This window comes from Asterias rubens, chromosome 3 (assembly GCF_902459465.1).
Source record: "Asterias rubens chromosome 3, eAstRub1.3, whole genome shotgun sequence".
NCBI lineage: Eukaryota > Metazoa > Echinodermata > Asteroidea > Forcipulatida > Asteriidae > Asterias > Asterias rubens.
Genome location: NC_047064.1, coordinates 16118136 through 16262314, shown reverse-complemented (window position 1 = coordinate 16262314; position 144179 = coordinate 16118136). Strand labels below are relative to the sequence as shown.

The 144179-nt window shown below is 39.2% G+C and overlaps 6 protein-coding genes across 8 annotated transcripts; 4 read left to right on the top strand and 2 right to left on the bottom strand.

The window, feature by feature from the left end:
- The first annotated feature begins 15525 nt into the window (after positions 1 to 15525).
- On the top strand, positions 15526 to 19086 carry LOC117288270. Its single transcript, XM_033769054.1, has 3 exons — positions 15526 to 15651; positions 17083 to 17463; positions 17973 to 19086. Exons 1-3 carry the CDS (start codon positions 15597 to 15599, stop codon positions 17975 to 17977), a joined length of 441 nt encoding a protein of 146 aa, XP_033624945.1. The 5' UTR covers positions 15526 to 15596; the 3' UTR covers positions 17978 to 19086.
- Positions 19087 to 28262: 9176 nt separating this feature from the next.
- LOC117288413 lies at positions 28263 to 30010 on the top strand. Its single transcript, XM_033769264.1, has 2 exons — positions 28263 to 28580; positions 29905 to 30010. The coding sequence occupies exons 1-2, from the start codon at positions 28283 to 28285 to the stop codon at positions 29925 to 29927; spliced, it is 321 nt and encodes a 106-aa protein (XP_033625155.1). The 5' UTR covers positions 28263 to 28282; the 3' UTR covers positions 29928 to 30010.
- A 4212-nt stretch (positions 30011 to 34222) lies between these two features.
- On the top strand, positions 34223 to 62000 carry LOC117287759. 2 transcript variants are annotated; one of them, XM_033768263.1, is made up of 20 exons: positions 34223 to 34532; positions 39175 to 39318; positions 40985 to 41125; positions 44440 to 44850; positions 45256 to 45438; positions 46549 to 46777; positions 46981 to 47186; positions 47911 to 48366; positions 48778 to 49269; positions 49740 to 50264; positions 51265 to 51798; positions 52593 to 53066; positions 53761 to 54273; positions 54668 to 55174; positions 55364 to 55861; positions 56196 to 56464; positions 57610 to 57826; positions 58425 to 58916; positions 59243 to 59686; positions 60243 to 62000. In XM_033768263.1, exons 1-20 carry the CDS (start codon positions 34457 to 34459, stop codon positions 60683 to 60685), a joined length of 7254 nt encoding a protein of 2417 aa, XP_033624154.1. In that variant the 5' UTR covers positions 34223 to 34456; the 3' UTR covers positions 60686 to 62000. The 2 variants fall into 2 exon arrangements, with proteins under 2 accessions (XP_033624154.1, XP_033624155.1); XM_033768264.1 differs by lacking the exon at positions 52593 to 53066.
- A 564-nt stretch (positions 62001 to 62564) lies between these two features.
- On the bottom strand, positions 62565 to 73075 carry LOC117287760 (thiosulfate sulfurtransferase/rhodanese-like domain-containing protein 2). The gene is made up of 8 exons (XM_033768265.1): positions 72936 to 73075; positions 71671 to 72246; positions 70578 to 70700; positions 69221 to 69329; positions 67952 to 68073; positions 66467 to 66625; positions 63753 to 63891; positions 62565 to 63086 (listed from the first exon to the last, which is right to left on the bottom strand). Exons 1-8 carry the CDS (start codon positions 72972 to 72974, stop codon positions 62866 to 62868), a joined length of 1488 nt encoding a protein of 495 aa, XP_033624156.1. The 5' UTR covers positions 72975 to 73075; the 3' UTR covers positions 62565 to 62865.
- A 147-nt stretch (positions 73076 to 73222) lies between these two features.
- On the top strand, positions 73223 to 82048 carry LOC117288102 (SAC3 domain-containing protein 1-like). The gene is made up of 9 exons (XM_033768801.1): positions 73223 to 73406; positions 74210 to 74269; positions 74781 to 74909; positions 75846 to 76007; positions 76398 to 76564; positions 77747 to 77795; positions 78373 to 78513; positions 79813 to 80149; positions 80496 to 82048. The coding sequence occupies exons 1-9, from the start codon at positions 73333 to 73335 to the stop codon at positions 80631 to 80633; spliced, it is 1257 nt and encodes a 418-aa protein (XP_033624692.1). The 5' UTR covers positions 73223 to 73332; the 3' UTR covers positions 80634 to 82048.
- Positions 82049 to 82956: 908 nt separating this feature from the next.
- LOC117287720 (C3 and PZP-like alpha-2-macroglobulin domain-containing protein 8) lies at positions 82957 to 143111 on the bottom strand. 2 transcript variants are annotated; one of them, XM_033768219.1, is made up of 40 exons: positions 141977 to 143111; positions 139446 to 139597; positions 135573 to 135595; positions 132438 to 132603; positions 130958 to 131010; positions 130543 to 130615; positions 127233 to 127346; positions 124183 to 124267; positions 121278 to 121386; positions 119661 to 119888; positions 117249 to 117416; positions 116568 to 116696; positions 115029 to 115230; positions 114136 to 114299; positions 110046 to 110195; positions 109083 to 109217; positions 108017 to 108086; positions 104644 to 104779; positions 104059 to 104293; positions 103539 to 103689; positions 102124 to 102224; positions 101576 to 101627; positions 100148 to 100351; positions 99949 to 100040; positions 99277 to 99412; positions 99048 to 99137; positions 98024 to 98200; positions 96923 to 97161; positions 95479 to 95725; positions 94518 to 94738; positions 93478 to 93639; positions 92724 to 92786; positions 92072 to 92253; positions 90803 to 90890; positions 89683 to 89863; positions 88451 to 88567; positions 87666 to 87893; positions 85838 to 86626; positions 85266 to 85297; positions 82957 to 84578 (listed from the first exon to the last, which is right to left on the bottom strand). In XM_033768219.1, the coding sequence occupies exons 1-40, from the start codon at positions 142057 to 142059 to the stop codon at positions 84333 to 84335; spliced, it is 6273 nt and encodes a 2090-aa protein (XP_033624110.1). In that variant the 5' UTR covers positions 142060 to 143111; the 3' UTR covers positions 82957 to 84332. The 2 variants fall into 2 exon arrangements, with proteins under 2 accessions (XP_033624110.1, XP_033624111.1); XM_033768220.1 differs by having other exon boundaries at positions 104059 to 104290.
- Between the last annotated feature and the right edge of the window lie 1068 nt (positions 143112 to 144179).

Genomic DNA, 144179 nt, shown 5'->3' with positions numbered 1-144179 from the left:
GAATATCACCTCTACAAGTTGTTTGCAAGGTGAGTCTATACTAATTGAGAGAATTAAAAAGAGTCGATTCTTCAAAACTGTAAGAATATCTCATTTCTCATTAAGTCCTTGTTTGGTTTCGGCCGAATTGAGACGTTATAAACATCAAGTCCGCCGTTTGTTCGTTACGTGTCATCGATCTATTATGACATCATCGTTTTGCGAAAAATGAACTAATGTAGGCCTACCTCTTTCGCACTCCATACACAAATGTGCACTCTATACTACAGTGAATTATTAGAGGTAGAATAAAAATGTTAATTAACATTATGTCCGCTGTTTTTTATACATAATTTTAGTTAAAGACAGTTGACACTATTTGGTAAAACTACATTGCTTCAGAGGGATTCGTTTCTCACAACGTGTTATCCTTTCAACAGCTCCCCATTACTCGTTACCAAGTAAGGTTTTATGATATTAATTACCAATAGTGTCCACTGTCTTTAATGTAATTGGCTAACACGACGAAAACGACTCATTGAACAATGGATTAATGTACCCCTTTGGTACTTTAAACAGTATGTACACACTACAAACCAAAAGCAATTTTAGCACAATCAGAGAAAAGAGGCTGTATATATAACAATTGGCTTTTTATTTTTCGTCTAGAAAATGTTTTCAACCACTTTGCCAAGGCATTTATTCGGCAGTATTTATATTCAGTTTAAAAAGCACAAGAGATTCGTTTGAAAAAACCGTATAGATCAGGCTTTAATATCGGATCGTTTGGTCCACTATGTGAATATTATGTGTCTGCATTATTTTTTGTTAGATGTTTACTCACAGATAATTGTAAATAATTGGGGTTTAATTTGGTTCATTTGTAGTAATAGGTAACACGACGCGAATTAATACTTGATGTCATGATCACGTGACTTTATATCTGAGCCTGAGAAATCAAGTGACAAATTCACCCAACTTTAGCAATAATTATTGAAATTGAGTGTTCTTGGATGACATTTCTAGTCAAATCAAGTCTTCATTACCGCCCTAAAATCAAAACGAGGAGGAAGTGTCTCTTCATAAGAACACCCCCACAAGAGGGCGGTCTACAAATAGACACATGTTGCAACGTAGTGCATCACGTTAATCTTACCTAGCAACATACTTTTAAAAACATTGACAATTCTCTCAGCCTCAGATAGCACATTGTGTATAAAAGTGTTATTTTTTCACAGTTGTAGTTTGTTTGCATAAGTAAGTCTGCTGCCACCTAGTGTCAACGAATTTCTGACATAAGGTACTCTCTTTGCTCAGCCCAAACTGGCCTAGACATATTCTATTACGTCACACTTCGAGGCTCGTGAAAACCGCCAGAGACTGGCCTCCAGCCGTCGGGTATCTCCACGTTTCACCTATACATTAATTTTCAGAGAGATAATTCTTACATGCAAGTGCATTGCATGTACATGCATGTACTGTGATTATACACATTGTGTACACAGCATGCAGACGACCGAAAATTAAGCTTTCCATATCTGTGTTTTGCATGGTCTGTGACGTCACTGCATATTAGTCACTGCATTGTATCCAATGGAATTACTGGCTCTGAATAGAAAGTACCTGTCTTGATCCGTGCGGATAAAGACATGGGCCCAGTCTAAGCCCAAACTAGCCTGGACATCAATACGTCACACTTCGAGGCTCGTGAAAAACGCCATAGAGTGGCCTCTAGCGTTGGTCAATCCCCGTCGATCTTCACATTTCACCAAGATTCATAATATGCAGACGACAGCAATATGCAGCTGCCAAAGCTCACTTCGGACCCATCAGAACACAGATATAAGCTTACGTCACTGCACGTTTAATCAATGAAATCATAGCATCAAATGAAATCAATTGCTGGTTCTGAAAAGGAAGTCCCCGTATTTATCCTTTCGTCGGGCCTTTGGATGGGGCGCTTGGACGGTGTGAGGGCGCTCTTTAACACGGACTTTGCGCTCACGGCTCATTACAGTTAAAATCTTTACAGGGTGCACCGTAAAGGTATAATTTAGCGGTAAGCAATGTAAAGGATGATCTCGTTGCTCACTAGTAAACATGATGAATCAAGATATATTTTTGCACACTCAGACCAACTGAGTAGACAGCAACAAGAAACTCACAGTTCTGACTTACCGACTCAGAAATTGATAATAATATGGTGTTTGACAAAGGAAAATAAACTAAATGGACATGCCTTTTCACTGCCCTATGCCTTAAATAAGGTTCATATTTATCACATGTATTATAGTGCTAAAGGCACTGGACACTATTGGTGATTACTCAAAACGATTGTTATCATAAAAACGTACAAGGTAACGAGCAAAATATAGAGCTGTTGATAGTATAAACATTGTGAGAAACGGCTCCCTCTGAGGTAACGTAGTTTTTGAGAAAGAGGTACTTTCTTACTCAAATAATAAAATACTTTAGCCTGGAGTTTTTTATCATGCATCTGAAAGCTATGCAACAAGGATGTGCTTTGTTTGCATTATTTTTTTTGCAAGTTCGATTACCAATTGAGGCAAAATACACAGGTTTGTTACTTGATGCAATGTTAGGATACACAAAGCGAGCATTGGTCTCTGACAGACATTTACCTTACGTGTCCAATGCATGTAATACTCAGCTGTAGCTGTATAAACATTTCAAATGGTCAAAATACTAAACAAACTAAACAATTGACTTTTTGCACAAAATGAAACAGCTATTCCGTCAATTTACTTCATGTTCCGATTCTACAAAGTATATTTTTTTGTGAAAACTTGCCGAAACTATTCATTCACGAAGTTCTATATGATAAAGTTAAAAAGTTTCAAAAATTTACAGTAAAATTTTGTAAGCCCTTTCGTAAGCATTCGCAAGCATTCGTAACATTCGCTAGCAATCGCTTCATTTGTTTGAAATTGTTAGTAAGCTCAGTCGCGACGTGCGCAACGTTCGTTGCCTATTTGTAAGGCATTGGCTAGCATTGTCAAGCGTTGGTAAAGCATTCATCATATATTTTTAAGGAGAGGTCGAGAGACGACCGAGGGGTGACCAAGATGAAAAGATTCACCGTCCAATCGCAACTGTTTGGCGAATTCACCGCGAAGGCAAACAATTTTATTCGCAGTAATTTATTCCTAATCGCAAGGATATTCGCCACATTTTGATTGAGTGATCTTCGAAAAGAGGTGGAGAATGACTAGTGAACGTTCCGAAATTGTTGCCAACGCTTGTGAAAAACGGCGAATGTTGCGAAGTTTGAGCGATTGTCAAATAATTGATAATTCCATTCGTAAGCCCATTCGCTAGCATATTTTCCCCAGTGTGAGAGTAGCATAAGACCTCGTTATTAATGTTCTATAATGGAGACCTTCGCAACAACTTTCTCTCAAGCTACGAATTTTGATAACCAAAGGTGTCCAGCAGTGTCTTTAACGCAGAGTGTGTGTGTGTGTGTGGGGGGGGGGGGGGGGCTTCTTTAGTAATCACTTTTCATTTTCCGAGTCGGGTAATTGGCAATTTGAGTATGGCAGCAAGCAAATCTGTGGATATTGACATATATAGGAGTTTGTAGAAATAGAAACGTTGACGTAAATGAGGGGGACATGAAGTATTGAAACTCAAAACTGTACTCGATCAGGAAAACAAAAACTGTTTCCAAGACAACCAGTTATTGACGTATGAAGAAAAACACTATCATGCTGGCTTTCTTGCGTTTAAATCAGCCGACGACACCTTCAATACTTCTTCTCGCGTATGTCGAGAAAAAAAAACGTTTTAAATTCAGAGGCTTGGGCATGGAGACAGGCGATAAATAAAATATGGACATGAATATGAGGCTAAACTTTTCCTTTTTGTTTTGTTTCTGTCCTGTATTAAGGCATCGCTCCTCAAGCTCTGCTTTTCGGCGTTTGCCCCCATTATGACCATTCTGTATGCCTCTTTTGTAAGTTTAGTTGATACATAATATTTGTCTTTCTGTGAAATTTTTCTAAAATCTTTATTCCCAACAGCGCCGTCTTTCGTTGGACCAAACAGAGCGCTGTTGGGAATTCCCCAAAAAGTTCGCGCCATATGATTTTTACAAATTGTAAACTTTGATTTATTGTAATTTAATGCCAGATGACGCCATTGTGACGTAATTGAGTCTGTGGTGTCTTTATACTAAGGTTCAACTATCTGTTGAGTTTTAATGTCAAATCAATCTCAATCTTGAGTTATTCCGTAGATAAGCTCGAAAGTTGTTTTCTGATGAACAAAAAACGAAGGCCAGGTCGTTACCCGACCCGAAACTTAAAATCGTACGACTTTGGCTTTAACTTTTCAAATGTTGCCCAAGTCTTTATCTATCCGATGCCTAAGTATGAACATCATAGCTTTTATATTCGGTGAGATACAGTAACAAGCAAAATGGTAATTTGTTCAACTTTAAAAACCTTGTCATGACGTCATCAATGACGTCATCATTCCAAAAAAGTGGCGGTTTCATCTACTCACTATTGCCTATGTACATACTTTTGTTTAAATTTGCTGGAGAAGGTTCAGAGAAAGAACGAGAGAAAAAACCCAGGACAATAACAATAGTTAGCCGAACACCTAATAGCAATAGTTGTTCGGCTGTTAGCCGAACACCTAAAAACAGAACAATAGCAATAGTTGTTCGGCTGTTAGCCGAACACCTAAAAACAGAACAATAGCAACAGTTGTTCGGCTGTTAGCCGAACACCTGAAAACAGAACAATAGCAATAGTTGTTCGGCTGTTAGCCGAACACCTAAAAACAGAACAATAGCAATAGTTGTCCGGCTGTTGGCCGAACACCTAAAAACAGAACAATAGCAATAGTTGTTCGGCTGTTAGCCGAACGCCTAAAAACAGAACAATAGCAATAGTTGTTCGGCTGTTAGCCGAACACCTAAAAACAGAACAATAGCAATAGTTGTTCGGCTGTTCAGCTAAAAACATAACAACAACAATAGTTGTCGGCTGTTAGCCAAACACCTATAAAAGAAGAAGAAGAATTATTAAGAAAAACTCAAACAAAAACGAACAAAAATAAGAGGTGTTACGTGCTGAATGCCCGAACACCTAAAACCTAAAAAAAAACAAAAAAAAACGAACAAACACAAGAGGTTGACATTGTGAGTTAGAGCAAGGCAGACGATTCTGAGTCATGGTGAATTTACAAGGCTTTGCGAAAAGGGCACTTTACAAACTCTTATGCGCGTGGGGGTATTAAGCAGAGGAAAACTACCACTGGGCTTAGTTTCACAGCATCCAGTTGTTTACTGTGTGATTCTTGAGCGGCACTCGCTGCTTACTATACTGCTTATAACTTTTATCCAAATTTCACGACTTTTGCGACATTGGGTTGCCGTTGATATCCAAGTTTCAAAGGTAGCTAAACTCTCTGATCATATGGAGCCATCTGTTCTTTGTAGCAAAGTTCGCGCTGTCCCTACGCACGTCACTACTACACAAGCCATCCTTGCGCGAACTTGACATACACGTGAAGTTTCCAACCCCCCTCCCTCCCTGCAGCCTGCCAATCTGCATTTTGTGTACTTCCTGTGGATTAATCCAGCACTTATGCTACTCTTAAAATGTGGAGATTATGCTAACGAATGTGCTTACGAATGGAAATATTTGCCAATCGCTCAAACTTCGCAAAATCCGCCGTGTCTTCGTAAGCTTTGGTAACAAATTCGGAACGTTCACAAGTAATTATTCACCACCTCCTTTACGAAAATCGGTCAATTTAGAAATTTCAGCGAATGATGTGAAGACGGTCATTCGCCATCGATTTTCGGTTACAACGTACATATATTACAGTGTACTAGCGGGATGCCGCGCTTCGCGCGGCACCCCGCTAGATGAGGAGGATTCTAGTATAAAAATGTTGTAAAAGGTAATGTGGGGGCAAGGGAGGTATTCTTACAGGTAATAATAATTCAGTTACACTTGGCAAAATGTACATCCTGAGTCCCGCCCAAACTGCTTTCATTATAGTTACGAACTTTGTGAAACATTTGCCTTGTTATTTTGAGCGTATGACGTCCAGTTTGGTTAATTTATATGGAGATGGGCCAATCGGACAATGTATAACACGCTGAATTTGGAATCACGGATTGAGTGGTCTAAGTCTGGTCTCCCCCTCATCAATTATCACCGCTGCTAATAGCAGAGTCACCGATAGCCACGGATTTGAGTGGTCTAAGTCTGGTCTCCCCCCCCCTCATCAATTACCACCGCTGCTAATAGCAGAGGAGAAATCCGACTAAAAAGGCTTGTATGAAAGTGGTACCCTCTTTTAAAACAAACTCATAATCACAGCCACTAATAGCCGCGGAATTTATCTGACTGAAAAGGAAGCTTCGAAGAAGTTCTGGTATACAGCAGATAAAAAAAAACGCGCCAGTTGGTATGGACTTTAACGACAAAGTCAATTTCTGCAAAATTGTATTGAAAACAAATGTATTTAATGATTGGTTGCTATAACTGTTGAATGATTTTTGCTTTGTTTCCAATGACGTGTACACGATTTTAGAATCTAAGGCCCCATTCATCGTGATTTATTGAGCGTACGTCCAACGACGCATACAAAGTTGTCTGAGCACCAAACAAAGCGAGTTTTCGGAACATGCTGTGCAACATCTTATCTACTGTTTTTACCACCGCTTTTGGGAGAAACAGAGCGTCGGCCTCATTAATTTTTAGTTTATTCTCATACCAATTAATTCTCATGTAAACTTTCTGGTCAACATCCGCCGGGGCGCGCGCCCCGCGTGACGAAGTCCCCTGATAAAACATCCAATTTTATATGTTATCATAATTATCTGTGAAACCCTATACAAACTAAAATAATAGAAACGGTAATTTTATTGGTCTTTAATAACTACTCCTACATTCTCTCACTTAATTCACTTTCAGACAACATTTGCCTAGTTATTTTGAGGGTTTGTATGCCAGCTACCCCTACATCCTCTCACTTAATTCACTTTCAGAAAACATTTGCCTTGTTGTTTTAAGGGTTTGTAGGCCAGTTTGGTTAATTTTGTATGGAGAAATTCGTAAAAAGTACCCGATTCAGCTGCACATGAGGGCTCTTTCGATAACAAAACCTGGCGGCCGATTGCCTAATACAAAACGGATTTGGCAAAATCTACATCCTGAGTCCGGACCAAACTGCGTTCTAACAATTTTGTTGCTTCAGAACTTTGAATAGAATGTTCGTTTACAGCTTCAAAACAGCCGTTGATGTTTCACAAAGTTCGTAACTATGAAAGCATACTATTCTTAAATGGTGATTTCATATCCTCTTTTGTAGGTGTAACTGGCAACACCTGTACAATGTATATGAAAAGAATCAGTAATGTATTTACTTTCTTTTTGAAAATGTTTCAACTTTTGCGTGTATACGTTCTGTGTGTGGGGTATGACAATATGGACTGTACGACTAATGGTGCAGAGTTAAATGGAACAAATAAAGTTTCACAATGGGTTGCTGTTTGATGCGTTTAAAAAATGCTGAAAAGTTGGGTAGGCCTACATGAGTGACTTTATTGTAATAAACACATATGTCACAGATGCATGTATTAAAGCCTAATGTTTTTAATTTAACACGCGAAATTAAACCACCTTGTACAAAATGGTATATACACAATGCCATTTACCCCTCTGCGAAACATCAATGAGTCACTCTGGAATGTTAATGGGAGTCCGAGGTTGCCACCCACTTCAAACCTAAAGAGGTGGCTCTGTGTGTAGCCTACAGCTCCCCCCCCCCGACTTCCCCTTCGACCAACAGGTGGCCCATATCAAAACCAGACAACCATACATGTTAGGAGATATCGCTCGTGACTCCAGCCAATCAGACAACTCGTAAGAGGGAGTTCGGTTCAAGGTTTTGTAGACTTGCAACCCGACGTCTGTAACGACACAACCGTGTTGGATTCCACAAGGATGCCATGCCACTGGACCTTATAATTTTCAATCCAAGATGGCGCGGGTTACGCTTTTAATAGTATAGATGTACTTCCAATGATGTTTTATGTGTGTTAACATTCCCTAATGTTTTGATCACTGCGGTTCGTACAGATTTTTTTTCAGACAGACTGTCGCTCATTTTAACATGTAGTGAAGGTCAATATGGATTGCAATGATAGCATGAACATCTGACGTCACACTTCGAGGCTCGTGAGTATCGCCATCCAATCCCCATCCAGGGTCGTGGCCATTCGATAAAGGCCCTAGCCTAGTCACTACTCTTTTGTTCCCATTCATAAATGCCTTTTTGTTTAAAAGGCGTAAAAAAGTAAGAAACTATGTAAAACTTATCCGTTTTCCGACGTCTTTGAGCTCTGTACGTGTGTTGCATTTTTATGACTGAGACAGTTTTCGAACATGCATTTGTGCGAGTAATTAGTCTTGGTGCTAGACTTTTCTCGTTTTCCTTTCACACACAGCGCGGCCAACTCACCAACAGCGCCCGCATCGTCCGTAACGAGAAACGTCTTGCACCAAGACTAGCGCGTATTATGCATCTAAACGTATCCGAAAACAACCGGTTAAAAACAGCCCCAGGTGGTCTTTATCCACCGTTTAACACCCCACGTGACGCGCTCTCCACCAATAGGAATAGCGAAACTGTCTAAGGTATTTATGAATATTGATATAAAAGAGACTCGGTTGTTTGACCACCAATTATTTCGTTGACGATATTTCGTCGATATATCTTCTTGAATGTTTGCTCATGTGTTGTGAAAGACAGAATAATTCACACAAATAACCCACAGAACTGTTTCTTACAAGTTTCCTCTTCGACTTTTATAAATCTAATATGGCATCAAATGGTGGTTTAGCCACAGCGTTTAACGTCGCTATCGGATGCTCAGCCATTCTCGGAAACGGTTTAGTGATTTTCGTCATGACGGTCCGACGTGAACAGTTCAGCTCCTTCACTAACCGACTTATCCGTCACCAATCCATCATTGACCTCATCTCTGGTATGGTGTTTCTCCTCATGGTTGGGATCAAACAGAGCTCACTTCTGGAGAATTTTGAGAGAAATTTATTTGGTGTTTTTCTCTGTAGATTCATTCACTCAAGTTTTTTTGTTTGGGGTTTAAGTGTGACGTCCACGTACAATCTGGTGGTGATATCGCTGGAGCGTTTTCTTGCCACGTGCCATCCGGTCAAACACCGCAACTACTGCTCACTCTTCAAAATCAGAGTTTCAATGTGTGCTGCGTGGATCATCGGCTTTACACATGCACTTACATATGTGTTCATATTCACAGTTGAGCAATCAAAGTGTATGTACGAGTGGTTCTTTTTACACATTAGCAGAGTCCCACTCTTTTGTTCTTCATTTTTAGTTGAGTTCACTATACCAGTAGTTCTGATATCATTTTCTTACAAACGAATTCTTCTTTTGTTGCGACACAAGATGATTAATGGCACAATCAACCAGCAAGCAGATGGTGTATTGAGTAAAGCAAAGCGAAACGTCGTAATGACAATGTTAATAGCTGGCGTTATGCTTTTCATTTGTTGTACACCATTGGAGATGATGCGGTTTTTGTATTGTTTCGGAATTACGGGGGCACCAACCGAGTTGGTCAGAATAATTTTGACCGGATTGGTCATGTGCAACATGAGCGTGAATCCAGTCGTTTATTGCTTCAAATACCAATATTTCCGTACACAGGTCAAGCAACTTGTACGGAACCGATTTGGTCGAAACCGAGTGCGTCCTGGAGAGGAGTCTAACGGGACCGCATTAGCCATATTCCCGGTACAGCAGACTACAACAGCAACGGTAAGCTAAGAACCGAAATCTGGCAGCAATTTGCTTTTGGATGTTAGCATTGGTCCACACTACAACTTTGTACCACCCGTAACAACTGTGTTTTGGTATCCTTGTCAGTCTAAATGAATTTTTTCAAAACAGTTTCTCGTATCTCACAGAACTGAGTAGGCGTGAGAATTATTGCATTGCACACTTCCCATCAGTATAGGTCTTTTTGAACACGACAAAAACTTTAATTCATTATGCTGGCGCATGCTACCCCTAACTCTTGCAAAATCACTCTTCAAGATCAAAGTTTCAATGTGTGTTGCTTGGATCTTCGGTTTCACTTATTCGCTGAGGTTTTTCTACGTCTACACAATCAATGGGAGTAAGTGCAGCTTTGATCCATCCATTAGTCCCACAGGATTGAAGATTGTGGTCTGTGTCAGTATTTTCATCGAATATATAATTCCAGTGATCTTCATATCGTTTTCGTACTGTAGAATACTCGTCGTTCTTCGACACAAACTTGACAATGCTAACGCCAATCAGCAAGATGGTGTCTTCAGTAAGGCTAAAAGAAACGTCATCACTACGATGCTGATCGCTGGTTGCATGTTTTTCATTTGCGGGACTCTGATGCAGACGTTTCGTATACTCTATGCCATGGTGTCCTGACTTCCTCAACACCTTCACTATATATTTTTTTAAACCAAACATGTAAAACATTAGTCATGTGTAACATGAACGTGAATTCAGTCGTTTATTGCTTCAAGTACGAGCATTTCCGTGTACAGCTCAAGCAACGTGTAGGGAGCCGATTTGGTCGAAAGCGAGTGCGTCCTGGAGAAGAGTCTACAGATGCGCCATCTTTATCCATTAACCCAACACAGCAGACCGAAACCAGACCATTGTAAGATCTTCATTATATGCAGCTTCATCATTTACAATGATATCCAAGTCGAGTAAATGACAAGTTCCGCAATGACAATGTCGATGTTGCGTATCATGATTTCCGCAAAATTCACCGTTTTTATGCAACAAGATCTCTGAAATTGAGAATATCACCTCTACAAGTTGTTTGCAAGGTGAGTCTATACTAATTGAGAGAATTAAAAAGAGTCGATTCTTCAAAACTGTAAGAATATCTCATTTCTCATTAAGTCCTTGTTTGGTTTCGGCCGAATTGAGACGTTATAAACATCAAGTCCGCCGTTTGTTCGTTACGTGTCATCGATCTATTATGACATCATCGTTTTGCGAAAAATGAACTAATGTAGGCCTACCTATATCGCACTCCATACACAAATGTGCACTCTATACTACAGTGAATTATTAGAGGTAGAATAAAAATGTTAATTAACATTATGTCCGTTGTTTTTCATACATAATTTTAGTTAAAGACAGTGGACACTATTGGTAATTGTCAAAGACTACTCTTCACAGTTGGTGTATCTCAACATATGCATAAAATAACAAAGCTGTGAAAATTTGAGCTCAATCGGTCGTCGAAGTTACGAGACAATAATGAAAGAAAAAACACCATTGTCACACGAAGTTGTGTGCTTTCAGATGCTTAATTTCGAGACCTCAAATTCTAAATCTGAGGTCTCGAAATCAAATTCGTGAAAAAACCTTCTTTCTCGAAAACTACATTACTTCAGAGGGAGCCGTTTCTCACAACGTGTTATTCTATCAACAGCTCCCCATTACTCGTTACCAAGTAAGGTTTTATGATAATAATTGTTTTGAGTAATTACCAATAGTGTCCACTGCCTTTAACTTAATTGGCTAACACGACAAAAACGACTCATTGAACAATGGATTGTTGTTCCCCTTTGGTACATGAAACAGTTTATACACACTACAAACTTAAAGCAATTTTAGCACAATCAGAGAAAAGAGGCTGTATAATGTCTAACGACAGAGGGCGTTTGAATATTAAACATTTTTAGTAATTGGTACTTGGGAACTCTTGAAAATGTGTTGAGTTTTGGTGAAAAAAAAAAAACAATTGGCTTTTTATTGTTCGTCTAGAAAATGTTTTCAACCACTTTGCCAAGGTATTTATTCGGCAGTATTTATATTTAGTTTAAAAAGCACAAGAGATTCGTTGGAAAGAACCGTATAGATCAGGCTTTAATATCGGATCGTTTGGTCCACTACGTGAATAATATGTGTCCATATTTTTGTTAGATAGATATTACTCACGATAATTGTAAATAATAATTGGGATTTAGTTTGGTTCAGTTTTAGTAATAACGTAACACGACGGGAAGTAATACTTGATGTCGTGATCACGTGACTTATCTGAGCCTGAGAAATCAAGTGACAAGAGTTAGCCCAACTTTAGGAACAATTATTGAAGTGATGACATTTCTAGTCAAATCAAGTCTTCGTTACCGCCCTAATCAAAACTAGGAGGAAGTTTCTCTTCATAAGAGTTCTCACGAGAGGGCGGTCTACAAATAGACGAATGTTGCAACGTGGTGCATACCGTTAACCTTCCCTTAGCACTCAATGCTTAATGCTGATGATTTAAAAGCATACTTTTAAAACATTGAAAAGTCTCTCGGCCTCAGATAACACGTGTTATTTTGCCACAGTTGCATGATCACGCCATCAATTTGCTTTATAATTAATAATCTTGTTGTAGTTTGTTTGCATAAGTCTGCTGCCACCTAGTGTCAAAAAAATGTCTGACATAAGGCACTCTCTTCGCTCAGCCCAAACTAGACTGGGCCCTTGTCTTTATCCACAATGACAAAGACAGGTCCCCGCCGCTAGATCCAGCAATTCCATTGTATACAATGATATCATTGGATACGTGCAGTGACATGAGCTTTCCATGCCCAAACAGTACATGCAGTACTGCCGCATGATCGTCGCGTATCTCTGGGTGCGTTCGTTTAGCTTCCCTTGGTCATCCCCGGTCTGCCATGGTGCGTTCGAATAGCTTTTGACGTCATTCTAGGGGCTCACCCGGGTCAACCCCCAGTGCCCTGCTTGTGGAGTGGGTCACTTGGGGGCTGGCCCCAGGTGAACGATGTCACTACAAGAGCGGTGAGTGGTCGTTCGTTTAGCTCTTGTCAGGGGCTCACCCGAGTGAGCACCACAGGGTAGACGCACAATGTGAAATGAGGGAGGTCAACGGTCGAACTACACGCCGGTTTTTTATGCCGGTCTCTGGCGTTATTCACGAGCCTCGAGGAATGACGTCAGACGTTCAGGCTAAGCCCAAACTGGCCTAGACATTTTATGTTACGTCACACTTCGAGGCTCGTGAATAACGCCAGAGACTGGCATCCAGCCGTCGTGCATCTTCACCTTCCACCTATACATTAATTTAACAGAGAGATACGTAGTCAACATGCATGTACTGTGATAATACACATGTATACACAGCATGCAGACGACCGAAAGTAAGCTTTCCATTATCATTGGGTGCGTTCGTTTAGCTTCCCTGGGTCGACCCCGGTCTGCCCCCGGTGCGTTCGAATAGCTCTGACGTTATTCCAGGGGCTCACCCATGTCAGCCCCAAGTGCCTTGCTTGTGGAGTGGGTCACTTAGGGGCTGGCCCCAGGTGCATGACGTCAATACGACAGCGGTGAGTGATCGTTCGTTTAGCTCTTGTCAGGGGCTCACCCGAGTGAGCACCGCGGGGTAGACCCAGGGAAGCTAAACGAACGCACCCTGTGTTTGATTGGTCTGTGATGTCACTGCATGTACTATGTACAGTGTATAGTCACTGCATTGTATCCAATGGAATCACTAGATCTGAATAGAAAGTACATGTCGTTATCCTTGCGGATAAAGTCAGGGTCCCAGTCTAAGCCCAAACTAGCCTGCCTGGAATTCTTACGTCGAGGCTCGTGAAAAACGCTAGAGAGTGGCATCTAGCGTTGGTCAATCACTATAGATTCATATTATACAGACAACCGCAATATGCCAATCAAAACACATACGTAGTGAGCTTACGTCACTGCACGTTTAATCAACGAAATTATAGCATCAAATGAAATCAATCGCTGGGTCTGAAAAGCAAGTACCAGTCTTTATCCTATCTGTAGCCCGTCGAAAGGGGTGCTTAGACGGGGCGAGGGCGCTCTTTAACACGGACTTTGCGCTCACGGCTCATTACAGTTAAAATCTTTACAGGGTGCACCGTAAAGGTAGAATTCAGCGGTAAGCAACGTAAAAGGGATGATCTCGTTGCTCACTAGTAAACATGATGAATCAGGATATGTTGGCACACTCAGTCCCACTGAGTAGACTGCAAACAGAAAATCACAGTTTTCACTTACTGACTCGAAAATAGATAATAATATTTTTGTTTGACAAAGGAAAACACACTAAATGGACGTTCCTTTTCGCTGCTATATGCCTTAATGAAGGTTCATATAATAATATCATTATATGTATTAAAGTGTTAAAGGCAATGGACACCATTGGTGACTACCATAAAACCATAAATTAGCAGATGTAGAGCTGTTGATAGTATGAAACAGTGTTAGAAATGGCTCCCTCTGAAGTATTAAACGAACTTTTTGAGAACGAGGTAATTCTCACTCAAATATATTGAAACAAGTAGACTTCAGGTCTAAAACATTTTTATTAAACATTTGAAAGCACACAAAATGTGCCAAAGGGTGTTTTTTCTTTCATTGTTCTCATGCAACTTCTATGACCAATTGAGTTAAAATTTTCAGAGATTTTTAATTTTATGCATATATGTTGGGATTCCAAGTGAGAATGCCGGTCTTTGACAATTACCAAACGTGTCAATTGCATTTATAACTCAGCTGTAACTAATTAATCGTTTATAATGGTAAACTTAATAATAAACTTAACACTTCACTTTTTGCACAAAATGAAATTGTCAGTTTACTTGATTCTACGTGAAAATTTAAAAAGCAGCGAGCGATGAATCTTATTTCCAATTCGCTTGAATTTTGATGACAAAGCACTAAGTAGATCCTAAACATTGCGAGTCTATATGTTGATGACGTCATGTGTTGCGTTGCTATCAATTAATTTAGTGATTTTAGACCAGTTTGTTCATTTCTATGGAGAGGGAACGTTTTTTGTTAAAGGATTTGGGTACTTTTTTCACAATGTCCACAGATTTACATTAAACTTACAGGGTTTGAAGATAATGATAGTGGAAAGCTTCCCTTCAAATATTACTAACTGAGGTTCTGTAGTTTTTCACGGGGTATTTCAACGGCGAATTTTGGCTCGTGCACGACGTGCGTTTGTACTAGACATTCTACGCTCTCACAGCTAGTGCAGAAATTCAGCATGTGCACGTTAGCGGACAATGGTGATCGTAAGGGCAGAATTTGGCGGTAAGCAGAGCCATGAAATTGGGCCCTGTTTGGGGTGGGTTACCATTTGTAGCAACGAGTTAACAATATTGTGCATCCATGGTGATGAATCACTACAATAAATTGTGCATAAGCGAGTTTAACTTAACTAAACTCCACAATTCCGAGGGTAAGGAGATATTTCAATGACACTTCCAGGGGGGGGGGGGGGGGTTGCATTTTTTGAGTTGTTACGAAATCAATTGAATTTTAAAAACAGGGCCACGGACATCTACGAAGGACATTGATAATATTCGAGTAGATTGTGTAAAACAATGAGGGCAGCTGTCACTGTATTGATTAGGCTGTGTAGCAATAAGTATATAAAGTGCAGGATTTTGAAGATTGAGCACTCTCGACCAAACAACACCCGAACAGACGCAGAAAGAAACCGCTCTTGTCTCAGTGTGATTCGAACTTGTCTCAGCATGGCCAGCACAATGCTATTCACAGCAGTAATTGCTGCCTTCTTGTTCCTTGCAGGTATGCAATTTTATTGTGTATTGAATAATTTAACTTGATAATTATTTGATCTCAAAATTAAATTTTTTAAAGGCAGTGGACACTTTTGGTAATTGTCAAACACTAGCCTTCACAGTTGGTTTATCTCAACATATGCATAAAATAAGTGACCTGTGAAAATTTGAGCTCAATCGGTCGTCAAAGTTGCGAGATAATAATGAAAGAAAAAAACACCCTTGTCACACGAAGTTGTGTGCGTTTAGATGGTCGATTTCGAGACCTCAAGTTCTAAATCTGAGGTCTCGAAATCAAATTCATGGAAAATTACTTCTTTCTCGAAAACTATGGCACTCAGAGGGAGCCGTTTCTCACAATGTATTATACCATCAACCTCTCCCTAGAACTCGTCACCAAGAAAAGTTTTATGCTAATAATTATTTTGAGTAATTACCAATAGTGTCCACTGCCTTTAAATGCAATATCGAATTAGGGCTAGCCTTATGTTTGTAATATCTCCGGACTAGTCCTAACTCCTTGTGAAATCAACCCCCAGACAACTTTTGGTAATTGTCAAAGGCCAGCATTCCCACTTGGTGCATTTCAACAAATTTTGGTTAGAGAGTAAATAAAGGGGAAGAAACACCTTTGTTGCACAAATTTGTGCGCACTCAGATGCCTAAAAAAGGCTTAGGCCTAAGGTCTTCAATCAGGGCCAAATATTTGAGTGAGAAATTACTTTCCTAAAAAAACAACGCTACTTCAGAGGGAGTCGTTTCTCACGATGTGTTATACTATCAATAGCTCTCCATTACTCAGTATCGAGTAAGTTGTTATATGCTAGTACAAACTTTTTTGAGTAAAAACATCATGTGCCCAGTGCATTTAAACCGATGTTTGTATGTTATTGCTGCTAGTGCTATTGGGTTTTTATAGCAACACATTTTTCTACGCTAACATTTCAAAAATTTATAAATTCCACATGTTTGTTTCCAATATATCGCACATTTTGTCATGTCTGAGTTTCGAGGGATGTACAATTCTACCCCTCCTTTTTTCGGCTGGGTTTTGGTACCCGAGTCACTTTGTTCTCCCAGAATGTTTTTGTGAAAGGTATATAGTGAAATGTATATAGTTGTAATGGACCTGTGAACAGGGTTATTTTTGTAACTGCATTTTGTTTTCCTTTTTTTTTCTTCTTCAAAGTTACAGCTTAAAATTGTCATTATGCTTCTTTGAACATGCTTCTTTGAACATTTTCTCCTCCAATTTGCTAAACAAAAATTGGCGCACTTTCACACAACAATTTATTAACTCAGTTTGATTATGTGTTTCCCCAACAATGTTTTCGTATAATTAATTGTCTATTTTCTATGTACCGATCAATTCTCATATTATGTTCCAACAGAAGTATGGAACGTCTTAATTAAATAATTTCCTCTTTTTGTTTTAAAGCCGAAGGAAAATACGAAAAGAGTGCGAGTTTCGTTGGCAATCCCAACTGGATTGACAGTGCTCACACCAAAATTGGAGCTGTCTTCAAGTTCGACGGTGAATTTATAGCAGGCACTCAGGGAAAGTGGGCAATGTACGCCTACGGTAGTGATACAGACGTCAGTGACCAGGAAGATTTGATCCAGGGCTCCCCCCAATTACTCAGCGAAGCCGACCAGGATCAGGGTGACGATGTGCACTTCGAATCGCAACAAGCGGTTTTCACGGGATTGAAAGGCTGTTCCGGAGATCGTAAAAACTTCGGGTGCTTCATCTTATACAGAGGAGACATAAAGAAGATCAGCTTGTGCATGGGTTTCCAACCCTCTTGCCCTGTACTAGGTAACAAATCAAAATCTTGAGCCCCCCCTATCACTGAGACAATAGAAACAGAATGATTCTCCTAAATATTTTTTGTCATGCTTGTGCAATAATTTGCTGCCATTTCAAAATTGTACCTTTTCCATCTTCTTTGTGATTTTGTTTACTTGCTATATGATTTCTTTGTTGTCTACGGTCGTTTGCCTGTAGTTTTGATTGTCCCTTGGCTTTCAGTTTTTGATGCGTGAACATTTAGTGGGCCCGTTCGGGGTTTCCCTTTTGGACAATGTCATTTTGTATGTATTTGTGCAATGAACAATTACATGATAGTTTGAGTGCCTTTCAGTAACGCGTCTTTCTGAACGCAAACTCCAAGTTCCAATTTACATAAACCGTTAAAAGAAGGTAACATATTTAATGTGGAAATTATTTTTGTGGAAAGAAATGTCAGTGACAAACTCTTTATTTGTATTCTTAACTCTCATTGGTCACTCAAAATGTTTGCGTCTTTTGTCTGATGTTGTTTGCAGATTAAAACATAGGCTTTGCGGTTGTACCAGTGAAGACCAGAGATAAAAGGAGTACGACCAACGACAACGACCAAGACGGAAGATTGAAATTTTAAAAAGCAGAATCATCAACAAATTATAATTATGGCTTAGACTATTGGTTAAAAAATAAGAGCAACTTAAACAAAATCTTTAAATGGAAACCACAAATTTACACATTAGCATGGAAGAGCAGAAACGTCTCTTTGGTCAAACCGTCTGACGGGTGGCTGAATAACGCTCCATCATTTTGAATCATGAATATAAATATCAGGGTATCGTGGCAGTGCGACATAAATACAGCAGTTTGTAGCAACACTAAATACCTAGACATTTGGAAAAGTCGTTATTGGTCTGTCACTATGAGATAGTTCAGTCGTAGTGGTGACGTTATGATTCAGGTTTCCGCAAGCGAAAACTGCTCTCGTCGAATCACTTGCTCTCGCGCGAGCTGCTGGTTAAGGACTATACTTCCCATTAACAGAGGGGAGACTGCACATTGCGAGAGCAGTATCTCCCCTGAGTCAACAGTCTCGCGCGAATATCGCCAGTGTCGCGGGAATCGGTAAAGAGAGAGTCGGGACGTACGTACGCTATCACCGTGACAGACATTTAACGACATTTAACGACTTGTTCACAAGTCTACAGTTATTCAAACTGGTTGACAATGCTGAATATTTAAGTAATGGAAACACGCTTTAATAAAAAAATAAAAAATGGTTGAGGATTGTCTATCTTTCAGTGAAATTTGTTGAATTTTCAGAATTATTTTCACAATAACTGAAAGTATACACATAAAATGCCTTTATTGATTATGCCTTTCTGTTGAAAGCGATAATATGCGATTTTTATTAGAAATGCGCAGACCAACTTAAACAGAGTTATTTGAATTAAAATCAATCAGAATAAATTATTCACATTTACTTCCTCTGTTAGATAAGTTTGTTAACTGTTTGTTTCTAAAGGTTTGGTGTCTTACTTGCTGTTCGTATAATTGCTGATTTGTGATGAAACTAGGATCTCGTATTGTGAGCAAGCAACGTTTGAATTACCTCGCCTGGTAACATTCTGCTATTAAAAACCATATTCTGCATAACTTGGTTTACTTGGACTCAATTTATGTGTGTTGTTTAATATAATGAATAGGGTAGATGGCCTTAGCTTTCGATCCAATCCGGACCTTCTTCAGAGGCATAAGACAAGTACAAACAAATACATATCCATTTATAGAAAAAGAGAGGGGGAAAGGGATTAAGGAAAGGATCCAGAAAGGAGCGGGAAAATAACAGCCAATCAAAGTTCCTATTTCAGAAACAATATTGGGGGCTATGAACCAATAGGAGTGAAGTGGCGAGGACAAAGGATGTTTAGAATGAAAGGAAGGGTTACTGGACCATAAAAGTGGTAAATGTATTGTTCGACAACAATGCAGGGAGACATGAAAGGGTAGGATTAGAGAGCAAGTTGCATCATGATGCAACTAACAATGGTCAATTAATAAGAATAGCAAGATCAAAGGTTGTTTAATATATATATATAATTCTTTTTTATTTTATTTTGAATGAAAGACTATGGACACTATTGGTAATTGCTCAAAACAATTGTAAGCATAAAAACTTACTTGGTAACGAGCAGAAGAGATCGAGCTGTCGACAGTATAACACATAATGAAAACCTCCCTCTGAAGTAATTTAGTTTTTGAGAAAGAGGTAATTTCTAACTCAAAATGTTAAAATACTTCGGGCTTGGCGCCCTTTTTGGGAATCTGAAAGAACACAAGTTTGTGCAACAATTGTGTTTTTCTGTCACTGTTCTCTGGTATCTTCGATGACCAATTGAGTCAAAACTTGTTTGTTATTTCATGCTTATGTTGGGAAACACCAAGCGAGAACACTGGTCTAGCTCTTCATAACTTAAGATTACTCTTAGGACTTAAGGCCGGTTTATAGTCGGTCGCGTGATGGTCGCGCGATGGAAATCTTGCGCGCAATCCTAAGACTGAGGTCTAAAAACTGTGTCTTTTTATGGTTGCGCATCAAGATTTCCATCGCGCGACCAACTGTAAACCGGCCTTTAGGACGAGTCAAGTTCTAACTGCATTGAACCAGTCCAAAGTAAGGACGAGTAGGATTTGAAACTTTGCACGGTGGATATATTAGATGGAAAAGTTTGCAGTAACACACGTAATGACTATCTCAAATTAGTGGGGGGGGGGGGTGTTCTAAAAAGATCCGTTGGTTTCAACTCGACATTTCGATCAGTATGCTCTGATCGTCTTCTGGAGAAAGTTATGACGAGTTACTCGGTCTAACTCGATATTAATCCATATCGTTTCGTGACATCGGCTGCATTGCCTTCGAACGAAATCAGAAAATAATTGAAATAATTGATAGTAATATCTACAAGAAAGTCGATTATTCCTATCGTGACATAGACTTGATTGGAAGCCCGTTATCGTGTGAGAAGTTCCTAAGCATATATATCCGCCGTTAAAATGTAGCTGGGGGACATCGGGGGTTTTCTGATGTAAGGCGATGGGACTGAAAATAAAAGGACTCTAACGGGACTGGGACTTGAGTCAGTTCTATTCGTGACTGGACCCCCCTTTTTTTGTCTGTTTTTTTTACACACGGGACCGGGAGGATCACAACATCACCCCAACGTACTTTCCAACATTTCCGAGCAACTTTTATAAACATTGCTAAAACTGTTCCTTGCACCAATTGTACATTATGAAGTTACAATTTCACAAAATTAAAACTAGAGGGAATCTTGCGGTCTGTTGTTTTTGCCAATCGTTGGTCAATTATCTTATTGTGTCAACATGTTTCCGAAACTTTTGTCAAATTCTAAAAAAACATACAGTTTGTCTCGGGCAGCTAAAATTAATTTTGTTGAAACTTGCTGAAATTGATCTTTCACGAAGTTTATTCTAAAAAACAAACAAAAAGTCAATATTCCCGTCGATTGTGGAGACAAAGGATGCATTTAATGACGAGATCTGATTCGGGATTATTTTATTGACCTGAAAAGGATTGAAACCGCAAAAAAATGATGAAGTTTTAAGCCACAAATGGACGAGATGAAAACAAAACATCCGGATGGCTGAATAACTCTTTGCAGATCTTATATTCGACAAAATAACTTTTGTATTCACCAATGACACATCTATTGTGAATTGATATACCAATAAAATTCAGATAAAATAAGTGGTTTGTCCTACTGTTGTTTATGAAATGGACACAAAACACAATGTCCACAGATTCACATTAAACTTACACCGTTTGAAGACAATGATGGTAGAAAACGTTATTTGAAATATTAGTTGCTGAGAGTGCAGTTTTTGAGAAATGAGTAAAAAAATGTCATGAAAATACGTTTTTACATGCTCAAATAATTTTCGTCTCATGATCACTGAGACGAAAATTATTTTAATGACATTGTTTCACTCAGCAACTAATATTATTTTCAGGGAAGCTTTATACCATCATTGTCTTCAAACGGTGTAAGTTTAGTGTAAATCTGTAGACATTGTGTTTTTTGTCCTACAACAAGTATTAAGACCCTTTAAAGACAGTGGACACTATTGGTAATTACTCAAAATAATTATCATCACAAAACCTTTCTTGATTACCAGTAATAGGGGAGAGGTTGATAATATAAAACATTGTGAGAAACAGCTCCCTCTAAACTGACGTAGTTTTTGAAAAAGAAGTAATTTTCCACGAATTTGATTTCGAGACCTCGAAATCAAGCATCAGAAAGCACACAACTTCGTGTGACATGTGTGTTTTTTCTTTCATTATGATCTCGCAACTTCAAGACCGATTGAGCTAAAATTTTCACAGGTTGGTTATTTTATGTATATGTTGAGATACACCAAGTGAGAAGACATGCTTTAACAATTACCAATAGTGTCCACTGTCTTTAAAAGAGCAAAGCTTTTGACCGGTGTTGCAATACTATCCGGAGGACATTATTACATATGCAATCGTGTCCTCTCGGACGCTGCTGCATAATTCAATTGTGTCCGCTTGGACAACTTTGCATATGCAGTTGTGTCCGCCCCCGTGCAAAACCGTCCTTGCAGTAAATTAAACGCCCTTGGTCGACGGAACACGTTCGCCATTTTTTAATAAGCTAAGTGCATGTTATTAAAGGAACACGTTGCCTTGGATCGGTCGAGTTGGTCTTGGAAAAGCGTTTGAAACCGTTTGTTACGAATTGCAAATGGTTAGATAGATAATTTAAAAGTAGAATATAATGATCCACACAAACATGCCTCGAAATTGCACTGCTTTCCTTATACGTCGCGAAGAAACACGTTCGGCCATTTATGGGAGTCAACATGACTCACATAAATGGCCGACCGTGTTAGTGCGCGACGTAAAAGAAAAACCGTGCAATTTCGATTGATACTTGTGTGGATTATTATATTCTACTTTAAAATATCTTTCTAACCATATGTATTTCATAACAAACGGTTTCAACTGCTTTTAAAAGACCAACTCGTCCGATCCAAGGCAACGTGTTCCTTTAATGACATGGGAAATGTTCGGCCGTAGGGTATTCGCTGCAATCATAAAATACGTGAAAATCATGCTGCATATACGTAGGTTCAGGTGCATGCACGCTCGCTTACGCGCACATACATGTACAGTCATGTACATGTCCGCCGGACGGTTTTTGCATAACCCCGGACACGATTGCATAATTTTATGCAAAAGTGTCCGGAGCGGACAGTATTTCAAGGCGGTCACAATTGCATCTGGACACCGGCCATAATAATTATGGCGTTGCATGATCTACATAAATATACATGTACCCATGTGTAAAAACAACCGACATATCACGTATCAGGTAAATCCTTCGACATCGAAAGATCGTCCCGAAAAAAAAACACAAAGAAAGCTACCCCTAAATATGGTGGGACAACTACATGTAGCCTATCCCTTAAACATTTTCCAGTGATATTAAGATGATTTAAACACAGTACAATACTGATGGAGCGAGAGGGGAGGAGCAGGAAGGGGGATCTCTGGGACATTACCACTCTGCGGAGGTTAGTCGGAGCATGGCCAGAGCCACGATCCATATAGCCGTGCTCCAGGAGGACTGCCCTAACACCAAGTCCAGGCCGTGTCCAAGGCCCCCAACCCAGGCGGTCATGGGCCCCGCACTCCCTCTCGTACGTGCTTTAAAAACGGCAACGTCTTCGATTAAAAAAACGGGAACATGGTTCACTGCTGGGTGAAAATATTTAAACAGCCGACGATGGGTTAAAATTCACCTAAATTTTGAGAGAAAAAAACGAAAAAGAAAAAAAAAACAACAACACAGTTTTGCTATTCTTTTGCCCTTCTTTAGTTATATAATTTGTAGCCAAAGTTACTAATAATATAAGTAAAACATACTACATGGGGCAGGGGTTGGGGAAGGGGGAACAGACACATACATATCGGTGTAGGCCCTATAGCAAGTGTAATCGAAAACTAAGTGTTTGGTTGGTGAAATCAGAGCAGACTATGACGCAGTTGATCTACCTGATCTACATAATTATACCAACGTGTACAAACAACCGACATATCCACGCATCAGGTAAATCCTTCGACTTCAAAAGATTGTCCCGAAAAAACACGACAAACTACCCCAAAACATGGTGGGACAACTACATGTAGCCTAGCCTTAAAACATTTTCCAGTGATATTAAGATGAAATGTAATCGAAAACTAGGTGATTGGTTGGTGAAATCAGAGCAGACTATGTAATAATCTTTTCTTGGAAGTAGTTGGCTCTGAGAAGAGCCGGTTTGTTTGATCAGACCGTTTGTGTCTCTGAAAAGAGCCGGTTGCTTCGATCAGACCGTTTATGTCTCTGAAAAGAGCCGGTTGCTTCGATCAGACCGTTTATGTCTCTGAAAAGAGCCGGTTTGTTTTATCAGACCGGTTATGTCTCTGAAAAGAGCCGGTTTGTTTTATCAGACCGGTTATGTCTCTGAAAAGAGCCGGTTAGTTTTATCAGACCGTTTAATCGATGGTTCAAACTGCCAGTGGCAAGACCTTCAGAAAGCTCCAGTTACCCATAGATTCCTACAGGTTGTTGCAGGTTGGTGGACTAGAGGTTGCATAACTAAATAGACCCCCATATCAAACAGTGCTAAATGCAAACAAAATATTTAAATAATTCTCAAAAGATATTTAAAGTCCCTCAGCCTCTGGAAAAAAAAATAAAAAATTATTTTCAGAACACTAAACTTAGATTTCTCCCCCAAACCGACTCGCCGCCTAATTCCCAACTTAAATAGGACCAACTTTAAATCAAAAATCTAACAAATCTCCGCGAAACTTGGAAACCCAGAACCCCAGGTTGTGAGAGATTCTTAACACTGTTTATTCACAGTCTATCCCCCACGCCAAACGTACATATAACAGCCCCTAACACGACAGCAATTTGGCAAGGGTCCCTTGCTTTATATTAGCATGGTTGTGAATTTTTCCCTTTTGTGTGAGAGAACAACAATGTTCGGACAGTCTAATGGCCCTATTGTGAAATGTTCTCAAAGTTGCCTTACTTTAAGGACAATATAAGTAACATTTCACAACCATCCTGAAATTAAGCAAGGGACCCCTGCTAAATTGCTGTCGTGTGAAAAGGGCTTTATAACTAATACATTATACAGAGCACAAGTCTACTTTACAACCAGTGTCACGTAAACTTGACAAGTGCAACGGCTGGACAAACTCGTTACGCTGAACTTTGACCTCTTTTAAAACAGTCACTTCCTTTTCAAAATTACTAATATCGAAGTATTCAAGGCCCTTTAATATTACAAAAAATAAATATAAATAAAGGTTATTGAAGTTATGATTTCTGAGACTTAATTATGTAGCACTTTATAAGGTGCTATGGTGTATTCAGCAGCCACAGCCAGGAACACCGGGGCGAACCCCTTCTCTTTTCGATAAGTGCACTAGGTTCTTTTACGTGCGCAATACACAACATACGGCACCAATGGCTTTACGTCCCATCCAAAGGACGTAGAATTGGTAAAATGTCTTGCTTAAGTGTCACGATCTGGGTCTCGAAAAAAAAAATCCATACTCTGCTGATCAGAAATGCCAGAGTTTGAATTCGGTGCTCTTAAAGGCAGTGGACACTATTGGTAATTACTCAAAATAATTATCAGCATAAAACCTTAAGTTGATAGTATAAAACATTGTGAGAAATGGCTCCCTCTGAAGTAATGTAGTTTTCGAGAAAGAAGTAATTTTCCACGAATTTGATTGCCAGACCGCAGATTTGGAATTTGAGGTCTCGACTAAACTTGAGGTCTCGAAATCAAGTATAAAAGCACGCAACTTCGTGTGACAGGGGTGTTTTTTTTCTTTCATAGTTATCTCGCAACTCCGACGACCAATCGAGCTCAGATTGTCACAGGTTTGTTATATTATGCATATGTTGAGATACACAAAATGAGAAGACTGGTCTTTGACAATTACCAATAGTGTCCAGTGTCTTTGACCGCTCGGCCACGACACTTCTAAAAATAATAATTTGGTTGCGAGTGATCTTGTCAAGAGGGAGGAGGGCAATACTATTCTAGTACCCTTCGTGTACAAAATTGAAATCTCAATGTCAATGGTGGGTGAAACCAAATTATAAAAACTTAATTATTTAGGCAAACAATAAGCTATTATTTAAAGACATTGGAAACTGTTGGTAATTGTCAAAGAGTAGTCTTCACATTTTGGTGTATCTCAACTATGCATAATGCAACAAACCTGTGAAAGTTTGAGTTCAATCGGTCGTCGAGGTTGCGAGATATTAATGGGAAAAATACCCTGTCGCACCATGGTCACACGAAGTTTTGTGCTTTCAGATGCTTAATTTCGAGACCTCAAATAATTCTAAATCTGAGGTCTCGAAATCAAATTACTTCTCTTTCGAAAACTACGTCACTTCAGAGGGAGTTGTTTCTCACAACGTTTTATACTATCAACAGCAAGTGAACAACACACTCAGACTCGAACATAATAATAAAATAATGAAATAATGATAATAATAATCATAAAAACAATAATTATCCGCTTTAAAACAAGGTCAGCATGCTGACAATGTATGGAGATGTTGCAACCAAACATAACCCAGTTTCATAGAGCTGCTTAATCATAAAAATGAGCTTAGCACAACAGTATTATGCTTGATACCAAAATAAGGTTACCAGCCAAAATGCCATGTCACGTGTAGAATTTGTGACTGGTAATCCTGATCATTTCTGCTTAACACAATTTGTAAGCACGGGTTGTCTGCTTTAGCAGCTCGATGAAACTGGGCCCGGGTCACTCGAAGATTTTAAAAATAGGATGGGAATGTTTTATTATATTAGTAAACTTAATCGCCATCGATTAGGCTTTTGATATTAAAACAATTGACATCAAGAGTTTATTGTTTGGCACAATAAATTTAATCTCGTGGATTATTTGCAGATTTTATTGTTCTTTTACAATAAAAAATGTATCACATTTGAAGGTGAAATGTCTTATGTATGGCGTTTCTATTTAGGAATGTTGACACATTTAAAGTCTATATATAGTTTATGACGGGGCAAAACAAAACAAATTAAAGTCCACAGCTGTGCACAAATCCGAAATGTAGTCGAGAAGGGGAGAGGGTTTAAAAATGCCAGTTAAAGGCACATGACACCTTTGGTAATTACTCCAAATAATTCTTAGCATAAAAACTTACTTTGGTAACGAGCAACTGAAAGTTGATGTTAGTATAACACATTGTGAGAAGCGGTTCCCTCTGAAGTAACGTAGTTTTTGAGAAAGAAGTAATTTCTCACTAAACTATTTACATTAAATTCGAGACCTCATCTGAGGTCCCGAATTCAAGCATCTGAAAGCACACACCTTGTGCGACAAAGGTGTTTGTTCTAAAATTATTCTCTCGCAACTTTTGCGACCAATTCAAATCGAATTTTCACAGGTTTGTTGTTTTATGCATGTGTTGAGACACCAAGTGAGAATACTGGTGTTTGTCAAATACCAAAGGTGTCCAGTGTCTTTAAGCAAAAAATTGTGTGGTATAGATTTTGTATTATTACTATTAATTATTTCATATTATTTTGTTTTAAATAAAGCTTTCTAGGATTCATTTCTGACATCTCATCCAGGGGGTTTCTAACCCAGTAATTATTGTGTGTTACTGAGTCACAAGATGGCGGGCGCTAATGTCTCTACTACCAAGGTCTTGGTTCTCATTGGACTGCTGCTCGTATTGGATGCGTGTGCCCGCTCAGGTTGGTATAGGAATCAGACAAAGTCTGGTCTTCTCGATTTATGTTTGCTGTATGTCGAAGATAATAATATTTCGATTTATATAGCGCCTAATATAAAGTTATCGCTAGACACTCAACAATTAGTGTATAAAAAAACTTGGTATTTATTATGGCAAAGGCAGTGGACACTACTGGTTATTACTCAAAATAATTAGTAGCATAAAACCTTTATTGGTGACGAGTATTAGAGAGAGGTTGACGGTATAAAACATTGTGAGAAACGGCTCCCTCTAAAGTGCCATAGTTTTCGAGAAAGAAGTAATTTTCCACGAATTTGATTTCGAGACCTCAGATTTAGAACTTGAGGTCTCGAAATCAACCATCTAAACACACAACTTCGTGTGACAAGGGTGTTTTTTTCTTTCATTGTTATCTCGCAACTTCGATGACCGATTGAGCTCAAATTTTCACAGGTTTATTATTTTATGCATATATATGTTAATTACCAATAGTGTCCACTGCTTAAATGAGTTACCACTGACTGCATGATCTGAATACACAAGCTAGGTAGTTAATGCTGTATACAAGGTGTTTTTTCGGGGCACTTTTGTTTGATTCAAAGGAGGTAATAGATCGAATGTGATGGGGAGATTTCCAGAGAGTGGGTGCAGTAACGCTGAATGACCGGTTTACTGCTGAGTGTTGAAAGAAAGATTTGTAAGTACAATAACTCGACGAAAAAAAATATTCTGTACATTTTGTGAAATCTTGTTTGTTTTCCCAAGTTTCTTTGGTTGGGAATCAGTTGCAACAGTTTTAAGCTTCGTATTCGATAATCATGTAGACACGGGCAACAGAACGATATCCCCACAGAAGGTACAAATTGCAAGATCTTGTCAACACCTCACTTTTGTTTTGATTTTCAGCCCCCAAATTTGTTTTCAAATATCAAAGCAGGGGCATCGTGGATGGCAGTATCGGTTTTGCCGACAAGATAACCAGAACAGCGAAGATGAAGTTCTTCTTCAAAGGGACGCAGGGAAACAAGTCGGCCGGGAGAGGGCCGTGGAAAATGTCGGCCTACGCCACTAACTCGTCCAGGGAGGTGTTCGGCGCATCGGAGGTGACGGGGCTTCTGAGTGACGCCGACGCCAGACAAGGTGGTACCGTGGAATTCGTCTCTAAGACCGTAGTCCTGGAGGAAATGAGTGGATGTCCCGGCGACAGAACGTTTGCTTGCTATCTACTGTCCAAAGGGAACGGTTATCCCGTGTCAAGCGCTTGCTTTCATGTGCAACTACCTTGCCCAGGTATTTAACGTACTCTATGTAGTACGCTCTTTTGTGGGAAATGTTACAATGCTACAACAAAGAGGATCTGGAAAAAAAAAAATCCTGGCGGTCTCCCCAAAAAATACAATTTCTCCTGACACACTTTTGTCAACAGTTTCTTACTCTTTATGTTCGCCCACCACAAAGTCAATCAGACAAAATACGAACATTATAGCAAGGTAATCAACTACGCTATGCTTTATTACATACACTCATTATTTCTGCGTTGAAAAGGCCATTTTAATAAATACAAATTATAATAATATTAATTAGTATTTAAATAGCGCCTTTAACGAGATCAAAACGCTTCACAGAAACATATAACCTAAACAGAAATAGAAAAGAGGAGGGTTTAGAATGTACACGGTCACCATGTAAACAAAGGTAGCATGGTCTATTGCAAGGCTGTGATGTGGTATAACCATGGGAAATGGTTTAGTTCTGATAACACGAGACCATGACGAGACCAAGTGTGACGACCACTAAATGTGTTTTGATGCCATCGCAGATAATAAATATTAATGTGACGATGTAACGCAGGAAATAATGTTCTTGAATGCTAATTCTCTATTTTTCGGCCAAAAACACGCCCATTTTATGTAAATTGCCCACGTTCGTCCTAGGAAAAAAAACACGCGGCCGCCACGGCCGGGTCTCAATCACAACTGTACATACGCCACCAACGATGATTTTCATTCAGTCCTTAGTTTGTTGATTACATGCTCGGGAGACTGATACGGTTTGCATTTTGTCCTTAGCTTTGACAACCGCCCTCAACATTTTAGCCGATTGATGATTTGTCTGTATTGTTACTGTGTTAGTATTCGTCCCTATTTGACTTTGTACTGTTTGTGTTTGTCCTTTTTTTATGATTCATTCTTTTAGCGTTTGGCTGCCTTTGTTTTGTTTTTATTTTATATTTGATTGCGTTTTGTTTTATTAGTTTGATTCAGAGTTCCTCTTGTTAAAAAATAAGTGTTTGATTGTTGTTGGGCTATAAAGCTTGATTCGGGAATTGTTCATTGTTTAAAAACAGTTTGCTTTGATTGTTGTTGAGTTTTGTTAACTACGTTTCGACTTTGTGTTTGTTGAACAACTTCTTTCTTTGATTATTGTTTTGTCCTTTAGTTTATAAATTTGTTAGTTTTGGCCCTTTTGGCTGCCCATAGTCGCCTGTACTACGAGATTTGATGAAAGAAAAACACGAAAGTTCTCCTTCAATTTAAACAATTTAAACAAAATATACAATCATGTAAACATTGCCTTTCAAGTAAAAATACACCTTGTTTATTGTTCCACGCAGGTTCTATACTCAAGACATTCTGAGGATATGCCGGGAGTCCTGCATCAAACAGAATGAAACTGGAATCAAGGCAATGGCAGTTAACGACTTTTAGTAACAGCTTAAAGGAACAAGTTGCCTTGGATCGGACGAGTTGGTCTATAAAAAGCGTTTGTAATTTTTTTTGTATAAACTGCATACGGTTAGAAAGATGTTTTAAAAGTAGAATACAATGATTCACACAAGTTTGCCTCGAAATTGCGAGGTTTGCCTTTTACTGCGCGAACTAACACGGTCGGCCATTTATGTGAGTCAAAATTTTGACTCCCATAAATGGCTGACCGTGGTAGTCGACGAGGTAAAAGGAAAACCGTGCAATTTCGAGGCATGTTTGTGTGGATCATTGTATTCTACCTTACAACATCTTTTTACCCATGTGCATTTCATAACAAACGGTTACACACGCTTTTCAAAGACCAACTCGACCGATCCAAGGCAACGTGTTCCTTTAATAAAAAGTGATAAAATCAAAACTCATAATCATAAATCTGTTTTTAAAGGTTTTTTTTCTTGGCCAAGTTAATGTAGTTTTTTTTCTTGGCCAAGTTAATGTAGTTCCCTCATTCAGTACTCTTATATGCCATCTCTTCTGTTTTGAAAAGACCGTTTTTTAAGTTATATTAATCACCAGTAGTAGAGGGGGCTATACACATCGATTGTTTTAGAGCCCGACTCACAGACATTGGTTCTTTATGTCTGTGGCCCGACTATAGGGAGGACTGGAGCAAGTCTACACATGTGCATCGTTAGTTTTCATCAAGATATTTGAAGTATATGTATGTTGTGTTGCGATATCGGCAACTACATCAACAAAACCAACGCTGTCAATCAAAACTAAACCAAGGCGAACTTAATGACGAACTTAATGACGCCCTTCGGCTTATCACATACCGTGGTATAGATTTTATTGAATTTCTGGTGATAGAAAAGCCAAATTTTAACACATTATGCTAGTTACGTTCCAGATGTTTTGTTCAAAGAAATAATTTAAACAGATGTTCTGACAACAGCCTTGTTGGTCATACATGTTGTGCTAAGAATGTGTGAAATAGACGAAACAAAATGTCATTGAAAAGTTTTAGTTGATGTGTTTTGTGTTAACTATCCAGGGAACTAGCGGAGACGAGTGTTCACTAAATTCCATGGGTTAAGACAATGACAAACAATCAATAGTTTGAAGAGAAACATTCATCCTTGATTTCATTCGATATGTTGAGGTGCACTCTCCGGTGTGACTATGCAGACAACTTTACCCAAACCCACCATAGATGCCACTAAAATGTCCGTCAAAATTATCTCAAAATGGATAATCGCATTACTCCAATTCTTAATACACAGCAACCTCCAAAACAGCTACCGTAAATACTGACCTCGCGTGACCATGGGGGGATGTTGTCTCTAGCATGGCCCAGTAGGCCTTCTCATAATTTATAAGTGGGTTATTGGACTACTGGGTTTATGGGTTACACACCCTAGTAAGAATAATAGTGGCCTCTTATATAGCACGCATTTCCTGCAAGGTATCTGGGACTACGTCTGAATTATGATATCTACTTCTTTAACATAGCACCATGTAATGGTTTTCGAGGTGCTGTGGCGCAATATGCAAAGCCAATCAAAAGCAGGAACACTGGGGCGAACCCCCATCTCTTTCCGATAAGTGCACTAGGTTACTTTACGTGCGTTACACAACACACGGGACCAACGGCTTAACGTCCCATCCGAAAGACGAAGCATGGTTAAGTGTTTTGCTTTAAGAACACAGCCGTCGGTTTTACCGAACTCTAGGATTAATCTTCGGACTTAGGACGGGCTCAGTTCCGTATCTAAAGGCGAAGGTCGCATTGAAATCATCCTAAGTTAAGACGGGTTTAAACTCGTCGTAACTCGAGTTAGGATTAATTCTGCGTTTCGTGAAATCAGCTGCAGGTGTCACAACTGGGACTCGAAACCACACTGTGCTAACCAGAAACACCCGGGTTTGAATACGTTGCTCTTAACCGCTAGGCCATGACTAGGATCGAATGCATGGAAATGTGCACAAGTTAAAAAATTATTAGGCACAGTGAAATGAAGACACAAAACGGCCGGAAATTACGGAAGCATAAATTTACGCCACATGAGTACAAAACAAATATCCATCCCTCTTATCAAGTTAGCGTGTACGTGCACCATAAGTTTGGATCTATCGTGATCGTATGGTTACAGCAACAAACGTACAATTACGTACATACCTTATTATTTCATTGTATACAAGGGGTGAGTTCGTTTAGCTTCCCTGGATCGACCCCGGTTTGCCCCGGTACGTTCGAATAGCTTTGACGGGGCTCGCCCCGGTCAGCCCCCACTGCCCTGCTTGTGGAGTGGGTCACTTGGGGTGACCTGAGGCATGCCGTCACCACGAGAGGCCGAGTATGATCGTTCGATCTTGTCAGGGGCTCACCCGAGTGAGCGACGCAGGGTAGACCCGGAGAAGCTAAACGAACGCACCCTATGATTTCATTTGATAAACGTGCTGTTACGTAAACTTGCCATATCTTTGTTTTGATTGGTCCGAGGTGATGATGCACTTTCGATCGTTCGCATAATACATGGCAGCGTACGTGTGCATATTGTTGCGTACTTCTTGTGTTGTTTTATTTACTGTATGTCATACCACGTGTGGGTATATGTACGTTTAAATTCCCATGTGGAATGAAATCAAATGGCTCAGCGACCAGGGGTAATCAACATGAGTGTCACTCTGAGCGCTGCATCATAAGAAGCCACTGTTTTAAAGCTATATAACTTGACCTTCAAGCATATCCGCACTCCGTAAAATCCTCTGACAAAATCAAGTACTCTTCAAGAAAGCTTCACTTTCGATCAAAAGCAGACTCACCCGAAAATTGGAAGTAAATATAGATAATTTCTAATAAGAACCAGGGCCCAATATAAGTATAGAGCTGCTTAGCGATTTCCTGTTAAAGCTAAAGTGCGCAGAATAGGCCTAACAGTCCTACAATGGAGCAAAATTTTCTGCGCTTAGCTAATTTGTGTGCATAAGCAGCTCTATGAACTTGGGTCCAGATATAAGGTAAGGGAAAAGGAAAGTTTACCCACTCAGGTGTGTTTTCAAAATGTTTGCTATACAGCAGTGGTACCATGGGTGGGTATGGAGGGGGAATTTATACCTTCCTTCCCCTTCAGCATCCACCCATTCCCTTCCTCTGTTTTTTGCCAGATTCCCCGGTAAGATCCTGCGTCCGAATAGCTGTATGATTACCTCAACTTCCTTTCAAGCCAAGACTTGATACTAAATACTTACTTAAAGTCAAAGACTTTATGTATAAAAGCTGTTAAAGGCAGAGGACATTATTGGTAATAACAAATTAAAAAAAATATTAGCATAAAACCTTACTTAGTAACGAGTAATTATTGGGAGCTGTTGATAGTATAAAACATTGTGAGAAACGCCCCTCTGAAGTAACGTAGTTTACGAGAAAGAAGTAATTTTCCACGAATTTGATTTTGAAACCTCATAATTAAATTTTGAGGTCTCGAAATCAAGCATCTGAAAGCAAACAACTTCGTGTGAAAAGGGTGCTTTTTCTTTCTTTACTTTATATCTCGCAACTTCGACGACTAATTGAGCTCAAATTTCCACATGTTATAATTTTATGCGTATGTTGAGATACACCAAGTCAAAAGACTGGTCTTTGACAATAACCAAATGTTCAGTGTCACCAAGTTAAAAGACTAGTCTTTGACAATAACCAAAATAATGTCCAGTGTCTTTAAGCAGCAAACTGCTTAGAAAATTTCTTTTACTAAGCAAAAAATGAGTCGAGCACCATTAGCATGTACACGTTAGTTAAGTTTTCGTCTCCTGAGAAGAAAATCATGTTTAATTATTAATAGTTTATTTAAAAACATCCAACCTTGGCAACCAGAGGCTGAATTGCGTTTAAAATTACAGAGCATAAGAAAATAAACATACTATTTTTAAAATTACAGTATACAATGTTTGTGACATTTTTTTACAAAAACTACATCACCTCAGCAAGTAAAAAGGGAAGCTTTCTATCATCATTATCTTCAAACCGTGTAAGTTCAATACGAGTCTTTGGACATTGTATTTTGGGTCGTACAAAAAATACCCAAACCCTTTAAGAAGGTTCTGTGAAGTTGAACGTGTGCCAAAGTCAACTACCGCCCAGCGGATAGGGACCAGCTCCCCCAAGGACAACCCAACGTCGTAGAGATTGGTCCATTCTTTCTTCAGTGGTTGGCCATCGGGTATCGTTGCTTCACCAAATCACAACCGAGAAGGCTGACTATAGGGTGATAAAAAAAGAAGGCTAGGGTTAAAGCCGTACCGAGAAACGAAGACACTTCAGCGGTAGACTTTACCGGGACAAGGCATGGTATTCTCTGCTTTACACTTTGGCCGCACGGCGAGAACAAATAAATAAGATTTTGCTGTTGAAGAAAGTTTTTTTTGTGGACGTTTGCACATTGTTATAAGTGAAGCATGGGTGTGAAACACCTTCAGCTCGGCCTGGCGAGGTGGATACTCCTCAGCATTCTGATAACGAGTGTTATTGCAAGTAAGTTCCAAAAGTTTTTGTTCTGCTAAATATTAGATTTTACTATTTTGTCTGTTGACTGTTTTTCTATTAAATGTTAGGCTTACCACTTTTTATTTCTGTAGAATGTTTACTCTCTAAGAGACAAAAATGTAAAAACAACTGATCACACCTTTTGTTTACCGTACTTTCTCCCCCAAAAACCCTAAACCAAAGCAAAACAAAAAACGAATAATTGGCTCCCACATCCATGTTTTTGTTTTTGTTATAACGACGTTAGACCCATAATTATAACTGTTTTAACGTTTTTTTTTTGTTTTTTTTATACAATAAACAAAATCCCATATCCAAGTACTAACAACCACATTTCGTTAATTCTGATATCTGACCATTCGGGGAAAATTATTTAATTGGAATATCTTTTTGAATTACAGTTGTTTTTCCTGCAGACTGGGTAAGTCTTGCGCTTATTCTAACATTGAAAATAACCCTTGTGCGCGAGCAGGCCTGTCGGGATAGACATAGTAACAATATTCATTTTATATATTTTTGTCAAGGGAACTTTTGTGAAGTATTTCCCCCCCCCCCACGCCAAAAAAGAAGAAGTTGTTTTCAGCTTAGCTTAAAGCACTGCACTTATTTCCCTTTAATAAACCGTTTCCAGAAGATTCGAGATATTGTGGAGCTATGTAATGGTTTGGATGGTGCTCCCCGGCGCAATAATGTTTCAGATCAAACCTGAAACACGGGGCGAACCCCTTCTCTTTACGATTAGTGCACCGGGTTCTTTCACGGGGCATATGGATGTACTATGGCCCATCCGAATGACGCAGCAGAAATTGTTACGAGTTTACACAAGTGTCACGACCGGGACTCAAACCCGCACTGGGTTGGGTCGCCTATAGAGCATACACAGAGTACACACCCAACTTGCGGGATTCACATGCAGATTTGTTGTTTTTGTGTCACGGAATCAGGGCTCGTTTCACTAATTGTGATTTTTCCCCTGATAGTGGAACAGCCCAATTTCGTAGAGCTGCTTGAGCACAAGAAGTAGCTAAGCACAACTAAACTATGCTTACCAGAACAAGGTTATCTGTCAAAGTACCATGTCACATGCACGATTTGTGACTGGTATCCTGCTTATTTTTGCTCAGCAGAAAGTTGGCTTTATAAAACTGGGCCCAGGTCTTGTATAATGTAGTAATATGGGCTTAACATGGAATTGCAGTCCCCGTCATCCATTTGACAGGGATCGAACTTTGACCGATGTGTGTTTTTAGGAAAAGGAAGTACCCGGCAAACTTTGGGAAGTCACGATTTTTCTCCCTCGTGCCCATAACTGATTAAGTAGAGCACACCGGAAAGTATGGTGCTAGTCGATTTAAAGTTGAAGGAAGTTCAACGTCTCACTATCAAACCCGTTACAGCCTAGGAATAACGCCTAGCGGATATGGCTTTAAAGGGTACAATATTGGAACCAGTCTGGTTTGTGCTGAAGTATAGGTTATACCTGAAGAGAGAGGTCATTTATCACACCACAAGAAATGAATCTACGAAATGCTTCAGGCAATTTTTCAGGCATCTTAAAAACACAATTTTATGCAAGGATGTGTTTTTATGTTCATTATTTTCTTGAAAATTCGATGACCAATTGAGCCCAAACTTTCACAGGTTTGCTATTTTTGCTTATGTTTTGATAAACCAAGTGAGGATACTGGTCGTTGACAACTGTCAAAAGTATAGCCCACAGTACCAAATTTGCACGTCTTTATGGCAAGCAAAGCCTATAAGCCAGCCCCAAAACCGAAGCAATTGCTTCGGAACGGGTCTATATTTAACGTTCTCCCCGTGGAAAGCAATACCCAGAAGTTTCTCCTCAAAAATTGTCACAGTCATTTTGTTGACGCAAATACAATGTTCCCAAGTGCCTGAAAGTTTAACCTGCGGTTCCTGTGCGCAGGATTCAAGGCACTGGACACTATTGGTAATTACTCAGAATAAAAATTGTTAGCGTAACGAGTAACGGAAAGCTGCTGATATTATAAAACATAGTCAGAAACGACTCCCTCTGAAGTAATGTATTTTTTTATAAAGAGGTAACTTCTCATTCAAATGCTATAAGACTTCAGATCTGAATCACTTTTTGAAGGCATCTGAAAGCGCTTGTGCAAAACGGGTGTTTTACTTTCATTATTCTCTTGCAACTTCGATGACCTACTGATAAAATGTTCACAGGTTTGATTTGTTATGTTATGTCGGGGTACAAACAGTGAGAATACTGATCTTTGACAATATTAACAAAGGTGTCCAGGGTGGATTTCACAGAGTAAGGACTATAGTCTTATCTCGATTTACTCGTCCTAACTTTGACTATAGTAGCCTTAGGTTTTTAATAAGTTTGAAAACAGTTCTAGGACAAGTCAGTAAGTTTAGTCTTGTCTCAAGTTACTCGTCGTAACTAAGGACTAGCCTCAAGTTTTTAATCAGTTCTAAAGAGTTCTACGACAAGTCCTTAAGTTTGGACTTTTTCTTTGTGAAATCAATCCAGTATCTTTAAGAATTCACACACCCAAAATGTTCTCAGCCATGAACATCCTGAGTGCAGTAAATTTATTACATCCTTGGAGTTGGACGTGCGTACTTCAATGTCACATCCAAGGTGACCTTAATATTCACGTTGTACGTGATCAGCTGTGTTTTGATGATGTGATAAAAGGGGGACTCAGCTGAACTTGATTTCCCCGAAGAAACTGACTTATTGTTTTCCTTAAAAACTATTTTGAGTGGGTGGCACAGAAGCAAACGACTCAACAAGTTTTGCCGAAGTGCAATTTATTTGAATACACAATTGTTATTCCATGAGCAAGTAGACTTAGGCAGTTGCAAAGGCTCACCAACCAAAAAGGATAAGGTTTAACGATTTTTTTTTGTAAAGCATGTTCTGCCTGTATTTAAGGGTTTAAACTTAACCTGTTTGTTAATGGAATAATTTGATATGCTAATTGTATTATTGCGAATTTTGATGGTTGTACCCAGAGCCCCAAGGGAGAACAGTTCATTGACAAAATTTGTAGGTCAACCATTTAATGGTTGAGCTACCCTTAGACAAAATACAAATTTAGTTAAATTATTTCACCGAAAAACCGTGTGAAGTATCAAAATCACCCACCCTCAACCGAACGCGTGTGAACGTCAACAGTTAAATGTGTATATATTTAAAGGCAGTGGACATTATTGGTAATTACTCAAAATAATTATTGGCACAAAACCTTTATTGGTGACGAGTAATGGGGAGAGGTTGATGGTATAAAACATTGTGAGAAACGGCACCCTCTGAAGTGCCATAGTTTTCGAGAAAGAAGTAATTTTCCACGAATTTGATTTCGAGACCTCAGATTTAGAACTTACGGTCTCGAAATCAACCATGTAAACGCACACAACTTCGTGTGACGAGGGTGTTTTTTCTTTCATTATTATCTCGCAACTTCAATGACCGATTGAGCTCATATTTTCACAGCTTTGTTATTTAATGCATATGTTGAGATACACCAACTGTGAAGGCTAGTCTTGAACAATTACCAATAGTGTCCACTGCCTTTGACAACAATGTTATTGCACAATGTTTACAATCTTCTGATTGAAAAAATAGAATTAGCTTTTGAACAAAACAAGTTAATGGCCTGACGTTTCGACCCTAGCAGAAACTTTCTCAAATGCTAAAATAAAAACACACACGTGAACAAGGGTCGATTTCACAAAGAATTGGGACTAGTCCTCAAGAAGTTGAGACCAAATTAAGACGTTGAGACCAAATTAAGAACTGAGTCCGCGGTAGTACAGTTAATTACAACCCTATAAGCTTTAAAGGCAGTGGACACTATTGGTAATTACTCAAAATAATTGTTAGCATAAAACCTTTCTTGGTAACGAGTAATGGGGAGAGGTTGGTGGTATAAAACATTGTGAGCAACGGCACCCTCTGAAGTGCCATAGTTTTCGAGAAAGAAGTAATTTTCCACGAATTTAATTTCGAGACCTCAGATTTAGAACTTGAGGTCTCGAAATCAACCATCTAAACGCACACACCTTCGTGTGACAAGGTTTTGTTTCTTTTTTCATTCATATCTCGCAAGTTCGATGACCGATTGAGCTCAAATTTTCACAGGTTCATTATTTTATGCATATGTTGAGATATACCACCTGTTGAGGCTAGTCTTTGACAATTACCAAAAGTGTCCACGCGTCGGCCTTTAAGTAGTAGTCCCAGCCTAATTTCTATACCATCCGCCCAGGTAATAGTTAATAAGCAGGACAGTTCTTTTCAGAACTGAGAAGTCTCTCGAACACCCGAACAATCTACTCCGCGGTAGTAGAATTAAGCAAGACAGTTCTCTAAGAACAAACTCAACCTGGCAAGTTGATACACACATGGTGTTACCGCAAACCAAATATATATTGATACCTCACCATGCAATGCCTCAAATCCTGTATAGTCCTAACTTAGGAATAGTCATAGAAGATATAAAAAAAAACTATGGCGAGTCCTTAGTTAGAACGAGTAGCTCGTCCTAACTCGAGATAAGACTAGTCTTAACTATTTGTGAAATCGTAACTATTAAGTGTAACCAACTCTTCTGATCGTGTGAATTTCCTTCACCAGAATGTACCAAGAAATGTTCCAACCATCGCACTCCAGTATGCGGTTCTGACGGTCAGACCTACAAGAATCAGTGCAAGCTGGAGAATCGAGCTTGCAGCAGACCCAATCTGTACCTACTGAGCCAAGGAGATTGCAACCTTCAAGGTGAGTGTCGTACGGGAGAGCACGGAGCAATAAACTAGATGTTGCTCCACGGAGAGAGCCAACAGTTCAAGACAGTAACCTTTCTTTCATGGAACACCGGATTGATGGCACACGAGGGTTTTGATTGTGACGTGCCTCAATTAAAGTCTCCAGTCTGATCGAAACGTCGAGTTGAAACCAACGGTTCTTTTCAGAACCACCCCAACTCATTTAGAGATAGTTTTTACATGGTGTTACCACAAACCCTTCCATATCGTATTTCCACTATGCAAAGTTTTAAATTATACTCAATTTAATCCCTCAATTCTATAGTTTTCATCATGTTTCAAATTTAAAGTTTAGTCAAAGTTTATCACTGTTACTCTCTTCCTAAACCAAATGTAGTTACTAATTAATTCTAGTTTTCTTCACGTGCTGCATTTTTGTTTCTTCAAAGTTTAGTTCAAAGTTAAAGACACTGGACACTATTGGTAATTGTCAAAGACTAGCCTTCACGGTTGGTGTATCTCAACATATGCACAAAATAACAAACCTGTGAAAATTTGAGCTCAATTGGTTGTCGAAGTTGCGAGATATTAATGAAAGAAAAAAACACCCTCGTCGCAACATGGTCACACGACGTTGTGTGCTTTCAGATGCTTGATTTCGAGACCTCAAATTCTAAATCTGAGGTCTCGAAATCAAATTCGTGGAAAATTACTTCTTTCTCGAAAACTACGTCACTTCAGATGGAGCCGTTTCTCACAATGTTTTATACTATCAACCTCTCCCCATTACTCGTTACCAAGAAAGGTTTTAGGCTGATAATTATTTTGGGTAATTACCAATAGTGTCCACTGCCTTTAATCAATGTTACTCTCTTCATAAACCAAAATTAAGCCAGAACCTCCTGACGCCCTACTAAATGACAAAAAAACATTCTTATAGTTTTCATCATGTTTTTGCATTCAGTTTCTTCAAAGCTCAAAGTTGAGTTCAAAGTTATCAATGTTTACTCTCTCACTACAACCAAAATTACTTAAAGTAACAAAACCACTTCACTGTTATCAAAATAAAGCCCGACACTTATACACTTAAAACCCAATCTACGTCGCCCCGGGCGTGATTCGAACCGGGGTCATAAAGGTGAGAGGCGATGGTAAGATACCACTACACCAACCCGATCACCGGGTCTCTGCCCTTTGGTATACCTTTTCCCATTCAGACTCTTCGTGGTGCCACGGATTGCGAAGTGCACTTTCGGTACTCGTTGAAAGACATCCAACTGATGAAGAAGTTTATTAAAAGGGCACGTGAACATGGATTCTGATATGGGTTACCATGGTAACGGGGTCAAACACCTCGAGGGGTCAACTGTTTTTGAATAATATTGACCGAGACATTATATCGTTTTCCGACCCATTTGCAACATCTGATATCAATTAACGGCTGACCGAACAGTGGTGCGCTTTTCGTAACCAATAACTTACTGTGATATTCTACTTTTAAAATATCTTATTCACCAAATGCATTTCATAACAAAAGGTTCAAACTATTTTCTAAGACCAACTCGCCCGATCCAAGACAACGTGTTCCTTTAACAGAATTGTGCTTTAAATGTTTTAAAATTTCAAACCAGAGGATGAATTTAAAACGCCATTGATTTCCATTACATTATGTCCCACAGGTTGTAGACGCACCTGTGTGGGTGCTCCTGCGCATGTATGCGGCACGGATGGAGTGACCTACAACAGCCTCTGTGCCCTTGACAATGCGGCTTGCACCGATGCAAGCATCTCCCTGAGAGGACATGGACGCTGTCAAAAAGGTACAGTAACAGTGTCATTGTCAAGTTTGAATTAGGTCATACGCTAACCTACAGTTAAAGACCTTTATCATGGTGCGGCCATCTTGATTTTCTCTCATTTAAATCAGGGTAACCAAACAGAGGCTAGAATAATGAATAGTCTGGTTCCTTTTTTGTGCAATGATTCATTAGCATTTAGCGCTGTCAGTGGATACAGGGAACATGACCAACGTGGCAGCATGATAAAGGTCTATTACTTGGTGGAAACAAATCTGACCCCAAAACCTGGTGCAATGACGTCATCACTCCCTTCAATTGCATTCTGATGTCATCAGTTACGAACACCTGGTTTTTGTAGTTGACTATTATTACTTGGGTCCCTATTTATGGATACGAGGATGAAGTATTTGAGATGGGGGTTTAGGGAAGCCCACTGCGTATAATTTTGTATTTTGAAGTCTAAACAACACAACATAACCATCCTTTGAAAAGAAATACATGTAATGGAGACCGTTATTTTGAAGCGATTGTGAAAGTGCAAACCTAAACAAAACTAAAGATTCTGTAATCCAGCCAACAGTCGCTTTAAAGTTTACAATCTATTTAGGATATCATGTGAGCTTGCGTTGTATTTAGATCGTTACAGGACACCACAACAGCTGAATAAACAAAGTTGACTTCAAATCACAGTTGAATTTGACATTTATATTATTTTTACCTTCTCAAGTGACAAATCTATTTGTACCATCTCAAGTCAAAAATCCCCAATTTATTTTCACTTTCTGAAGTCACAAATCGCCAATTTGATGGAGGTTGAAAAGGTGAAGAGAAAGTCGGAGCCTAACGGCAACAACGCAGCGGGTTGCAACCTCCCAGATTGACGAGATTAGGTTGCAATCTTGCAGGACTTTGACAAGTCGACAAATCAGAAGGATTTTGAAACACTGTAGGGTCGAGTCACCAGTGCAACCCTGTAACCAATATCATAATTCTGATGAGGGACTAAAGGCGACCATTGGACGATTTTGTCTGGTACCCAGGCTATGTTGCATGCGTAGGTAACGATGGCAAATTGAATACTGGTTGACAAATGGTCGTTATCTCGAACTTTTGGTCAATTGACAGCACAAGCACAGAGCACAATTGGAATTTGCAACCCACCCTCTCCAGGACAGCAGCAATGTTTTAAGGAGAGTACAACCATTCAATATTCAATACTCAAGAACCACTTTAAAACCTGTATCTTCTGTTGAAGATCTGCCACTAGCTTTTTAGAATCAGTTATTACTCTTTCAATAGTACTCGTGCTCACTGCTCCAGCATTCAATATGGGTTCATATGGGAATCTTTTGTGTATTTTTATTTACTCTCTTAATGTAAAAGAGTGAAAAACTCACTCTCTTGACCGAGTGGTGCCAATTTCGCTGTTTTGAAAGTGAAATTCAATATGTGTAACTTTTTTTAGTGAAATTGGAACAAACCTTACTCTGAGTCGAGTTGATAGTACCAGTCTCACTCTAAAAAGATTTGTCCGCCATATGGCTCTTTGCAAGAGTGATGTGGCGAACTAAACTAGTGGTTTTCACTCTTTTCCAATAAGAGGGTATAGTTGGCTCTTCATTAAAAGTTACGCCCGTTTATTTTTTAGACTTTTTTGTATTGAGTTCAACTGCTACAATATCTTTAATAAATGCAGTGGCCGCCTAAGTAGTCACGGCAGGCTTATTGCTTCAGCATGCAAGATGGGTTCATAATGGTGCGATTTTTGTATTTGTCTTTGTATCTTTTCTCAAATTGGTTCTGGAAAGTTTGTATTGAATTTTGATCGAAACAAAATGGCGTATGAAACTGGCATTTTAAAATGGCATTTTACAAGTTTGAACCTGATGTTTAAAAACCAGTCCAATCAAACAAAACTCCATTAAGTAGAGTTTCAACAAATGTGCTCGTCAAATTAATTTGTCACCATAAGGATACAAAGTACTAAGTACCATTGCAAGATATTTCTTAAAACGTCACAATTTCCCAAGTCGTACTCAAATTCCTCCTAAACAAAGACGTGATCGTCCAAGGTCTTAATAAAATTTAATTTAATCTTTACCGACACGTCTTTGTTTTGGATGATAGTTGACAAACGTATGCCAGATCTGTACCCGCCATGCAGGCAATTCCCTCGACCAGTGTGAGACCATGACCTACAAAAGACAAAATGTTTGTTTTTATGACCCATTTTTTCTTTGAAGAAAAAAAGAAGTATAACATTACTCCGTTTTATGACCTCCCGTCGCTTCAAATTACTGCAGCCTTAAAATTCTGGATTTTATGTGGTGTTGCTTACACGAGAGTACACTGTTGCCTTGGTTGGAGTCACTTGAAGAAATCATTTGTCGCCAGATTCAATTTCATAGAATTATCGTGTACAGTGCTCCCAACTGGTTTCCAGTTATTTCCAGTTATAGCGTGAGATACCATACATCATAACTTCTGGAAAGATTTGAGCATACTTCATGTTGGGTTTATTCGAGGTCTGATGCTTCACGGGGTCAACTTCGGCTGTTGCCCTGTTGTTCCATGGTCATAAGTCTTTATTCCCAGCCTCGCTAAAGGGCAGTGCGCAGTATCGCCCGCCTGTAGCTCTGCGTACACGTCGTTCCTTGGTCAAATTCTAGCTGCCGCGAAGACAAGCGTCAACCGAAATGAAATCAAGAAGAAAGGCGCGCCAACTGTTGGGTTATCACGTTACGTTACGTTACGTTACGTTACGTTACGTTACTTTACTTTACGTTACGAATATGAGATGACGTCTTGGATCAGGACTACATGGTCAATTGCCTTGGTGCCCTTTGAATTGTTACAATACATGTCCTACCCTTTTCTGATTTAAATTCAACTCGCTATTTTCAAGAAATAAGTAGCCAACTTTTCGTTCAAGAATGAAGAAAGCGCCTCAGGACAAATGTATTGACAGGAGCAAACGTTATCTCATGACAACAATTTCCCAAAGTGATAACGACGACGCCAATCAATAACACCTCACGACAAATAAAAAATAAAATAAAAACCTTTTGGAGAACCGGGGAGCTGAACCGAATGGAGCTGTTGCCTAATGGAGAAATCTTGATTACACAGAGAGTGGTTAACAGTACTTTGATACTTTCTTGATCAATTATCTGTTCTGCTTAAGGTTACATAATACGACAGCATATGGCTTAACAAACAAACAAACAAACAAACAAACAAACAAACAAACAAACAAACAAACAAACAAACACCCCAACACCCAAAACAAATCTCTGACTCGTACTGTCAATTTTTTTTTTTTTTTTTTTTTGCAGAGGTAATCCTGACGGCATTCGGGAGTAACTTCGCCGGGAGTGACAGAAACCTCGTCTTTGAGATAGAAGTGGAGAGCGCAGCCGGCAGCAAGCCGGTCCGGGGGCGAGGCCTGTGGAAGCTCGGTGTCTACGGTTGCCGCTACGACGACGGATGGTGCGATAAGGTCAACCACATGCCCCAGATTCTCAGCGATGATCAGGCCTCTACGCCCCTGGGTGCTGGGGACAAGATCACCATCGGGAACATCAGGGCTGCGTTCGACGCCAGCATGATCGGATGCGAGGACCTGCCTTATATCTGCACGGAGTTCTCAAAGGGAGACGACCCACGGCCGGATTACGTCTTGACCATGCCGGGCCATTTTGATTCGGCCATTATGTGCTTTGAGCTCCCGTGCGTACCTGGCATGGGTAGGTACTTGTTTCGAAAGAAAAACATGAAGACGATCAGAGTATAGTGATCGAAACGTCGAGTCGTTAACCCCCGGTTCTTTTCGGAACAAACACTACTCAAAATGAGATGTACACACGGTGTACACACCCAAACCTCTCTTGAGTTTAAAACAACACACCAAAGAACTCCAAAGTTTTCAAATAGATACAGCGAACTGTTTATTTCCAAAAAGTTCTTACAGAGTCCCCGCAAAAAAAAACAGCGAAAAAACCCGTGCGTAGACTGCATGGGAATGTATCTTGCAAAACAAAAAAGGTGGGGGGACACACCAAAGAACTCAAAATATTTTCAAATAATTAGAATGCAAGACTTTCCTGCCGAATGCTGATTTTTCAACATGTTCTTCCTGGTTATGTTTTTAGTTACGGATCCCCCGCAACCAACCCAAGCGTGCCGCTACGAATGCCCGGAATCTGGCAACACCGTCTGCGGGTCTGATGGGGTGACGTACGCCACAGAGTGCGCCTTGGATAACGAGAACCGATGCAGTGAAGACCCGACTAGCTACCTGCTACAAAGGAAGCACTATGGACCGTGCAGGACAGGTACCTGACGATATCACACCATGAGCCTTTTTGAGATATGGTGCACAGTTTGGTTTGCGGGTACACAGACAGATTTACCCCAACCTAAAACTGCCATTTATTTCCACCATATCTTGAAAATGGATCACAGCACACGTGCCCTGCAAAAGTTGGGTGTTTAAATTGACACCTTGGGTGTTGTAACATTAAAGATATCGAAACCATTATCAACATTTACATCATACGGTGTTTAGATAAAACTAATTTCTGTCAATACAATTTGGTGGTGTTGTTTTAAACCATATGATGTTAATTTTTATATCCTCTTATGTATCTTTATATGTGGCAACATCCATGGTGTCAAATTCTAACATCCCGGTTTTTGTTTGCATTGTAGTCTGCAATTAACTTATCGTATGCAGATACAGTGTTAAAAAAACCACTAACTTCTGCCAATATAACTCGGTGGTCTTATTTTAAACACCATGTACTTGTGATCTTAATTTTGTTTCTCTCTCGGGTATCTATGTGAAAACACCCATGGTGCCAGTGTAAACCCACATTTCTGCAGGGAGTCTGTAATTAACTTTCTTTGCCTGATACGGGAGACGCAAATGGTATGCCCCACCCCTTATAGCCCCCATAACTCACTAATGTTCTCTTTCACATTAACTTCCCACATAAATCCACTGAAAAATTCCTGTGATGTCTAGCTAGCACACAATGCACCCAAAACATGGTCATACAACATATCCAAATCAAGCATCAAATTAATTGAATATATATATACTAGGTATTCAAATACACGGCTCAAAATGGTCCGAATGTGTAGGTTAGTTGAATATGATTGAGTTTAACCCACGTGGAGTTAATTAGGAAAAGCAAACACATTTTGCCTCACGATCACACATTTCCAACTTTCCCCTACACTTCCCGGGCGTTATTATTGACCTATTTAAGATACGGCTCAGAATGTCACTGAATGTAATAACTTATTTGAAATTCACTGAGCACACTTTCAGTGGAGTCAATTGAAAATTACCCGATGTGGAAAACAATGTTAAAAAAATGGAAAAGCCAACACATTTTCCTCTCGATGACACATTTCCTGCTTTCCACCTCTTCTCCCAGGTGTTATAATTGACAGCGTATTCTGGTCAGCCCGGGGTTCTGACGGAACGAGGATAGAACTCGAGTCCCTCATCATGTCCAACGACACTGGGGAGAGCATCTCTGGTCGGAACCTCTGGAAGATGGGTATCTACGGCAGTCGATTCGAAGACGGCTCCGGTCCAAGACTCGGTTACGTACCTCAACTTCTCGATGAAGCACAAGCTTCAACAACTTTCGCTGCTGGAAAGTAAGGCCACCAAGCAGTAAACCATTGTACATATCCATCACTCATTGACGCTCAAGACACTTCAACATACAGTATTTTACAGCAAGGATTTGGGACTACGTTTTGAATGATGAGACCTGCTACTGTTTTCATAACATCATTATAGCGTTTTGTAAGGTGCTGTTATTATTAATGTCATGACCATAATCTTGTTTCACCTGTAGGGCTATTGTTATGAGTGTTGTAGCAGAATTCGACGTTGCCGCGGTGGGTTGTTCGCGCTACCAGTTCCTGTGTCTGGAGTTCACCAAAGGAGATTCTCCCCAACCGCCGTTTCCTTTCACGGGCAATTCCGGACCAGAAGAAAACAGTGTGTTCGTCGCATGTAAACAAGTCCCTTGCAATGGGCAGCCACAACGAGAAATACCGGGTGAATAAACATGAACTCTGGATATACAACAAACCTGTCCTGTTGACAGAAAGACCTGTCCCGTAGGGCCCAATTTTATAGCGCTGCTATGGTGTAAGCGTATTTAACAGGTTAGCAAGAAAATAAGGCGGTTATCTTGCACGTTTACCATGGATTTGCATTGGTACGTCATTCATTTTCGTGCAGTAAGCATTGGAAGGTTTAAGCTTGCTTTTTCGTGTGCTCACGGTAAGCGGCGCAGTTAGCACAAAATCGGCAGTAAAGCAGCTCATGAAACTGGGCCCTGTTGGTACAAAGACCAAGTTATTCTCCCGCCAAAAGAAGGAATTACGAGGGCATTCCAAAACACAACTGGCTTCAATGAGCACTCTTTGAAATAGATAAACCTAACAGAATAACCTAACACATAAAGTTGTGTCTGCACCTACAGTAGCGACTTTGGAGAATCAATTAAAATTTCTCCCCAATAAGATAAAGGGCATACCAATTATTGTAGAGTTAGGAAGGTATGGTTTCTTCTCTACCAGCCAGGCTTCTGATGGATGATACACAAGCCTACATCTGTAAAGGGGGTTACCCTGATTTAGCCAGAGTAGGTGGCAACGGCCACTGGAACAGTAGTTGTTTTGTAGCCCACACCTTGAAGTGGCCTTCCGACCGTGTATGTCCGGCTTGTCTGACTTGCATAAACACAATTATACTAAATATTCATTCTTCCCAACAGCTGATGGACGTGATCGAGTCTACGTCAGCGAGCTGGGATGGGGACTCAAAGCCGGAAGTCGTCGCTCGGACGGTGACTACGACGTCACGATCAACCTAAACGCACGAATCCTCGGGACGGGCGACCGAGTGTCCGGAAACGACCTCGTTCGCGTCGGCCTGTTCGGCAGCAAGAACATCTACGGGGAGGGTGAACGTTTTGCCTTCCGGAAGCAGATACTCACGAGGAGTCAGTCATCCGTGTCGCTCACACCGAACACCAACCTGGTCATTGAGGACATCGAGACACATTTCCCGGTGACTGGAGTGGGCTGCTCCGAGTATGGCTACCTCTGTGCCGAGCTCGGTAGGAGTGAGACGACAAATCAGGACTTCCTCTTGATTCCAGAAAGCCTTGATATCAGCTCTACGGATGATTCCATACTCATATGCAAGGAGATACCGTGCAGCAACCCAGGTAGGAATCAATCAGACTGATTGTAAGGAAAAACTGGTTAAAACTGGTCAACGTTTGCACACACAAAAAATATTACTTGAAACCGCGTGAATGTTCACGAATCATCCTAAGAGTATTTTAATATCACTAAACAAAGGGCGATATTGATGGGTTTTATACACTATTTAAAAAATAAATAGTATAATAAACGATTCGCAATACGCCATCCAACAACATGTTTGAGGTATGGTGGATAACAATTAGGAGTCTGATGTTTTGTTTGACGGTAAACGAACAGATTCACTCAAACCAAACATTGTCCAAGTGTTGTGTCCAACATATCACAAAATGGCAAACTCTCTTCAGCAGGTAAACTGTTTAACTCGTCATTCTCCAAACACTGAACACATCATTTCCCATTCTTGTTCACAGGTGGCCAACGTCCAGGCACCAGTGGAGGTCACGGAGGCACAGCGGCATCGAAAACGGGACGAGTGTCGAATCTTAGCTGGAATCTGAAAGTTGGTCACACCAACAGCAATGGTCCGAGTGATCTCATCATTTCAGTCACTGCCCTGCCCCACGAACGTTCGGACAGCATCTCGGGCGAGGGTCTATGGCGAGTGGGTCTTTACGCCAGTGAGGACAGCAACCCTCTCGGTCGGAAGGAAAGATACAGCCGTCAGATATTGTCCCGTGAGCAGCAATCAGCGCCCCTCGGGCCGAACACCAATCTGGAGCTCACTGAAGTCAACACCCAATTCGATTTGACGGGTCTTGGTTGTGGAGAGCTGAACTACATCTGTCTTGAGTTCACTAGAGGGGATTCCCCGGAACCATCCTTCATCTTGCCTTTGCCCCAAGAAGATAATGATGGGGTCACCGAGCGAATTTCCTCATGCAAAGCATGGCCGTGGTGTCAAGGTATAGTTTCGGTACTTCTCATCAGCTTAAACCATTACATTCCTAGTAAAAACCTCCGTCCAGAACCAAAGACACACTTGTAATCCCTAATATGCAATCAAAAGATATGGTCAACGTAGTTTTCAATTTGCTAGACTGCACTTATGGAACAATCTCTCTCTACACATGAAACAAGCTACCACCTTCTCACCATCCAAGAGTCTCCTCAAAACAAATCTGTGTAATTCATCTTATCTATCATTTTCTTTAGTTCATCTCAGCGCTTATGTAGACTTTCTATTGGAGGTGTTATGTGCTTTATAAATGCAGCTGTTATTATTATTACTTAAAGTTCAAGTAACTACCAGGTAACCACAAGTACCAATACCACAAAGAAACCATTTTCGACCTTGTGTATATAGAACTTCAAATCAACAGCTCTAAAGTGTTAAACATCCAGTGACACTGATTTGGGTCGTATTTATCATTAGGAGGGGACACCACAAGTCACACTGGTGGAAGCACAAGCCATAGCAGCGGGAGTACGGGTCACGAGAGTGGTGGAACAGGAGGTTCGACACACACCACTGGAGGAGGTCAAGAAGACTCCCTGTACGCTGCATTCGCAAATGTCCACTGGGGAAGGCGTCTTGCACCGGACATGTCCGGTGACAAGAACCTCGTCATGGAGCTAACACCTCATCCCCTCAGCAGTGCTGTCACCGGTTACAACTTATGGAGGGTGGGCCTGTTTGGAAGTGACGTCTCAGACGGCACCGGGAGACGATTCGAAGAAATCGAAAACATTTTATCTTATACCGATCGCAGCAAACCATTGGTACTCGGAAAGAGTCTTGACTTTACCATAAGAACGCCGAATGAAGTCAGAGACATGGGTTGCAGGCACTCTTATGAATGTATCGAGTTCACCAAACTTCCGGATTCAATTCCACCCTTTAAGCTTGCTCTTGGAAACAAGGACACCTTTGTTTCTTGCCAGAACATTTCATGTACAGGTTTGTATAACTTAATACCATTTAAACACAAATCCTAGCTTTATTTGTCTTGCCAGAACAAACAGCCATTCAATTTTGATCTACGTTAAGCTCAAAAAAGAAACATCAATTGAAATTTGTGATGTTTATGATGTTTAAGTAAGGGAATAAAAGGGTAGCGACGAGGTCCTCAACGTACGTTTCAAGCCAGCAGGGTCGGCGGCCGTAAGATAAAGGCCCTCGCCGTCGCACGGCAACGACCCTGCAAGGTTTTATGCACACCCACGTGACGCGCTCTCCACCAATAGGAGTAGAGAAACTGTCTGTGGTATTTATGAATAATAATTTAAGGACCAGTGACCAGGAATTATAATGTGGAAGCGCTTTGAGACGGCCTTCGGATATAAAAAACGCTACATAAAAACTGTTTGTTATAATTTTTATGTTAACCACATTACTGCAACTAATTGGGTCCATTAAGTTATAGACGAAAGAATTGCAAAGATAGTTTTTGTCATATGTTGGGATACACCAAGTGAGAATACTGGTTTTTGACAGTTTCCATCGGTGCACTCGCTCGTATCTTTTCGTGGTATGGTGACATCTATATGGACTCTCTTTAAGGCAGTGGACACTATTGGTAATTACTCAAAATAATAATAAGCATAAAACCTTACTTGGTGACGAGTAATGGGGAGAGGTTGATGGTATGATGTATGAAACAATGTATAAAACATTGTGGGAAACGGCTCCCTCTGAAGTGACACAGCTTTCGAGAAAGAAGTATTTTTCAACAAATTTGATTTCAAGACCCCAGATGTAGAATTTGAGTTCTTGAAATCAACCATCTAAACAAACACAACTTCGTGAGACAAGGGTGTTTTTTCTTTTATTGCGCTCAAATTTTCACATTTGTTATTTTATGCATATGTCGAGATGTGAGAACACTGGTCTTTGACAATTTCCAATAGTGTCCAGTGTCTTTATTTACATAGTTTGAATCAACATTCTATCTTTACAGATGCTGGAACTCACGGTGGTGGCGGCAGTGTACACACTGGTGGGATGGGAGGTGCCGGTCACGAGACAGGAGGTCACGGTGGTGGTACCCCAGCAAAACCTAGCACCCACCAACCACGACCCACAGGAGACGCCGTGGCCCTCCATAATCTTCGATGGTCGCGTCCTACCATCTCAGCGGAAAACCCAGCTAAAGTCAACTTCAGGGTACTGCTCACACCAAAACCTCACAGTAGACCAATCGAGGGATTCAACATGTGGAAGTTGTCGATGTTTGGAAGCGACGACGCTCGTGGCACCGGAATGAAGTTCGGTGTGATCAATAGTATCCTATTCAATGGCAATCAGAACAAGCCAGTTGTACCTGGAGAGGACATGGATTTTGAGATCCAAAGATTCTTCAATTTGGCGAAAGCCAGTTGCAGTCACCCTTATCTGTGTTTGGAATTTTCTAAAAACGCGTACTCTACTGTGTCATTTAAACTTGATCTTGGTGCGGACACACTCGTTTCATGCAAGAGGCTAACATGTGATGGTATGTACAAAACATGGCATAAAGGCACTGGATACCTTTGGTACTTAATCAATGTAGTTTTTAGCATAACAAATTACATGGTAACGAGCATATGAGAGCTGTTGGTAGTATACAACATTTTGAGAAACGGCTTCCTGTGAAGAAACGTAGTTTTTGAGAAAGAGGTAATTTTTCACTAAAATATTTAAAGACTTCAGGCCTGGCGCCCCCTTTTTTTTTGACATGTGAAAGCTAACGCATTGAGCAACGAGTGTTTTTGGTGGGTTGCTCGTGCAACCTCGATTACCCGAGTCCAACATTTTCACAGTGTTGTTTTATGCATTTGTTGGGATACACCAAGTGAGAACACTGGTCTTTGATATTTACCAAAAGTGTCCAGTAACTGTAACCGATAACTTATGTTTGTACCCTGACCAGAAGTAGAAGATGCAGTTTAACAACACGCACAATTTAAATCGTTCACCGCGAATGTCGATTACCAAATTATTGAATTGAATTGAATTGGATTGTTTTTATACTTGAAAACAAAACGCTAATAACTGTTTTCTATACTTACAACTGGCTCAGGATGGTCTGGTACGGCCGGACTGGACATCATTTGCCAATGATTAGATTCTAAATACATTATGAAGCTACCAGGATCAGTAGTCTGGTCTATCAAGTCTGGTACCATTGTGTCTTGCTCTCCCCAAAACACAATCCAACAAGCTGTTGCCAATACGGTCAAAACCAAACATCGGTTGACCTACACCCACTTCACACATCTCAATTAAAATGTCCCTTCTCCCCCGAAGATCGTGGTACTGATGGTGGTGGCAACCCATCTCCTCCTAAACGAGGGCCACGCCAGGGCGGCGACGCCCCAGTGGCACTCTCAAATCTTCGCTGGACCCATCCAACGAAAAAAACGGACAACCCAACACATATTACATTCAGGGTTATGTTGACACAAGAGTCCCACAGCGGCTCAATTGATGGCATCAATATGTGGAGGCTGGGAATGTTTAGAAGTGACGAACCGACTGGATCTGAAATGAGGTTTAGCGAGCTCAACAACATCCTATACGGTGGCAACCAGAACAAACCAGTTGTACCCGGACAGAACCTTGAGTTTGAGATCGACAGACGCTACAATTTGGAAGATGCCGCCTGCGCACATCGTTATCTTTGTTTGGAGTTTGCCAAGAACAAATACTCATCTGTACCGTTTGACCTTAATCTTGGTGACACGAACGCTCTTGTCTCGTGCAAGAGGCTAACGTGTGCCTGTTAGTATACTATTATTGCCAAGTTTTCGTTTCATTTACGAAGCTTTTGTTCTTGTCAGTCGTGTTTTATCCAGGTTCTACCCTCTTCCTAGATGCATTATCGATGCGTTGTAGTTGCGTAATGCAACCTACATGTAGTTTAAGAGCGTACCGGTCTCAAGCGATGGTGTTTCTTCCCAGCAGAGTGTGGGTTCGGGTCAAAGTCGTGACACATGTGTCCTTAAACAAGACACTTGCTTTGTCCTTCGGATGATACGTAAAGCCATTGGTCCCATGCGTTGTGCAATGCTTGAAAATAACGCAGTTCACTTATCGAAAACAGAAGGGGTTCGCCTTGGTGTTCCTGGATTGATCAGTAGCAGTGCGCTACCGCATCTTTTAAACAAGTACACGATGATAAGGAAAAAGGTTTCAAACTTCAAAATGTAGCTCTTCTACGTAGGGCCTACCTTGCAGGAAAAAATAATGCGCGCTTTGATATGCCCGTATGGTTGTGAGAAAACGATATAGAAAAACCCTGTATTACCATGCCCTCCCTCCCAAATCTCTTCCCCTTCTCCCTGTCTCTTTCTAGCTAAAAACTGCCTAGGACATTATACCAAGAGTAAAAACAGGCAGCTTGACATTGAACCGTAGTGTTTTGTGGACTTCCCTGTACCAAAGAAAAGTAATTTGTTTCTTCTTGTTGTTAAAGATGGTGGGGAAGAACAAGGTGGTGGCAACCCTCCTGATACTGGTAGCCAGGGTGGTGGAATGGGAGGTCCTACTACCCATGGTGGCAGTAACCCCCAAACGGGAGTTCGCGTGGCCCTCTCTAGCCTTCGTTGGACCAGTCCAACAACCTCGCCGGAAAACCCATCTGTGATGAAATTCAGGGCAATGCTGACACCAGGGACACACAGTGGCTCAGTTGAGGGTTACAACATGTGGAAGATGACAATGTTCGGGAGCGACAGACCAGATGGATCTCAGGCGAGGTTTGGTGAAATAGGAAATGTCCTTTCCGGTGAAAACCTGAAGAAACCAGTAGTACCTGGACAGAACTTGGAGTTTAGTGTCGAGAGGATGTTTGATCTGACAGCAGCTGGATGTGCACATGATTACCTTTGTATAGAGTTCTCTAAAAACACGTACTCCTCCGTGCCATTCAGCATTAATCTTGGTGACACAGAGACTCTCATCTCATGCAAGAGGCTAACATGTGATGGTAAAGTATACAATTTTAAGACACGGAATTATTTCATGACAAAAGAACTGTGAGGTTCTTGGCAACACAGCAGATAATGTTCTCGGTAATTCAGAACCATAAAGTCATAATGCTGACAATTTTATATAATATGCAGTGATCAAAAGGTCCTTGCATGAACAATTAACAATTGAATCGATATAATACAAATAATGCTTCACACGGGTATGTTCGCCACACAAATACTCGGAATGCCACTCTTGATCAATAAACCCCGTTTATACCAGGAGCTCCAAGCTATGCAAAAGCAGTAGTGTGAAGTCCATATAAATTGCACTAAAGACCTTTAATTCTAAAAAGATGGTTTATGATCATCCCCTGAAAGCATTTTGACTCTATGTTTTTATCTTTCCAGATCGCGGCAGCCAGACGCCTACCAACACAGGTCACGGTGGTGGCCAAACCCCAACTAACACAGGTCACGGTGGTGGGAACCCGCCACAGACCCCAGGAGTAATGGTCATCTTTTCTAAAATCAATTGGGGTCGCCTACCAAGCAATCCAGACAGGCCTGGTAACGTCAACCTGAATGTAACTCTTACACCCAATCCCCACAGCAATCCCCTCTCAGGTAGTCGACTTTGGAGTGTTGGCATCTTTGGAAGTGATGCTGCTGATGGAGCAGGGACAAGGTATCAGGAGCAACCTAATGTCCTGTCGAGTAGAGATCAGAACAAAGCCGTGACACCAACGCAGAGGCTCGAGTTTGACATATCAACACCGTTTGACTTCAGCAGTATTGGTTGCGTTCATCCTTATTTCTGCATAGAGTTTGGGAAGAATAGGTACTCCTCGCCCTCCTACATTCTTCGACTTGGTAACAAGGATAGCCTTGTTGCCTGTCAACGCGTCTCCTGTAATCGTGAGTATTATACACTAGGCAGTCGGCCAAGTCTTTACTAAAAGAGCAAGTCTTAATGGGACATTCGCACAAAATTGTTCGATGCATTTAGATAGCCACCCATATAATGTCTTCGCCCCACCCCCACTAGAAACTGTCTGGTTACACCATCACTCTGTTAAGTTCTACTATCTTTGCAAACCTTTACAGCAAACGCAGGTCAAACTCCAGGAGGTCATACACCTGGAGGTCAAACTCCCGGAGGTCATACAAGGCTAGATCCAAGCCTGCCCACAGCAAGGTTCTATAACATCAGTTGGACCCCAACACCTGGAGAAGTCCGTGCTGGACGCATAACAGATCTTAACGTCCGTGCGACGTTGTTCCCAAACCCTGACACTGACACCATCTCTGGGAAGCGACTGTGGAGAATCGGACTGTACGGGAACATGTATAAAGATGGCACAGGACCAGAGAGGATCCACTACAACGAACAGATCCTTACACCCAAGCAGGCGAAGACACCACTTCGCCGAAACAGACCTGTTGTGTTCGACGTGGACACGCGCTTTCCGTTAGAAGGCTTTGGTTGTGATCTTCACAGGTATCTGTGTATAGAGTTTGCCCAGCACAGCCAACCTAATCCAGAATTCAATTTCCCCATTGAGAATGGAGCACATGTGAGCTGTCGGCCATATCTCTGTCAAGGTAATTGAATAACCAGACACCGTCAAAAGCAATTGTTTTATTTTAAATGACACATTCTCTAATCTCTTGAAATGTATTAATATTTTGACACTACACACAAAAACAGGCAGCCTCTTTATGTGTAGTAGTAGTGTCAAGAGTGTAGAGAAACAGGCAAAAGTCAAGTACAATTATAATGTAACTCCAGAAGGGGAGTTGCCCTGGTGGAGTTGAAATAAACATTTTCTATGCACTCTTGAAATGTACAAACCACGAATAGAGATAAAGATACAGGCAAAGTGTATTTTATACACTTTGCCTGTATTTAAAAAGTATCACATTTCTCCTCACTTAGATTCAGGTCAACCCTACCCGGAGCCCGAGCCCCAGCCTGAACCAGCTCCAAACCAAAACTATGCAAGAGTCGACGATTTCAGTTGGAAAATTGGTAACACAAATATGAATGCTAATGGCCTGACGGATCTCCGGGTATTCGTTAATGTCACACCGACTGCAGACACTGACACCATCAGTGGACAGAACTTGTGGCGAATTGGCGTCTACGGGAGTAGGGTCCGAGAAGGAGTGGATGGTTACCAGGATCGATACGACTACAATCCACAGGTATATGCACCTTTATCATACTGTCTTCGTCTTGGCCATGTTCCTTGTACCGAATAACAATAATGAATGCTAATAATCATGTTGCAAATAGGAACCACACTATTTTGTTCCTCCAGCCTCGGTTTGGTTACATTGATATCAATGATAAAGGTCTATTAAAAAGAGTCTCCATTTATTACTTAACTTAATTGTTTTTAATACAGCTAAACAGATATTTGGCAATATAATTTACAGTTTATCTCAAGTTATAGGGTGTCACAGCCGAGCGATTAAGCATCCATTGAAACAAGTTTTTGGTGGTCAAGTCATGGGAGTGTTTGAAACTCGGCCATGACACTTGAGTCCTTGAGCAAGACAATTGTTTCTTTTCACACAGGGGTAAAATGGGTACCTACGAGGTAGAGGTTGATACTGTGTATGAAAAAACATTTGGATGGCTATGGTTACCAAGGTTGTTTGCTCCACAGAAACCTGTGACAGATTAAAGGAATGTTATTGGCCCAATGACCAGGGTACTTTAATTGTAAAGCGCATCAAGAGTTGAGTCACAACAAACTGTCAAATATCTAATAACCTAAGAAACCTTCTCATTCACTGTATACCACATTGACATCAACACAAACTAATTGATCCAAACACTTCTGTACCCATCTGTAACACAGTAGGCGAGGGTGCATTAGTTTACAGAGGCTCAAGCTATTCCTCCAAAATTGTCAAACCAACTCAACTATCATGTTCAAGAAAATGCCAAGGTGAATAATTGTGAACTCACTTAAATATTGTGTGTTTCCTTTATCATGTGCCTTGTTATATTTCACAGGACAAGTGGGCATTATAAGTACATTGAGTATCATCATTATTATCTCAACTCATCAAGAAGTGAAGAGCAAATTACATTAAGTAGCTCATACTTCTTTCATATATACATCCATGTGGACTGTAAAGGGGTAAACCTGTTCAGCCTCAGGAGTAGATGACAACGATCCCAGGAAAAATAGTTGATTGATAGGACCACACCTTGAAGTGGCCTTCACCAGAGTGTGTTTAGCGACATGCAGACAAAAAGAATTTTAATTCTTTTTGCTTAAAAGCACAAAACTTGTCAGAACAATTTTTGAAAGTTAATATTTCTTGGTTTCTCACAGATTCTTCAGGTTCACGATGCCCGCAGAGTCTTCGGCCCAGGTAGACCCTTGAAGTTTGATGTCAACACAAGGTTTGACATGAGACAGCTAGGCTGTGGTCCATACAAGTACTTCTGCGTTGAATTTGGAAAGGACAGTCTTGCTGTTCCAGACTTTTACATGCCACTTTCCAACGGGGATGTCAGTGTCAGTTGTCAGAGGTCCGTCTGTCCAGAAGGCAAGTATATGACCAGACCAAAAATACTTCCAACCATAATGCATGTCATAGCCAAGCGGTTAAGAGCACTGGATTCAAACTCTGGAGTTTCTATTCAACAGAGTGTGGGTTAAAGTCCTAGCTGTGATACCTGTGTCATTAAACAAGACACCTAATAATCATTATGCTTCGTCCTTCAGATGGGACGTAAAAGCTGTTGGTGTTGTTCAACACGTAAACAAAAAGATAGCACTTTTAAAGGGGTCCGCCATGGTGTTCCTGATTTGACTGGCAGCATATTGCGCCATAGCACCTTGTAAAACATTACATGGTGCTATGTTAAAGGAGTACCTATCATATATCAAAGGTAGTCCAACATACCTTACACTGTACGTTAAAGGGCCTTGATGACCATCACTGAGTGACGGATAAGGTGCAATATAAGCTTAGAAGCCACTATTATTATTACTGAAATGTTGGTAACGCCTTAAGCACAGCTGTTATAATGTATCTACATGTATAATGAACTGGTCAATAGACCCAAAATTACATCCATACCGCAAACCAAGACAACACTCTATGAATTCGTAGGCTTCTTTTGTTCTAATGCTGTTAACAGGTGGAAGTCATACTGGAGGTACTGATCATGCTCAGCCCGATCCAGCTACAATGAAGACGGCGAGGTTCTCTCGCATGGACTGGAGACTACTCGGACCAACAGTCTACTCACATGGGGATAGCGATCTACGCATACTAATGGACATAACCCCAAATCCCTCCTCTGACCGGATCGATGGGGGTGCGGGTAGTGGACTGTGGCGGGTTGGCATCTTCGGCAACAGCAACACAAGGGGGTCACACCCTATGAAGATCAACTACGAAAGCCAGATTCTGAGTCTGGAGGACCGTGACAAGAGCCTGATTCCACCAGGACACCTGAACTTTGACATGACCACTCCCTTTAACCTCCGGAGGGCACACTGTGACAGCCAGTATCCATTTTTGTGTCTGGAGCTTTCCAAGGGTGAAAGAGCCTACCCAGACTTTAATTTACCGTTTCCCCGTGGTGCCGACTCCTATGTATCGTGCCAGCCTGCTCCATGTCTTACAAGTGAGTAGCATACAACAGTGTACACAAACTCCTCCTTTGGACAATTAACCTCGCAATTGAGGCTGTCTTAAATTTGGACATGAGACGTTGTCAACATAGGGTAGATGGCCCAAAAAGTTATTAACGCACCTTCTTTAATCAAAGCTGTAATGATAAGATTCCCCGTGTGAGAAGCCTTAAGTACACTCAAAGGACTCGTTCTCTACCAAACAAAATATTCCCTAAAAGTTCAGCAACTGGTGATATGTTACGAACAACCCAATCATTGTTATCCTAACAAATAAATATATATGTATCTTAACAAACTTATCACATTTACACAACAGCTGATACAAGGACGCACGGCACTGTACCTGTAGCTACCGTCACGTCGGTCACTATGGACGGCGCAACCATTCAGCCCGGCATACAAAACAACCTGTTCTTGGATGTGAGTGTGAACATGGCACAATCTAGCTCAAACATTCATGGAGCCAACCTATGGCGTGTCGAGATGTGGGCAAGCAGAAGCTCAACTGGTGAGGGTCTTAAGATAGGCCACAACAGCCAGGTACTCTCCGAAACACAAACCGACCGAAGCTATGTCCCGCCAGAGCCGGTGTACTTCGCTGCAGTACCATTCAGTGTGGACATGAGAAGGAAAGTCTGTGCCGCTGTTGGCTACGTGTGTGCCAAGTTCTCTAAGCAGGATAATGCAGTTCCAGAGTTCAGTCTAGAGGCATCACCAAACAGCAATGTGCTTACTACCTGTCGACCTGTAGATTGCAGCAGTAAGTGAAATCATCAAAATCAAGCTTATTGACTTTGGTTTTACCTATTTTATAGACCAGTGTGTGTAAGCACCGTATACTCAGTACTCTCCCGAGCTCTATTAAAAAAATCACAGGCATACATTCTTGGGTGGGATTCAAACCCATGACCTTTTTCAATTTTAGAGCAGTGTCTTACCCACTTACAAACTAAATCAAGGTGGCAACGACAAACAAAAAAATCAGCTGCCGCAAACTGCTTGCTGATTAAAACGACCTGCGATATTAATGCAGGAACTGCCAATAGCATGGCTTTTTTAAAACACAATCACTTCCTCTGTTCCTCTGTAAAGAAATGGTAAAAATTATTCTGTAAGTACGAAAACGACACACATATAAGTCTTCTATTTGCCATTCTCAGTGTGTGCTCAGAATTAAAATGAACAGATAAATAAAATTCCCAAGCTCTACAAAAAATGTCTTGTGTACTACACCAGTAACATGTAAACAAATCTGCGCCTGAGTGTAATTGAAACTACATCAATGATTTTTTTTTCTTCACTTCTATCCACTCCAGCCCCAACCAATTCCATGATAACAGTCACCGGGCTCTCCCTGTTCCAGATGAGGGATGTTGGCCTCAGACCAGGCCGACCCAACACCCTGACCATTGGTGTCCGAGTCAACTACGACGCGGCGGAAAGTGTCGGCTTCTCAGGAACCAACCTGTGGTCTTTGCAGATGTGGATGTCCGCAAAAGCAAACGGCAAGGGTAACAAAGTCAGCGCGGTAAACCAGGCCTTGGACGCCGAGCTTTCCTCTGTGCCCTTTGTGCTCGGTCGAGACCTGCAGTTCAGGGGTGTAGAGCTCAGCGTAAACCTGATGGGAAAGAGATGCAAAGCTGCACGATACGTGTGCGTGACCTTATCAAAGAACGCAGGATCAAGCGAGTCCTATGAGCTCCTTGCAAGCCCTACTCCCAAAAGCCTGTCCAAGTGCCTTCCTGTCAACTGTTCTTGAATCTTATCGAGGAGGGGCAGGTTGGACACTGGAAAACTATATGCTTGTAGAATAAAGTGTACAGTCCAAAGTAGTTAGAGTGCACTGCATGGCTATAATAATGTGTGCTGTATTACCCAGTACCTGTGTTTGAACATTAATGTGTCACTGTGGAACTGTTTAAAGTCTTACAGACCTACTTCAACGGCAGCAAGTGACCTTTGCTGAATTTCATATAAAATGTTTTCAACCAATAAGACAATTGAGTTCACGCGATTAAAATTTTATAAATTGTGTACAATACAATCCTGTTGAATACCCTTCACTGGTGCTTTTCAGTAAGATATGCAAAAAAGTCATGTTACATCATCACTCATGCTATAACATTACATCATAATATGAAGGAGCTCCATTTTGTATAGCAACTTTGTTTCAGCATGGAGGTATAACAAAGCATGATGTCGAAGAACTGTAATTTTGACGCATGTCAGAAGTGTTTTTAATTTTTCAAAACCTTGGAGGTTGACCCTCAGTTTTTTATCAATAATTAACAACAATTTAGAAAGTACATTGAAATGATAAAAAACACATACAAATCAGGTGTAAATCGCACCCCTGTTAAATTTGTTTGCTTATTAAGTAGCTGTTTAATCATTAAAGACGCATAAACCTTTTTAATACAGTAATTTTCTGCCTTGCAGGATATACAAGGAATAGTTAGTACAAGTAACATGATATTTACTACGAGAAGCAACATTTTTCTGTGCTTAGTGACTTTGTGCTTTAAAGCAGCTCTATGAAATCAGGCACTGGGCAAAAACCGGGGAAGGTCGTGGATCACAAAGGGGGGAGTATTTAGTAGTAAACACCATATCCAGGCTTGGAGTCAAACAGTGCATTTTGTTCTAATTGTTGTGGCTTCAGACCACCTTCTTAAATGGTTCCAAAATACATTTAGATCTTTAATGATCTTGCTCGTCCGAACCCCACCCCACCTCTGATATAAAAAATTCAGGCCTGTGACCCACTAATGCCCTTCTTCGCACTTGACATTGACTGCTCTTTTATTATATGTACCATGTACATGTGCTATTGCTGCTTAAAAATATATATAAATTTATTCTTAAACTTTATATGAATAGTGTAACCTCAGTTAAAAAAGAGAGAGAGAAAAAACAGGCTAAACCGCATTATCATGATTAGGTTACTATGTTGCATTTGAGAATCTGCAAGAGTTGCATATACATGTAACTTAACTTAACTTAACAGTGTACATGTAATGCTTCCATACATATATGTTAATAAATCATTTTTATAAAACATGATTAAAAACGAACAGTGTTTTGCTTACAGTATTTTGCTTCATTATGATAGTAAAGATACTAAGTTTTTATTGATGCTTTATCACAATCGCAGGGCGCCCCAAAGAACTCATATTCTCCCTCCCCCCCCCCCCCCAGGTGGCAGCAGCGAGATTTGAGCCAGGGTCCAAGAGGTGGAAGGCAAGGCAATATACCACTACGCCAACCTGACCTTACCTCCCGACCCATCATCAAACTCCAGTTCTAGACTACCCAGATTGCGGGAGCTAGATGCCGTTCAAATCCTATATTTTAACAGCTTTTACTGCATCAATTTAAGAGGTGTTAGATTTGCATCGGGGATAACGATTAAGCCTAATGTCGAAGATGCGGCTTTTCATTGATATGCCGAGTAGTGACTTCCCTTATTCAACTACTCGGTTAATCGTGTCACCATGACTACTACCCAAATAGTCCCGACTACCTGCTTGGTGAACCAATTGTGTAACTCACGACTATTCACGACAACATAGTTTACTCAGGAAATACAATCAGACACTTGTGACACAATCCTTCAATCCTTTCAGCACGAATTCTACTTTATTGCGCCTGCGTCAAACATTATGCCGCAATGCATCATGGGAATTAAAAATTAACCGAGACTAGTGTCGAAGTCGCAACTATTTGAGGCGCGACTAGTGGAATAGTAAGTTTGACTAGTGGCCAAGGCTTAATAAGGAATTTTAATTTTGGTTTTACCTTTACACCGATGTGTGTTAGCACTGAATACTCGAGATGTGTGAAAAGAATCACAGGCAAAAGTCTCTGGCCAGATTTGTTATTCAGCTAAGGAAGTTGATGTGTTTACAAACAGCTATTTAACGGAATTGATCTCCAGACTTACTTCTCCTCAGGAATTCGCTCTCGCCTCCTGGTGCACAGACATTCCTCTTTGGTCTTGGATTTCTGTTTTTCCGCTCGATCGTTGAGTTCTCCACACAGTTTACAGCATGACGTCAGATCACTGGCTCTGCACGCTGGGCATGAAAGGACGTACTGATGGCAGTGGGTGCTGGAGCAGGGCTGGTACTCGTCCCACGGCTGGTCACAGTGGAAACAATCTGTGAATGTATCAGAACAATTGCTATAAGAACTATATCCAGGGGAGAGTCACTGCTGACAAAAAAAATCTGAAACTGGGACCCAGATCTTAGGAGGTATATTATAATGAGACATAAATCCCTACTCACTGTGAATGCAGATGTATGTACAGTAATATAATTTATAATATAAAATAATATAGTGAAGCTTTCTATCATCATTACACGTATCTATAAACCGTATAAGTGTTTGTGTTTCATGTCTTACAAAAAGCTTCCAAACCCTTTAAGATAAATCTTAGCTTTTTGTAAAATTGGCCCAAGGGCTTGTATGAAACTTACTTGCGACAACATCCCGATTGGTACTGATAGCGTATCAATCATCGAACACAAAGAGCTTTCCTCTGAAGTTATACCCTACTTTTAAAACATCTTTCTAATCCAAGGCAATGTGTCCCTTTAAGATCGATCTCAGCTTTTCGTGAAACGTGCTCTAGGGGTTGTATGAAACTTACTTGAGACAACATCCTTTTTGGTACTGATAGCGTATCGATCATCAACACAAAGTGCTTTCCTCTGAAGCTATACCCTACTTTTAAAATATCCTTCTAATCCAAGGCAACGTGTCCCTTTAAGATTGATCTTAGCTTTGTGTGAAATCTGCTCTAGGGGTTGTATGCAACTTACTTGAGACAACATCCTGATTGGTACTGATAGCGTATCGATCATCGAACACAAAGAGCTTTCCTCTGAAGTGACCATCAGGATACTGATCAAGGTAGTTGTGCACCCCTCCCTTGAGCTGTAGTATCTCCTTGCAGACACCCTGAAATACAGAATGGTGGACTTGTGTCATGGAGCTGCCATCTTGTTTTGGACGCTAAGTGGCAGCAGACATGTAAATCTCCATTGTTTACATAGTTATGAGCATGGGCACATTGCTAAGATCACATCGTACATCCTGCGAATGCAGATGCAGAGCGAATGTTGACGTCACAAAATTCACAGCGAATATTCATAGCAGTTCAGCTCTGCTCAGCTCACTTGCAAATCCGCTGCGAAAGGATAGTTGTTGTGTCAAATTCGCTTTGCATGAACATTTGCAGGAAGTATTAACTAGGCTTTACAATGTAACTCAGTTGTTCTCAGTAATGTGCAAATTATGCGCATAACTATGTAAACAATGGAAATTTATTTGTCTGCTGCCACCTAGCGATCCAACGTCTCCCAATAGCAATTGCAAATAATCTGGTGTCAATTTCGTATGATGAAAAACAATAATTTTGTTTTAACTAGGCCTATGTGTACATAATAATAATAATAATAATAATAATAATAATAAATGATATGCCTGATAAATATTTTCATCTATAATAATATGGGAAAAATGTCATGAAATAGAATGTATGGATGGATTAAGGTATATAAAACTGAAAACATTATCAGTATTTTTAAATCTGGGTAATACTTCAAATTACTAGACAGACAAAAATAATTATATTTATAAAGATACAGCCTGTGGGAAACAGTCTACCAGAGTAAAAACTGTCAAGCCATTTAATCTTTTTTTGTTTTAAAAAATAAAATTAAAAATAAAGATTACATCACTTAAAATATACAAAAATCATATGTCAATAGCAAACTTAACATATCAAGTGTGGAAACGAATATTGATTGCAGTAAGAATGTACAAAACAAACAAAACAAAGAAAGGATTTATTTTTGTGTTTTAACAGCAATTAAATACATTTTTGGAAATAGGGATGTCACTAAAAATGAACAACCCTTGTTATTTGGAGGGAAAGGGCAGAATTGGGAGTTGTAAAGAGAATTGGGAACAGGGGAAATAAAAAGGGAATTAAAAGGGGAATTCAATTTAATTTCGAAACACGAAAGTCACAGATAACAAAAACTCTGGACATTTGGAGGGAAAGTGGAGAATGGGGAATTGAAAAAACAAAAGGAGATAGAACAGAAGATTAAATGCATTTTTAAAATGGGAAAGTCAGCAAAATACAACAAACTCTTGGCCTTTGGAGAGAAATAATAATGCACACATAAATCAAAGCGAGTAAAGACCATTTTTGTTACAATAGCACTAGAACATAATTTTGGAAGGGGAAAGTCAACAACCTTAGCATTTGAAAGGAAAGGGCAGAATGAGAAAGTTGAAATGAGAATGAAATAAATGGGTCGGGATTGTCAACTCTACAGGAGTAGGATAGAGTGGAAGATGATCAAAATATAAGAATATATTTTTAAACAGCAGACACGGCTACTTTTTGTAATGCAAAATGACAAAAACAAATTCAAAATACACCAAAAGAAAACATCAGATAATCATGTGAGAAAATTGCACACCTGTAACAGAAATTATCAAATTGGAAACAAATTAACATCACAACAGAAATTGAGGAAAATCTTAGTTCATATAGTTGCATACATAAACGGTACAAGGATTATACCAAAAACATGATTGAGAAAACATTAAATATGTTATATTCATATATGCAAAAAATATAATGTTGGAAACAAATTAAGATTTAAACATCACAAAAGAAATTCACGACAAATATCATACATTGTATACACAAATAGTACAACAATAAGTTCGAGGGGGTTGCTACTGGAAGACCTGCCAAGAAACACAATTGAGAAAACATTTAACATATTATTCATAGAAAAAATATCATGGAAGCAAATTGAGATTTTAACATCACTTAGGTAATTCAGAACAAACTTAGTTCATTGCATACATAAATAGTAAAAAAAAGATTGAGGAGGTGGAAGAGATAGGAAACACAATTTAGTAAATATTAAACATGTTATTCAAATAGACAAATTAAATGGCAAAATATAAAAAACATCCAGTTGAAACCAAATTGAGACTTTAAAAATCATAAAGAAATCAAGGACAAATATCAACACATTGCATTAAAAAAATAGTAAAACAATCAAACATATGAGGGAGATGAGGACAGATTACCATAAACAGGTGAAGTCAACCTCACAACCATGGGCAGCGCACCGTATCACGCTAGATTTGCGTACGACTCTAACCCCTGGGAGGGAAACTCCGATACGTGTCTTTGATTGGCTATCATATACGAGAAAAATATGAAACGCTGTGCGTCTCCAAAAAGCTCTATACGCCGCAACGCGTGCGTATAAAGATGTACAGTACGTATTCACTTTTTTGTCACGCAACACTGAATGGCAAGGCACTAACGCCCCACACAGAACGGATCAACCACAGGACTAATTGTAATATCCCTTAAATTTTGATATTTTCGAGTTACACTTCCAGGGGTTATGATCGAGCAAGGCATGCTGGGAAAAAAATGGCGTGGCGAGATCGATCACCCCTGGGAACGAGTATGGTTGGTAAGGAGTATACAGACCTTTGATTTCAAATAGGCAGAGCCCCGTTCACATCTGATGCCCCCAGTGCAGTACATAATAACCCTCTTGTCTTGAAACAAGTCCAGGTTCTTGTCCACATACTCGGGCCAGTAGCTGAACTTCCGTATGTTAGGAGTCACAGCACCTTTAAACTGGCCCTGAAAAGACAAAAGTTAAAAGCGGCAGAGTTATTTTTGGTTATCAGTTTTGATTATAGAACAAAATTAATATAACAACAATAATTGTGTCATGTCATGGTAAAGAACACCAAACTCAGGCTCTTGTGTCTCTGATCAGCAAAGTGCGGCTTAAAGACACTGGACACTATTGGTAATTTTCAAAGACCAGTCTTCTCACTTGGTGTATCCCAACATGTGCATAAAATAACAAGCCTGTGAAAATTTGAGCTCATCGAATTTGACTTCGTCAGAGTTGTTAGATAACTATGAAAGAAAAAACACCCTTGTAAGACAAAGTTGTGTGCTTTCAGATGCTTGATTTCGAGACCTCAAGTTCTAAATCTGAGGTCTCGAAATCAAATTCGTGGAAAATTACTTCTTTCTCGAAAACTACGTCACTTCAGAGGGAGCAGTTTCTCACAATGTTTGTTACTATAGTAACCTCTCCCCATAACTCGTTACCAAGTGAGGTGTTATGATAATAAATATTTTGAGTAATTACCAATAGTGTCCACTGCCTTTAACGTCCCATCGGAAGGAAAAAGCAATTGGTTAGTGTGTAGAGTTTGAGCAATAAATGCAGAGTCTAGTATTCACAGGTCGCCCAGGAAAAAAGCAAAACTGCAAGAAAAACATGGAACAGGGAAATCAAAAACAAGGATTTCTGCATAATGAGCGTAATGAATGCGGAAACGTCATACTCCTCTCCTTTTGTAATGAATGTGCCAAGACAACAACGAAAAAAAAAATCAAAAAAAAATCACAGCATATCTTTAAAGGCACCTTTGGTACTTGTCAAAGACCAGTCTTCTCATTTGGGGTATCTCAACGTCGAAGTTGCGAGATAATAATGGAAAAAAAAACACCCTTTTCACCCGAAGTTGTGTACTTTAAGACCCTTGATTTCGCAACTTCAAGCGTGAGGTCTCGAAATCAATTCAACTATTAACAAACCTGTGAAAATTTTTAGCTCAACTTGTCACCAAAGTTGCGAGATAATAATGGAAGAAAAAAAACCTTTTAATCCGAAGTTGTGTGCTTTCAGATCCTTGATTTTGAGACTTCAAGCGTGAGGTCTCAAAATCAATTCAACTCAAGCGTAAGGTCTCAAAATCAATTCAACTATTTTACTTAGAAATTACTTCTTTCTCAAAAACTACGTTTCTTCAATGGGAGTCATTTTCTTGCAATGTTTTATTCTAACAACACGTCTCCATTGCTCGTTACCAAGTACGTTTTTATGCTAACAGTTATTTTGAGTACATACCAAGAGTGTCCACTACCTTTAATAAACCAACTACTTACTATCTTGCTCTCATAGAAGTTTCGACAATCCAACAATAAGGTGGTGTCCTCTTTTCCACCACTCTGAGATTGAAGTTCATGGTCTAGTTCTCGATGAAATTCTTCGGGTGTTAAATGTTCTCCTGACAGACAAAGATTGATCAGAAAGTCTTAGTATACATGAATCTGGCAAGCCATAATATTATAAGTTATCACACTAGCGCGAGTGAAATACGGAAAAAATATAGCGCTTCTGCGTCCCGTATCCAACGAGGCCGAATATGGGACACAGACGTGCTATATTTTCCATATTTCCACCAGCGCGCGTGTGATAACGTATTTATCTCCAAGCAAACTTGGTGCATGACATAGAACACACAAGACGCATGGTAGTGATATTAGCCGTGCAATATAGGTTTTTATCACCACTCCATTCTGCGAATCTGATTGGAGGATTAGCGCGTACTTGAAGATAAAATGTATTATTACATAGCACTCATATCCGCCACTCAGTTAAACTCATCCTCAAGTCCCTTCAAAATTAAGTATTTCCTGCAATGTATAATAATAATAATAATAATAACAAATTCTTATATAGTGCACAATAACCGTATTAATGCGCTATACATTAGTGCTCTGGGCATAGGGCCAAATAACATCCTTTTTAAATGTTTCTCAGCGCCATGGGAGTATACAGCCCTGAGCTGCCTCAACCTCTACCCTCATGCACCAGGTACCCATTTATACCCCTGGGTGAAAAAAGCAATTATAGTAAAGTATGTGGGACTACGTTTGAATTATGAGACCTACTCCTCAAAGGCAGTGGACACTATTGGTAATTACTCAAAATAATGATCAGCATAAAACCTCACTTGGTAATGAGGTTGATAGTATAAAACATTTCGAGAAACGGCTCCCTCTGAAGTGATGTAGTTTTCGAGAAAAAAATTAATTTTCCATGAATTTGATTTCGAGGCCTCAAGTTTAGAATTTGAGGTCTTGAAATCAAGCATCTGAAAGCGTACAACTTCGTGTGACAAGGGTATTTTTTATTTCATTCATATTTTATGCATATGTTTAGATACACCAAGTGAGAAGACTGGTCTTTGACAACTACCAATAGTGTCAAGTGTATTTAACAACTACCAATAGTGTCCAGTGTCTTTAACATAGCATACATTGGAATTGCGGCTCTACAAAGCTGTCCAAGCCATGAAGGCCTTGACAAAAGGCTAGTCCCAGACAGGCAACAAGCCAAGTTAACCGGCCTTGTTACACCTCTACACACACCTGCTTGTCTGTAGCTGAGCGTGTTGGGGTCAACTCCCATGGGCACAATCTCCTGGTGAACACCCACCTTCAAACCCTTTGGGAAGTGGCTAGAATCACCTCTGCTTTTCTGGAAAGAGAAAAAGTAGCAATTTTATAAGGTGAATTCACAACAGCGTAGAAGGCTTGCGTGCTTCCTTTTTGAAAGGGCAAGGGCAACAAAGCATTTTCCTTTTCGGTAAAGGACACCTTATGAGGAAAATTGTAAGTTTCTGCAGGAGCATTTCAAGGGCACCAAGGCAATGACCAGAGGCATCAGTGAAGTATCAGGCCTGAATTAGTTTAAAAACTGGAACTCAACTACGTACACTTACAAGGTGAAAGCCTGGAAAGGTTTCCAAATCATTGCTGACGAAAGGTCTGAAAAATTTGATCAACATTTTTGGAATTTTAGGTTGACAAAGCAAACTGTACATACATGTAGCTTGGACTTTAACCTGCGACTACCTGTAGTAGATTGATGTACAGGTGCTCTTCCAACTGAGTCAACTAGCCTGAATGTTGGCAGTCTCCCTATTTTGTCAATATCTTTGTTCGGGAGTCAGAGTCAGAGTCAGAGCCTATTCAACCTGGAACTGCCATGTAGCCAGGGATCGCAGACAAGTTTACGATATAACCTGGAAAACAGCTGCCAAGGGATCACCTCAAAGAAACTGACTGGAACAATTCAAATCAATTTAGGGTCCAATAACTAAGGATATTGTTAGGGCTACACACGTAGATAGATCAGTTGGTAGAGCACCCTCATACTAATCTGGAGGTCGCAAGTTCAAATCTTTTCTAGCCAGCATAGGGCTAGTTAGTTAGACTGGGCCCCTGTCTTTATCCGCAAAGATAAAGTTAGGTCGCTGCCGCTATGATCCAGTGATTCCATTGGATACAGTGATATCATTGGATACACGTGCAGTGACATAGATGCCCAAAATTTGGGGAAAATTTTTGCCCAAAATGACAAAAATGTTGACTATTTAATAGTCACTGCTCTCAAGTCCGCAATGGAATTTGACTGCAAATATCTATATGTGAAATGACCCAGGTCAGAGGTCAAACAACAAGCCCGTTTTGCAATTTTTGAGGCCGGTCTCTGGCGCTTTTTACGAGCCTCGAAGAATGACGTCAGCTAAGGGCTAGTTAGCTTTGTTCGAGTGGTAGAGGGCCAGCATGTTAAACGAAAAGTCATTGGTCTTCAACTGTTCAACCCCATACAAATTTTTAAAAACTATCACAGACCAAGATGATATTTTCTGCCATAAAAGCTCAACATTCAACAAATCTTTCAACCCAGCAATGAAGTATTTTATTTTTTATTTTCTTGTACCTTGAAATCCAAAGCAGTCATTTCAATAAATAGAGGATGGTTTCTAACAGCCTTGATGTACAGATTGGTAGCTTCTACAGATCCTCCAACAGTTCCATTAAGCCCCTCAGTGGCAAGACGAATCTTCATGGGTCAAAATGAAAAAAATAATCAACGCTTTTAATCATATGGAAATTTTCATCGGGGATAAAAAATATTCACTTTGGTTTTACCAATCAGCATATTAATAACTTGACACTGACAGTGACAGCAACACAACTTTACAAAGAATCTGAATCTGAATTATAAAGTCGAAAAATTTTCCTAATGGAAACATCACACCAACTTTTTGCAAGACGATGAGAAGACAATGAAGATGCTGGGGAGTCATCGCCAAGTGGTTAAGAGCATCAGATTCAAGATGGTGGTTACATAAGTCATCAAGGTGTGCGTTCCAACCCCGGTCAGGACACTTGTGTTCTTGAGCAAGACACTTTTTAAAACTGTAAATGCTTCTCTTAACCCAAAGGTAACATGGTTCTTACGATTGATTTATTGCATATTTTGCAGCACAGGCTGTGTACGACCCAAGGAGCTGAGATGGTTAAAGGAATGAAAAAGGCCTAAAGGCCAAGTGACTGTGGGAAATAATGACTACAAGTCTATTTGTATTATTATTCATGAAGAAATTTCAGTTTTAGACATTGGAGGAAAACCCCTATTGGGAAAACCGACGCAATCAGGTTGGGATTGAAAAAAAATATAAAAAAATGCAAGGCTCCAGTCCGGGTTTGAACCAGGTGTCTACAGAGGTGAAAGGCATGGAGAAAAATCACTCAGGTTGGTAGTGGGCGGTCAGGTTGATGTTGCGGTGTCTTGCGGTGTCTTCCACATCTAGGACCCGGTTCAAATCCTACTAGGGGCACTAGTGGATTGGGTTTTCAGTCCCTACTAGCTGATACTACGTGGGTTTTCACTGGAATAATTCTCCAAGGTTTTCCTCCCAAATCTATCTGAAATGTCTTCATTATCTTCTCTTCTCGTTTGGCCCTTAGGGCGTTGAGAATATTTATCCAGATGTAGACTGCCCAAAGAGGCTTAGAAAGAAACCTACCTTTCCTGCTAGATGTAACCTCTGACATAAAACCCTCTGCCACTCAGCAATTTCTTCAGGTTTTTCAATGTCAACATATCTATAATACAGTAAAATTTGTCCTTCTCCGTTCTTGTCTAAATGTTGGCAATCTTCCTCACTCGGTAGCCAAGGCAACGTTTCCCTATATTTCTCACACACTTCTGTGTCCTTGTGGCTTTCTGTTTCTGTCACTGAGTTCTCATTTTGCGTCTTTTGTTTCTTCGACGACTCCAAATCACCACTTCGGTCTTTTTCGTCATATTGCAAATCTTGCGAACCTCTTCTTAGTGACAACTCTCCCTGCTCAAATCTTATTGTTGCAACTTCACTTCTGTCCTGTAAAAGTCTCTGACATTTACTATCTTGTTTGACCTTCTGCAGTTCGAGGGTTGTGGCTTGGTTTACAATCTCACCATGTTCTTTTGCAACATGTTTATGAATCTCAGCAGCGACATTAAATGTTTCATCACAACACAACCAGGACAGGGTTATTTGATGGTCATCGTTGGGATCTGAAGCACCTAAGCGCCTTGAATTGACAAATTCCGCAAAGACCTGTAGAAATTAATATAAGCAATAAACATTAGTTTTAAAAGTGGTATAATACTTGCGATACTTTTTAGACAAACAAATCTTTGAAAGAAGGTCCCCACGGGTGGGTAGGCCTACACAGCTTTATGTGATCAATTACAATACATCAATCAATAACATGACATGATGATGGACCCCATAATGGCGTTTACCTCAATGTAGGGGGTCCATTATGATTGTTGCGTTAACGTAACCCTCCTCCTGACGGCCGCCCCGGCCTGGGCGGCCTTCGAGAGGAGGGTTACGTTATCATAACTAGGGGTCCATAAAAGTCGGGGAACTATTAATCCTGCCCCTCCCCTAATAGCCTAGCCCCTACCCTACCTACCCTAGCAGGATGAGTATGAATCGTGATGATGGGATGGTTATGGAATGGATGGGGCTACCCTCTAGGCTCTTTGCCCCCCAAAAATGGATATGATTGGCTTGGCTTGGCATCCCATTATTATTATATAAACCCTTACAATAAGGGGATCCACAAAATGTCTTTGTACTCTTAGCCCCCCCCCCCCTTCCCCGCCCCCCCAACACTTTTCGGAAAAGTTCCGTACCACACACAATCATATCATATATCACTCACGGTATCGATCACGCCACCACTTTCTCATTCGATATGAATTAATTAATTTAAGTCAAATAATTTAACTGCTTACCCGTTTTCTAGTGACTTTGGAGATTTTCCTTGGTTTCATTTTAACAATAATAACACTCAGTATTGATACCTACAAAAACCAACAAAAACCCATTGCTCTTTACTTAAGTTTTACCAACTTTTGTCCCTCATGGTTTTTTTACGGTCTCGCCAAAGTGCGCCCTCATTAGTTTGGGATTAATACAACAAAACAGGTTAGAGCTTGATTTTAAATGGTAACTAGTAGTTGTGACCTCACCTTGACCTTATTGTGTACAACTCGGTACAAAAGTCAAGGGAGGCCGTGGCTACCGGTTACGTTTTACTGCATCAGCCATAATGTTGTAGCTGGATTTCATTACTGTTGTGTAGCTGTCACTTTCTCACTGGTTTGTCTTGTGATCGTCATCTTGCTGGTCATGGAAAATGCAGTGAGAAACAACGAAATTGTTGGGAGATGTTTGGACATGTGTCCAGAGAGAGAAAGGAAAACGTAAGCTTTTTAGTTTTATAAGAGGATTTTACTCATTTTGAGGCAATAGTTTTACTTTTTTTTAGTTTTATTAAACATTTTGATAAAAGTGAAGTGTTTTGCTACATTCCCTCACTCAGGTCAAAATCAGAAAAAGAGAAAAATTGGCTCCGCTTTTAACATCCGTGTAATGGTGACAGTGATGAGACCGATGTTAAAAGCGGAGCCATTAACAGTTCAACAAGGTGGGCTAACCCGAAACCGTACCACAACAAACATTGAATTGACCATCCAAATGATTGCCACTGTCACTGACCAATGAATAATTTGGATTCTTTAATATTTTGTTGAATGAATGCTTATGTGTGACATTTTTGTATTCGGTGCCACTTTCTAAAAAGTAGACTAAGACAAAAAGAGTTTAGAGACAACTAGCGACTAGAGGCTCTACAGCAGGTTTATTTGGGTTTTTTTAAGGTGCTGATGACTTAATTAATGTAAGTAAAAATGGGTGGACTATGGAGGTAGACTTCATGGGTGGACTAGTCTTTACTTCTTGTTCGTTGGGAAAAAGTTTTGACCTATTTGTTTGAGTAAAGAACAAATCCAGGGCACGGTTCATCTTGCAAACAGAACTCTCTAAATGTTTTGCTGATAGTGGTTGAGTGAGAAACGTAGTAAAGTCGTGAAAGTAAAAGTATTGTCTTTCTTCCTCTCAATTAAAAAATATGTCTTGCACTCATTTCCGGACTCTCATCGGTCCACCATAATGTTGAATAATTAAAATTCTTCCGAAATGTTTTGTTATTTATTTATTTTTTTAGGCGGGAGTTGCAGGAGAGACTTCATCCATTGGAGGTTGCACCTGGCGTCAATCCAAAAAGGTCTGATGTCCAACACTCAAATTTAAGTTATAAAATATGGAAGTCTTATAGCGCACGTATCTACCAAACAGTTGATATATTTCTGGCAATGAAACCAAGGATGTCTCATAAAGTGAACTTTTAAAATCACTGTAGCTCGCAAGCCTGAGCCTCAGGCTGAGGAAACCTGTAAACCTTGTTTTAACCTTACACAGGGATGTGTGTAGTATTGTAAGCTCAGTAATTTCTCAAATGACAAAAAAAAATCAAGTTAATATTACTCAGGTGGGACCGAGATTCCCTGGTTGCTAGAGGCAGTTTGAAACCTATACTTAAGCAGCGGAAACTGCAAGAATTATGTTAAATTGTGTTTCACCACAGTTTTATTTGCATCTAACTTTTACTAAGAGGCCTAGCTATGTATTTTAAACTTGTGAAACAATGTCATAAATGGTATTACTTATTTCTTTGTGATGCTTTAAAACAATAAAATTGACTAATAACAGCTGTTGAACTATTTATTTTCTTCCAGCGCAAATGCCAGTCACATGACCATGATCAAAGAGTACTCCAGACCAGCCGCAGGGAAAGCTGATGCCGTTGCCTCTGACCTTCGACCGCCAGAAGTGTTACTGGAGACCATGCACTACATGATAACAAAGTATGTTGGACGAAAAGAAGCGTTTGGTCCAAATAATGAGATACTCAAATTGTCCTAAGAAACATCATTAATCGGCTTTGTCTGAATTTGATTGATTTGGTTCTTGCTGCATGGTGTTTATTAAGCAAAACAAATTATGCAAGTTGTAACATCTTGTAAAGTAAAGGTTTTGGGTGGAGTTTAATGGGGTAGGTCTCTGGTTATCACCTTGGGAATACAAACCTTTGGTTTTGAAAAAGCCTGCGTCAGCATGGTGCAGTGTTAAAGGAACACGTTGCCTTGGATCGGTCGAGTTGGTCTATAAAAAGCATTTTGTAACCGTTTTTTTATAAAATGCACATGGTTGGAAAGATGTTTTAAAAGTAGAATACAATGATCCACACAAATTTGCCTGGAAATTGTGTGGTTTTTCTTTTACACGGTTGGCCATTTATGGGAGTAAAAAATTTGACTCCCATAAATGGCTCACCATGTTAGTCGACGAGGTAAAAGGAAAACTCTGCATTTTTGAGGCATGTTTGTGTGGACCATTGTATTCTACTTGTACAACATCTTTCTACCCATATGCACTTGATATCAAATGGTTACAAACGCTTTTCAAAGACCAACTCGACCGATCCAAGGCAACGTGTTCCTTTAATTGCAAGATTGCACCCTAAGGGCTTTTGTGTGCTTTAAGTTTGAAGGATTTGTTGCACACACAGTCAAATTGCGCTTAGCAAAACCACTTTCTTGCAATGGGACGGTGGTCTAGTATACTTATGAGAGTGGTGAAACATGAAAGTGTTTTCAAAGACTGATTGTTTCAAGAAAGCTCTGTGCTGTAAGATTATGGAACTTTTAAAAGGTTACTTACATACAACATTTTCTCATCATGGTTCATTGTTAGTTTCATCCGACTTTCAATCAATGCCTTTTTTTGTCCTCGTTCAACAGGCTATTACAAAGAAGTGACCAGTCTTTTGTGACGCAGTATGACTTCATATTTGACCGAACGCGCAGCATCAGACAAGACCTGGTGATTCAACGAGCCAGCGGAGTAGAGTGCATGCAGATCCTTGAGCTCGCAATAAGATTCCATTTGTACTCGGGATACAGGTAAACAAAAACCTAAAGGTTAATCAAAGTCAATTGATTCTTTGTAGAGCATTAAGGGTACCCATTTACCCCTAGATGGAGAGAAGCAATTATGGTTGAGTGTCATGCTCAGGGACACAAGTGTCATGACCGGTACTCAAACCCACACTCTGTTGAACAGAAACACCAAAGCTTGAGTTTGGTGCTTTTTTCCTGCTTGGCCACGACACCCTAACGATTCTATATACATATACTGTAGTGCACAGTTTCCCTGGACTTTCCATGTTCACATATCTAGCTGAGAAATGCAACCAACATTATTTTCTGTCATTCCAAGTTGCCGCCATGTGATTTCTGAACACTACAAAAAAGTTCCTGGGTTTTAGCGCTCCTTTTAAAAACTCCACACAGGTTATGCACAGAACACGTGTCTCGATTTGACGGAAAAATCAACAATGACCACACCCAAGAGTGTCTTAAGAGACTCCTGGTCATGTACCAAGATGCTGAGACGGACGGTAGCACCACAAGTCCCAACCGAGAAGAGTTTGAGGCACTTTATCTCATCTTTAATCTTGGTAAGTGGAAGTGTTGTATCTAGACCTTTTTTAGTGGTGGGCTCTAAATAACATTTAGTCCACCAAGGTTAAGCAGATCAACAAAGTTATGTATGTTCAGACATGGGGCCTTCAGACATGGGGCGTTCAGACATGGGGCGTTCAGACATGGGGCCTTTAGACATGGGGCGTTCAGACATGGGGCGTTCAGACATGGGGCCTTCAGACATGGGGCCTTCAGACATGGGGCCTTCAGACATGGGGCCTTCAGACATGGGGCGTTCAGACATGGGGCCTTCAGACGTGGGGCCTTCAGACATGGGGCCTTCAGACGTGGGGCCTTCAGACATGGGGCCTTCAGACATGGGGCCTTCAGACATGGGGCCTTCAGACATGGGGCCTTCAGACATGGGGCCTTCAGACATGGGGCAATCTGAGGGAGTGCTGGGCAGCAGAGTGTTTTTTGCGCTGAGTGGTGGGCGAAATTGTTAGTTCTGGGCAGGGTGGCCCGGCACCGCTCACTTTGGCTACAACACTGGATTGAATCCAAGAATGTGAAGGAAATCTTACACTTGCACCTGAGACAAATCTGATCGGGTCATTCCATGTCAATCAACCAGTGGTCCCCAGGTGACCCTCTCAGATATGACCCATTCAAATTTGGCCGAGGCGGCCATTTTGTGCGCGCGCGAGACGCGAAAAGGGATTTTTGTGATAATTTCCAACTTTGAAAGCTCAAAATTTAGTTTCAAGAAATTTGGCAAGAAGTACAATGGAATACCAAATTTGAGCTCTCTACCTGGTACAAAAACTAAATACTGAGCTTTCAAAGTCAGAAATTATCTCGAAAACGACATGGAGTATTATTATTTTTAAGCTTTTTTGCATGTGTTCATTTTGAGCCACATCCAATCATTCTGATGAAGCTTCATCAAAATCTGAGAGGGGTCACCTGGGAACTCTTCAGGAAGTTGGTTGATTTGACACAGAATGACCCATAGATTTTCTCTTAGTGCCTGTTCATCACCTCATTTTGAGTCTGGTCTCATAACATAAATTCTGGTCAAGTGAAAAATCTGAGCTGCAAGCCCGGCAGTCTTGTGGCTATTTCCCTCACATTTTGAGTCCTGGCTGCTGTTCAGAACCAGGTTTCAATCTCATTCCCATTTAACTTGTGACCCTCTCTCCCTCCTTGTCTAACAGGATCACCAGAAGCTTTAAGACATGCGCTTTCTCTACCTGTCGGAGTCAGGTAAGTAAGGCTGGATTTAGATGTTAGTTAAAGGCACTGGACACTATTGGTAATTACTCCCCAAAAATGTAAGCATAAAAACTTACTTGGTAATGAGCAATGGAGAGCTGTTGATAGTATAAAACATTGTGAAAAACGGCTCCCTCTGAAGTTAAGTAGTTTTTGAAAAAGAGATTATTTCTCACTCAAATATTAAAAGACTCTAGGACATACATGTAAGGCTTTTATTAGACATAAGAACGCACACAAATCTGTGCAACTAGGGTGTTTTTTCTTTTATCATTCTCTTGCAACTTCGATGACCAATTGCGTTAAAATTTTTACAGATTTTTTATTTTATCAATATGTTGGTATACATCAAGTTGGAATACTGGTCTTTGACAATTACCAAAGGTCTCCAGACAACTGATATTCAAAGAGATCTGATAACAATTGGTTGAGCGTCGACATGTTAATCCAGAGGTCAGTGGTTCAAATCCCACTCAACTAAATTTGTCTTTGTTCAACGTCAAATCATCCTCAATTTTTGCAATGTTTTATTTCATTTTATTTGATTGTTTGTTGTGTTTTTGAATAGGCAGTGCCCCAGCGTCCGGCTTGCCCTCCGTATCCACAGTGCACACCTTCAAGGTAACTTCATACGAGTCTGGAGACTAGGCTCCCAATGTGATTACATACAAAGCTGCGCCCTTCATCGTCATCTCAGGCTGGCTAGATGGTAAGGAGTCAGGACACTAAACCCCCAAGTGTAATCTCATCAAACAAACAAATGTCCTAATTTCTGAATCACTGTGATTACTGACATTATAAATGTGGACACCAAGGGTCAATTTCATGCGGCTGTTTAACGATAAGCAAATTTTTGAGCTAACTAAAGCAAAAACATTTGCTTAAAGACAGTGGACACTATGGGTAATTGTCAAAGACCAGTCATCTCACTTGGTGTGTATCAACATATGCATAAAAACACAAACCTGTGAAAATTTGAGCTCAATTGGTCGTCGGAGTTGCGAGATAACTATGAAAGAAAAAACACCCTTGTCACACGAAGCTGTGTGCGTTTAGATGCTTGATTTCGAGACCTCAAATTCTAAACTTGAGGTCTCGAAATCAAATTCATGGAAAATGACTTTTTTTCTCGAAAACTATGTCACTTCAGAGGGAGCCGTTTCTCACAATGTTTTATACTATAAAACCTCCCCCAATTACCAAGTGAGGTTTTTATGCTGATAATTATTTTGAGTAATTACCAATAGTGTCCACTGCCTTTAACTGTAAATGTACTTCACAGGTAAGCAAGAAAATTAGGCGACCAGCTTGCATGTTTACCATGGATTTACAAAGTCATTCATACTCATACAGTAAGCACCGGAAGGTTAGCATGGCTTTTTGTGTGCTTACAGTTCGCTGAGATATAAAATTTACAGAAGCAAGCACAAAATCTGCCATTAAGCAGATCTATGAAATTGGGCTTTGATCCAGAGAAATTAAGCCTTAGTTTTATCACGGATAACCCCTCAACTGTTCAAGTCCTGAACACTTAAAAATAATATGCGACAAAAATATTGCATGACAATAAGCAATACTTCTGACGACTAAATAACTGTAATATTGTGGCGTGTCATGGCTGAGCAGTTTTAAGAGCATCGGATTTAAGCTCTGGTGTTTCATCAGCAGAGTGAGGGTTCAAATCCCGGTTGTGGCACTTGCTTCGCAAAATTGGGGAGGTAGTGCTTTCTGCTCTACCGGCCAGACTTCGGATTGATGATACCCAAGCCTACATTGGTGTGGACTGTAAAAGGGGTAACCCTGTTTCAGCCCTAGGAGTAGGTGGTTACGGCCTCTGGAATAAAATAATTGTAGCCCACACCTTAGGCCTTGTGTGTCTGGAGACTTGCATCAACAAAATATATAAAAAAAATCCCAAGGAAATCATGGAAGACCAACATTACCGTAGAAAAACAAACAAGAATTCTCAGAACTCTCACACTATGATATTCGGCCTTTCTAATTCTAGGCAAGCTCTTCAAATCCTGAACACGGCCTACAGCAGTAAGAATCTGCGCTTTCCAGTGAGAGTCTTGTCCAAATGGTTGGTGTTTGACTCTGATAATGACACCATAGAGTACCTCGAATTATGTGGGCTCGAAGTCAATGACAGAGGCGTGGCCTTCCACAAGAGTACTCCTGTTGCAGCAGAAGCTATAGTAAGTGGCAACTTGACGGGTGCACTGTTGGGTTTGGAGAAGAGTAAAGTCGTTCCAATCCTCAAGTTTAAAAGAAAATTTATCCTAAGTGAATGGTACATCACTTTTGTTTTTGTTCAACTCTGCACGGTTAGGCATGGTGGCATGGTTGGCTCGTGCGTTAAGCACTCGCCTCTCACCAAGGTGACCCCGGTTCGATACTCGGCCAGGGCCATATTATGTGAGTTGAGTTGTGCGTTGGTTCTCTGCTGTGCCAAGAGGGTTTTCCAGACCATCCGGTTTTCCTCCCTCGGGAAAAATCAAACACCCTCGATCTTTGGCTGTGCTCGTTGGTCATAATGGGTTGATGTTGTTGCATGCCTGCTTCTGGGATCAGACCCCCCCACTCTGATGACTTAACCACCACAACTTGAATTTGATGCTCCCAATCGTTTAGCCATGACACCCTAAATAAATTTGACATTTTTTTTTTTTGTCCACTGTCAATAAACAGCCACCTCATTGGAAGTGCAGTAAACTGGTCGACTCCAAGCAGGGCAGTTTCCTAAGCCATGACCTCATCATGGGATGTGAACAACCAGGTCGAAGGTCAGAGGGTAAATACCCATCCCCAAACTACCCTGAAAGGTGACATAAATACAAAAACCATATGCCATGTCACCTGTGACATTTTCTTGATTTGTGCAATTCATAATCATCTAGGTGTTAACCATCGTACAAAGAAACATGGGCTTACGTTTTCACATTATTTTTTAGACCAACAAGAATACACTCAGTAAGACACTCGCTTCGTAGCTTCCACATCTTTATCAAGTGATACACACAGATGCATGGTGGTTAGTCTTACAGCTCACAAATTTATAACGTTACAAATTAATTTATAAGTACACTATTTATATAATACATAAATCGAGTTGGGGTGGTTTCTTGCCCAAAGGAATGGTGCTGTCGGTTGGACACAGGTGTTTTTTCCCATGGCTATGGCTATGGCTATTGCTACAGCTGCTGATTCATCCAATATGAAATCTTGTGTAAAATTCACTTATTTTCAAGATGGCTGATGGAGCCAGAGCTGTAGCCAAGTCTCCGTGTACACAGCCCAACTTTATAAAGCTGTTAAGCAGAAAATAGTGCTTAGCAAATTTCTTTGCTAGACAAAACGAAAATTATTTAAGAACCATTGACACCAATGTTAACTCTATGTGAAATTTCGGCAGGTAATCTGTTTCGGCTAAGCAAGATTTATTTGCGCTTAGCAAGTTTGTGTGGATACAGGGTTTATGACAATCAGTCACTATACCCCAAGTCTGTCCCCATATTGTAAAACTTGTACCACTACTTATGACGAACCCATGAAATGTCATCCTTCAAAAGTGTTTACTGTACTTTACTTTAATATAAAACACTGCCTGCATATGTCAGTAGAAGTGTATGGTTGTAAATATGCAATAGCCGAATGACTTGGGCTCAAAGAAATATTTTTAAATTGTCATCAAATGTATATTATGATTTTGTTTTCCCCGCCAAATTTGTAATTGTGTTACAAGTGTTTTTTTTAATACATAACAAGCACAAACCTGGGCAAGTTCTAGTCAAGCAAAACAAAAGTTTGCTTTGTTTCTTCCCGTAAAAGTAATACTGTTTGTAAACTTCTAACAGCAGCAACATACAAGCAGATAGTTAAAGAATTATTTAAAATATAAGTGTAAAATCAAGAGCTACAAATGCTACAGTGATACGAGTCCTCTACTTAACTTTATACAAAGGGAAAACACAATTTGATTAATAACAATAAGGTTTTCATACAATACTTTTTAAATCTATTCTTTTTGAAAAAAAGGAATTACATTTATTTTTTATTTTTTTCAGAATTAAAAAAGTAATTCTTAAAAATTAATCTTTCCCCTATTTAAAACATGTTTCAACCCGTATTATTACTAAACGATGTAGTAAAGGTCCTTAAATGTTTACACAAGTTTTTTTTACAAGCACAAAATATTACTAAATATTTTGAGTAACCTACATTGTTGTATTTTTAAATTTAAATAAAACGGGGTATTGTTGGCCCATTTAAAAAAAAAGTAAAAAAAAAAATTGTATCTTACAAATTTCAAAACTGCTTTGAATTATAGTTCATAATGAGTTTATCCATTCTGATTAGTCGAGAGGGCATCACGTGGGGGTGTTTGAGCGGATGATATAACACGAGTAAAAAGTATTGAAACATGGGCGTGACACGCAAGCTTGCACCTGTGCTGATAAGACAGTTTCTTCATTCCTATTGGTCGAGAGCAACGGCTGGAACCGTTGTGCCACAATCACACTATGCACACAGCATTCTCCTTATAAGGAGTTGTTTACCTGCGTCCTTACCATTTCATAGCTGGAGGGGTGTTGTGTTGATAGAAATCATTGAACAATTATATTTTTTGCATTTATTTTACTTTTTGACCCAAAAGTGTTGATGTTTTTTTGACCGAAAAGGTATTTATGAATGGGAATCAAAGTGTGTTGAATCGATTTTCAACTAGTGGTTTGAACCCGCTAAGGCCTGGTTCTTGATAATTTACCTTGACTTCGTCTCGGTAAAATTATCAAGAACCAGGCCTCGTTGGGATTGAACCACTAGTTGAATCCCTCTTCACCACACATTGATTCCCATAATGATGTTATACGTTGGGTTCCTCTATCAAGTACATGACAAGAAGTTGAAAACAAGATAACAACAATATTGACAACAATAATGAAAGGTTTGCTGATAAAAATAAGCATCATTGCTATGAAACAGTTTCGGAATGAATTTAACTAACAGTTCTGCATAAAATTTTCAAAACAAAATTGATAGGAAAACCCTATCTTAGTTACTGTACATCATGGTCAAATTTTGATACATTTGTGCATAAAATATGCGAAAAACAAATTGTTATCATGAGTTTCTCCTAGATGTGAACAAAATTGATAGGAAAACCCTTTCTTAGTTACTGTACATCATGGTCAAATTTTGATACATTTGTACATAAAATATGCGAAAAACAAATTGTTATCATGAGTTTCTCCTAGATGTGAACAAAGAGTTTTTTTAGTGTGTTTTTTTCAGTCTTTTTATAATTGAATTGTAAAAGGAGATTAAACAGTCTCAGTTTACTTGAAGTAATTCAAGCCATGTTCCCATCAGACTTTTTCTTCTGCTGCCATGCAATACCGTGACTGGCTTTGGTGTAACTCTACCGTGCGTTTCCACCTGGACTGTATTCCTCTGAAGTTTGCATAGCATTTTACTGCGTGGTCGTGGTGGGTTAACAGCACAGAGTTTTTCCCATTGGACAGTTTAGCAGCCCTACTTAGCTTCCGTGGCTGCGCGGAAGTTGTCCATGTTGGTTTAACATCAGGGTCGCAAGAAGTTGACAGGTAGGTCCGTTTACCATCCGTCCCCACTGGATTTAAGTTTGTCATTCTTAGAAAGGTTGCAGTACTATAATTAAAAAAAGTCCAATAGGAACACCGATTGGGTCTTTAGGAAGATATCCAAATAGTTAGCCCCGCTCTTAGGACCAGTCCATTATGGGGACAGGGGGGGAAGTTCTAGAATCACTTACAAAATATATCTAGATATGTATATACAGAAAGAAGTATATATATTATGTATACTTAAATGTTAAAAACCTGGCATGCTGTATTTATAAATTATTCAAACTGTTTGAATAATACAGTTGAATATTAAAACAAATTCACGATTATTTTTTTAACTGCTCTCTGACAAACAAGCCCAATACAGCCTAGATCTATAATCATTTTAAAACAATCTACAGTTTTCACAAAAATTTAAACTGGCTCAAGTCCTCCACAATGATAAAATTTTGCTCATTTGTTTGTGACCATATGTAGCAGAAGGCACGTCTATGCTTTAACTTAGTGAGTAATGCCCTAAAAAGACACTGAAACCCACATACCACAAGTAGCTTATAGTTACAATTTTAGTCAGCCTTTTTGCAGTCTCATAAACAGAGTTATTTCCCTGTAGTTTGCAGCAGAAAATCAGAAGGGGCAAGCATTTTATGAATGCACAAAACAAAGTTGGTGACACGTATATTATAAGCTTCCCTCGTGTGAACTTCCCTTGTGTGAACCTATCTCTTTTTTCCTCTTTTTCAGGGATTAGCATTATTTGCATGCGCACAAAAATCTTGGTGCCATATTTTCAAGCTTCCCTTGTGTGAAATGACGAAACTGACCCTTAATGCTGGCCATCAAAATAAATCACTCGACAGAGTGAGCTAAGCAATTTTGTTTAAATTTCTTCTTATTGATAAGCTGGTACCTGAGCCTCTTCTTAAGCCTTTCTCATCCCTCTTCGCCGTCTCTCTGTTGCTGCCTTGTGGTGGTGTTTTGTTCGCTCATGCGTCGTCTCACCATCAATATGCGCAGCCTCGTCAACGGTGGCAGCAGGCACTGCCGCTTCGTCGTTTACCATGGTGTCTAGCCCAACAACCCGGGGACTACGGAGTACGTCCGTTTCCGCCATCCACTGTGTTGGCGTTTCCTCATTGGGAGTTGGTTGATCAATATCATCTTGCACCTGGGTTTTAACAAAAAGTGGGGAAAAAATTAGTAACGAAAAAAAAAACATGAGGAGAGAAAATTTCTGAATCCTGTTCTCTCACCGCTGGGAGAGCCCAGTAGTCTAGTGGTGAAGAATTCTGCTCTAGAATGCAGAATGTCTTGGATTTAATTATGATAATTTATTGATAATTTATTGAACTAATATTGCGCTCTCTCCAGGACCAGCCTGTTGGAGAGAGCATAACAAAAACAATTCCAGTAAGAAAATTAAAATTATGAAAATTAATCCATCCAAAAATAAGCAAATGCAAAAAAAAAAAAAAAATCAATAAAAAATTACAGCACATAACAATCAGTAAAAATTACATCAAACATGCAAAACAGACCAAAAAATCTGCCCAAGATGGCTATACAGGGATGATATTCTGAAAAAAAGTCTGAATTTGTCTGTAAGTCAAAGATGAACACATGCAAACAGGGGCTTTCCTTTTTTCACCCGCCAGCCGGACGTACGAGTGAACCAAAATTTGTGCTACCCCACATTCAAATTAAAAATTGTTTCAGGGGGGTTTACATCCTGGCAATCGACTCTGTCTTGTGAACAGGGCTATCTAAAATGAAATAACAGGTAGTACAGGAAAACAATATAACCAGTGCTGAACCAACTGGTGGTAAAGTGTGAACTTAAATTGCATTTACTCACATTTTCCTGTGGAGAAACTCTTCCCCTGGCACCTATAAAGTGAACAACAATTTACAGCAAATTATCCATCTGCATGGGTAACTGAGGAACTATTGGTTTGCTCAGAGCAGAAAGGACTTATAAGACGAGGAACGACCAAGTCGGCTCAGAGCAGAAAGGAGTTTAAACGACCTATGTAACAATACCCAGTCGGCTCAGAGCAGAAAGGAGTTCAAACGACCCAACATTACAAAGTCGGCTCAGAGAAGAAAGGACTTTTAAGACCCCAAAAGACTGTCGACTCGGAGGAAAAATTACTTATAAAACCTAAGTCGACTCAGAGCAGAAAGGACTAATAAGAACTAGAAAGACCCAGTTGGCTTAAAGCTGAAGGACTTATAAAGTCCTTTCTGCTCTGATACAACAAAGGAGGTACTCATTCAAATTAATTAATTTCTACATTTAAAACCATCTTTCTTGAGTATAGCTAATCATAGCCCAATCCCTTCTGGAACACACAACCACAGTTGGCGTCAACATGGACATCAGTGAGATTTCAGAAAAGTTTGATTTGTAAACTTTTAAGGACCTACCCTCAGTCTCCAGGGAGTAGTACTTGGGTAATTCTTGGGGAGTCAAGTATCCAGTTTCTGAAGGAGGCTCAACCGCTTCCCTGTTGTCTCCATCTGTAGGTTCTTCATCTCTGAATCCACCATCTTCAAGCCATTCTTCCTTTAGCTCTCCTATCTCTTCTACGTCCTTTTGAACCTTCTCCACGTCTTCGTCGATCTCAACTCTTTCATCTTCATGTCGAGGGTACTGAGAAGGAGTTTCTTCCTGCACTCCAAGACCTGTACCATCTAGGTTTTTCTCTAACAGTACAGTATCAGTGCCTTCATCGCTCTGTGATTTTGTCAACCTGTCTGCCTCACCGTCAAGCACCTCTTCGACTTGTTGCGTCATGATTTGAGGATGCTCCATGGCAGTTGGGACCTCTTCCTCGCCTTTTGTCACCTCTAGGCCTCCCACTTGTGGGAGAGGCTCAGGGAGGGGCTTATCAAGAGAGGGAGTGGGGTCCTCATCCCACCAAGCAAATGGTCTATGCACAACCTCCGGTACTTCCGTGTCCTCAGTCCCCCACTCCTTTGCTTTCTCTCCGTCTAGAAAGAATCTCTTCGGCAGATGGTACAGGCTGTCGTAATTAAACGATGTCGGATCGTCTCCTATCGCACTCGGCTCTTGATCGCCGTACGATGAGTAGTTGCTCTGATCGTTGTCCGACGCTTCTGCGTAGGATTTAGTGCCTTTGTCTGTGTTGCCATGGTTACGCCAAGGCGAGCCAGAACTTGCTGGTATAGGGGCCTTTGTAGCCTTTTCTATAACTGAAAAAGGAAGCCCAAAAAAAAAGAGTAAAAATAAAATTCATCAAACTCAAATATCACACCGTTAAAAAATAAATAAACAATTCTTCCCTGGAACACATACTTATATTCAACCAACCATTTAAGACAGGATGCTTAAACCCTACACTTTTATAATAATAATAACTTTTGATTTATATAGCGCCTAATAATTAACACTTAATTCTCTAAGCGCTTTACAAAGAAGTACACTATACAATTTACAACAACATAAATATAAGGGGACAAATAACACCACTACAAGCAAAACGACACAACAATACAAGAATGGTAAACTATTGTAAGAAAAGGTGTGTCTTTAAGGCACTCTTGAAATCAACAAGGGAAGATGTATTCCTGATCGTCAGGGGCAGAGAATTCCACAGAGTTGGAGCCGATGCCACAAAGGAACGGTCTCCATAGGTATGCATATTAACAGGGTGTACTGCAAGGAGGTGTTGTGACGATGATCGAAGTGTACGTACTGGATTGTGCTTATGAATGAGATCTGACATATAAGATGGAGCAAGATTATTCTGGGCTTTAAAACACATGATAAGATTCTTAAATACAACACGTTTTTCTACGGGCAACCAATGAAGTTTCTTTAGAAGGGGAGTGATGGAATCTCTTGAACGAGCACCCACTTTTACAGCTAAGTGTCCCTGTACTTCATAGGGCTAGTTTTATATAATTTGGTTTTTACCCCAAACACTGATGTGTATTTAGTACTTTCCTGAGTTCTATGAAGAAAAAAAAAATCCACTGACAAAATTCTTGGATGGAACTAGAACCCTCACTGCTAGAGCAGTTCCAAACCCAGGTTTTAGCAGCGAGTAACGCAAAGATTCAATAGATGTTACTTTTTGCATGAGGATTATAGAAAATAATTTGGATTCCTTGCATGGTGGGAGTTTAATTAGATGAGGTTTGTGGTAGAACCATTTGTAAATCTCTGTTGCGTAGTACTGGTTCTGTATACTCCGTACTTTCCCGAGTTCTGTGGATTATTTATTTTTACCTGGACATTCAGTGAGCGGTCTTGCCACCAGGTCTACATTCAACTGACATGAGGCGACCTCCATGTGACAGTAACTGAGGTAGGTGATGTTATTGCTGGCGCACACCTTGGGGCCGGAGGTGTCGCAGGTACGCTCACACTTGCACTGGATCAGATCGAACGACGATTGACAGTCCCCGAAGATGGAGTTACAATTTTCCGGGTTGTAGTTCTCGATGGGCTGATCGGCTGAGAGGCGAAAAAAAATTGTGAGAAAAAGGAAAATGTAGATATTTCTCCCTTATTCGTTCCTTTTGAAATGTTTGCGACGTGATCAAGCTAAGTGGGTTGTTAGTTTGAAATAACAGTAGGCCTATGGGGAAACATAACAAAACGGGCCAACAGGGGTGAATTTTTTTGGCAAGTCCCTTCCTGATAAATAACATCAAATGAGCATTGAAATGTGCAGATGTAAGTTCAATAGACAACTCCATTTTAAAACCCTTTTACCTCAGTTTCAATCTCCGATCTCTTGGTGTTGCTAATTATACTTTCACAATTTTTGAAGGTGATATCAACACGGGGTTTTGAAAGTATTAAAGTATAGATTATGCTCATTTCAAACAAATTCAAACATAGGGAATGACCTAGGTCAACAAACAACTCATGGGTGATCGCATCATATGTGTTTCTGCATTTACATTATTCACCCATCCCCCCTCAACACCCAAGGACAAAAAGGCAGACCAACAAGGGAAATTATCACACACACACAAACATTATGTGGCTTCTTTGTTTCAACTTACCAGCGCTGTGGTCACTATCTTGGGTCTCATGGACTTGATTACAGTGGTCATCCTCACACAGCTCCCTCGCTAGGGGACTATCCCAACTCACATTGTAGAACTTGGAGGCTTCAAAGTCTGATCGTGAGAATAAATTACTAAAAATGTAAATGGTGAGAACTTTGGCATTTAGCTATGAATGTAAGGTTTCTTCTGGTTTATATATAAATATGAAGCTATTTAGCGGAATACTCAGTTAACAATAAAAGGCCTAAATAATAGTTTATTCTTGATATAGCATTTCTAATAAGGTCTCAAAATGCTTTACATTCAGGAAATTACAAGAAAATACACATTTAAAAAAAAAAATCAGTTAACAAATATGTAATTAATTGTTTATTAGTAATAATAATACAAAAATAACAGCAAAATGTATAGGTCACACATATCCAACGACAGAGTGTTGAGGCTAGGCGCCATCAACAATACAACACAACAACTTACAAAATACAACAAATGGACACATGGAAAATGATAATGTATAACGATGATCCAAATGCAATGAGTGAAAAACGCACATTATGAAGAAGTAAAAACTCACATCACTAAAAACCATGTTATAATAATAACATCATTTATACAATGTCACACTATTGAGAAACCTTGAGATTATTATTAACAAATCTACAATGTAACGGTAGGTTGATTTTACATCTACATTCTGACTCAATCTACAGTTCACTGTAGATTTGTTCCAAGATTCATTCCGAGTCTGCAGAAAACTGTTCAACTGAAAAAATAAAATTGCAAACTAAATAATAATATAGTTGGATTTTTTTTTTTTTTTCAAAGGAGCAAACATTTGAAGAAGTAATATTGCAAGCAATACCAAAAAACACATTGTGCAAGCTAAATAACCATTTCAAAATAATTAAAAAGGACCAAAAAATTCCATTGTCATACATGTAGGCCTACCATCTATGATATTTTATGTATTAAAAAAGTGTCATAAATCGTTACATTTGTTATTATGAGAGGGCATTATAACTACAGAAATATTATAGACTTTGGGATGTACCCAAGGAACACAAATCAGCAAGATACATTCTGTTTGGTGAGAAAAACTTATTTGCTTTTTCTAATATAAAAATTTAAAAAAGCTAAAAAAAAAAAAATGGGCAATTCTAGGTTTAAAACTTAAAACAATGTTTTGTATGAATGTATGAGAGAATGAAATCACGAGGTCTACTCACGAGGCTCATAGTAGTCATACACCTTGACTGGGACAGCATGGGTTTTCCCTACCAAGAAGTCTTGGTACGCATCGAAACTGACGCAGGTCATACACTGGCTGGGTATCTCATCAAAGTACAGGATGACCTTACGACCTTCGATCTCGTAGCGTTTGACCTTGGTGTACTTGTCTCGAAGAAGCTACAACATGGAGAATAAAGAGAGGGTTGTTTTAGGGAGACAAGTTGTACAAACGTCTTTATGAACGCTTTTTAAAGCTTTGGTGTACTTGTAAATAAAATACAGAAAGCAATACAAATGAAATAAAGTGCTGCGCACCGTTGCACATACACAAAACAACAAAGAAATCTAAGAGTTAAAAATGAAAACAATACATAATAAATACAGCACAATAGCATCAATAAATGTTTTCACATGTTATTATTAAAATACACAGTTCTTAGAAATATAAATGGAAAAATATGGTTTCAAGAGGCATTTGAACATGATAAGTTTTCTCAATAAACAAAACCAGAAAACAAAACACATAAAGTAAAGCGCAGTGGAACAAATAAATGTTTTCACACATTTTTAAAAATACACAGTTCTTAGAAATGACAATGTAGTACAATGAGGCAAACCAAATTGTTGAATTTAATCCAAAATATAGAAAACATTACAATCAATATAAAATAAAGCAGTGACAAAAAATGACACACTTTTTCACACAATATTATAAATACACAGCTCTTAGAAAATAACAATGGAATTTGGTTTCAAGACACATACAATTTTTTATAATTTGTCTCAAAAAAATAAATCAAGACAAGACAATCAAGAAAATAATACGCATAAAATGAGTACATGGAACAAATAAATGTTTTTACTCAAATGTGTATTCAAAATGAAAGAGGAACTGGTTGGACTAGTTTCCTTTGTAGATCAAAACTCATTGAGAACAAGATTATTTTTGTGAAATTGATTTACTCATTTCAGAAAAATTACAGCACCACAGCAAGTAACATGTTAAGGGAAGCTTTCTACAATCTTTAAACCATAGTTTAAAGTGAGTGTTTGGTGTGGCACAAAAAGTACCCAAACCCTTTAAATGCAAAAACAAAGCAAAATGTTAAGACTTACCAAATCCAAGCTCTCAATATCAGCTGTGAATCCTGTGATCAGAGACACCTCAATCACGGCCATGTTGGATGAGCCGTCATACAACCATCTGATCATAATAAATTTAAAAAACTGTTTAATTCAATTCAATTCAGATTTTCCTCACTTCAATGAAAAACATCTAGAAGTACATTTAACTACATGTATGGAGTAAAGCAACAAATAACAGTAAGCTGTAAAATGTAATAAATAAATGGGGCTGTTTTGACATGGGGCTGTTTGATGAGCAGAAGCTTGTAAAAAAACAGCCAGACTAACAAAACAAACAGACAAACAGACAAACACACAAACAAAAGGACATGCAAACCTAAGACATGACAGCTACACTGACACAAAATACATTTATATATCAACAATAAATTCATAGTTAGCGAACAAGATGGCAGAACAGTTCAAGCAGAAGCGGTACAAAATAAATATGTTACAGGATTGAGAAGTGATGTGAATAAAATACTTGGGAGGGGAAGCTATATGCTTGGAGATAATAGTACTATTGAAAGTACTAATAAAATACCAAATTAAAATGTGAATGGACTGAAACCACTACATATATCTCCTACAAGTCACTAAAACCAGCTTCATAACTCAGTTGAAACTTATTATAGGTTTTCTTGGTCGAATTCGGCAAATGAGCAGTCAGTTTCATTTTCATGCGTTCAAATTAAAGCTGTTTTGCCTCTCTGGTTGTTACTGCGTTTCAAATTCAGAATTCAGCCATTCAATTTCGTTTTGAGTCGAGTCAAATTCCTTTAGCACTCTGTTCAATTTAGCTTGTCGTCATTCTTTTTCGTGACACACATGCCTCAAGAAGCGTCTGCGAATTTGAATGCTGCTTTGATGAATTGTTAAATTGAATGATTAGTTTGTTAAATCGAGTGACGCAACATTACATTTGAATAATCATAAAACGAAATCGAATGACCCTTTTCAGTAGCATTCGATTTCGTGCGAAACAGAATAGGCTGATGGTTAAATTGGCTGCTCTTTTTCCGAAATTGGCCGAGAAAACCTATAGTATTTTTCAAGTTATCTCTATTTTAGACGATGTTATTTTTTCTGCATTTCTCAATAGATATATGGGTCATAAGAAATTGGTCACTTTTATTATTATGACTATTATTCAAAACAAATCAGCATAAGTTGCAGTTAGCGTTAATTGCAGTTTCTCATTCTTATTTTATTTTATTTTACTTGACTTTTCAAAAAAAACAAGTTGTATGTCTCACTCACCTCGCACAGACCTCTAAAGTGACCATATAATCATCGCTAGACGGCACTAGGTTCTCCGTCGTTGTGCTGTCGACGTAGCGTTTGCGACGGCGTGTCTGGTTGGGCACAGACTCGATCATATTCACGTTGAGTTTAAAAGCTGGTTTCCCTGTGGGATCTGGGATGTTGTATTCCATGTTGATCTGTTGATTCAAGAAAAGTTGTGTTCCAGTTTTGAATTGGGTTAGTTTCACTTAGTTTTACTGTACAATCTGATACTTCAAACAAACTTTTTTTTATTCTGTAGAAATGCAATTGAAAAAATTTGTATTGTAAAGTTATTTTTAATAAGTGTGTGTAAGGCACTGTAACCTACATGTACGTGATGCAAAAATTTATAAGTAAAACATAGTTTTTCATCCTTTGTTTTTATTGTTATTATTATCTGTTTGGCCATTGATATAGAAAACAACAGACTTATTTACTCTTTTTATACAGAATTTTTAAAAACCCTCAAAAACTGCAAATTAAAAGCGGGCACTGAAAGATCGATTGTCATTTTGTTAAAACAGAGAAGAGCAGTTTTTTTTTAGAGTAGCCTCACAAATGCTCATTTGTACTGGTAGAGAATCAATGATTTGATTTATAGATTATCTTTATTGAACACTCTTACCTGTAGTAAACCACATCCTTCTCCTGATGCACCAAGAAACAAATTCTCTGTCAATACTGGAATCTACAGTCAAGATAAATACAAACGGTATTACTTAAGCCATACTAAAGACCACTCTCTGGCTCACTCTGTTTGCCTATAACAATGTGAACCAGTTCTTGGTAAAACGATAAAATTAATGTGTTTTTGTATTTTATTTAGTTAAAGCAATTTCCAAGTAAAATGAGGGTGCTCTTTCCGATTCTGAAAATCTCAACGTCAGCCATTGAATGGTTTGGAAGGATACGCTCTGTAGGCCTATTGTGGCCTGTAAAATGCAAAGACAACGCTGTATCTCCCACTTACTTTTGTTGGGAAAAGCTGTAAATAAAGTGGTGCGACTTACACCACTTTAGCATATTAATCAATCATGGCTTTCTAAAACAAATTACTATCTTGCGCACAATGAAAAAAGGCAGTTGATCAAACTAAAAATCGGTCTCATAATTCAGAAACTTCCAAAACCTGTCTTAAAATGTTTGTGTCTGTTCAGGGAGATATATAAGACTATATATTGTTGTTATATTATTTTAAAAAAACAAGCTCATATGATTTTTCTGTTGGATGAAGAACGTACTTGAAAATATCACAAATAATGTTTATAGTTGTTGAAGTGGCAAGCTGCAGATTATTTTGTTCAATTAGCCAAGAACTCTTTGATTGCCTTCATCAAAATTGAAAAAACTCTCCTGGTTCTAAACCATGATCGACTTACCTTGTTTGTTTGTAAGACCTTGCTGTTATCATTATTCAGACGGTAGTAGTCCTCTACCAGTAGACCAGAGTCTGTGTAGCCAAGAGAGATATTGAGATTGACCCGTCCAACGTAGGCCAGAGTTGCATACTCTGCAAGGGCCTGAAGAGCAACACACGTATCCTACGAGGGAGAAAAAACAACGACAAAACAGTTGAAAACCTCGGTAACTGTTATTAGTTATTAAAAACCCTGGTTTTTACATTTCTTTAATTTCAAATTTTGACTGACCAGCAACAAAGATATTGGCGAATTATGGAGACAGCCATTTTGTAACAGCACCTCAAAGACTGCATTACTTTTGAGGGAGCCATTTCTCACAATGTTTTCTACTATCAACAGCTCTTCGTTAATTACCAAAAGTTTTTATGCTGACAATTATTTTGAGTAGTTACCAAGTGTGTCTACCCAGTGCCTTTCAAGACACTGGACACTATTGATTATTGTCAAAGACCAGTCTTCTCACTTGATGTACCTCAACATATATGCATAAAATAACAAACATGTTAAAGTTTGAGCTCAATTGGTCATCGAAGTTGCGGGATAATAATGAAAGAAAAAACAACCCTTGTAACACGAAGTTGTGTGCTTTCAGATGCTTGATTTCAAGACCTCAAAGTCTTAACTCTGAGGTCTCGAAATCAAATTCGTGGAAAATTACTTCTTACTCGAAAACTACGTCACTTCAGAGGGAGCAGTTTCTCACAATCAACAGCTTCCCATTACTCGTTACCAAGTAAGGTTTAATGCCATAATAATTTTTAGTAATTACCAATAGTGTCAACTACCTTTAATAGATATTCAAATAGCTTTTCCCACTCTTAGGATAAGTCCATTCTGGGGGAGGGGGAAGTTCTAGAATCACTTACAAAATATATCTAGATATGTATAAAAAGAAAGAAGTATATAATATGTATACTTATGTTAAAAACCTGGCATGCTGTATTAGTAACAATTAATTTGAGTAATTACCAATAGTGTCCAGTGCCTTTAAAACTTACCTGTGTTGAGGAGAAACCACCATGTGCATTTCTCTGTTGGGTTAGCCACTTAACAATTGGCAGAGAGTAAGCGATATCCCCAAGGGCAGTATAAGTCAAGAGAGCGTAGGCGGTCATCTCGACCTCGGCCGATGTGACGGTCTGCTCCAGGTCTCCAACGTGAGAGAAGAACGGCAGGGATTCCAGGGCTTCACCGCTCAGCCGCCAGTAGGTCAGGCTGTCTGTAATCATCAGAAACCAAGAGAGTGTTGTGTTTGAAATATTCTTGGCTTATCATGAAGGACTTTATAGATCATAAATTATTTTATGATTAAGTTCTTCGATTAAAATCCAAAGTGGTCTTTTCCTAAAAAATTGCAGCCTTGCCCTTACTATTTCTTTTAACGATATATTTTTCTTCAATCAATCAACACTTATTTCCATATTGGGGAAAAACAGAGCATTAAAAACAAATTAAGTCGAATTGTTCAAGTCAAAGACAGTCAAGAACTGGTAAAGAAAAACAGTGAAAATTAAAATAATTCAATGTAATATTGGGGCATTTACAGAAGCCAGAATGGCTTGTTTTGAAATGCCAACAAATACAAAATGAGAGAAATAACAGCAAAAACAAAACAACAAACAAACATATTAACTAAAACAGGTATGTTGAACAAAAAACAAAATTTTTTAATAAAACTAAAATGAAGGTGGTATAAACACATGAGGAACGAGCTTTGAAGAGGGAACACATGAAAAGGGAAGAGTATTTTTGTGTTGGCACAGACAAAGGACATTAATTTTTGCGTGTTTTGTTTGTTGGAGAGGGAGGCGGGGGGGGGGGGGGGGAAAGAATGGAAAAACTTCATTTTTCTAAACATTGTGTCAGAAACTTGTAACACAGTTTTCTTTCAATACTTTCCACTATTAAACTTGTTGACCCTTAATCAACCAGTCCTGAATGCATCAGCAATAGTCTCACCTCTTCTGATAGCTTTGGACGACAGCACCTTGACGGCAATAGAGGCATACTGACTGTTCTGCAGAGTCAAGGCATACGCCGTCAGCGCCGCTGTGTAGGGATCTACGATAGCGCCGACGTTGTCTTCAAGGAACTTCTGAGCCGTGCTGACTGCCTTCTTCTCTTCATCTGTCTCGACACCTGCCTCCCTGAGAGCTACTAGGACGTAGGCTGTAAGGGGAATGCGGGAATTGCCCTGGATACCTCCCTATAAGAAAACAAATGATGTTGTGTTTAGATATTATTATTTATTTTTTTAAGCAATTACCATTCTGCTAACTAAAACATGAAATAGATATTTAGTGTTTAACTGAATATCTGTGATAATTACTTTTATGGCAATTGAAGACGATTGAAGACACACATCATCTAGCTTGTGACTGGGCCATCTTTGCTGGGTACTCTTACAACCATCAGAAAATAAACATAACTAAGGGAATTCCTTAACTCTTTCACTACGTCACTGCCACCAGCGATTTGGTAGATTATACCAGGCCTCCAGCATGCCACAGTCAGCAGCTCAAAGTCAACAGAAAAGAAAGTACATTTCAAGGTTTATTATAGATATGAAAGAGATAAAATGTCTGAATTCAGATAAAAGTCTGAAATTTCTCATCCTGTTAAAGACACTGGACACTATTAATAATTATCAAAGACCAGTCTTCTCACTTGGTGTATCTCAAAATATGCATAAAATAACAAACATGTTAAAATTTGAGCTCAATTGGTCCTCGAGGTTGCGAGATAATAATGAAAGAAAAAACACCCTTGTCACATGAAGTTGTGTGCTTTCAGATGCTTTCGAGACCTTAAAGGCAGTGGACACTATTGGTAATTACTCAAAATAATTATTAGCAGAAAACCTTACTTTGTAACGAGTAATGGGGAGAGGTTGATGGTATAAAACATTGTGAGAAACAGCTCCCTGTGTTTTGGAGTAGTTTTCGAGAAAGAAGTAATTTTCCACAAAATTGATTTCGAGACCTCAAGTTTAGAATTTGAGGTCTCGAAATCAAGCATCTGAAAGCACACAACTTCGTGTGACGAGGGTGATTTTTTCTTTCATAGTTATCTCGCAACTCCGCTGACCAATCGAGATCAAATTTTTACAGGTTTGTTATTTTATGCATATGTTGAGATACAGCAAGTAAGAAGACTGGTCTTTGACAATTACCAATAGTGTCCACTGGCTTTAAATTCTAATTCTGAGGTCTCCAAATCAAATTCGTGGAAAATAACTTCTTTCTAAAAAACTACGTTACTTCAGAGAGAGCCGTTTCTCACAATGGTTTATACTATCAGCCTCTACCAATTACTCATTACAAAGTAAGGTTTTGTGCTAATAATTATTTTGAGTATTTACCAATAGTGTTTACTACCTTTAAACTAATCCCTAATCCTCTACCTGGATATCTTTGTTGAGCACTCGTCCCACCGGAGGGAACGACCCGTCTTCCTGTTGGTGGGAGATGATCCATTGCTTGCTCATCTGAAGCTCCTTAGGATCGATGTAGATGAAGCGGTGCGACTGGGCGAAGGATTTTAAGACGAAGGCAGTCAACCACATGCTGCCTGAGGTGTCGCTCTCACCGAAGGCGCTGTAAGAGCCAGAGTGCCGTCTGTAGGTCAACTGACGCTGATATCCTGAGAAATAAGAAAAAGATACAAACATTGTGAACATTTCATTCTAGGTGCTCTTAAATTTGAAAGCAGCATCCTTTCACAAAGAGGGAAAATTTTAGGTTTACGATTTAGGTTTTAAGGATGTATGTATAAACAAAATGGTTTGGGATTTGCCGTTCATGATTTTGTTTTCTGTCATAAAAAAAAATGCCTTTGAGCGACAAAGTGAGTGATTTTTCGTTAATATAAATACCATCAATAAACAAAAAGTTATTATTATTGAAGTAGCAAACACTTTGTGAATTCAGCATTTGTGCGCCTGTGTAATGTACGGACTTATCAACTTGGACAAATTTCATGGCACTGCCTAACGGTTAGCAGAACATTTTTATACAAGCTGGCTCGCTACTTTTCTTGCTATTATCTTCCTTTGTCAATTGTTTGCTTACAGTAAGTGCTTGAAGGTTAGCATGCCACTTGAAATAGAAATCACACAGTTAGCAGTTAGCACAAAACCACCTGTTGAACTGCACTGGCCCCAGTGCCGAATTTCATAAATCTGTTCAGCAGAGAATACAGTCGCATCAATGCTCATCAGTCGCATCAATGCAAACATTGTCGAATGTTGGCAGGTAACCTGTTTCTGCTAAAAGCTATTCTCTGCTTAGCAAGTTTTTGTGAATAAATTTCACCAAACTCTTCCTAACTTAGTATTGATCTTAGGACTAAGGACGGGTTAAGTTCCATATCCGTTGACGTTAGGACACATCGAACCCATCCTATGTTACGACGAGTTACTCATCCTAACTCGAGATAGGATTAATCCTAGCATTTCGTGAAATCGGCTGCAGGTCCTACAGGGTTACAAAATGAATAAGCATACCTTGTACAAGGAATGTATTGGCTTCGATCTCAGTCTCTTTATCCAACTGGTTGGTGTGCTGAAGGTAGTGCATCACGTACACGATGGGAGCAAAGTGAATCATGTTCTGCTCTCCGCAGCCAAACGGCAGTCGAATCAGATTGTGAAGGTTGTTTAAGGTTGGTCCCATCACATCGCCTGAAAGGGAAAATAATTATAATACGATAAAGGTTAATGAGTCGTTTGTCGAAAAATGTGGCGGATTGAGTAAAAACGGGACAACAGGGGTGAAATTTTCACAGATATATTTCTTTGGTAAATTGGAATGCCAAAATATATCTTATTTTATGTTAAGCATTTTGAAAAACATTTCACTTAGAAGAAATGTGGCGAGGTAAAAGTATATCAATGTTTATGCCATAAAATTTGTTGTTACGCTTCTAAGGTGGGATATTCGTATTATATTAGGGATTATACTTTCTGTGTGGCATTTTCACTCTCGATTTTCGGCAAATCAAAAAAATGCGACCACCTTTTGAAATGGATCAAACAAGTCTTGAAGAAGCAGTGGCGATATTATGAGATCAACATTTCTCAACTGACACGGCAAAAATGTAATGCGATCAAGCAAAATGAGTCAATTGTCTACTGAGGTAATTTTTTAATACATTTGAAAAGAGCATAATTAAATCTATGCTTTAATGCTGTTAAAACCTGTGTTAATACCTTTGGTGAAAAAGTTGTGAAAGTAGAAACACCAAGAGAATAAACCTGAGAAAAAGGGGCTAAAAGTCAAGTTGTTTTTTGAACATCCATAGGCATATTTTCTTACAATGCTATTTTAACCCCTTTTTGATGTTATCGGGAAGGAAGTTGTGGCATTTAAATTGACCCCAAAAAAAAAAAAATTATAAAAATTTCACCTTTTCAGTGACTTTTCCCAACAAACGACTCATTTAGCTTTATCCCATCACAAATGTAACAACAGAGATAATCATGTCACTGTAGGTGAAGTGGCAAAACAGCCTGAATCAAATTTTCTCACCAATTACAACAGCATTTGCTCTTTCTGATCCTGGTACGTGATTAAGTGGCAGTGTCAGTCTGAATGCTTCGATGTACATCTCATTGCTACCTATTACAATATCATCAACAAAAACAAACAACAAATTATACCATTGAAACAAAGGTATTTTAAGGAATGGATCTTATCGGCACATGATGTCATTTAAGTAGGGCACCCTCAGCTAGAGGTCAAAAGCCTCAAGACCTACCTTTCTTCTTCCAGATTCTAAACTCTCCGAGTGATCCTAGCCCCGTGGTGAAGCCGATATATTGGATAGGCATCGGGTTGGCGTCATGCCAACTCATGATGACTGACTCGTTGCTCGGTACCTCACCGTGACCAACCTAACATTAGGAAGAAAGATTTGTTAAAATGAAATGTTGTGAACCAATGTACGATTGAAAGGTCAAGTGTGTTTACTGGAAACTTTCAAACAATGTTTGTATTGAAATTTGAACAACAGTGTGGGAAACAACACTTCAGTGAAATAACCAGGGAAACCAAAATGAGGCGTGTGGAATCAAACGATCTGCCGATTTAAAAACAATAATTTTTAATTTTCATGGGGGACAATATTTAACAAAAGGGAAGGGATATTGTTACTAACTAGCATTTCTGAGCATCAAAAGGGGAAGAGGGATGACAAAACTTAAGAATCTGCTGATGTAGTACTGTTTTAGTTTATTTTGAATATGAGCCTCCCACCCCAATCATGCCAAAGTTAAACCCCTCCCTCCCCCATTCCCCATCCCTTAAAGGAAGCATCCATTTCCCAGCCCCCACCAAAGATTGTTTCTGGTTGCGCCACTTTGTAAAAATGAGTGAAATATGTGTCAATAAAAAAATTAAAAAAATAAGAAATGATGCAAAAATACCATACCTGTATATTGCCTCCTGTCCAACTTATCCAGAAAGCTCTAAACTCATCCCAGCTGACAATACCAGTAGTTAAGTCAGTCACTAATGCGTCACCTAAAAAAATGAATTTAAATGTCTTAGTCAACTTGAAGGCTCAGTTGATACTACAAGTTTTTTGTGGGGCATATCAAGCAACTACAAAAATTCAATATCTCACTGACCCATCTTGGTGCGAGCGATCCACGACCTTGTGTTATCCCAACCCCCAAGGACGATCTCATAAAGCTGGTGAGAGTCTTGAGTCGCGGCCAAGGCAATGTGGGCGTCGTTCTTTGCCTTGCACATGAAGGTGAAGAACTCCATGCCCTCCTCCCGCTCCACAAACTGATAGCTGTAACGGTTGGGTGTGGAGATGTGAGTTCGCTCTGTGGATGAAATGTGAATGTGTTTGTTTCAGTGGTTTACAGAACTAGTTTACTGAGCAAACTCTGGTGTTGTCAGCAGCAGAATTTTTGTTCAATACCTCTTCATAAAACTTGTGCCCTTGGGCAAGGCACTTAACCATAATTGCTTTGTGAAAAGTGGGTAAAGCAGTGAACTCTGCATTTATCAGCATGCTTACATCGTCACAGATGTAAAGGGTCTAACCCTGTTCAGCCCCAGGAGTTGGTGGCAATTTGCCCCTGGTTAAAGTTGATTTGGGTCAACAGCCCAAATAAGTTAAGCATCCTAAAAACATATTTACCAAAAAAAAACTACAGCACAAAGATTCTCCAAATTACTCCTGCCTTTAACACGATTCACTCAAGTAATTTATCTGTAAGATGTTTAATTTTTTCCACAAGTTAAAGCCATTATACACTTTTGGTAAACAGTGTTGTCCAAGTCCCACACTTTGTGTATCACAACTTATATATAAAATAACAAACCTGTGAAAATTTAGGCTACATCGGTCATCGGAGTTGGGAGAAAATAACGGGAAAACCCACTCTTGTTTCCCCACGTTTTGCCGGGTCATGACATGTGTTTTCAATAAATCCGTAATTCTCGCTATCGAGAATTGATGTTTTCTCGAAAAGTAAAGCATTTCATGGAACAATATTTCAAGAGAAGTCTTTCACCATTACCTTCTGTAAACCCTGTAAATTATTTGTAAATCTGTGAATTTTTTTATTTTTTTCTGTACCGAAAGTGTATAATGGCTTTAAAGGTAGGTTACAGAATTGGTAAGAAACAAAAATCGTGACGATTACAGATTTACATAAAACTTACACAGTCTAACGATGAAGATAGTTGAAAACATCCCTTTAAATATTTCTGTCTGAAATGTTATATTTGATGAGAAATAAATAATTAAAGCTGTATAAAACTTCGCGTTTTGAGTTTATCCCTCGTGGAGCGTTTTGTTCATTTTTATTTTGGAATCAATGCAATGCATAACTTGTAACCGGTTTTAGACTCTTCTCTCAAGACCCAGATGGCCGATCGATCTCAAACTTCTACAGGTTTGTCAGTCTTTGTATATGGTGAATTACATAAAGTGTTTACACTGCCAGCAACTGTTTTGTTAGCAAAAACCAATTCTGTTATGTTCCTTTAACACAATCCACAGTTGTTTAGTTGAAAAGGGACAAAGCAGACTGTCTTACCATTTGGACAGAAGAAGACACTGTAGGCGTATCCCCTGGGTATACCTTCAGGCTGCAAAACAACATTATAACATTTACAAAGGGGAAATATTTGTTAATTGAGTGATCGCTTGACTAAATCATTCAAAGTGCTTTTTGTGTTTTATTTTTTAAAGATTAGATTTGATTAAAATAGATAAGATAGCATTTTTTAGGGCCTATTGTCCATATTTTTTTAAATGAGGAAATTCGATTTCCACTGGCAAGTGGGTTAACAAATAACTATATGTATTTGACAATATGTAAGGATATAATGAGAGAATCTGTAACCATAGAGCCAAATAGAGTTTGAATTAAGTTTTTTTGTTTTTCTTTTCTGTTTTTCTTTTCAAGAAAAGATTATGTTTGAGCAAAATGGAGTTTAAATAAAGTTTGTTTTGTTTTTCTACTCGAAAGAGAAAATTTGGTTGAGAATTGCCAAATCTAATTAGCGAAGAGCTAAGCTGGTGTCATTTGACAGATATCTTTTTATGACTGTCCAATTCATTATTTCAGATTTATTTCCTCACCTCAACAAGTATGATTTTGGTGATTTTATCTGTTCCAACTACGCCATCGTTAGCCACTGGTCCAACACAACAGTCTGGAGAAATCATGGCCTCTGCACTAGCTTCATGGGCAAGAAAAAGAGTGGATAATAAACAGTGTTAACTTTGTATGGATGAAATACAGTATAGTAAGGCTTGCAGAAACACCCTTTAATGATTATCTCTAAGAGTTAAAGACACTGCCGTCGATTTCACAAAACTCTTCCTGACTTAAGACTAATCTTATGACTTAGGACGAGTCGCAACACTGCACTGTAGCATGCAGACCTTAAGATTAATCCTAAAATAAGACGAGTCCTAACTCTTTGTGAAATCAACCCCTGGACACTATTGGTAATTGTCAAAGACCAGTCTTCTCACTTGCTGTATCTCACTTGCTGTAAGTTTTTAAGCTAATAATTATTTTGAGTAATTACCAATAGTGTCCACTGCCTTTAAAAAACCAACGGTTCTTTTCAGAACCCCCCAACTCAATTAGACTTTACCATTACATGATATTACCCCAAATATTTATAATAATTAGTCTTATATAGCACTTGTATATATACCAATCTGATATACAAAGGTTTGCGGTACCTCCATGTAATGACTATCTCTAATGAATTGGGGTGGTTTCCATACTTAGCAAACAATTGTTTTAACTATACAACCCCTCTCCCATATCTTCAATATCTAATTCCATGTCAAATTTTGTTCGATGCATAGGCCTACTACCTTTCTTTAAAAAGTTCACAACACCATTCTCCCTAGATAAAAACAGTAAACTGTTGGCCAAAACCTGGTTTACAACACCTCAGAATCAGTCAAAACTCTCACCCAGTGTTTTGACTGTTACAGTTTGGTGCAGAGAAGCATTTTATAAAATGAACTACTGAAAAAGCTTGTGGCCTACTGAAATGACAAGCTAACTGGCTTGCTAGTCACAAAAAACGAGTTGTGGTCGAGTGTTTAACCATTTCCCAAACTCTCTTTAAAGCCATTATACACTTTCGGTAAACAGTATTGTCCAAGTCCCACACTTCGTGTATCACAACTTATATATAAAACAACAAACCTGTGAACATTTAGGCTCAATCGGTCATCGGAGTCTGGAGAAAATAACGGGAAAAACCACTCATTGTTTCTGCACGTTTTGCCGTGTCATGACATGTGTTTAAAATAAATCCAGAATTCTCGCTATCGAGAATTGATATTGTTTTAACTTTTTCTCAAAAAGTAAAGCATTTCATGGAATAATATTTCAAGAGAAGTCTTTCACCATTACCTTCTGTAAACCCTGTAAGTTATTTGTAAATCTGTGAATTGTTTCTTTCTTTTCTGCACCGAAAGTGTATAATGGCTCTAAGCACTGATACCTAAATCAAGTATAAAGTTACCATGGATTTTCTTTCTGCCGAGCTCGTTGAACACAAGAGTGAGGTAGACTGTTTGTGTATCCTGCGCCTGCAGACAGAGTTTGAAGGATTGGTGGCGTTCGGTGTGCATCAGAAAGCGGACATCTTCCTGAAGATGGACATTCAGATCCACCTGAAATGGACAGATAAGGACAAAAAAACAATAAATTAATTGAACGTTTGAAAATTGAAAATAAAATTTCCATTAACAAATCTGAACACAGCAGAATGCCACGCAAATCAGCAAAATACATTTTCTTTGTCAAGAAAGAATTTTTTTTTACAGAATTTCGGAAAACCCCAAATAGCTGATTCAAAAAAGATTTTAAAATATACATATACATTTTATTTCCATCAACAAACCTGAACACAGTAGAAAGCAACACAATTAATCAGCATGATACAATTTGTTTGGTGAGAAAGACCTTTTTTCCAGAACTTTAAAAAACCTCAAAAATCTTGTTCAAAAGAGTTAAAACAGTGTTTTTTTCCATCTACAAACCTGCACACAGTTGTCAAGGTAGTTGTAGACAGTCACCGGAATCCTAAGTTGCTCTCCTCTGATGACGGAGTACGGCAGCGTGAACTCAACAAAGAAGTTCTTGAAGGTGGTCAGAGGGACCGTCTTGGCCACTCCCAGACCGTGAGTGGAGGACATGGCAATCACATCGGTCATCCATGTTGTGATGGTGTCTGGAACTCTCATATTAATCTGCTCTTCTGATCTTGACGAACTGCTGGGACAAATTTTGAAATGAACACAAGTTAAGAATTTAATAGATGTTAAATTTGCACCAGGGTAGGAAAGAATATTAATTTTTACATTGATGTGTGTTAGTTGTATACTCAGTACTTTCCCCGAGTTCTGTCAAAAAATCAGTCATATTACTCGGGTGGATTCGAACCCACAACCTTTGCAAATCTAAAGCAATGTCTTACCAACTATAGAAAAACTGGTTGTCTTTAAAAATGTGTGGGCAGCCATTTAAAAAAGTAAATAAATAGATAAATAAAAAAGCCTTCCTCCTTAAGGCAGACACTAAACATGTTTTGTTTTACTTGGCCTAAATGTTTGTTTTCTTTTTACCTGAGATTGAAGCATTGCCACATCCAGGTTTCGGGGAAGAATGCTCGTTTACGCTTAGCGTTGCGATCATGGCTGGAATCTTGATCCAGTAAGCTGGCCCTCTTTGCACTCAGTTCAACCCAAGAGTCATGATCATCTGCATAACAAAGAGTAACAACAAGAAACCGGTTAATACCTTTGCCTCAATGAAGGTTTTTAGAAATGCTTTTAGTGTAGATGTTTTTCTAGATCGTTAGCACCGTGTTTTTTTTAGATTGTATTTTGTATTGTTCTGTGGTTGAAAAAAAAAATTAATAATAATAATAATAATAATCCTTGATTGACAGCTATTCTTGGACAGGAGCTGTCAAAACGTGTGTTTTTTATTCATGAAATTTTATAAAATTCAATTTGAAATAGGGTCATAGATATTTTTTTGTAAACATAATACATTCAAGTATGGCTTTTGGACACATACAAGGTATCGTCAATGTTTTCACATAGGCAATTTTGCCCCTGCAGCAAATTTTTCATGTTCAGAAAAAAACTGCATTTGAAGTTAAAAGCTTTTTTTGAAATCATTGTTTCGGACATTGTTTGCCATCTATTCATAAAAAATGTCTGTTCGTGAAAACGCAAAAGTTGGAGTTTGATTAAATGGTGCTTTTACTTACTAGTGGAACTAGAAAAAATACAACGATTTAGCACCTGGGAAAATTGGGAAAATGTTGTTTTCACGAACAACATTCAAATAGCGCAAAAACACTGATTTGCCAAAAATATGTGTTTTTCCAAAAAAGTGCATTGCCTTCATGAAAACTGTGCTGATATGATAATTCTGTGCCAATTTGTTTTCATTTTCAGCTTAGAGAAAACTGTCCTTCAATAGTTGCTGTTTACGGGTGACCTTATAGGCCACTTTAAGGCAGTGGACACTATTGGTAATTACTCAAAATAATTATTAGTATAAAACCTTACTTGGTAACGAGTCCTAATGGGGAGAGATTGATATTATAAAACATTGTGAGAAACGGCGCCCTCTGAAGTAACGTAGTTTTCAAGAAAGAAGTAAATTTTCCATGAATTTGATTTCCAGACCTCAGAATTAGATTTTGAGGTCTCAAAATCAAGCATCTGAAAGCATGCACACAACTTTGTGTGACCAGGGTGTTTTTTCTTTCATTATTATCTCGCAACTTCGACGACCAATTGAGCTCAAATTTTCACATGTTTGTTATTTTATGCATACATGTATGTTTAGATACACCAAGTGAGAGGACTGGTCTTTAACAATTGTCAATAGTGTCCAGAGTCGTCTATAATAGATTTCAAGCCAAACACCATTTGGCACTAATTTCTACAATCTCAACCTTCAAGATGACACAGCAGGTGTTGTTTTTCACACAAGACTGAAAAACAACCGCTGGAGGGAAATCCCCCTGCATTGACAATGAGATAATCTGTGGTTTCCGTGTACCCCCCCCCCAGATGGTTCCTGGGTTGCCTCCCAGTATACTTGCTAAACAGGAAGAGCTGAAGGACATAGGGTCCATAGGTGGAGAGCGAGGGACAGTCCCTAATGAGGCCAATGTAAGAAAGAAGGACAAAAATAGTTTGAAGATACAAAAAAAATTATAATATTATACTAAAGACAAAATTAATGGAGATACCAAATCTGCCATGGAAAAAAATAAACAAAAACAACAACAACAACAACAACACAGTGGTCTTTATTCATTGCTGTTTACTACAGAAAAATAACTCTGTAATAATGGGAATCTCCCCCGTAACATCAAAGATGCACAAACTCTGGATTTATTCAAGCACCTTCTCAAAAATCACTTGTTTAAGTCTAAATTTTGTTTGCTTTTCTATTTTGAGTTTGTACAGCGAATCGGGACTCTGTGTGTATATGCGCTTTATAAGAACAGTTTATTATTATTATTATCTCTAAACAAGGGACTTAAAAACAAGGGCAGTGGAGTAAAGTCTTAATCAACAAGTAGAAAAAATGGCTATAGCCGTGTTCGCACTGGATTAATATTTTGGGTAACTTAACCCTGACGATGGGTAACATTCCGACGGGTTACTTTTCCCACCGTCCGCACTTGGATTTATTTGACTCGGGTAAACTTACCGAGACCGTGGGTAAACTAACCGAACTGGCTCCCTGCGTAACCTTTGACCGCACTTTTTGGTTTTCGGCTCAATCTTGCGCAAATATTGTTAATCTAAACAATTCGATATCAAATTCACCGCTCCTCTTTTGTTTTTACAACTTGGAAAGACGAAAGACTTGCTAGGCAAAAGAGCATGCACAACGCCGCCTGCCAATGAGGCATGCTCCAGCACAAAGGGCCCCATTACGCGGCTAGGAATACCTTCTACACTATTTTCGGCACGGCCTGGCTCCGTTGTGTTTGTGTTGTGCATAGAGACATATAGGGACCAATACTCGGCTAGCTTTAGTACACGCGTTCTAGCGGTTGTTGGCTGCATTTGCCTATTACTGCTGTACAAATCATCGTCATATTGAAACTTTTGATCGCAACTTCTGAACGGGTCATTGCTCGAACTTATAAATCCGTGTACGGGAAAATTATTCCGCGTTTTTCAGCTTACGAGTTGCATTCCTGATTTGTGCTACATTGAATAGTTCGATAATCAGGAAAATCTTATTCTTCCATGACAAAACATGTCAGCTTCCTCGGGTCAGGAAGATTTAACCGAGACGTCGCGTCCGCACTGGACTTTCTGGCTCGGTTAAACTGACTCGGTCAATCTTCCTGGGCACTCTGTCAATCTTCCTGGGCACCTTTGGCTCGGTTAAACTAACCGCGCGGCGTGGGTAAGTTACCTGTCAGGAAAACTACCAAGGCTGTTCGCACTGGACTTAAAATGGGTAAGTTACCCATTGGCTCGGTTAGTTTGCCCAAATTAAGTCCAATGCGAACACGGCTTATGAGGCAGCGACCCCAGTGTATAGACATTCATAGTGAACTGTCTTTCCCAAAAACCAAACTCATGCAGCCATGTTTGTCAAGTTCACAAAGACCAACATAAATCATGAATACTGATTCCCAATGTACACAACAGAGCCAGACATTGATTTGAAAGAGGAAATACATAAAAAGTATCAGCATTTTTTTGTACAATGCCTTTTATGCTAAGTTTCATTGTTTTGACAAAATGTTGTCAACTGTTTACTGAAAAATAAACCTAAATGAATTGGGAAAACCAATTTGAGGGAAAGAAATACATAAAAAAATATCTTACTATAACAAGACTTGCTCCCCACATGGACTTTCCTATCTTTTATAATCAGCTGATCAAATCCTGACAAATCAACCAGCTGTGTTTTGCCCTCACGGAAAAAAAGAAAAAAAAACCTTACCCAGAATTGCTGAGTCACTATCGTGGAAGTTAAGCTGCACACCATCAGTCATCACTTTCAAGCCAGCCTCCTGTTTATAGCAATAAGAACAACCAAAACAGTTACACGGTTTAACGGCAAAGCTTGATTGAGTTTGACAGGCTGCCCCGAAGACAACTGAAAAACAGCTAATTAGGCTGTCTTCGACTCTTCGAATACAGTTGACAAGAAAGGGAAAAACAGTGACACTTTTAAATTGGTTAGCGAGGCATCTTAAATGGAACATTTAGTCACTAAAAACAATCATGTGGATCTTGGGTCTTTTGCAGTGAACATCTGCTCTCCTGATTGGCAGTTAGGTACGGATGATTTCCTTGGGATTATTTAATAGACCTGATTTTTCAGAGGGTAAAATGAGAGTGAGAAAGTTTTCAACACTTTGTGTAGATCCTTTCCTTCCTCCTTTTTAACAGCTGTTTTATTTGTTCCAACTTTCCTTTTTCTTTTCTCAATAACAAGTTTTTGTTTTTTCCTGCTGATGGTAATCCACCTCCCTGAGTGGGATTTAAGAATAACAAGATTTGCTGGAAAACACAGACCTTTCGAAGTTGTTGAAGTTCTTAAAATGATCAGACATTAAATTGGATACAGTACAGGAGTATATATTTAAATAAAACTTGTTCTATCAATGGCAAACAATCTGAGAAAAAACAAGCGTTTTGTTCATTTTGACGTGTGTATAGAAACCTTTTATCTATATATCAATTCCTTCCGACTCCCCCAGCAAAACCAAGTGGTACGGTTCTGGTTCCAGTTATGGAACAGTCTTCCAGAGGTTGCTAAACAGGCAGAAACATCAGAACAATTCAAAACCCGGCTGAAAACATATCTATTAACTTTGTACAAATTGTTGCTTTTCTGTCTACCAGTCCTTATGGACCTCACGGTGATACGCACTATTTAAGAAGGGTTCATTATTAATGGAGAGTAGAAAAACTTCCTATACTGTTCAGTGAATCTTTTTATTTCTGCAAAAATGGAAGTCAAATTTGGATTGATTACATTTTAATTTTTTTTCTTAACTGACCCTAAAAGCAAAGTTGGCGTCTCTGGAGCGCATCCAGAGCTGAGAGCGTTTACGCCGGCGGAAGGATCCACCCCACCAGGCTGTCTCTGCTGATACAGTGTTGGTGATGTCATAATTTTCCAACTCTGCAAAGATCTGAAATCATAAACAAAATATAAAAAAAAGTCTTCATCTTTAAATATCTAGAGAAGACAGAATTGTTCCTCGACAGTAACTGATTTTCAAAATAGGGCAGCTGGTACATCTTAAAATTAAATTAGGAAGGCAACCCCGAACAAAGATAAGACACAATAAGGATACCGCCAACACTAGGTTGGGGATAGATAGCTCAGTTGTTGCAGTCGTGGCACATTAAATCCGAAAGTAACAGGTTTGAGTCCCACTCTAATAATAATAATAATAAGACTTGTAATGCGCACATATCCACCCTGCTGGGTGTCTAAGACTCTAGTCAATTTGTCTTTGTTGAACTCTGAATTATACATTGTTTGATTAAAACTAGTTCGGGCGACGATTAGTTATCATGATATCCTCCTCCCAGCAGTAGCCTGTTTAAACAAAAACTAAATTATGAGCGCAAAGCGTTAAAGCTTGCGAGCGCGAAAGCTTGCAGAGACGAGGCTTGGTTGCATAAATTTATCTTTGGTTTTAAAAGACCTACTCTGCAATGTGGGGTGTTCCATGTGGTTTTATCTTCATCTTTCTTATGAATTTGATTTAACTCATTATCTAACCATCAGAGTTTCCCGAGAAGGCATAGGCTGAAGACATCCTCTGGCTCAACATGAAGTAAATATGTTTTTTCATTTGTTAATTTTTTTTTTCATTATTATTTGTTGGGGGTGGGGGTTTAAAAAATTGATTTCCAGTTAAAAAAAACTGAGAAATCACAACCCTGCAAGTTAAAACCAAAGGATCAAATGTTTTAAGTATCAGCTTTGTTTCAGGAACAAATCCACATACTTTCTCTGAAGTGACTTGATAACCAGGTCGCAGTAACTGGACACTCTGGTCAACAGATGCCACACAGATGCAGGATCCTGGTTTAGCGCTGACCATCATTTTCATCTTGGAGCCTGGCAGGGTCTCATTCTTGGACATCTCCACTCGGACCTAAAACAAAGACACCATTGTTATAAATGAGGCGTGGCTGAATTAAAGGAACACCTTGCCTTGGATCGGACGTATTCTTTAAAAAGCGTTTATAACCAATTGCTATAAAATGCATACGGTTGGAAAAATGTTTTAAAAGTAGAATTCAATGATCCACACAAATTAGACTTGAACTTTCGTGGTTTTCCTTTTACTTTGCGAACTAACATGGTTGACCAATTATGCCGACCGTGTTAGTCGACGAGGTAAAAGGAAAACAGTGCAATTTCAAGACATGTTTGTGTGGATCATTGTATTCTACTTTTACAATGCCTTTCTACCCCTGCATTTTATTAAAAACGGTTAGAAACGCTTTAAAAAGACCAACTCGACCAATCACCAGCAACGTGTTCCGTTAAGTAAAGCCCCGCTCATATTTCCTGCAAATGCGAATGCGATTACAAATTTTAAAGTCACAAATTAGCGGCAAATAATTTGCAACAGTTGAAATGTGCTCAACTCCTGCGAAACATTCGCTGCAAAAACAGCCCTGTGTTGTAAAAGTTCACTTCGCATTCGTAGGAAGTATGATCTGGGCTGGTGTTCATATTCCTTAAAATTGCAACAACAAAAACATGTTAAAAGCATAGAATTATCTTGTAGAGGGTTATTTGTCAAAATGTTGAGTATCTTACAACTGCTATAATTAGTGCCATACCATTTAACACTTAGAAAGTCAATTTACAACAACACATTTATCACTGCATACCACTTTCATGAAATCAGCCTGCTTGGCAACATAATCCAATTTATTGAGAATTATAAGCCAAATTAAGCTGGAATTCAGATACAAATAGGCACAAATTGCATCCCATAAGTTTGTTTTTGCTTGCTAAGCTCTGGTTTCTGGGCCCAATTTCATAGAGCTGCAAAAGTACAAAAAGTAGTTCAGCAAAAAGTATTGATGCTTACCAGCCAAAATACCATGTGTTATGTACACCACACCGTAAGGCTAACTATTGTAATTGGTATCCTAGGTTAATAATTTCTTAGCACAAAGTTTTAAAGCACGTATCTCTCACATTCTGTGCTGTAGCCAAAACGAATGTTTGGTTAGACACTACCAACAGTGGGCATACAATTATGGACTCAACCACTCTATAGTGGTGTTTTGAGGGGTGGATCAACTCTTCGTATGGCTCAACTCTCCCGCATCTCCCCTAACTGGTGTAATCATGTCCTAGGTTCATATTTTCTTAGCAGAAAGTTTTAAAGCAAAATGTCCCTTTTAAGCATTTCTATCAGCCCTGTTTGTAAAGAATTTCTTTTCTTCCTTTGATGGATAAGGTAACAGCTGCCCGAGTGTGGCCCCTGGTAACTGCCGACAAACTAGGAAGCCATTTGGTTAAACTAGAACTGACAGATGTAGAAGATGACAGAACTAGGACTCCAACTCTTTGAAGGTCAAGTGTCAACTTCTGAAAGGCACACTTGTCTTGAGGCGTTACAGGGGTCATTCCCTGTTCAACCCCATCCCTTTGAGTTTCCACAGCAAAACAGAACAACATCAGTAGCTTTGGTTATAGTTCATCCTTTAGTATCCCTGGTCAAAATTCCAGTTGAACCTAGTTAAACTGGGTTTAACTGGAACTAGTTGAAAACCAGTTGATAAACTAGTTAAACACAGTTAAAACTAGTTGGTTTAATATGGAAAATGGACAGAAACCAACTGGTTTATAATTTCAACCTAGTTGAACACAGTTAAACCTAGTCCAAACCAGTTGGTTAATATGGAAAATGGACGAGTTTGGTCACTATCCAGTTGAACCAGTTGACCCCAGTTAACTAGGTTCAACTGGAATTTTGACCTGGGTTTCCACAGGAAAACAGAACAACATCAATAGTTTGTAGCTTTGGTTATAGTTCATCCTTTAGTATATGAAGCAGCTTAACTAGATGAGTACTTGTAAAGACTGGAACTATGTCACGTGCGTAATTACACATTGCCAGTGCAATTTACCTCTTAGAACTAAATTATGTAGGCCTGGTTAATACTTAAATGCTTCATTTTGACAATCAGAGTACTAGGCTGAATTGAAGGATATAAAATATCTATCGAGATAAAGACAATTAGATTCTGAATTTTCTTAGCAATTGAAGCTTCACAAAATACCAACTATATTTTGAACAAATGCTAGTTAAAACAAGCCAGGACCCAACTTGGTAAGACACTGCTCTCGAATTACAAAGGTCATTGGTTCAAATCCAACCCTAGTAATATGCCTGTGATTTGTTCACGGAACTCGGGAAAGTACTTAGTACACAAGGGTACAACCAAAATGAAATATATTTTTTATCCCGATGCAAATTTAACATCAGTTAAACCTCAGAACCAGTTAAAATCTCTTCAAGCGGTCCAGCTGGCTAGTTCAATGTTGCAAATCATCCCAAATTTAAAATGAATTATGAACCAGTGAAAAAGCTGACAAATTTCTGAAAGAACAATTGTAGCCTAACTGTCCCTGCTAGCGTAAAACAAAAAATTAAAACCCTTGATATTCAGGAATATCTGTTCTGTTGAGTACAAGAACTGGCCCTAATATATACCCAATATTCATGCTTTTAGCCCAGGTCAAAATTCCAGTTGAACCTAGTTAAACTGGGTTTAACTGGAACTAGTTGAAAACCAGTTGATAAACTAGTTAAACACAGTTAAAACCAGTTGGTTTAATATGGAAAATGGACAGAAACCAACTGGTTTATAATTTCAACCTAGTTGAACACAGATAAACCTAGTCCAAACCAGTTGGTTCATATGGAAAATGGACGAGTTTGGTCACTATCCAGTTGAACCAGTTGACCCCAGTTAACTAGGTTCCACTGGAATTTTGACCTGGGAGTACAGATTTTAGACTTTCTCACCCCATTTTTATCTGGTTCTTTCACCACAACTCTAAACTTACAAGATCTCAAAATGTTGTTAAAAACCTCCTCAAGTCATAAAAGAGTAAAACCTCAATACCCCAGAGAACAGCTCGGTGTAAGCAGGAAATTGGCCCCCAATCCGTTCCACACACAGACTTCCAAGAAACACCAGGGTATCATCAATGTGGTTTCTGACTTATTAAGATAAGGCTAAACTTTTTCTAGGTGAAGATTTCCTCTGATTTACTCAAAAAACCATGAGCCTCTTCTTCAATGTGTCTTTTGACGAAGTGCATGTAACTGACGGCACATGTTTCAGGAGGTAAACACTCACATACTAAAAACCTTTGTAGGGGAGAAGTGTTAGTTCTAAGAAAAACCAGTGTGTGTTCTTGTTTTTTCGAAAAGTATACTTTGCTCTTCTATTTAACTATACCTGCCTGCAACGTCACCACTTTAGTTTTGCTTATGGTCCATACCAAGTAAAGCTTCAAAAACATAAATATAAAAAGGCCTAGACATTTTGGAAAGATTGTTTTTGAATTTTTACAAAGTCAATAATTTAAAAGGTTTTGGTACTTTTTGCATGACACAAAACACAAACGTCCACAGATTGACATTAAACTGACTTTGTTTAAAGAAAATGGTGGTAGAAAGCTCCCCTTAAATTATTACTTGTTGAAAGTTATGCGTATAGTTACTTTTTGTGCTAAAGAAGCTATCAGAAGCACAACATGTAACTAAGCATATCAAAAGTATGCTTAGCAGACAAAGGTTAGCAGCCAAAATAGAATGCCACATACCATATGTGACTGGTATCCTGATTTTGTTTGCTATGCAGTAAAAGCAATAGTTACTGATTAAGCACCTTTTTTATTTTATTTTTATTATTATTTATTGATAACCAACAGCGGTTAACGGCCACTATAACTAACAGGTATCATCAAATAAAAAATAATAAAAAAGAAACTAAAAAGAAATAAGAATGTAGTAATGAAAAACTTTGGACTCTCATAAAAAAATTATGGTTTCTCACCTCATTTTCAAACTTTGGCTCCACAGGGATGACCATAGTGTCAGCCACACCCTCAGTACTGTCTCTGACGTAGAAGACCAACAGGTGGCTCAGTGGAGCCATGGCATGGGTCACCTCAAACTGAAAGGTGGTTCGGCAACTTTGGCTGTCCGTTTCACTATCCGCTAAGAACATAGAAGGAAAGACATAGTTTTTATGTGATCAGGCTATGACTCGTTTGTCAAAAAAAATTGCCATCATGGGTGAAATTTTCAACAGAATTTTATACAATTTAAATACCAAAACATATCTTTTTTATATTAGGAACTTCCTTACTGATAAATAGCATAAAAATGGTTTTAAAATATCTGATGTGATCAAGCTAAATGGGTCGGTTGTCGAAATTATCAGTATGTGAGAAACAAAAAGCCAAAAACAGGGTGAAATTTTCAAAAGCATTTTTGTTTTATTTAAAACATAATCTTATTTTATATTGGCCACTTCCTTACTGATTAAACAACATCAAAAAAGTTTAAATTTATCATTGAAAGAAACTATTTGTTTGTTCTCTCTTAAAATCTCTCGTATATTTCTTAGTGTTTCTACTTTTAGTAATCCTAAGTTTTGAACCAAAGATGGTAACAAACTTGGGGTTTTAACAGATTTAAAGCATTGATTAAGCTCTTGATCATGTCCTTATTTCATAGAGCTGCTTAAAAAAAATTGCTTAAACATGTTCTTCTAAGCAGGAAATATGCAGAATACAAGTCACAGATTAAACATGTGACGTGGTACCGTGGCGGGTAACCTTATACTCATAAGAAAAACTTTGTTGTGTTTATCTAATTTTTGCTTGCTTAAACTGCTCTATAATGTATGTTCAGAAAGCAAGTTTTGTATGGCTCATTGATTACCTTGTTTTGCCATGAACCGATCGATGATTTGGTGAGTACTAAAACGTCTCCTTCGGCTTCCGTCATTACGGCCGCTGCTGCTGCGGAGCATGGCATCGTGCAGACCAGACGTGACTATATTACCCCTTGCCATCACTTCATAATGCATGGTGAAGTTACACGGACACGTTGAGTGTACCCCAATAATGGCGTTGTCTCCAACCTACCAGATACAAAACGATTGGCATCAGCAACATTTTTAGCTTGAAACAAAGTTAACCATTCATTAAATCTATAGCTTATTAAAAACAGGAGATTTTAAGACCAGTCGAGTTCAGTGTCAAAGTGTGGGTTAAGGTCACACACTTATCGCATTTGTGTCGTCAAGCAGCACACTTGCTCTTGCATCCGCATGAGGTGTAAAGCTGTTGTCCCATATGTGTTGAGTAAAGCACATTCATAAATACCTCAGACAGTTTCGCTATTCCTACATATTGGTGGAGAGCGCGTCACGTGGGTGTGTATAAACCTTTGTTTATGACCAGTAAAAAGTGTTGAAACATGGGCGTGACACGCGAGCTTGCACCTGTGATTATAAGACAGTTTCTTCATTCCTATTGGTCGAGAGCAACGGCTGAAACAGTTACGTATGCCACATCACTGCGCACAGTATTCCCTTATAAGGAGTTATTTACCCGAGGGTGGCGGAGGGCTTCACCATTTCATAGCTGGAGGGGTGTTGTGTTGAAAGAAATCATTGAACAATTATAATTTTTGCATTTATTTTACTTTTTGACCAAAAAGTGTTGATGTTTTTGACCGAAAAGGTATTTATGAATGGGAATCAAAGTGTGTTGAATCGGTTTTCAACTAGTCTAGTGGTTTAAACCCGTCGAGGCCTGGTTCTTGATAATTTACCTTGACTTCGTCTCGTTGGGATTAAACCACTAGTTGAAAACCTCACACCACACATTGATTCCCTTATTAAAGAACCTGGTACACTTATCATTAAGAAAAAAGGTTTTCTCAAATGTTCCTTACATGGTTGGCTGCAGATTGCACCTCATCATCTTGTAACAGGCAGAAAACTCTGCTTAGCAAATTTCTTGGCTTAGCAAGAAATGACCAAGGTACCAGTCGTGGCAATGGTATCTGTCTGGTGTTCTACATGGTAAACTATTTTTGCTAAGCAAAAGTTGCTTTTGTGATAAGCAAGTTTGCATGCTTAATACACAGGCATTATAAAATTGGGCCATAAATGCCGTCGATTTCACCAAACTCTTCCTAACTTAGGATTAATCTTATGACTTAGGATGAGTTCAATTTGTATCCATAGACGTTAGGACGCATTGAACCCATCCTAAGTATTAAGACGAGTACACCCTAACTCGATATAATAGTAATAATAATAATAATAATAACGAAAACTAATATGATAGGATTAATCCTAGAGTATTGTAAAATGGACTGCAGCTGGTCTCTAAACACAGCTCTACAGATCTGCAGAGCTTCTGGATTTCAAACATGACGACAGTTGCATAAAGTTTGAAAGACCCTTACCTTCAGATTGTCTTGAAGGGTATGAAGTAGAAGATGACATTTACTTGGAGAGTACCAGCTTCCTAGAGACAGATAGCTTGAGAAATAAGTGTCTGCAGCATCTTCACCGTCAATGGCTTTAACCTTTGCCTGGTGGGAAACAAATATAAAGAAAGTAAAATGAAGTGTTAGGCAGGGCCAAGCAGTCCAGTACACCATGTATAGGTTCAAATCCCAGTTGTGACACTTTTTGTCTTTGAGCAAGTGACTTTTGCTTCTCCTCTCCATGCAGGTGTTTAAAAAGAACACACCTTAACCCCAAAGATAGTGTGCAATTAATCACTTTACAGGTAGATTTCAAGCACAGCCGTTCTGCACTGAATGTTCCAATTGCTTCTCAGCACACAGGGGTGTACAAGGATTCCCCTTACCCACAAAGATAATATTGTGAAGTATAAAATCACTTTACAGGTAGATTTCAAGCATCTTCTGAACAAGCCCTTTTCATACTCTGTTCCCGAGGGGGCTTTACCCCTGATCTAATGTCAGTTCAGGGAATAGCAACCTCTGCTCTGGAGTGGAATAGGGACCTATAGGCGGGGACAGTGTGAGGGTGCGAGACGGAGTAATGGGGTAACAACTAACTCCCAGGGGCTCCCGGGGCTGTATGCCACGGGGATAACGGATACAGTGTTTACTCACATTGATCCAGATGTGTCCAGAGACTGGTGGGAGTGATGGAATGATGAAGTCTCCCACACCCATCTTAGAGACAAGGGTCTGGGTAAACACTGGATCTTGTCGAACTTCAGCTTTGATCTCCACAGTGATGTTGTCTGCTGGACTTCCATCCGGGTAGGAGAGTAGAACCTAAACACAAGATAAGGTTAAAAGATTAAAGACACTGGACATGTTTGGTAACTGTCAAAGACCAGTCTTCTCACTTGGTGTATCTCAACATAATGCACAAAATAACTAACCTGTCATCGAAGTTGCGAGATAATAGTAAGTGAAGAAAAAACACCCTTGTCACACAAAGTGGTGTGTGCTTAATTTGAGATGCTTGATGTCAGGACCTCAATATCTAATTCTGTGGTCTCGCAATCAAACTCGCGGAAAATTACTTCCTTCTCGAAAACTACGTTACTTCAGAGGGAACCGTTTCTCTCAATGTTTTATACTATCAGCAGCTCTCCATTGCTTGTTACCAAGTAACTTTTTATGCTAACAATCACTTTGAGCCATTTTAATACCAATAGTGTCCAATGCCTTTAAGGCCTGGAATTTGAGTTTTGAGAGGGCAAGTAACTGTCATTTTGCATTATTGCATTATTATTTGCATTATTTTGTATTGTTAAGTTTACACCGTTTGCATTAACCTGTGGACGAAGTATGCAAATATATTCACACCATCAAATAGTTATTTTTATAACTAACAATTTTGAACCAATTCACCTGACATCTTTAACATCTAGAAAAAAATCTGGGTAGTGTCATTTTGGGAGCCAATGCCCCTGTGGAAGTCCTGAAACTTCATGCGGGCAATGAAGGCGTTTGCCTCCATGCCTCATGGTCATTGCCTTGGTGCCCTTGAAATGCTCCAGTAGAATTTTACAATTTTCTCATAGGGTGCCCTTTACAAGGAGAAAATGCCTTGGTGTCCTTGCCCTTTAAAAAACGAAGCATACAGGCCTGCCTGTGTGTTACTTAGTGTAGTGTGCATTTTAGGTGACACAGCATTAAGTTTGACTATAGGCGAACCGAGGCAGCCAGACAGAAGTCGCGTGTGACTTTTGAGCAAGGGGTCAAAACACAGGTTTGCACAACCATCAATGAAGAGCCGACTTAATACTATAGCCAAACATTGAGTTGTTACAAAAAAAGCCCATAACTAATAAGTAGAGATTATTAGTGGTTTATTATCTGATAGAGATTATTTACTGACTGGATTATTCTATTTATATTAATATGATTGCCAGGTTGACTGAGGTTTGGGGAACAGGAAAGCTTGGCATTATAGGCCCCACTCATGGAGTAGAAAATCACCTTAGACTTCTTCTGGTTAGTTCATCCTGGTTAGTTCATACACACAGATCTTTGTTAAAGACACTGGACACTATTGGTAATTGTCAAAGACAAGTCTTCTCACTTGGTGTGTCTCAACATATGCATAAAATAACAAACCTGTGAAAATTTGAGCTCAATTGGTCATCAAAGTTGCGAGATAACAATGAAAGAAAAAAACACCCTTGTCATACGAAGTTGTGTGCTTTCAGATGCTTGATTTCGAGACCTCAAGTTCTAAATTTGAGGTCTCGAAATCAAATTCGTGGAAAATTACTTCTTTCTCGAAAACTAACTCACTTCAGATGGTACCGTTCCTCACAATGTTTTATACTATCAACCTCTCCATATTACTCGTTACAAGTAAGGTTTTATGCTAATAATTATTTTGAGTAAATACCAATAGTGTCCACTGCCTTTAAACACCTCAAGGAACTCTAAAATATTACAATGATTATGTTTGCACTAATCTCAACTGCTACTCATGCCTACATTCAGCAGGACATTAAGTATCTTTCTTTTTTACATGTTTATTTTAACAATGTACAATGTGCTAACTTTATTTTCGAACTAATACTTTTATAATTCTGGAAACTCATTGCTTGTATTATTCAAAATTGACTTATCTGACCGCAGTCTCGGGTGCTCCACTACAGAAGGCCAGTCCTTCTCTGGATGTCACCCTCTCTCATACATTTTGTACTGACCATTTATTCATTACGTATCTGTATGTATGATTGTATTAATGGAAATGAAACAAACAAACAAACAAACAACCAGCTACCAGTCTTGGACCAACCTGCTGCCAGCTGTGAACCATCCCTACACAGACAAATCAAGCCAGCCCTGGCCCACCCCTGGCCCGAGTGAGAATTAACAGGGCTGGTCCAGGGCTGGCTAAGGGGCACCCGGGCTGACTAAGGGGCACCTGGGCTGGCCAAGGGTGGGCAAGTTGTATCATGCCAGGCCTGGGCCAGTCCTGTTTGCCAGGTCTTGCCAGGGGGCGTAATGCTGGATGGGGGCGTAAAGCTGGCTGGGAAACAAACTCACCTTTCCATAATAGGGAAGCCCAGGCTTGTAGTGTTTCCTGGAGTCTTTGGAGAACTCCAGAGAGATAAGCTGCTTCTTGACGAGGCAAGACTCGTCCAAGGCCACGAAGACGTTGCCATCATCACTTGTAACACTCGCCTCGATGCGTACCACACCACGGAAATGGTCGCCCAAAGGTGAGGTGATCAGGTCACTTATACAGATGTTGAATCTGGCAATGCCATCAATCTAAGAAAAAAAGAAAAAAATTATAATAATAATAATAATAATAATGCATTTATAATGCGCCATCTATCTAGTGTACAAGACCCTATTCCGAGGCGCAGAACAAAAAACAATACATACAACAAAAAAGAAATGTAGAACATAATAAAAAATTATACAATGAATAATCTACTGTCAAGACATGTAATGAGCTAAGTGTAAAAGGATTTAAATAAATGAGTTTTCAGCAAGTTTTTAAACAATGGAAGAGAACTACAGCACCTGATGTTATTAGGTAAAGCGTTCCAAAGTTAAGAAGCACAAGCCGAAAAGGCACGATCGCCATACGATGAGGAAGTTCTAGGTATATTTAAAAAGGACTTAGCAGAAGAACGAAGAGTGCGAGAGGGGGCATAAGGTACAAGGAGATTTGCAATATAGGACGGAGTCAAGCCGATCTGAGATTTAAATGCAAAAAGTAGAAATTTGAATTGAATCCGTTGTCGAATGGAAAGCCAGTGAAGTTCCTGCAATATAGGTGTAATATGATCATGTTTTTTAGATTTTGTTAAAACACGAGCCGCAGCATTTTGTAAAAGTTGTAGTTTGTGAAGCTGGTGTTATGTAACTCCGTATAATAGTGAATTACCATTGTCAAGGCGAGAAGTGACCAAAGAATGGATGATAGTAGCAGCAGTTTTATGTGATAAGGTTTTCCGAATGGTATTTACAGTTCTTAAGTAATGATATGTCGATTGACAGATTCTGCTGACATGTTTATCCATGGACAGTGTGTTATCAAAAATAATTCCCAAATTATGAACGACAAAACTTTTTAAAGTTTACACAGTTTTCAGAGAAAGAATATAAATCGAGCCCCTAATTCTGAGACAAACTATATTGGCCGTCTCCCCTATATATTGTCAATTTTGTATGGAGCTGCCGAGTCTTTTGTAATTGAAGCGGCAGTAGAGGGATCACCTTCAAGGAACACGTTGCCTTGGATTGGACGACTTGGGCTCTTAAAATTTGTTTCTTGTTATGGGTGGGAAGACATGAAACGTAGAAAATAATGATCCACTTTAATATTATGCCTTGAAACTGTGTGTTTTTCTTTTTTATTTATTAAACTAAGAACAAGGTCTACCATATTGTTGAACCAAATTTTTAACTCAAAAAAATGGCGGCCCATTTCAGTTCATGAAGTAACAGGAAAACCACACAATTTGGGGCCATTTGTATGGATCATATTTTTAAAACATCTTCTAACCATACTCAATTAATAAAAAGGCTTTTAATGGCGAAAAGCGCCCAATGCAAAGCAACATGCCCCTTTAAGCACATTGCAACTTTTTTTTTCAAATATCAAGAAATAAACCAGAAGGGAAACTAACTGAGAACATTGTTACTTACATCCATGAACATGTAGTTATTTTGTCCAATGTATTCGCTGTAGTAACCGAGGCCATGCAGGTTCATATTGATGGAAACTTTCCCCCTCACTGGCTTTCCAAATACGTATCTGGAAAAAAAGCAAACAAATACCACAATATCAGTTTTCTTGAAAATGTAAAAAAACAGCATGTTTAAGAATTCACCGCAAATAAACCCAGTTTTGAAGTTGGCATTGGGCGTCACATTCCTATATGCAACAAAATATTTAGCAACACAAGATTGGACTCTGATTTATTATTTCAAACACACAATACATCTCCAGTTGTTGTGATCAACATTTACAAAGAAAACAAATCTTCCTTTTCTTGTTATCACATGAAGTACATTTGCCTTAAAAAGGGTGACCAATCTGCAACAAGAGCGAAAAAGATAAACAGTTACTTCTTCTGTTTCGACAAAAAAAGTACATATAATAAACTGGGGCACCATTTCAAGCTGTGTGCACCTCCATAAAGGTCACCTTGATTAAATCCAATAATAGTCTAATGACCCACATTGAATACACAGAAACTAATAAAAGAACCATGTATAAAAAAACATGATGAAGGGAATAGGAGTCCCCCCCCCCCCCCCCCCTCTGTCCTTGAGGGAACTGTTCCAAGGAACTCCACATGCCCCTGGCTGTCATCTCAGAATAATTGATGCTTTCCAAGATGCTTGGGACAGGTGCGCTCGGATGGGGCATATTGGCCCATCATTTTAAACCCCCAAAAGGATGTGGTCTACTTAAGTATCAAAAGTACTAAAACAGAGCATAAACTAGGAAGACCCTATAATGGGCTGTATATAGAGCTGTTGGCAATGAACAACTGTGTAGCCATAGCCAATGAAATAGCAGCTCTGCCCCCCCCCCCCCCCTCGCCCCTTACACCATCAGCAAGACAATTTGAAGTTATATTTGTGTGTATTTGAAAGGGCTTCTAGATGACAGAGAGCCAAAGCCAAAGCCATACTGGAAGCTTCAGCCAAAGCCAGAACCGAAGCCACAATCTACAAACATTGGGTGCCTTGAAATATGCCTTATATATGTTTGGTTTGCGGTAACACCATGTGTGTATCTTCTTGCCAGGTAGAACTGTCCTTTTTTCAACTACTGCCGCGGAGTAGATTTATCGGGTGTTCAGGACACTTCTCAGTTCTAAAAAGAACTGTCCTGCTTTTTAACTATTACCCGGGATTCGGGAAGATGGTCTAGAAAATAGGCTGGGACTACTACTTCAGCTTGTAGGATCGCAGAGTCAGTTCTTAAGTTGGTCTCAAATATGCCTTGTTGCTAACTATACATTTTTTTGTTGGCATTTCTCACTCCACGATAACACGAGCAAAGAGCAACAGCCTTGCCAGAGCCAGACCCTATTCATACCCAACACTGTTCCTGCTCTGATCAACCATGGAGCTGTGGATCATCAGGAATTACTTCCATAAAAATAAAAGACCACTCAGGTACTACCATGTTTTAGGTGGATGCTAGAACAAGCGACATTGAATTAAGATTTGCAATTTGATTAAAAATAACTTGTCACTAAATAATGTCTGTTTTTTTAAAAGTCTGTTTGTTCTTAATCAGGTGACCGCAGTGATTTGACCAAGCATTATAAGTGGGAGGGGAGGGACACCAACTTGCACAAAAAAAATCAATTGCTTAGCCAATAAAACTGGACACGTCTGAAAACCCTCTTTCAAGATGTACAAACAATTACATAAATGTTGCCTGTCCCTGGAGCAATCCACGCAAGAGACAAAGACAACACAGGGTTATGGGTGGGGGACAACAACTGAGAGTCCCATTGGGTCCAACACAATGAACTCAACCAGGGGCAACCAAACAGCTTTGAACTTTGCGAGACCTTTTCAAGATCAATGTTCAACGTCTGTCTCGGATCACTAAGAGACCTTCTTTTATTCCCTTTTATGTCTTTGAATGCAGTCGTTGACAGATGCATCCCAGGTTTTTGTATGATTAGAGATAAATTACAAATCCATATACACTGGATGATATGATAGGAGAGATTTAGAACCAAAGTGCAAACTGATAAAGACATCAGGATGGGATTATGTATGTGATATATCCATCATTAGTTTATACCCATCGCCACATCACTGGCAACTCATCTTGGGTTTGGTTTTCCCATTTTAAATGGATGGTAAAGATTTTTGTAATTACTTGGTAAAAGAGCACTGGTCGAGAGTTGTTGATATTATAAATCATTGTTAGAACAACACCATTTGGGGTAATGTCGCTTTTATATAATAGGGGTATTTTTTCAAAAGATAAAAAGCTGTGTAAGTTTCAACTATAAGCAAACTTTATAAGCATTTTTCAGGCCAGTATGCTTCGTTCCTGAAAGGGCAAGGGCACCAAGGAATTTTATCCTTGAAAGGGCACCCTATGAGGAAATTGTCAATTTCTACTGAAGTGTTTCAAGGGCACCACTGCAATGATCTTCGTTGGCTCAGTGTGAAGTATCAGGCATGCTTTCTCCTTCAACTTTACAGGAGTCTTGTTGTATACCAACAAAAAACGAACTGGTCAAACCTGTTTTGTATAAATCATCTTTTATGGACTTCACTGCTCAGTGACCTTTGCACACTTTAGGTAGAATAAAGTAATATCAGTTACAAATCAACTTAAAGGCCACTAAAGCCTTAAAAACAGCAACAAATTTGCTTAAAACCTCACTTTTAGTGAACAAAAAATCAGTGACAATCCTAAAAAATATATGATCTTCTCCAATAATCTCAATAAGACAAATATTTTTGAAATATTATTGTAAACATGTAAGAGATATTTAAGCATTATAATAACAACCAAGAGGGGAAAAAGTTATAGAAAAAAAATGCGAAAGGCACCTTTATTTCTTACCTTGCTTTAACTACGGCTGTTGTACACTTGGTTACATCTGCTATGTAGCTGGGTGGGTCAATTAGTACCTCAAATCTGGGTAAAACTGAAAAGAAATTAGTCCAAAGGTTATCATATTATCAGACTGTGCACAAAACAGTTACTTGTTCTTGTAATTTTGTCATACATTGTCAACTGAAACAAGGACAAAAGGCCAAAATTCAAAAGATTCACAAAGGTCAAAGGTAACAATTCAATCAACTTTATACTCCCCAAGGAGCTCAGATGGTTTAAGGAATAAATAAAATAGCCCAATGACCAGGGGTAATACTGTTGGAAGTGCTTTGAGACGCCCTTCGGGTATTGTAAAGCGTTATACACAAACCGATTATTATTAAAGGCAGTGGACACTATTGGTAATTACTCAAAATAATTATTAGCATAAAAACTTACTTGGTAACGAGTTATGGGGAGCTGTTGATAGTACAAAACGTTGTGAGAAACAGCTCCCTCTAGTCTAAAGTAACATAGTTTTCAAGAAAGAAGAAATTTTCCAGGCATTTGATTTTGGGACCTCAGAATTAGATTTTGAGGTCTTGAAATCAAGCATCTAAAAGCGCACAACTTCGTGTGACAGGGGTGTTTTTTCTTTCATTATTATCTCGCAACTTCGACGACCAATTGAGCTCAAATTTTCACAGGTTTGTTATTTGTTTACATATGTTGAGATACACCAAGTGAGAATACTGGTCTTTGACAATACCAATAGTGTCCAGTGTCTTTAAGTTTTGAAGGAAAGAAAAAGTTCCTAAAAGCTAATGTAACACACCCTCCCTTAATTCTTAGGGTGACTTTTCACTCTCAGCAACAAAGAAACAGAAAAACTGACAGCAACACATGTCAACATCAAGGACATGTTTGTGGTTGCAAATGTCAGAAGCAGTTTGTGATTGCAGTAACAGTCGTCTACTGCGATTAACTTTGAAAGTACTGCCTGAAATAGATGACCCAATGTGTGAGGTACATCATCTCCAATATGGCCACACATCACTGAGTCTTGTAGACACCTTGAACGAGGCAACACCATTTATTGGTTTTTCTGTGGATAAAGTGTTGATGTATCATCTGTGTGTACTTCTCAGAAAGGGGGGGGGTCTTAGGGGTCTGCACCAAACCTTTTCTAAGGAAACTGTTTCTAAGTTTGGAGAGAATTCTTTTTTGCTCACAGTCTTTTCTAAATCGGGAACCCAGATGTTACATTAATTCTTGATATTTAAGGTCATACCGATACTGCCAGTGACAATAAACCACCTACATGGCCGCACAAGGTTGTCAGAAACCATTCATTTCGGAGCAGTGGGGAAGTCTGTTGGAAGGGAGCTAAGATTTGTGTTCAATGCAAACTAAAAGATTAGAGAAGAGAGTCCATGGGCATGGTATTCCCAAGAAGGAAATTGACATGTGGTTGAAACATTGTGTTTATTTCTTTGCAAAAGAGCGCTATGGCAGTCTACAAAATGAGTGGTTTTCCTGCTTTAACAGTAGGAGAGTACAAGGTGTTTGAGTGATGTGTGATATGTGCTCATCTTTTTAAAGACACTGGTCATATTCCAGTGGTGTTGGGGGGGGGGGGGGCACGGACCATTCCTAAGTCAAAACACCAGGGCAATATATGTCCCACAACCCCCCCCCCCCCACAACAAGACTTTAGACCAATATGCCCTCAATGTACATTCAACCTAGTGACACATTGTTTGTTTCTAATAACACAAACACTTTTAGAGGGGGGTAACAGAAAAAGGGTTTCCTTGAAAATTAACAAAGGAAATGAACTGCATCCACTAGAAAATTGACGAGCAGCACAGGCAACTAAGGGATTCATTGGATGTTTGTAATAGTTGTGTTAGAACGAGGGAGAATTTATTGCACATAGTCCTTGTTTGGGCGTCGCTTTGGTGTGTCAGCGAGTCTCATTCCCCGTCTATCCCAATTTTGGATAATGGAGACCGATTCGTTTAAAGACTTGTTTTTTCCCTGTTTTCCCAGGAAAATAAGCTCAACACCATTTTGAAGTGTTCAGATCAAAACAAATTAGTTTTGAAAATACAGCTTATGTTTCATTTTTTATTATATTGTTGATAACATTTTCTCTGCAGGGTAAAGTTTTTTTTCTTGTTTTTTTTTCCGAAAAAGTTGTTTCACAATAATAAAGGAGAAAAAGGGTTCAGAAAATGTGTTGTTACCTTAAAATCAACATTATCATGTTTCATTTCGACAACACAAGTTGCTACACAAACACATACTGTTCTGCAACATGATACAAGATTTCCTGCTGTTTCAAACCACAAAACGAAAATCAAATCTACAAAATTCAATTTGGTGCCAAACAATGTTGTCTACAAAGTTAGCGTACAATGTTGTTTGTTCTCATTTCACTGGAGTCAACTCTCGCTATAACAAGGTCACTGGGACTTGCCAAAGACCTCTTTATAACTGGAACATTGTTATAAGAGGACAGCAAAACCAAAGAAGCACAAAGCAGAAATGAAATTCGGGACTTCAGAATGGGCTCTTTATAAGCAGAACCTTTTCTTAAAGGGTCTGTGATTGGTACTTTTTGTAGAGCACAATACAATGTCCACCAATTTACATCAAACTCACACAGTTTGAAAATATTGATGGTAGATTAAAACAAATATTTGCTGAGAAATGAGTAAAACATCTCACAGAAATAAGTTTCGCCTCTAAAGACGAACATTATTTTATGTAAAATGTATTTTCGCGACATTGTTTTACTCATTTCTCATAGACTCCAGCACCTCAGCTAGTATTATTTTTAAGGTAAGCTTTCTATTATCATTATCTTCAAATGGTGTAAGTTTTATGTAAATATGTGGACATTGTGTTTTGTGTACGAGAACTGACTGTTAGTTGTTGTTTTGGTTCCATTCTCACCAGATACCCTCTTTCAAACCTGCAACATATGCTTCACTAGGTTTACTCAATACCAGCAGAGATTTCCCTGTAACATTTTATACGTTTCCTGGTACTAAACAACCCAAGGAACTTACCATATTTGTTGACCTCAAATGTTTTATTATAAGTGTGGCCTTGAACTTCTGCATAAATAGACCACTCTCCAAGCATTGGCTGATCTGACAGTGGAAAGCTGGAGTTGATAATACCTGTGAAAAAAACAAGATTATACATTGTCAAGTTCTCGAAGAGTTATAGTTTAAAGACACTGGACACCTTTTGTGATTGTCAAAGACCAGTATTCTCACTTGGTGTATATTCCAACATATTATGCATAAAATAAGAAATCTGTGAAAATTTGACTCATTTGGTCATCGAAGTTGCAAGAGAATAATGACAGAAAAATACACCATTGTTGCTCAAAAATGTGTGTGCTTTCAGATTGCCCAAAAAAGGCTTCAGGCCTGAAGTCCTGTTACCTCTTTCTCAAAAACTACATTACTTCAGAGGGAGTCATTTCTCACAATGTTTTATACTATCAAGAGCTCTCCTTTGCTCGTTAACAAGTAAGTTTTTACAACTATTTTGAGTAATTACCAACACTACAGTGTCCATGTGTCTTTAAATATAGCCAGTGCTTTTCCAATGCCTGGGAATTTAGTTTGCCTTGAAGCAAAAGAAAATGAAAGCCATAATAACATGCCTTTATACAAAGCATGTTTACTCTGTGCAGGTGTTAGAAGCTGATGAATTAAGTGACTTTGAAGCTTTGCAAAATGTGGTAAACAATTTTAAGTCTGGGTCGTAAATCAGAGTGGATACAACAATTTTTATGCATCTTGACAATGTGAGCTCTTTTATGAAAGGAGTGTTGGTTCTCAGTAACAACACTACGCAATTTCTTTTCAAACCCCCCAAAAACTTGGTCTTCCGAGGAAAGGGATTTTATGACATTATGAGAAGTTTGTATAAAAAAAGGAAAGAAAAGTCAATGAGGTAAGCATGACAACCATGATGCTTGAAGGAAAAATCTCATCAAGCACGGTACATGGAGTAAAAATTCTGAGATGCTTTTGAAGGAACTTCTCCTCTTCTTCTGAAATCCTTCTTATAAAGAATCTGCAAATACTCCATTAGGACTGAAAAAAATGAACAATCTTAATCAGGAAGAGTTGATACTTCCAACCATAGAAAAAGGACCATCCAAATACTCTATGATCCAACCAAGGCCTAAACATGAACTCAACTCACATACCTACAGAAGCATATCTAGGCAAACAACATCTGTAAAGGGCTGAAAGGGTCGTAGGTCAGGCAAGAGCTCACTTTTGTATATAAACAATTATGTAAACAATATGAGTGGTAGGTCTTTTATTTCCCCCTTGAGCGGATCTTATAACATTCTTAAAACCCCTCCAGGAAGTGAAGACGTCATAACTGCAGAAGAGGGCACAAGATGGACGCTTATGGCAGCCCCACAGGTCGAGTATCTACCCTTGCCACAAAAACAAAATAAACGTCCCCAGTGATTTGTGTCCCGTATTGTTTTCGAACAGGTCATGTAAACCATGAAGCTATGTGTAAACAAAGAACCCATTGTGTTTATGCAATATACACTTCAAGAGGATTTGTAGCGTTGTTTGAGTCAAGTGGATAATGGTGGAATTTGGATTTCAGAAAGGAGAGGAGAAGCTCCTTCGGAAGTGTTTCAAGAATTGTTATGCCATTTGAAAGTACTGTGCTTGAAATTTTACCTTCAAGCATCATGGTCGGCATGCTCTTACCCCATTGACTTTCTTCCTCTTTTTAATAAAAATTCCTCATATAAGTCATTAAATTCCTTTCTCCCTGACAGTGCAAAGCTTCCCATCTTATGATTCTTACTTACATATCCTGTTACACTTGAATTCTTCTTTTAATGTATTTTCTAAGAGGTAAGCTCCAATGACCAACAAGGCTTCAAAGACCAACTTCAGACAAAATCAAATTCGAATTGAGCCCTTCATAGTACAATTTTTGCTCTAAAAACCGATCACATCTCTTACCCCCGTGAAATACAGCCCTGGGGGAGGCCCCGGGACGTTTTTACCCCATGGATATCCATGCACACTTTCACACTGTTTTCAAAACCACTTCGTTTTCAAAACCACTTCTTACACCTTCTCCAGAGCAGTGTCGGCTATTCCCTGGTATATGCCAATTTGCTGGAGCACTTACCTGGGGGGGGGGGGGGGGGGCAGACTGGGGGTAAACGATTCAGGCCGGATACTTATCTGGTCAATGCCTTGGTGCCCCCATCAACTGTAGTACAAGAGAAAGGGGCGGCAGAGAGACCGGGGTAAACGATTCAGGCCGGATACTTAACCTGGTCAATACCTTGGTGCCCCCGTATACTGTAGTACAAGAGAGGGTTATCCTCTTTCTTTCCGCTGACTCTTTACATCTCAAAGAGGCCCAGTGTTTTAGGGACTAAATCTTCCTCACCTCTGCCAAAGAGATATTCTTGGTGTGCGACCTTTGCATTAAACTCTTCTGAGTTTAATGGAAAATCGTAAACACCTCCTCCATGCAAACAAAGTCAGGATGGAGTAGAAAAACAATCTCCTGAGCAAATTAACCATAACCCCTGAACAGAAAAAGGTCATGTTTACATTGACCTAGATTACTATGCTTCAACACGACCCCTAGGCTCTGGACAACAGAATGTCCCCCACCAACGACCTCATCAGAAAAGTACAGGACCTGTCTCTTTACAGCCAAGAACATCCGGCAAACTTGCCTTTTCAAACATAGTCATCAATAACCAAAAGTAATTAAGGAAGTCCATTACGAAAACATTCTGGCGCCTCAAAATACAGTGCAAGCATTATTTTATTGTTCATCCATGGAGGTTTGCAGTGGCATAGGAACACTTTATAAAAGCTCTAAAATGAGCTGTAATACTTAAAACTTTGCATACTGGTTTATACATTTTAAGCAAAAAACGATTGGGGTATACCTGTCACAGTGATGGAGAGTGCATTTTGGCTAGTAACAAATTTTCGCTAAGCAAGAGATTTCTGTGCTCTAGAAGTTTTTATAAAACAAGCCCTGCCAGAGATTGTCATCAGATGCCTGGAACACAGTAACTGCAGACTGAAATATAAAATTTTCAACCCTAGTTTCTGTCATGAGTTTTTAGCCCCTTTCACATGAGAGCAATTTATGCGGGTCTCTTGCTAAATTGTAGCGTGGTTGAATTTTGTTACAAAATTTACCTCGTATGCAAGAACAACAATGTTTTCTACTGTCCAAGTTCTCTTGCAAAATATTGTCAAACATTTTGAAACTTAGCAAGGGACCCCAGTTAAATTGCTGTCGTGTGAGTAGCACTTTTGACATAATCCTTGGGAAAAATATACTCACCACAACACAACGGTTGCAGTTTCCTCCACTGTATCATTCTTGAACCTTGAGGATCTACAACATAGGCCAGCATCTTAGAAAGGAGAGAGAAACATAAAGAGATACTGACAAGAGAGTAGACATTTAAGGAACACGTTGCCTTGGATCGGTCGAGTTGGTCTTTGAAAAGCATTTGTAACCATTTGTTATAAAATACATATGATTAGAAAGATATTTTAAAAGTAGAATATAATGATCCACACAAGTATCACTCGAAATTGCGTGGTTTTCCTTTTACCTCGTCGACAAACACGGTCGGCCATTAATATGGAAGTCAATTTAATTAGTATTTCTGCAAGGTATCCGAAAAATCAGCTAAAGGTTTATATCTAAACAGGCTGAGGTGTTTAGCTAGCTTAAAAATGAGTTGTCTTACCGGTTCATTCTTGGGTCTGAGATCTGGCCCAGTCAGGATAAAGTTGATTAAAACTAAAGGAGAAAAAATTACACATAGATGTCATTGGATAATTTAATCGTTCACAGAGAAGAACCAACAACTTGGAAGCTATTAATTTAGCTAATTAAGTTAAAGTCTTGCTAGTGTTTTGTGTTATAAAAGTGATTCATATTAAGAAATATCTTAGAGGAAATGCTAATAAGTCCACAAAAATTTTGACATCACAATCGGATTAATTTCCATGTGTTGGGATTACTTGTTATATGTAACACATAAAAACAAAAAAAGTGTTTGTACATTACATAGGCCCTAATAAATAAAATACATTCATAATGTGATTGTTTTCTAAAGCAAACAAACAATTTGGCTGAATGTTGTTCATGGTTATGGCCAAGGAACGAGACTTAAATCACATATTATTCACTGACATTGACAACCTATCGCAGTTAAACAGTGTAAATGAGCACCAGTGAAATGAGGGATATCTGCTTACTATCTACTGAAGATAGCAACAAGTTGTTAACGGTCTCAACAAACTGGGGGGGAGCCTTATAAGCAAGCAACTGACTCAGTTGAACGTAATTTACGACCAAAGTATGAAGACTCAAAGTATCAAATCACTGGAATTGACACATAATCGATGTATAACTTTGTAAAATAAGGGATATCTGCTATCTTCTGAAGATAGCAAAGATAACTCTTCACTGAAGTTGACTAAATAGGCATACACATGAAAGTGTTGTAACAAACTGGGTCCCTTATTGCAAGCAACTGACTCAGCTGAAGGTAATTTATTACTTAGGAAAACGGACTCCAAACACAGAATCATTGAAATTGACATAATTGAAGCTAAAGTAAATGAGGGAAATTTGGTATCTATAATGGTACACCCTTAGGTAGATTTTTTTTTATCTCCAATCTCAATAAACTTGAGTGTCTTGCAAACAGCTAACTCGTCTGGATCTAATTTATGACAAACGCACATAGCACAGAATCACTGACTTCGACATTAAACTGCAAATTAATTTTGTAGATATCTGGTAAAGGTATTAATTCCGAACTGATTTTAACAACACAAAATTATATCAAATTTTTGTTTTACCCTCCCTTACACCGATGTGTTTTAGCACTGTATACTCAGTACTGCATACTCAGCACTGTATATTACTCTCCCAGTACTCTCTCGAGTTCCGTGAATAATCCCATTCGAGCCTGTGATTTTTTTCAGCACAGAACTTGTGAAAATATACAGTAACCAGTAATAGCACACATCTGTGTATAATAATATATGGGTAATCAAAATCAATATTCTTTATCCCCAATGCAAAATTCTACACCTCTTAAAGAAACAAAATGTTTCAATTTTTAAGAAACCGAGGTACCCTTCTAGAAACTCTTCTAAACCCCCACTGTGCCCTTAAAACTCCTGTAGGAAAGAGGATCCTATGGGTACACCTACCTCGTTGAGATGGTTTATATACTGGCTTATCTGTTTGAATAAACACCGAAGTGCCCTTGTCCACGACGTCCAATTCTGTGGAGTTTTTGAAGTGGTAGCCGGTGGAACCACTCTCGCAGTTACCGCAAACTTCAAGTGTTACTTTCCCTCTTACGTCACGGGGTACCTGAAACAATTCAACCCATCCAAATTGCGGTCATCTTTTTTTTGTTCAATCGAGCGCAAATAAACAATACTCTGCACCACACATCGTTTTTTTTAATCCGTCTGTGTGTAGAGGAAAAGGTAACTGGAAAGTGCATTTTATAACAAAGGCCTGTACATAACAAAGCTGACTTGTGTATTCTTTACCCCACCGTTATTGTTTTCCAAAGACGCACAGCGTCAAACATTTTCTTAAAGACTCTGGACACTATTGGTAATTGTCAAAGACCAGTCTTCTCACTTGATGTATCTCAACATATGCATAAAATAACAAACCTGTGAAAATTTGAATTCAAATGGTTGTCGAAGTTGCGAGATAATAATGAAAGAAAAAACACCCTTGTCACACGAAGTTGTGTGCTTTCATATGCTTGATTTCGAGACCTCAAATTCTAAATTTAAGGTCTCGAAATCAAATTCATTGAAAAAATGTCTTCTTTCTCGAAAACTACTTCACTTCAGAGGGAGCCGTTTCTCACAATGTTTTGTACTATCAACCTCTCCTCACCAAGTAAGGTTTTATGCTAATAAATATTTTGAGTAATTACCAATAGTGTCCACTGCCTTTAAAAGGCACTGAACACTGAAATGTGTTTTGTTTCTCTACTTGATTTGAATCGTGGAGGAAGAAAAAATAAATGTATTCCTCCGTGATTGTATCAGAGAAGGATGGGTCCATGCCTGTAAATGATGACAATGCAAGTTCAAGTTTCTGGCCTACACCAGTTTACCGTTCTCATGAAGCTTGGTTAATTATTTAAAGACACTGGACATACCTTTGGTTATTTCCAAAGACAGGTATGCCCACACTTGGCGTATCCCAACATATACAAGTCTGTGTAAACTTGGACTCAATTGAACAGCGAAAATGCAGAAAAATAATGATCTCATAACACCCTTGTTGCGCACAAATTTTAAGATGCCTGAGTAGAGCTTCAGGCCTAAAATCCTTCATGGATTCAAATATAATAGTGAGAAAAAAATTCCCTTTTTCAAAAACTACGCTACTTTAGAGTGAGTCATTTCTCATTATGGGTGCGTTCGTTTAGCTTCCCTGGGTCGACCCCGGTGTGTGGCGGTTTTTTTTCTCCAGGACGAACGCACCCAATGATTTACACTATCAACAGCTCTCCGTTGCTGTTAGTTTTTAGGCTGATATATTATATATTTTGAGTGATTACCAAACGTGTCCAGTGCCTTCAGTCACATCAAAAAGTCTATCTGCGTTGTGATTCTTGTAGGGGATGTGTAGGTCAAAATGGTTGAACTACATGCGAAAATCTATACACGTATTTTCCCCTCGAATTAAAGAGCTTTTGAGTCACAGCAAACCTCGAATTGGGGGACCTTCTCTGTATCCGTTTGGTTCGGAACGAAATGGGGTCTCGGAAGATGCGAATGGTTTTATACTCATCGAGGGCAACTTTGCTAGTGATAAGGGTAGCTAGCAAGGGGCCCATCACCGCGAGCTGATGTTTCATCAAGCAAAAAAACACTGACGCGTTGATTTGTTATTCTGTTTTCTTTGCAACCTTCACAAAAACAAACGATTCACGTCATTTTTAGTCCGCCATCACTTTTCATTCTTGGCTATTTTTGGAAGCTTCTTTTTATACTCATCACGGCACCAACCGGGCCAACTTTAAACAACACAAACAAGGAATACTCATTACAGTGGCTACCTGCGGTGAGCCCATGGAAAACGCTTTCGATTCCCACTAACCTCTTGTTCCAATTACCCTTTTTGTTGGGAAGGGGGGGGGGGCGTGGAGAAATATTGGTTTGCATTTATACAATGAAACTTGGTTTAAATAGTCCTTGGTCCATCCAGTATAGAGAAGGACAACGAACATTGCTCTATGGTTCCAGTGACGCATTGACTAACGGAGGGCACGTATAAGATACTCACAAAATGTTTATAACAAAAGCCCGGACCATTTAGATTCTTATAGCTTCGACCCAAATAAGAAAAACAAAAGTTTAAGGGACGTTGACACCACTCCACTAAAACGTGGCCCGGGGGTGGTGTGACAGCAGCGTTTGTAGGGGTAAAAACATCGCCATCCTTTGATGATCGCAAAACACCCCGCAGGTAGTGGGAAATGTGCCAAGGATGGTCATTTAAAAAACTCAATAGTTTTACTCTCTCAATAGTTTAAGCGCCGCTGACTGTCAGCAAACATCGTCATGTTTGACCGATCGCTCTGATGATCACTAAACACCCCGAAAGTAGTGGGAAATGGCCAAGAATTATACCTCATTTAAAAACTCTCTCTTCCACATAATTTTTACTGAAGAACCGTTTAAGCGCCGCTGATTGCCAGCAAACATCGTCCTGTTTGACTTGCAGGGGGTGTCACAAAAGAATGGCCTTTCAAGCCAACGGCCCAGGGTGGTGGTGTTTTGTTGGGAAGAGATTCGGGTGAGTGTGGGGGAAAAAAATCTCTCTCTTGAGACGTGACCAGGAAACGAAAGGAAGAATTGAAAAGGGGGCTCTTTGTCCGGGGAAGAGGTGACCCTTCAATGGGACTCCATTTTGACAATGAAGTGTTTTCGGAAACTTTACAACGACGTCATCAGCAGGGCTTTCTTAAAACAGGCTCTCACAAGTAAATTAAACGAATGAAGGCAACTTCAGTTAGCCTTGCTCTATGTGGTGGACTTGAAATAAGACCAAACAAAAAATTGAACAAGATGTTTTGCTCTTGGTTATGGCCTTTTGAATTATCCTTTTTTTTCTTCTAAAACTTGAGTTATAAACTTTGCTAACTTGGGTTAAAATAATTTGATAACTTGGTTTGTTGGTTTGTTTGTTTGTTTGTTTGTTTGTTTTGCTAACATGAGTTGATTATTTTGCTAACTTGAGTAAACAATTTTACTAACTTGAGTTAACAATTTTGCTAACTTGCTTAAGTTAATCATTTTGCTTACCTGAAGAGTGAGCTTCCCTTTACCTGTGTATACATATAAAGATACAAATTATTTGGTATTAGTGTTACATCAGCCAAGACAATAAACAAAATAGTCAAGAGTATTTTATTAGAAAAAGTTAGCGATTTGTAATTCTATTGTATTATGTTTTATTCCTAACTGGAACACACCCCGTAACCCTGGGGAGGGTAACAATATTATACAAACAAAATATAGTTAATGAATAAGTCATACGGAAAGGAATTTTACTTAGAACAAAAAAGCAAATTATCACACAGTTTGATTATCTTGTAAATAAAAAGACGTACTTGGCAACGCAAATAATAATAGCTTCGTCGGGAGTGTCCATCAAAAACTTAAATCATCTGTGCTTATCTCGATTGTCAAATCAAATATAGCAATCGATTGCTAACGAACATTTTTTTCTCGCATATTATTACAGTAGCTATACTGGATATGAGGCCACGATGCAACTGCGTCGGTTATTTCCCAAGATATCTTGTTTCATTTGCATGTAATGTCAAACTGTATTCCATCGTAATGATTTCCTTTTCCAAATAAAAGTGATCGCAAGACAGGCAAGTTGCATTCTCTGAAAAAAAAGTATAGAACTCGTTCCAGCTTGATTGTTCTTTCTCATGGAAGGAAATGAAGCATCTAAAAAAAGGACAGATTAACTATTCCAAAACATTCTTTAGGCAAGGATTCGGTTGTGTGTAGTACTAAATGAGAAGCCACGTGCCAAGCAATACTTTTTGAGTTCTTTATTTTGCGCGCTCGAAATAATGATTACGTATTTCGCGTGCACGAGTCGCGTATGAGCACACGAAACAAAACAAGTAATGACTAATTAGTCTGCTCTCTTTTAAGCAAGGTTGCTGGGTCGGGCAAATTATCTCTGTCATGAACATTGTTTTAAGAGGACAGCAAAACCAAGAAACACAAAGCAGAAATGAGATTCAGGACTTCAGAATGTACTCTTTATAAACAGAACTATGTAAATTTTTCTCTTGTTTTAGCGATGGTTGACTGCTATAAAAGATAATTCCGTGAGTATACAAATATTTCACATTACAGTAAGGTACATTCTAAAAAAAAAATCGTAGACAGTGACACTCATTTAACAAAACATCAACAGGAAGTGAAGAAGATTAGGTACAACACGTTATAAAACATTTTGTTTGACAGTGACACTCATTTCACAAAATGCATGTCAACAGGTAATAATACAGGTTTAGATTTAGGATATAGGTTTTTGGAGAAATAGTTCAATTCACGAAAATAATAATCATCTCAATTCGTACACTCACACAGTCCAACATTCTCGTCCATTCTTAAATATTGTGCGACGAGGGATCTAATAGTTTAAGGATATAGACTGATCCGCTCCACGAGGCATCGTACCATCCAAAAGGTCAATGTCACGGGGCAAGGGGAGGCCCAGTCATTCTCTCCAGCGATCTGACATGAACCGACAGCTGAGAGGCTCTCTGAACTCCCAGTACCCGCTACATGTAACAGAATACAGGCCCTTTATCCCAAGGTAAAAAAAAAACCACCCCAGAAAAAATAAATAGACTGCTGAGTTGCCACGGCAATATTACGAACACTTCTTGAACTTTGCGCGCAGAGAGAGTCGGGGTCTTGGGTCTTGGTGCGTTGATCGCGGGAAAATAAGAGACTATTACTAATCATAGCCCAAGATGTATCGAGCTCGCTGGTGGGGGAGGAAAACCTTTATGAGGATACAAAAAACCTTGCTTATACTAGTACTACCGCGGAGTAGATTTTGGGAATTCGGGAGACTTCTCAGCTCTGACTAAAGAACTGTCCTGCTTTTTAACTACTACCAGGGCGGAAGGTAGAAAATCGGCCGGGACTACTATTTTTAGTGAATCTTCACTTCAGTGGAGTGAGTTCTACCATTTCTACCTCCATGGTTCTGCATTGTTCTTAACGGTTCGACATTGCTCCATGCTCTAGTCATCGTCATGAGACAGTTCTCGAAATCTACCTGGCAAGTAGATACACGCACATGGTGTTTATCGCAAACCAAATATACATTGATACACATCACCATGCAATGCCTCAAACTCCCATTATGTCAAAAGCAGGGAACGATTTCATCCCGCAAATTTGCACAGCAAAATATATATATACCAAACATATTTATGCTAGCTTAATACTAATTTCGAGTAGTAATGATTTGTTTTAATTAGCGACCGAATTAGATATTGTGTGTAGCATTTTACAAGGGAAATCGTTCACTGTAAAAGATCCGTAAAAAAAAGACCAAACAAGATCATACGCAACGTGTAACGTTGGGTATCGTCCTTGGATTCTTGAGTAGGTCTTCAATGCACATGCACATGTACATGTAATTTTACCTCATGGTGTACAGAGTGATAGACCCCACAGCTGCCAAGAACCCGACTTTAATACGATTATTTCCACAGAAACGAGCCGATACCCTTGACAAAAAAAAGACACGGCCCATGGGGGTATTTAGTACGACCATGGTACGACGTACAGGAACATAGCAGCAACCTTGCTCGTGGAGGCTACCTCTCCATGCTCCGGTAGGACCGGAGAAAGTATCGCATCATCATCCCCCCTGACCACCGACTCAGTTTATTTATTTATCCACACGAAGTGGTCGGATTAATTCTTCATTCTTGTGTGTGTATAAATACTGAAAGTGTATTCGTTGTTTGGATTTATCCACACGCAACAATGGATAAGGGCTTCCGCTGCTAGAATTTAAGTATTATTATGATCAGTTTGGACACGTCTTTTTAACACGTTTGTTTCTCTACCACCATGGTGTTTCCAAGCTGTGGTGGGTCTGTTATGGTTCTTTTATTATGGACACTTTGATCATTCACGATAAAAAGAGAAACCCCACATCACAATCACGGCCTAATCTGGGGGAATTACATAAGCTCAAATCCTACTGTTCCCCGTTTCCTGATTTACAAAGTAGCCACAAAAAAAGGTTTCAGACCCCCTCTTGAAAAGGCTTGAAAAGGTGCACCGTGCCTGGCTGTAGTAGTAACAGGCAAAGCCGATTACCAAGTGTGTTGTTGGTGATGGGGTCCCAATTCAAAGTGATGGGAACATTTCTACCTCCATGACGTTGCATAACCATTGTCCTCCCTTTGCTACACTTTAACACTGTTTGACAATGTCTTGTATCTTTACTTTCACACACAAAATATATAACGAACCTAGTGGCCTGAGGTTTCGTCCCTTCATGTAATAAGTTTCGTCCACCAATGTTACATAGCAAGAATATTAGACTGAACTTAATTAGTGCACACTGAATGCTTATATCTTTGAGTAGCAAATCTTGATTTTTGAGTAGCAATTGAAACATTTTGTATATCATTTTGCTCCACTATAAACAAGGAAAATCGTCGAAAGAACGGTGCCAAACAAAACCTGAAATGACCGAAAAAATTATGCTCTTTCAAAAACATTAATTGTAGTATCTTTCTATCTATTGAAAAAGATGGGAGCCTCGATATGTTTTAGATAAAATAGCAAAACGTGCGACGTTCGCCTGTAACTATGGGCTCAACTTTCATACAGCTGCTAAGCACACAAAAAAATGCTCACCAAAATAAGGCGTCCAGCCAAACTACCATATTATCACAAGTACAATTTATGACTGATTAGTGATATCCTGCTCGTTTTTTGCTTAGCAGAGTGAAATTTGTCCCTGTTATCAGAGAGCAGGAAACCCCACGGTCGTTTGCAATGGACTCATTTATAAACCTCTGCTCAAATCAAATTCAGTGTAATAAGGATTGGAAAACGAAGATATTTCCAAGATGTTAAAGTTGTCCAAGATAATATACAAGATGTCCTTACCCATGATGACTCGTTCGTCCGAGGCCACCGTCTTGTTTTTGAAGACTAATGTGGCGCGAACCGCCATGGGCTCACTGGGTTCAAAGATGGTGACACTGATTTGTTCCGCCATACTGGGCCGGAAAAACTCCGGGTGTGCGACGAGGTAACCCCTGTTGTGGGAAGAACAAAATATATACACAAATAAGAGATTTTTTTTTTAACTTAAAGGCACTGGACACTATTGGTAAATACTCAAAACAATTATTATCATAAAAACATACTTTGTGCAATTGAGAGCTGTTGATAGTTCAAAACATTGTGAGAAAAGGTTCCCTCTGAAGTAAGGTGTTTTTTGAGAAAGAGGTAATTTCTCACTCAAATAATAAAAGCTTTCAACTGAAGCCTTTTATTGTGCATCTGAAAGCACACAAAGTAATGCAACAAGTGTCTTTTCTTTCATTATTCTCGTGCAACTTTGATGAACAAATTGAGCCAAAATTGTTCACAGGTTTGTTATTTTATGTATATGCCTTTTAGATGGGACTCTTTCGTAATAATCAGTGTGGTGGTGGCGGTGACGTTTTGTATAATATAGGCTTTGTACTGTGGACAGCGGACTTTTTCGTCATGTAGATTGTCATGCCCGAGAGTGATGGGTAGGCATTGTTCGATCTGTCACCTGATATTTCGGTGGTAACGTATTATGCAAAAACCCAATGATTATGAATTCAGAACTTATTATACAATATTGACCTCAAATCAAACTGCTCTGCATGCAATAGTGTCATGTTGTTCCCTGCATTAAAGGCATTCTATAGCAACATTGGTACATTCTCAGAATAATTGTTAGCATAAAAACGTACTTGGTAACGAGCAATTTCGAGCTGTTGATAGTTAAAACAGTGAGAGAAACTGTTCCCTCTGAAGTATAGTTTTTGAGAAAGAGGTAATTCCTTCAGAGTTCAGCTGAAGTAGTATGCATCTAAAAGCACACAAAGTAATGCAACAACGGTGTCTTTTCTTTCATTATTCTCTCGCATATTCGATGACCAACTGAGCCCACACTTTCTCAGGTTTGTTATTACACAAAGTGAGAATACTGGTCTTTTTGGCAATTACAGAACGTGTCCAGTGCCTTTTATGAAAACTGTTTTGCAACACCAGAGATTGTGTTGACTGTCAGTCTAAACCATAGCTTCATGGTTTCACCTTGGTAGCATCATTAAAATGGGAAGAAAATGGGATGGCTACAAAATAGTACAATGTGCTATACTGCAACTTACGGGTATCAGCCTTCAATGTTTGATGAAGTGATGTTAAATGCAATAGGAAGTCTCTATGGTTCATTTGCCAAAACACACACTCACGTAAAGCAAATGTTTATGTTCTTTTTCTTATCAGGGCCGGATTTAAAACGGAATTTCCGGGAAATAATTTAAAAAGCCGGGAATATTTGCCGGTGATTTGTGACAGAAAAGGGCAATCTGGGCTGTTATTTCGGTTCGTGTGGAAGTTTGGCTGAGCTGAGGCTAAAAAGGAAATACTGGAGCATGTGTGAAAAGTAAAAATTTAGGTTTATGGAACCAAGTTATAATAATAAAACAAAACGTATAGGCCCTAAGTTTAAAGGTAGTGGACACTTACGTAAAGGAAGTGGACACTATCCTTGGTAATTACTCAAAATAATTATTGTCATAAAACCTCACTTGGTAACGAGTAATGGGGAGAGGTTGATAGTAAAAAAAAACATTTTGAGAAACGGCTCCCTCTGAAGTGACGTATTGTTTGAAAAAGAAGTAATTTTACACGAATTTGAATTCGAGAGCTCAAGTTTAGAATTTGAGGTCTCGAAATCAAGCATTTAAAAAGCTTTTCAGGTTGGGTGCAGTTGTGTCTATTGCAACTTAGAAGATTGGAACTAAGTTAATTATCAACAACAACCAACCTATGATGATGTAACGTTACATTTTGTAAATGGGGAGGGAAAACAATTTTCAAGACTTATCTTATCTGTCATGTCTGCCCTGGCAATGATAATGTAAGTTGACAAAATGGTTTACCTTCAATTCAAGAACTGAACCAAATAATGGATATGTCAGACCGAGAGAGGAAACTGGACTTCCCAGCATCCTGTCATTTTATGCACAGATCATGATTCTGCATTGCATTCGGAATGGAAATGCAAAGTGCAGCAACAACTGCTTCTCCTTGGAACATGTGGATTAATTGTTAACGCTTAAAAATACACAGCTATTTTTAGTTAGCAAAACTATTTGCCAGGTTGCGTCTTAATGTCTTTTTTGATGAGCAAAACATGGCAACCATTTTCAGAACTTGTTTTTCGATAATGAAAAAAATATATAATGGAATAATGTCGTTTGTGTTAGTTTATTATGAAATGTTTGAAAATCAATTCTGCTGTGGCCTGGTTCCAAAATCAGTGACCAACTATCTGCTGGAACACAACAATTATAACATACACCCAGAACACAAAACAGTCTATTCACACTTTGTAATTAAAAATAAGAAAATACTGACGGCATACTTACTCATTTGCATAAACAAAATCCAACACAACACAGGCAAGAAATATCAACGCTAATTGTCCGGGTCTCATTCCTTTTAACTCCATTGTGGTTAGGTTAAAAACAATTCCCTCTCGGTGTTGAGATAGTTTATAAGTTATATGAAGGGTACGAAAGTCCACAACACCATCCGTCGATTGTAGTCGTACGCAAACTACCAAAGATAATGTCAGAGCTTCAACAAAAACCTGACGTGCGTTGATGATAAGACTCTCTATATTCTAAAGTTCAATTTTCGCGGCCTCTCTCGGTCAAACTAGGGGTGCAGGAACATGCCCTAAGTAGTACCGAGCGACAACCCAAGAGACCCCTTGTGGAAGTGTCTTGCGTCCCCCGTAAAATGACGAGTTCAGCCCCGGCAACCGTGCCTTCGCTGTTGTGTGGTCGACGGTCCGGGAATAGCTCCCTAAAAGCAGTTCGTCAGACTTCACCGTTGTACTTGGATATGAGTTACTTCACACTGCTGCTGAAGATAAATCACAAATCACTTTTCAGTGAGGTACCGGCATGGATAGCACACTGCCACTGTCAGCACAAGCTCTTGTTATGTTGCGTTCCTTTAGTTTGCTGTCCACTGAATGTCTGGGAAGAAGTGCTGTCGATATCGTCAGCCATGGAGTTCATTAAAACAATGACAAAAAGCTGTAGGCACTGACCCAAACTGCCTCTTAGTGGCCGTGTGATGACGGTAAATTTCCTCTCTGTTTCCAAGTCCGGCGTAGCGTTGTCAAAAATCAGAGATTGTACGACAATCCACCTTTTATTTGGGCTTAAATACACTGTATTTTAATAGCCTCGACGGAAAGAGCTTCGTTCACCACCGCACTAAACAGGGGTGCTGTTGTCAATAAGGGATCACACACACTGTGGATGGCTTATTGTCCCCTATTGCACTTGTTGCAAACTGAGCATGTATGAAAGCCCGTTACATATGCGGTGGTGTACACAAACCCGCTCAACAGTGTATTGCTGCATACCCATCATGCTTTGCTAAAAGAGTTTGCCAATTGCCTCTTTGGAAATTGGGCATGCTTCTGTGTCTGACTGTGTTATGATAGTCGTGGACAGCAACTTTTTGTCTTCAATGTACACGAATGGCTCCTCTGCGAGGTGCAGCAGACCGGGGGATTTCTGTGAATTAACAATACAAAAAAAAACATAAGTAAATCAGCTGTTTGAAAACTTTAAAAATAAAAACACCGGACACTTTTGGTAATTGTCAAAGACCAGTCTTCTCACTTGGTGTATCTCAACATAATAATTATGCATAAAATAACAAACCTGTGGAAATTTCAGTACAATTTGGTCGTCGAAGTTGCGAGATGAAAGAAAAAACACCCTTGTCACACGAAGTTGTGTGCTTTCAGATGCTTTAATTCGAGACCTCAAATCTAAGTCTGAGGTCTCCAAAGCAAATTCGCGGAAAATTACTTCTTTCTCGAAAATTATGTCACTTCAGAGGGAGCTGTTTCTCACAACATTTTATACTATCAACAGCTCCCCATTACTCGTTACCAAGTAAAAGGTTTATGCTTATGATTATTTTGAATAATTACCAATAGTGTCCCACTTCCTTTGTATTATTTAAATGCAGTTCTAATACAGACTCCATCTCCAGAACAATTTTTTTTCTGGTATCTAGGTGTTTTATTTGTGAGAACTCTATAATTATTTGCGTGCAGTTTTAGGTTTCTTCATTGTGCTCTCTTGAAAAGTACAAAAAGTACAAAAACCTTAAGAATAATTATTATTGGTTTTGGATCGGGGGGCACCCAAAGAAAACATTTCTTATAAAATTACTTTTGTTGACACATTACTTTTGTTTATGTGTTTCTGTTATGTTTTCTAATTTTTCGTTTTGGGGTTTGTTTGTTTTGTTTGGGGAGTATGGTTGGGGTAGGGTGGTTGTTTGAGCACAACGACCCCTCCAAACCGGGATTTCACTCAGAAATTGTTACGGGAGGTAGGACAATGGTGTCGTTCAATTGCCCATCACATAGGGTAACTTTTTGTAAGCTGTGCAATTACTGTTTTACCAAAAGGTTAGCAAACCCGTTCAGCTCAGCATTCAGGCACAATAGTTTGAGAACCACAAAACTAAACAAAACACTGGTCTGTATACACTTTACAAAACACCGTTTTTGCACTGCTCTGATTGCCGTCTTTG

Coding starts and splice junctions, on each gene's coding strand:
- LOC117288270 (XM_033769054.1), top strand. CDS start 15,597: ATGGCCAGCACAATGCTATTCACAGCAGTAATTGCTGCCTTCTTGTTC. Junction 15,652..17,082: donor TGCCTTCTTGTTCCTTGCAG/GTATGCAATTTT, acceptor TTTGTTTTAAAG/CCGAAGGAAAATACGAAAAG.
- LOC117287760 (XM_033768265.1), bottom strand. CDS start 72,974: ATGAAACCAAGGAAAATCTCCAAAGTCACTAGAAAACGG. Junction 70,701..71,670: donor GGTTACATCTAGCAGGAAAG/GTAGGTTTCTTT, acceptor TGACCCATGAAG/ATTCGTCTTGCCACTGAGGG. Junction 66,626..67,951: donor ACTTCTATGAGAGCAAGATA/GTAAGTAGTTGG, acceptor TTGTCTTTTCAG/GGCCAGTTTAAAGGTGCTGT.
- LOC117288413 (XM_033769264.1), top strand. CDS start 28,283: ATGAAGTTCTTCTTCAAAGGGACGCAGGGAAACAAGTCGGCCGGGAGA. Junction 28,581..29,904: donor TGTGCAACTACCTTGCCCAG/GTATTTAACGTA, acceptor TGTTCCACGCAG/GTTCTATACTCAAGACATTC.
- LOC117288102 (XM_033768801.1), top strand. CDS start 73,333: ATGGAAAATGCAGTGAGAAACAACGAAATTGTTGGGAGATGTTTGGAC. Junction 74,270..74,780: donor CCTGGCGTCAATCCAAAAAG/GTCTGATGTCCA, acceptor ATTTTCTTCCAG/CGCAAATGCCAGTCACATGA. Junction 74,910..75,845: donor ATGCACTACATGATAACAAA/GTATGTTGGACG, acceptor CTCGTTCAACAG/GCTATTACAAAGAAGTGACC.
- LOC117287759 (XM_033768263.1), top strand. CDS start 34,457: ATGGGTGTGAAACACCTTCAGCTCGGCCTGGCGAGGTGGATACTCCTC. Junction 45,439..46,548: donor CTATGGACCGTGCAGGACAG/GTACCTGACGAT, acceptor CTCTTCTCCCAG/GTGTTATAATTGACAGCGTA. Junction 57,827..58,424: donor GAGGTCCGTCTGTCCAGAAG/GCAAGTATATGA, acceptor TGCTGTTAACAG/GTGGAAGTCATACTGGAGGT.
- LOC117287720 (XM_033768219.1), bottom strand. CDS start 142,059: ATGGAGTTAAAAGGAATGAGACCCGGACAATTAGCGTTGATATTTCTT. Junction 101,628..102,123: donor CCAAAATCATACTTGTTGAG/GTGAGGAAATAA, acceptor GTTGTTTTGCAG/CCTGAAGGTATACCCAGGGG. Junction 95,726..96,922: donor TGCTCAACAAAGATATCCAG/GTAGAGGATTAG, acceptor GTTTTCTTATAG/GGAGGTATCCAGGGCAATTC.